General features: G+C 37.9%; 3 protein-coding genes across 52 annotated transcripts; 2 read left to right on the forward strand and 1 right to left on the reverse strand.

The window, feature by feature from the left end:
• Positions 1-1991: 1991 nt before the first annotated feature.
• On the forward strand, positions 1992-95872 carry LOC18436670 (RING/U-box superfamily protein). Of its 47 annotated transcripts, none has more exons than XM_088852170.1 (16): positions 1992-2176; positions 15432-15542; positions 18632-18782; positions 24039-24136; positions 26764-26825; positions 26929-27020; positions 27115-27238; positions 42607-42696; positions 44790-44877; positions 45368-45475; positions 51787-51887; positions 53364-53429; positions 53530-53617; positions 71956-72016; positions 78309-78372; positions 95596-95872. In XM_088852170.1, the coding sequence occupies exons 4-16, from the start codon at positions 24088-24090 to the stop codon at positions 95725-95727; spliced, it is 1125 nt and encodes a 374-aa protein (XP_088708296.1). In that variant the 5' UTR covers positions 1992-2176; positions 15432-15542; positions 18632-18782; positions 24039-24087; the 3' UTR covers positions 95728-95872. The 47 variants fall into 47 exon arrangements, 45 of the variants coding, with proteins under 45 accessions (XP_088708296.1, XP_088708281.1, XP_088708301.1 ...); XM_088852155.1 differs by having other exon boundaries at positions 95622-95872; XM_088852175.1 differs by having other exon boundaries at positions 44802-44877.
• Positions 95873-116831: 20959 nt separating this feature from the next.
• Positions 116832-125594, forward strand: FUT13 (fucosyltransferase 13). Of its 2 annotated transcripts, none has more exons than XM_088852185.1 (3): positions 116832-117583; positions 124061-124247; positions 124892-125594. In XM_088852185.1, exons 1-3 carry the CDS (start codon positions 117546-117548, stop codon positions 125456-125458), a joined length of 792 nt encoding a protein of 263 aa, XP_088708311.1. In that variant the 5' UTR covers positions 116832-117545; the 3' UTR covers positions 125459-125594. The 2 variants fall into 2 exon arrangements, with proteins under 2 accessions (XP_088708311.1, XP_006846960.1); XM_006846897.4 differs by having other exon boundaries at positions 124074-124247.
• Positions 125595-141051: 15457 nt separating this feature from the next.
• LOC110007512 (hypothetical protein) lies at positions 141052-142190 on the reverse strand. 3 transcript variants are annotated; one of them, XR_016045104.1, is made up of 3 exons: positions 141741-142190; positions 141502-141609; positions 141052-141417 (listed from the first exon to the last, which is right to left on the reverse strand). XR_016045104.1 is itself a non-coding variant. In XM_088852648.1 (3 exons), the coding sequence occupies exons 1-3, from the start codon at positions 141895-141897 to the stop codon at positions 141289-141291; spliced, it is 375 nt and encodes a 124-aa protein (XP_088708774.1). In that variant the 5' UTR covers positions 141898-142190; the 3' UTR covers positions 141052-141288. The 3 variants fall into 3 exon arrangements, 2 of the variants coding, with proteins under 2 accessions (XP_088708774.1, XP_020524598.1); XM_088852648.1 differs by having other exon boundaries at positions 141502-141612; positions 141763-142190; XM_020668939.2 differs by having other exon boundaries at positions 141763-142189.
• Between the last annotated feature and the right edge of the window lie 1847 nt (positions 142191-144037).

Genomic DNA, 144037 nt, shown 5'->3' on the forward strand with positions numbered 1-144037 from the left:
CCTCGACTCCAAGAACTTTTGTCAAGGTCGCCTTAAACGTTACTTTTTGTTTTTATTTTTACTTTTGTAGTTTTTTTTTAAGAAGGTTATTTTCATCCAGGATGACTTGTAGAAGTCACCACGGGGTTAATGCATAGGAAAATAGTAACAAAGTTTACGAATGTTGATCTAGCCGTACAAGATGGTCCAATTTCCATGTAAATTTTTAGTTATTGTGAATTCTTACTTTTATTTTTTTGAACTTTTTATTTGCTAGAGGCCTCGCATTTCTAAGTGGATGACCCTATTCCTACTTGGTGGAATGGATTACATACACAGTCCCCTAGGTGATATTTTATAGCTTATTGGTACCCAATTTTTCTTCAACCTCTCAAATATGGTATAAATCTTTTAAAGTTTTAAAATTTAATATTTTCTAGGCTATGAGCATCTACCCCGCCTAAAATCTCTCTCTTTCTCTCTAAGGTCTCGTTACTTTTGTAAGTTCCATTTTAAGTAACATAAAACATTCATATTACAAATGAATGCCTCTTTACTTTTATGTGCTCGATTTAAAATAACTGAAACTCACAATATTACAAACAACAAGTTCAAATAGATTTTGATAATTAAAAGAAAACTTGCATAGCTAGGTATTTAGATACAAAAAGAGAACACAACAAATAAAATAAAATAATTTTATGTTGATTTCAAAAAAGTTCTATAATAAAACAAAAAAAGTACGAGTGAAATGTTATAGAGAGACAATACGAGCAAAAAGAGCGGAGACTTGAGAGAGAGAGAGAGTTATATGATTTGGTGCAAGAGAGATCATAAGACCTTTTAGAGAGATAATATGGGCATGCGAAGTTTAGAGAGAGAGAATATGTACACAAAATTTGGTTCGGTGTGAGGTAGAGAATGTATGTGAACATATGGGTATAAAGAGACCACTTATAGAGAGCATATTGTATGCGAGGATAGGAGAGATAGCGAGGTGATCTAGAGAGAAAATGAGAATGGACAAAATAGAACATGTAGGGAGAGAATGGGGGGTGAGAGGAAGGAATATGCTAGGGAGAAAAGAGAGAGAATATGCTGGTACAAGAGAGAGGCTTTATTAGAAGGAGAATGTGGGGATGGAAGACCGATCCCCCCAAAATTTTTTTTTTTCTTGAATGTAATTGTGCCGCTATTTTATGCAAGAAACAACAAATTAATAGAAAGTAAAACCCATATTTTTAAGCAGATAATGAATGATAAATTAAATATAAATAGAAATAAATATTATACCTCTAGAGAGTTAAATTAAATACGATACCTCCATAGCGATAAAACATTAATAATAATATGAATGGAATGAATAATTAATTTAATAAATTTATTTTCAAAAAAATTACAAAAATAAGAAATGAGTTGATAATGCCCTTTCAAGTGCAAGAGGTATTGGAGATTATAAAAATAAAATAAAATTGTGTTAGAGATATCCATTTAATGAATTGATAAACTTCATTTTATTTATAAAAATGAATGTAAATGTCAACAAAAACTCATACATGAAATAAATTCTCCATATTTATATATTTTTGATAAAATAAATAAAATATATAAAATTTTAAAATCTTTTATTAATTTTTTGAAATTTTTGAAGGCTGGATCCAGCTGATCTTCCGATCCAGATCACCGATCTTCCATTCGCAAATCCGTGCTTTCAAGTTATGAACAAATCCAAAAAAAATATTGTGAACAACGAAGAATTGGGAGGATCTATATGTAAAAAGTTAATGATGTATATGTTAAAAATTAATGATAAGGAGCTCGCGTAATTTTCCCTGGTTTTTTCCCCTAAGAACGGTTTATGTTGCAAATACGCACTCACGCCTTTAATTTGCAACGCACCGCCCATCTGCTTAAATCCTTAGACATACACACGCACTCACTCTCTCTCTCTCTCTCTCTCTCTCTCTCTCTTTTATAAATTTAACTGTTCTGGAAGGGCCCCAAAGCTTCTTGGGAAAGATTTGAATTTCTCTTTGTTATCTCTCCAATAAATTTACCCATCCATTTTTGGCTCAGTCAATTTTGCGGAGTAATTTATTGCGTTTTTACAGAAAAAATGGATATCGGTGAATGCTCAGGAAACAGAGCAGAGGATTCAGATATCTGGGCAAGACTTGGTACCTTTCTCTTCTTTTTGGTACAGATTGATTGCTTCTTTCCTTTTAGCTCTCTTGGTTTTTTTATTCTATTATAATTCTCATATACTCAGAGGGATGGTGGATTTTAACCTTCTTTCTGATATGGGTTTTAGGTTTTTGCTTTTATTTTCTAAATTGTGTTTCTTCATTGTGCTTTATGTGCTTGCAATTTGTTCTGTTCTTTTGTTACATTTATTTATTGGTTTCGCCTGTTTGGTTCTGTTGGGTTCATTTAGAGAATTCCTATATTGATGCTTTATGGGGCTGAATGAATGATCTTCTTGCTTGGTTCTGCATAATGATTATCTTATTCGGTTATGCACAATATTTTAACATGCTTTCTGCTCCATGTGTTTAATGGTTTAAATTTAAATATATACACAATGGAGTGGCATCAACAACTTTTGAGCCATATCTGGAGTGGTTGATGCTTTCATGGGCAAGTAGTAGTTTCTACACTCTTAAAATATGCTAGACTGAAGTTATGGGGTCATTAAATGAGATCTCTTGCGAATGAGTATTTTTTTTTTGATAAACGTTAACTTTTGTATTGCTATAAAGAGATGGAGTACAGTTTTGAGTTAATCCGAGGGTACCCCCTAGACGGGACTCTCGGTAAAAAATAGGTCAACAGACCCTGTACAAAAAATGGGCTGATAAGGTTGCCCGTTTACAATGGGTTTACAATGGGTTTACAATGAATGGTTGCCCGTATACAATAAGTTGTTCTTCTAAGTGTATCCTCTGTGGTCTAGAGCAAAAAAAAGGATGGACTGGGTTTGCTCTTCGTCATGGGCCCTAGCCCTGTCCTTCGCGACGAGGTCGGCGAACTTGTTTGACGTCCTCGAGGTATGCATCTATAAGACGGCCATATCCCTGTAGATGTATGCAATCTCATAAAAAATCGAAGGAAGATACCATGGAGGTGTAGATCTCCCGGTTACCTCCACTATTAGATTTTGCCCCCAATATTGATCGAAACTTTTTAGGCCCCTGAGAAGGCCCAATGATTCGACATACTGGGAATCTTGGAAGCCAAGATATCCAGAGTAGGTAAAAAGGATATTGCATTGGTGATATCTAAAGACACCACCAACTCTTGCATGGCCGGGGTTCCCTTGATCTTTTTGCCTTCCGTGTCGGTGGAATAGTATATTATCCCATTGACTTAGGAAAGAATTCGCAGAGATACCCTTGAAGAGGTGTTGGTTAGAAGCCCAGAAGGTTACTAAGGATGTAACCTTATGAAAGAGTGGAGGGACTTGGCTAACCTGTCCTTGGAAAATTCTGGCATTTTTTTATGTCTGGATCACCCAATGGTTGCTGCCACTACAGCCTTCCATAGGGTTCTTCCAGCCTTCAGCCATTGAAATGCGAAGCTAATAGGTCCTTGACCGTCATTGGTGTTGTCCAGTGGATACCAAACAGCTGTAGCAATAGACTCTAAAAGTCGTGGGCAAGATTACATTCGATGAATAGGTGGGGATTGGATTCCACCTCACACAAACACATGATGCATCTGTTGGGGTTGGGAATCCCTTTCTTTTGGAGGTGATCGACAATAAGTGCCTTCTGAGAACCCGCTATCCAGTTGAAGGTTTGCACTTTAGGGGGTGCTATAGTATGCCAAACTTTAGAAAGAGCCGAAGGAGGGTTTAGGGGGAATGTGGGAGGTTGGATGAGTTTCTTGTAAAAAGAGGGCACTGAGAAGACCGCTGTAGGGGGAAGAGCCCATACCAGCTGGTCCCTCCCTTGTGTAGTAGGGATGAAAGAAAGGTGCAAAGTTGCCGACAGGGAGAGAAAGTGGTTTGTTTCCTCCTCGGAGAAGTTTCTTCTGAATGATGGGTTCCACACTCTTCGCCCTCCCTCCGGCACCTTTTCGTCCTCTATAGTAGAATCTCTGTTTGCCGTGATGGCGTAAAGGGATGGAAAGAGGTTCCTTAGTGGCATGTGTCCAAGCCAGAGGCCTGACCAGAAAGACACTCTTCTTCCTTCTCTTGGATGAAGCCTGATGAATTTTTTGAACAATGCAAGGGAGGAGGTGAACGACTTCTATGCTCCTGATGCATTGCTCCAAGGTCTCCTCTCTGGCACCCAAGTGCGTTAAGGAATCTTGTATTTATTCCGTAGTACTTGAGCCTAGAGGGAATCCGTTTGAGTGGCAAGGCGCCACCACCCTTTTCCTAAAAGGGCCAAGTTGTGTTTTCTTAGGAGCCTGATCCCCTGCCCCCCTTGATGTTTGGGTAAGCAGACCTTATCTCAAGACATTAAATGATATTTTGTTTTCTCTGCCTGTCCTGACTAGAGAAAGTTCCTCAGAAGTTGGTTAAGTCGACTTGCCATTGAAGTTGACATTTGGAAAGAGACATAAGGTACACAGGGGCATTGGACAAGGTTGCTGCCCGCTTGAGAAAGGTATCTCTCTTTCCACCCAGCCAAATGCCTATCAACCTTGTCTATCACGTGAGACCATTGTCTCTTTTTTGGTATTCCCAACCCCAGAGGTAGATCCAGATAGGTTATTGGAAGGACCTCGACTTTGCAATCCCAATTTAGAATAAGCTCTTTGATTTGGGCATTAGTGACATCTACATCCATCATTTTTGATTTTTCCATATTGACCTTGAAGCCTGTGGCCACTTGGAAGCATTTTAGATAGAGCCTCAAGTTATGAACTTCTTGAGGAGAGGCATCAAGGAATGCCAAAGTGTCATCTGTGTATTGCAGGTATAGGGCCGCGGTGAGAAGTTTTAAAACATGTGAGGAGACCTGCCAGGTATACTCGGGACAAGGATTGGCTAAAGACTTCTGCTCAGATTGCGAAAAGGAAGGGGGGAGAGAGGATCCCCTTGGCGTAATCCCCTCGAGGAAGGGAAGAATCCTTTTGGGGTTCCACTTATGAGTATTGAGAAATGCGGATGAGCGTAACAACCTCTCATCCAGTTTCTCCAGCGATCATGGAATCCCATTCTTGCCATTGTCTCATCCAGTATGAACCAATCAACGTGGTCGTACGCTTTCTCCCAGTCGATCTACAAGATGAGACCAGGCTTTTTAGCCAAATGCCTTGAGTGGATACACTAGTGGGCAACTAGAGTACCGTCTAGAATTTGCATATCTTTAATGAAGGCCGACTTTGAAGACGAGATAATAGAGGGAAGGACCTGTTGTAATCTTGAGGTCAGCAAATTTTATAGGAGGAGTTGAGCAAATTGATAGGGCGAAAGTCCTTTAGTTCCTCAGCCCTTTCAACCTTGGTGACTAAGGCAAGAAAAGTGGCGTTAATGGCTTTATGGAGTATTCCCCGGTGGAAAAAATTCGTGAAGAAACTCAAGAAGTCTGGGCAAAAGGTTTCTCAAAAGATTTTGAACGGGGCAAACCCATCTGGGCCAGGAGCTTTATCTTTGGCTAAGTCATCTAAGGCTTTAAGGATTTCCTCTTCAAGGAAAGGACGCTTCAGCCATAGAGTCTGTTCTTCTGACAAGGTATGGAAGTCAAGATCGGCCATTATACGTTTGGGACCTTGCGGAGCAGCATAAAGGGCCTGAAAAAAATTTAGCCGATTTGCTTTCTCTAGGCTGTACCAGATAGCTATTATTTGACTTGATAGTCGAAATAATATTCTCTCCTACGACAATTTGCTATCCGGTGGAAGAAACAAGTGTTATGGTCCCTTGCTTTGAGCCAATTGACTCTAGATCTCTGGAACCAGTAAAGCTCTTCTTTTTTGAGGGTAGAGAAATAGTCAAGTTTGGTTTGGGTTCTCAAGTCTGATTCAGTGGCTGTCAGATTTCTGGACTCCTCAAGACAGTCCAGGTCTTGGATGGAATTTAGAAGAGAGGACTTAACTTGTGAGTAATTCCCAGGGATGGACTGACTCCAGGTTTTTAGGGATGCTTTGAAGAGTTGAATCTTTGTTTGGAGTTTAAAGCCTGCTCTTCCCGAAACCTGGCCAAAAAAAGAGTTCTACCGGATGGGAATCAAGTTAGGTGGGGATTTTTCTTCAATCCAAGCTAGTTCGAATCTGAAAGGTTTCAGACCTCTACTAATAGCTTGGGTGTTAAGAAGAATGGGGTAGTGGTCAGAAGTGGGTTTAGGTCGGGCCATGGCACGGGACCCCCAAAAAGTGTTCCTCCCAATTCAGAGCTGGGAGAAACCTATTGAGTTATGAGAAGAGTAGGTTGGGGGGGAGTGATTGGACCAGGTAAAGTGGTTTCCTTGTAGTGGGATGTCTAGGAGATCATTTCTAAAATGAAATAAGAGAAATCCATCATACCATGAGAGATGTTAGAGCGGGAGTTTCTCTCATGAGACCATCGAGTGATATTGAAATCTCCACCCAAGCACCAGACTGAGTGGGGTAGGGAAGCCACAAAATATAGTTTTGTCTAGAGGCGAGAACGAAGGGAAGCAGAGCAGGGGCCATAAATGGCCGAGAATTTCCATTGTGAGCCATCAGAGATACGAGACAGGAGAACAATAACAGAAAATTCCCCTAGATGGGAGGATAGGAGGAGGTGGTCTGTGGGGTCCCAGATCACCCATATACCCCTTGAGGCCCCATCCACAAGTAGGACAACCCACTGGCATGGCCTCCTGCCCCAGACCTGGCGGATGAGGTGGAGAGAGAGCTCGGGTAGTCTAGTTTCAGTGAGAGCAAGAATAGTGGGACGGTGTTTCAAGGCCAAGTCCTTGACGGCCTCCCTTTTGGAGGAGTGTCCCAAGCCTCTAATGTTCCAAGTGAGAAGCTTCATGGTGTTGGAGAAGGAGTTGAGATTGAGGCTAATCTAGCACACCGCCTCAGAGGGGGGGAGGAGATAGTGTTAGGGAGACCTTCAGAAGAGGAACCTTCGTATGAGATTGTGGAAAAGAGATTAAGAAGCTCCCTTTGTCCTTTAAAACTCACCTTCAGTCGACTCTGAGCATCTGTGAGAAAGAAGCAGTGGGCAGGTCCTTCAGGGCCCTCATGCTGAAAGCCCATAATCCGATATAATTCCTTCATTCTTTCCAAGTCTCGATCGTTTCCATCCCCGTCGACCCCCAGTCAAAGTCAAATGCTCGATGGATGTTATTGGACTGGGATTTGCCTTTGATCTTTGTCATGTCGTAGCTGAGTTTCATCACCATTCTTGCTCCAATGAATTGTTCCTTTTTGTTTCATCAGCCTCCACTTCATTATAATAGTGAAGTCACCGTCATTCTCAAAAAAACACTAGTGACGTCACCTTATTATCTGAAACAAAGTATAGGGAGAATCAACCCCGCCTTTCTTGAAAGTATCGCATGTTGTGGTACTTGTCTTAAGGATTATATCTCATCATTTTGTTATGAAAAAATCCACCTGGGTTAAGCTATTACATTTCAGTCATAAACATGAATTCATTTTTTTTCATTCTCGTCTTCTTGAGCATTATCAATGGAGGTCTTAGCTTTGGAAGCTAGAACGTTACAAATGCAGATCTTTTGGTGGGACTGGAATTACTGATTTGTTATAGACTGAGTAGTTTATGTTTGAATTTTGATTGCTGGTAACTATGAGAGGGGCACAGATGGTTGGATGGTGGTGGGTCAAAAGTAGGGGCCTCTAGTTCTCCAACATGTGCCTTATGTTTTGGGAAAGAGAACAATAATAATACATACACCATCTATTCATACCTTGGCACTTCTCAGGGAGGTTTTTCTTCTTTTGACAATGTTAAGGTGTATTCACAAAGTTCCAAAGTTTGTCTCATAAGGATTGTAATAGTAGATAATTGTGTTTAGTTACTCAGCGTTTTTGTACAAGGATGAGGGTAGAGAGTGCAAATAAGTGTCATTGTACAAAGAGGAATAGAAATAAAAGGAGATGATTATGTTTATGGGGGATATTCTGGTTGTAGAACAATAGGGCTGGGCTTAACTACTTCGTCCTTAGGTAGAGTGTCTGCTAAAGAATTGTGATTCCACCCTAATCTAGATTGGGGATTCTAGATGGTAGGAAATCTATAAGAATGGTAATGATAATATTAGGTAAGTTTTTGATTTATTCTATGGGCTGGTTTTCCTTACCATGCCAAACCTAATATTTACCTAAATGAAGCATTTAATTAGATAATGAGGCCAAATATTATCATTAGACTCCTGTTGATCCGATCTAACTCACATATTTACCCTACTAAACTAAATAAGATAAAGTCTATTTTAATAAGAGAACCATACTTAGCAATGCTTTTCTTTTAACAACCCCCTTCATTTCTCAGTCATTTCAGCATCTTTTATGCCCAAGGGTTGCTTGAATTTCATTTTCTTCTCTTGATTCAGTGCTTTGGTGAAGATATAAATCTCTTGTTTGTTTATTAGAGAGTTTGCGTGCGTGTTTATATATATATATTAAGCCAACCTCCTTACTCAACACCTTCTCATGAATAAAGTGATAGTGCACCTTGATGTGCTTCGTACGTGCATGAAAGACTAGATTTGATGCCAACATGATTGAACTGCTGCCGCCGCTATGACGTATGACACTTTAGTCCATGGATTCTCCAAACTCTTTAAGCAACTGGGCCAACCATACACTTTTGCGTGTGGCCCTCTTGGTTGCTCTATATTTGGCTTCCATACACCACAATACTACTGTATGATGCTTCGTGGTGGTCCATGATACACTTTTGGATCCCAAACGGAAGCTGTATCGGATATTGAGTGAGAAGTGGTTGGATCTTCTACCCAATCAGCATCACAGTGATGTGCTAGCTTGATAGGAACTCATGCTCATAGGACACTCCCTCATTGATTGTTGTCTGTACATATATCAATATTCACCTCATTACATCCATTTGTGGTTTCCTAGGACAAGCAACACCTCGGGTTCGCCCTGGCCCAGGCCTGGCTCGGACAGGGCTGAAGCACCCCTGGCCTAGGCCTTGCTCGGGGGCATTGGCTAGGTGGCCCTGTCCTGCTTAGGGTCCAGATAACGAGTGAGGAATGGTTGGTTGTCTTGCTCATTCGACATCAACTGACCTGCTAGCTAGCTAGGAAAACCATGCTCATAGAACATGCCCTCATTGATAGTTGTCTTCACATACCGCAATACTCACTTCATTGTATCCATGTTTGGTCTCGTTGGCTCTTTTATGAATTCACTTACAATCCCAAAGGGATATGCTAACCAGGTTATGGTTAGTTAAATTAGACTACCTATCATCTCTCTATATCATCTATTATCTTCTATGCCGTCCTCATCATTCTTTGATACCTTGTGGTTCACATCAAGTGGTGTCGCAATCGGTTTTGAACCCATCAACATGAACTTTGCTAGTTGATCCAATGCAAACTTCTTTTGCAGATCAATATGCCCTACATCCTTCATAGAAATTATTGAAGTGCTTCCCAATCTTTTGTTTTGAATCTTGAGAGAGAGAATCTTCAATTTTTTTCAGCTTCAATTGGGTTGCTGCCCATAATGATTAGATCAACAACATAAACTGCTTAGGGAGCAGGGTTGGGACATCTGTGGTTAGTGGGGCAGGTGTCTCAACATAATAACCTAGCCTCCATTCCCACCATTTACACTAAAACTGCTCAAGTAACTGTTCCTCTAGAAGAGTGATTGATGAATACGTGAATCTGTTGTAAAGAGAACAAATCCTTGTGAGTGAAAGAACTCTCTTACCTTGTCAAACTATGCTATAGGTGCTTGTTTCACTCGATATAGAGCTTTCTTTAATTTGCACACATGTTGAGAGTCTGTATACACCTTTTTCAATCTCTCCATCCAAGAGTGTGTTTTTCAATAAGCTTCAGCTTGATGCATATGTGCTCTTTGTAAATCTTACCAATCATGGATGTGTTTTTCAATTTTGTTTTATGGAGCTCCCAACCTTTCACTACAGCCAAGACATAATCATACAAATACTTATATTCGTTGCAAATGGGCTACATGTCTCTTCATAGACTTCCCCATAAGTTCAAGAAAATACAATGCTCAATTCATGATTGGATTTACACTGCATTTTGTAAATCCTTTTACATCTAATTTCCTAATGTTGGGTTCTTAGAAAGTGTGCCTATCTCTCATGCATGGCATGTTACCGCTTTGGCCTCTTGCTTTTTCATAGCTCTTTAGCTCAGGTTCATCTCTGATATGCATCATGTATGCATATGCATATTATAGACATAATAATCATCGAGTCTTTTAACTGGGCACCTATGTTTTCTTGATACCGCTTGTAGATGTACTTGAGTATGAGAGCTTGAGGGAGCAACATCCTTCTCTTTTGACAGTTTGAGAGTAGACGACTTTAAGTGGCTCTTTAGATCCTCAATGGGTATCAAAGACTCCTCTCTTTCAACTTCTTATGAAGTTTGATGCCATTGTGCCTACTCATCAAACTCCTAATATATGCTTTCATAGGACTAATGCTCAAATTTAGGTGCCTTACTATATAGGCAATTGAGGCTCCTTCCTGTACCAACTAGCCATGACGCCAGTTACATAAGGCTCCCCCCTTTAGGGCCTAGGCCTTGCCTAGGAGCTGCCTTCACCTGCCTTGAGAAAGGAGGAGGTGGAAGGTTGACGGTTTGTGTTAGTGGGCAGAATATAAGCATACACACACACACACACACACACATATATATATATTATATGGGTTATGTTAGGGTACTCACACTATAGAGTATTTTATAATTGTGCTCAACAAAATTTAGACAGTTATATACCCTTATTTTGTACATGGAGCATTTTTTTTAGTCGGGGTATCTTTGGTCATTAAGAGGGGTGTAACATCATCTACATGGGGTGTGACTTCACCCACATGGAGCATTAAATGCCTCTAGTGTGGTCCATGTGGATGATGTCACACCCCATGTGGATGACCTCACATCCCTCCTAATGTCCAAAAATACCCTTGCTAAAAGAATGCTATATGTACAAAACAAGGATATATAAGTGTCCAAAATTTGTTGAACACAATTATAAAATGCTTTATAGTGTGTGCACCCTAACATAACCCTTTATATATATATATAAATATCCAAAATTTGTTGAGCACAATTATAAAATACTTTATAGTGTGTGCACCCTAACATAACCCTTTATATATATATATATATATATATATATATATATATATAATAGTACAATGGTACTATTAGTGCTTTCTATGAAATGGAGGGTGATTGTATATATTAGTGTGTTGACTGCATCTCCTTCTTGGATTATATTGTCTTGTCCAGTTTCATTTTTGACTAGCCATTGTTTTGAGGCATTCAATATTTGATTTTTTGATTATTCATTCAGATGAAAATCCCACCAACCTCTTAATCATCCTGTAAATCCACATATTATGGCCTTGGCTATCTTGTGGTCTTGATTTCCACTCGCCTTGCAGGCAGTGGCATACATAGTCATGTGTTTCATAAGATCTGAAGATTTTTTATCAAATCTAAGATGTCCTACACTCTCTCATTATAAATGGTATAAAGATGTATTTTTTTCAAGATTACTCTCAAGAGAGGATAGTAAATCAGACCATTAGAAAGAAAAGTTTATAGCTGGACTACCACACCTTTTTGCAGAAAAAGTAAAAACAAGGCTTAAAAATAAGCATGGTGGATTATTCCTTATTCTTTGTATACCCTAGGAGAACTATCAGCCGAAATCTGTGCTGAAGGTCTACCATTATGTACAGACCTAAAGCTTCGAAGACAATTGGAAAAATAGAGAATAACAGGGAGAAAGGAGTTCGGAAATTTCTGTGAACAGTTTGGTTATAATACCCTACCCCCTTCAAAACCCTTTCGTAAAGAAAAGCATGAAAATTTCAGAAAGAAAAAATTTAAACAGTCTTCAAAGAAAAGAGAAAAATTTTCCAGGAAATTTTTACAAGACAAACCATCTTTTAAAAGTAAGGGAAAAAGAAAAATTCTTGTTTGTTATAATTGTGGCAAAATAGGCCTTTACAAAAATAAATGTAGAGTTAAAAGAAAAATTAACTCTCTAGAAATAGATAATAGTCTTAAAACCCAATTATTTGAGATACTCCAAATAAAAGAGACCTTCTGGATAGACTGGCTAACGCCTGTATCTTCTCAAAATTAGATCTCAAATCAGGTTACTGGCAAATCCAGATTGCTGAAAAGGACAAATTCAAAATCGCTTTTAGTGTCCCATTTGGACAATTTGAAAGGAATGTCACGCCTTTTGGATTGAAAAATGGACCATCAAAATTTCAAAATATCATGAATGAAATTTTTAATCCATATACTAAATTTATGATTGTTTATATTGATGATGTATTTGTTTTCTCAGAATCTATTGATCAACATTGGAAACATTAGTACATTTATAAAAGCAATAAAGAATGTTGACTTAGTAGTTTCAGCAAAAAAGATAAATCTATGCCAAATAAAAATAAGATTTCTAGGACACAATATTTTTCAAGGAAGAATCATTCCCATTGATAGAGCAATAGAATTCGCATCTAAATTTTCAGATGTAATAAAAGGAAAAACTGAATTACAAAGATTCCTTGGATGTTCAAATTATATTTCTGATTTCTATAAAGATCTGGCCTTGGATGTAAAACTTTTATTTCAAAGATTGAAAAAGCATCCTCTAGGATGGACTAATGAACATACTAAGGCGGTCAAAAAGAATAAAATAAAAGCTAAAGAATTACCAAGTTTAGCCCTATCCAGTCCTACAGCGTTTAAAATAGTAGAAATAGACGCCTCAAAACGAGGACTTGATGTTGTATTAAAACAGAAAATCAATAATCAAGAGCAATTGGTCCGGTTTACTTCTAAAACCTGAAACCCGGCCCAACAAAAATATTCAACGGTGAAAAAGGAGATACTTGCTATTGTCCATGCTATCACAAAATTCCAGAGTGATCTGCTCAACCAATCATTCCTTATACAAACTGACTGTAAAGCAGCCAGGGATATTCTTTAGAAATATGGAAAAAAATCTCATTTCAAAACAAATCTTCGCTAGATGGCAAGGTATTCTCTCTGCTTTCAAATTTGCTATAGAACATATTAATGGTAATACTAATTATTTACCTGTCTTTTTAACACGAGAATTTTTGCAGGGAGGGCAGAAGGAATCAACAAAAGCAATCGATAAAAATAATCCCTATCCCGGGGAAAACCCTGGCATTACCATCAACATCAAACGCTTTAATAAGAAGGCAAATACAAGATATTGATATATCTCCCCTTCAAACACCAATAAGTACTCAAACTCCTAGTACTAAAACCACATATTTGGAAACAACATATATTCCTTTGCTGATTATAGAAAATGACCACCAGTCGAAAAACCCGACGGAAATAGCTGCCATATATTTAAGGCAACATATGCATCCCAATATGAATGAAAGATGTAGGGAATGGTATGAAAATATCCTTATGGAAAGAGGTTCGGTATTTATAGTACGCCATTACCGAAACAATGATACAGAAATAACATATTCCAAATTCTAAATCAAAAAGGTTATTTCTTACCAAGAATGGGGACTAGATCCTTTAAAACCAAGGATCACCAATACGAAAGGATTTAAAATTACATCCTATCACTACTTCGAATATATAAAAGCTTGGGATGAAGTTTTTGCATACTAGAATACAAAAAATTCACATAGCTGGTATATTCAGTTTAAATTAACTGAGCCAAACGAGTTTCCCAATTGGTTTAAAAATTGGTTCTCTATATGGGGATCATCAAGCCAAATTCTACCTACAATCTACAAATTTCACAGAGAAAATTCTCTGATTACAATAGTCAAAGTCTTAAAAGAGACTATCATATATTTTTTATGACCTTATATTAGGTCCCGTGGATTTTAAAATGGGATTATCAATTCTCAGAAGATCCTATGGATAGGTGGGATTATATTCCCAAATTAAGGAGACAAATATACATCAAACGGTGAAACAGTTATAAAAATGAATCCATTAGTTCAAACAAAATAAAAATGAAACTTATACCTTCAGTTTCATCTCAAAGGGAAAACAAAATGGAAATAGCAGAATATGTTGTGATATTACAGCAACAAAACCCTAAACTATCTAAAGATGAGCTTAAAAGGAAGCTCTGGAGTGCTATAGAAGACAATGAAAAAATGTCCATCTCTACTCAGAGTGAAGAAGACTACAGTCCAATGAACGGTGATGACTGTGCAGGGATTGAATTTTCTTCAAAGTAAAGAAAATTCACAGAGAGACTTGGATGACTCCACCCATATCTAGGACACGTGTCCCTTCATCAACATAACCGATTTTCTACTTTAGCCATTGCCGACAGAATCTACTTTTTATTGTAGCCACTACAAAAAGCTGACTAAAACAGATAAGCATCTTGAAAAAGATTGTCGGTGCGGATTTCAAAGAGATTTCAAATCCGCCTAACTCCTCTGGCTATAAGAAGAAGAAACCCTCTCCCATTTGGCATCAGGAGTTGGGGCCTTGAAGAGCTGAGTTGTTTACCTCCGATTCGTTTGCATCCTTCTCTTTCCTCTCTCTCTCTCTTAGTTGATATATCTGGTGGTGTATCCAACCATCCAGCTTCCCTTTTTTTGAGTCTGTAAATGTGTGAGAGATTGATGAGTGCTTAAGTATATGTGTGATTCCTCTTGGAGTTCAAGCAGTTAAGATTAGCAGTTAAAGTCTTGTTGTTGCATATTCTCGTCGAGCCTCTGTATTTGGGAAATGTAAGTTTTATGACAGTTTTATAGTAGCTTATATTCTCATATGCTGCTTAGCTTATATTCTCATATTCTGCTTCTGCTTAGTGTAAGAAAATAATTAAAATAGATTTAATACTATCTCTACGCAATATTTGATGGGAATGGAGTTATGGAAAGTGAGGGATAATGCTTCCGCCTCATTCTTTTAATCATGATGGCTGATCTAAGGAATGAATAGATGATATCTCTTCACCCTACAAGTTTCCAAGATCAAATATCAAGATTAAGTCTCAAAATGATGGTAAAACTCTAACTCTAGAAACCCTTGTGTTATATAAATTGGCAATGGGGGACTCATTTTCTACACTTGAAACCTCCATCTCTCTCTCTCTTTGAGCCAAAAGGGTGGCATGCCTCTCTTTGATCTCTCTTTTCCTCTCTCTAAGAATAGGGTTTAGGAAAGAAAAATAAATCCTAATGGGATGCCCAAGCCATAAAAGCCTAGCCCTAGGTCTTGGCCTTATGCTCATGTCTTGAGTCTTGGTTTGGTTTATCCTATATCATGCTTTCTGTTGGTTTTGCCTAGGTTCCCAAGTTGTGAGACAAGTTCTTGAACCTAGATCTTGTGGGCTATTGGTGGAGGAGACCGGTGTGGAGTGTACAAAGTCATTGGGGGTAACCTGAGGTAAGGTATGTGGTAAGTTCCTGCCTTTATTCTCTCATGATTTAATTGCATCTTTTATGTAATTTTCAAATCTATAAATCTTATTTTAATGGCAAGTGAGAGTCCTTGGCCTTTTATTTGGTTTATATATTGTATTTGGACACTTGTAAGTGATTCGGTTGGCAAGACATACAGAAATTGAAAGTTTTTTAATCGGTATTGACTTGCTCAGTCACATAGTCCACCTTTCATCCACTTCCTACTAAACCCATACGCAATTGTATATCATCAAGAAGACTCCAGTCGACTCGGTCATAAGCCTTTTCCCAATTAAACTTAATGACAAGACCTTTTTCCCCATAAAGAAATATGGAGTGGATAGCTTCATGCGCAGAGAACGCCCCATCCAGAATTTGCCTATTGGCAACAAAGGCAGATTGGATCGGGTCGATGCCAGAGTGCAAGACTGCTTGGAGGGGAGAAGCCAGAACCATAGCTAGAATTTTGTAAGAGGAGTTTAGAAGGCTAATAGGTTGGAAATCTCTTAGTTCTTCTGCCCCTTCAACCATAGGGATAAGAGCAATGAAAGTACAGTTTAGGGCAGAACTAAGGCGACCTCTATGGAGGAATTCAGTAAAGAAGGCCTTAATGTTCAGAGCCAGTGTTTCCCAAAAATCTTGGTAGATGGCAACCAAAAAACCATTATCACCAGGGGCTTTATCACGCCCAAGATTGAAGATGGCCTTGTGAATCTCTTCCTTAGAAAAAGGTCTTTCAAGCCAAATCACATCCTCAACAGACATGGAAATGATAGAGATATCACCAAGGGAAGGTTTCAGGGTAGTGGGCGAAGAGAATAGGTTAAAATGTCTGATGAAGAGTTTGTTGACCTGATCAGGCTGGGAGAAAGTACGATGGCCAACAGAAAGGTGAGTAATGGTGTTACCCCTTCACTTGACACTAGCAGTTTTACAGAAGAACGTCGTGTTATGGTCCCTGACCTTAAGCCATTTGATTTTGGACCTTTGGTACCAAAAGTTCTCTTCTTGTTTGAGTAGAAGGAACAAATTTTGTCTTTCAGAAGCCCTATCGGCAAGTTCTTGGGAGGAAAGAGGTCTAGATTCTTCTTGGGCGTTTAGAGTTTGAATAAGGGCCATACGAGCCGCAATTTGTTCCTTGAGGTTGCCAGAACTGGAGCAGATCCAATGTGTAATGGAGGCCTTTAGGAGTTGAGATTTTTTCTTCCTTGTTTGAGTAGAAGGAACAAATTTTGTCTTTCAGAAGCCCTATTGGCAAGTTCCTGGGAGGAAAGATGTCTAGATTCTTCTTGGGTGTTTAGAGTTTGAATAAGGGCCATACGAGCCGCAATTTGTTCCTTGAGGTTGCTAGGAATGAAGCGGATCCATTGTGTAATGGAGGCCTTCAGGAGTTGAGATTTTTTGGAAAGACAAAAACCGGAGCATGAGGACCACCAATTCTTGAAAAGCCGTGGAAGGCTGGTTCCTCCAACGAGAGGAATTCAAATCTAAGGAGTTTATCGACAGAAAGAAATGGTTGGTACCAAGGAGGATTGGTTTATGGTATAGGTAATTTTAGGAAGCACCAAAGAGTGAGTACCTGGGAACCTGGATTCCCAAGAGGTGGACACAACAAAGCAATCAATTTTGGTCATAATAGGGGAAGCAACGTGGTTAGACCAAGTATACTCTGCCTTTGAGAAAGGAATGTCTAGTAAGGGGGCCTTATCAAAGAACTCTATGAAAGATTGCATGGAGGCGGTTAAATGACCCCCAAAGCTCTTCTCATGAACCCATCTAACAACATTGAAATTTCCCCCCAAAAGCCACGTTGTATTAGGGGGTGGGGGGGTCATTTCCAACAGGAGTCCAGGCCCAAGATCTTGGCAAGCAGTCGAGCATTTGGGTCCACAAACAAAGGAGGTTTTATAAATAAGGTTATCTGAAATCTCCATAACAAAACATTACTGGAGTAGTTACAAATAGAGGAAGAGACAACTTGAAGAATAGTCGGGTTCCTAAGAACCCATATACCACTTGAAGCCCCAGTCTTTAGCGACCCAATTGCAGGGCATCCGACCCCAGGTATCCCTAATAAAAGGTAATTTTGGGGCCGAAAGCTTGGTTTCAAATATGCTGAGAATGTCAGGTGAATGAGAAAAGACCAAGGAACGGATCGCATTGCGCTTGGTGTGGCTATCCAGACCCTAGTATTCCAGCAAAGAATCTTTATTTGGGAGAATTGGGATGGCAGGAGGATTTCGTATTAGTTTCTACACTTCTTAGTGCTAGCGGATAAAGAAACAAGCAGAGAAGGATGCGTGAAGGATGAAGCGGGGGAGTTATGGTTTAATATTTACCTCTGTATTTGTAAAGATATGGGCAAGGCTCAAGAATGACTCCGGAATAGCCCTTTTCTTACAAAAAACATACACTTGAAATGAGCTCAGTCGACTTGGTGAGTCCGAAGAAATACATTTGGGGATTTAAGAACTTTCTTACAAATGCTTGAAATTCTCCTTTGTTAGCACACCTCACTTTTACCCCTAAAGATCTTCCAATTGGTTGCTATAGAAAACTTTGTTAATGGGAATTTTGCAAGTGTCTCATAAACAATAGGTTCTATTCAACTCACTGCGTTTCTTCATGCTTAGATCCTTTATCTGAAATGAACTCTTGTAGTACCCAGAGGGGGCTTCTGGAAGGTGGGGTAGTGGGTGAGTTGGTGGGAGGGGCCATGTGGCACAATATAGTTGATTGGGTGCTTATGCTTTTCTGAAGTTCAATGGACCCTGGGCATGTTAACTAGAATCCTCTAAAGCAAATCTTGGATTTGTTGTTTCTGTTCCTGTCTATATAATCGAATTTAATTGTGTAAATGGCTTTTATTTGATATAAACCAATTTTTGAGGATTGCTTTGCTCTCCACAGTTGGAGAACCTTAATGACATCTTCCTCCTTTTCCTTGTCATATCATGTGTTACTAATTGTGCTATTAACTATTTTTTTTACGCATAGTTGTGGATTATAGCTTCACTATTTAGTGAACAGTGTCATTGTGGTATTTCCTTCGGAGATTAGCACTGATCTTCTCTTTTGATGCAGTTCCTTCTAATTCAGGATGTTCGAGTGTCAATATCAGATCTGCGGAGAATATAATTGAGTCATTGGTTTCATGCTCTTCAAGTGAAAAGCAAAGATGGTGTAAAATTATAAGGACTGATGGCTTGGATTTTGCCACTATAAAAAATATAAGGTTAAGTCTCCTTACGGTCCTTAAGTTTTTGGTTTATTGCTTCTTATCAATTGCTATTTTTATTCCTTTGTTCTCATTATGTACAAAAGATTCTTTGAAAATGTGCATTTTTAAATTTAACATTGATTTTGTGTTAAATCTAATGTATTTGATAAATATGTTCACGTATGATGTTCAATTTTATTGGGCTTTCAAAATCTGGGTGAAGCCCATTTAATTTGGTGTTTCTTTGGTAGTCCTTTCTCTTTAAGCCTATTCCTTATAGCTGATGCCTATGCATGTGTGGCACTATCAAAACCCAAGTGTCCCTCAGCCTTAAGATGCTTAGGGGATAACTAGTATAGGTGTTGGGAATGGAGATAGGTACAAACTGCAGAAAATTTTCCTATTAGATAACTTTCAAAACCTTAATTATAGGATCTATGATCGTTATGCTTAGTGTCTTACCCAGGCACATGTCATGATGAAGGATCATACCAGTGGGTCAACAATTGTGTTTTTATGCAATTAATGACACTCTTACCGGTTGGTCATATACCCTATCATGGGGGCTTATTTTGGTGTAATCTGAGCACAACTGAAGCTCACTGGAGCTTTTCGGTTGCTTCCTAGATTCTGTATCATCTCTAAATCTTTCTTTAGTTTATTTGATCATTAGGGAGCTAGTTTTTTATTTGTGCTTGTGGTGGCTTGCTTTTATAATTTGATCTTTAACAAGCACTATCAATGTGTTGTATGTGATTCGTGATATTTTGGCCCTGGGTTTAATACAAATCGAATATATATATATATATATATATATATATTACCTTTAAAAGTTGTGTGGTTTTTACAAACATGATTTCAGAAATGCAATTACAGATAAATTATAACATGATGCACGCTCAAAATAGAAATAAATGGGTATAAACTTTGGTGTATAGGAAATGATAATAATAGAAATGTAGGCATAATAGTAGAATTTTTTTTAAAAGATAAAGTAGTTAATGTCAAGAGAATAGGTGATAGGCTCCTATTAATTAAACTTGTATTATGGTTAATTAAACTTGTATTAAGGGAAGATATAATGATTAGTACTTATGCAGCACAAGTAGGATAAGGGGATAGAAGTAAGAGACAGTTTTGGGAGGACATAGAAAGAATAGTCCAAGACATACCAAATGGAGAGAGGGCCTTTTTAGGAGTGGACTTAAATGGTCATGTAGGGAAGGATAGTAGAGGATATGACATGGTACATGGGCTTGGAAAAAAATAGAGATGGGCGAGGCTCTTCTAGATTTTGCTATGGCCTAGGACCTAGAGATAGCAAATACTTACTTTAAAAAGCGAGATGAACATTTAAGAACCTTTAAAAGTGGATCACATAAAAGCCATATAGATTTCTTCCTAGTTAAGAAGGTAGATCAACCATCATGTAAAGACTGCAAGGTTATCCCAGGAGAGAATTTGACTACCCGACATAGGGTCGTGGTTATGGACGTCTACATAAAAACATAGGAGAGAAGGGGTGAAATTAATAGGTGTCCAAGAACTAGGCGGTGGAATTTAAAAATTGAGAAAATAGACTTATTTAGGAATAAATTAGTTAAAGAAGGAACATGGAACTCTTAACATGAGGTCGATGTTTTGTGGAATAAGATTGCTGGCTGTATTAGAAAAGTGGCAAAAGATGTTTTAAGAGAATCTGGAGGGCAAATAAATTCCGATAAGGAAACTTGGTAGTGGAGTGATGAAGTTCAGTAGGCCATTAGCGAAAGATGATCATGTTATAAAAGTTGGTAGTATAATAGAAATGATCAAACTTAGAAGAATATAAAAATGCTAAACAAGTAGTAAGGCTAACTTAAGGCGGATGATAATCTATACAACAAACTGGGGACAAGAAAAGGTGAACAAATGTCTTCAAATTAGTAAAAATGAGATAGAAAAAGTGTATGATGGTGATGATGATTGCTTAGAATCAACTTGCACAATGGTAATTTTTTGTCGGAGACAGAGAATTTAGCAATTGCAAATTTGATTTGGGAAAACGATTCAGCAGACATGATTTTTGATGAAAAAGAAAGATTTCTATGTAAGAACAATTTCAACATTTACCCAATAAAAAAATAATTTCAACATTTCAGTGCTGAGGGAATAAACCACTATCTTTCAGCTTAATAAAAGAATATCTGCACATAACCATAAATTCAATGAACATGTTTAGCTGACTCAGGAGATGGATTGCATTCAAACTACAGATTGTCAAGTCGTGTTAACTTGAGCACAAGAATATTAAGAAATAGCACCCTATGCAGATTTTGTGCATAAATATTTCAATCACATCTTAATTGCTTCCGGATTTTTTGTGTTCATTGATGAAGTTTGGAATCTTGATATATAAGATCTAAGATTCTATGTTCTTTATGGCGCATTTGTCCTTCACGCTGTCAAACTATGATGTGCTCTAAAGGTTTCTTTAACAACTGTTTGTACAAGGAAGGTCAAGGTTTCAAGCCTTGAAGTTTGATTTTAGGCACATCTCTTTTTGTGACTGTAATATAACAATGTGTACTTGTTTTGATAGATACAAATGTTATCAAAATTGAATGAAGAGTACAGAGGAGATCGAAAACAAAGGAACTCATGGAATGTCAAGATACCATCTCAAGAACCCATTACTGCTTGCAGACAATTATGTATTTGCTAAATGCTAGAACACATGTTAAAATCTCAAATGATAGGGCTAACTAGAAAATGGTCCTTACTGAACTAGAAGCTGATATAAATTATGATGTGCTACATTTGCACCCCAATCTGGAAAGTTAGTCATTAAAATCCCATTTTAAATTCAAAAGTTTCGAAAAAAATTCATTACTATGGTTTTCAGCTTTATGGCACAATGACTTTAAGAATCTTGATGAGATTTCCATTCATTTCAAGTAGGGAGAACTATGGCAGAAATTGCTGTAGATTAAAGTATGTTTCCAAGTGAGTTAATAATGGACTCAGATCATTCGCACATGTTTTTTTTTTCTTTTTTGAATGGTAAACATTTGAATAGGACCATCCACTTACATTTTGTTGCTATAAAAGCCTGACTTGCCCATTTGATATGCTAGAAATAAGTTGTTCGCTGAACTATTTTGTAGGTGGTGCAGTTATTACTACATTATAATAAGTTTCATGCATTCTTGTGAGTACTTTTTACGTATCCATGAATAGGGTGATGTTGTGGCAGTGGTGGAGTTGAAGATTGTTTGCTGATTATGGAGTGTGGGGTCCATATTTTTAAGTTTTAGCCTTTAATGTTTCATACTGTCTTCCCTTGAAATAAATATGCGTTTTAATGGGGGGAAGGCTATTGATCTCTGAGGCAGGAAAAAAAATGTTTTCATTTTTATTTAGTCTAATTTTAAAGGATGTATATTTTTAATTTTAATTTGACTGTTTATTTTTAGGGTTTTAGGGTTTAATTTGACGGTTTATTTTAGGGTTTTTTATATTTTTAAGATTTAGGAGTTATTTGGAAAAATACTTATTGTACATTAAAATATTTTATTTTATTAGGGGTAAAGATGTTTTTTAGCTAGGACTCTTTAGCCAATTTGATTTTGGTGAAGGGTATTATGGCATGTGATTTTGAAATAAAAATACAAGGATGCTTCAGCTATGAAGCCCTAGTTAAGGTTTGGGAAGAAGTCCTTAGTTTCTTCAATTTGGTGCTTGTGCTTTGCCTAAAATTGTTTATTTGTCTATTTTCTTCATCAAATCTCTACATCAGTTGGTATTAGAGCAAAGGATTTGTTATTTGTAAGGGGAAAAACAATTCTATCAAGAGTAGGGTTTGTAATTTCGGTGAATCCATGGCTGCAAGAAGGTTCGAGGAAGAGAAGCTCTCGTAGATCTACCTCGTGATGCGAAAGATAAAGAAAATGAAATATCTTAGGAGTCAAGTTCAGCAGCTTGCATGGCAGCTTGCAGGCATTGCTCATGGACTAGATTCTAATCTTCTCACCTAAGAAGATGTTAAGCATAACCCCTTTCACCGCCATGTTCCTTGTTTCGGAGTTGAGTTTAGAGGAGAGTGATAGAAGACTTAGACATGGGGAGCTTCACTCTATGTTTTTCGATTTGAAGGTGCATATTTCTGATTTTGATGAGCATAATTTGAATCACAACCAGGGGAACAATAATCTTGCTGCTTGTGAGTACAATTTGGTTCGTGATGTTGTGGAGGCCGCCCATAGAGAATCTTTATTTTCATCTAGTTATTTTCAAATTAGCAAGTTGTAGATTAGGATTCGCCACCAATCTTCGATACCTAGTTAGATGAACGACAAGATCTCTTAGGAGATCTGATCTATGATAACTTTCAAGATGAAGGTCTCAAGAAAATTTGAGTTTGAAGTTTCCTACATGATTTTCAATTGCAAATTCAAGAATAGCCGAATTTGATAAATTTGTATCGATTCCTCAATATACATATTGTTATCTGATTCTTGAGGATTTCTTGTTAAAATAAATAATTTTTAAGTCAACAAAGAAAAGGAAGGTGGTTTGATGCTGATTTTTTTTAGGTCCGTACCCTTCAAAGCATGAGGATAGGTTTTCTCCAACCAGGGGAGTATGATGCAGGACATAAGTTTCTTATTTCCATTTTTTGTTTAATTTTAAATGATGTATAATTTGATTTTAATTTAGGGTTTCTGAGTTTTTATTTTTTTATTTTTTTTATTTTTATGGTTTTGGGGTTTTTATATTTTAAGATTTTAGGAGTTATTCAGAAAAGTAACTAGAATGCATATGGAATATTTTGTTTTATCAAGGGTAAAAATATCATTACGAATATTGTTTTAAGTTTAGACTATTTGTTCCAAAATATAACTAGCATATGGAATGTTTTGTTTTATCAAGGGTAAAAGTATCATTACAAATATTGTTTTAAGTTTAGACTATTTGTTCCTTCTTATTTTGGTGAAGGGCATTATGGACCTTTGTACTCCAATTAAGTTTTAAAAGAGGTGCATGGAGGTCTCAGGGGAATTCACCTGAATTTGAAAAGGGCAAAAAAAGGAAGCTCTAGCTTTTAAGCACTAGTTAGGGTTTGGGGAAGATTTCCAGTTTTCTTTTGCTTGTGCTTTGCCTGAAATTGTTTAATCTTATGTTTTCTTTATGAAATCTCTACATCAATCTGTATCCATACCTGGCTACTTTCTTGGGCTCTTGAATTTTGATTAGAGTAAGCTTTTGACACTTCTTTTGGTCTTGATGCAGCTCAAGGACCATAATTGTTAATGGAACTCCACTTGGGAAGGAAGAGGATATGCTAATAAGTTATGGATGCGAAATTATTCCTGGGCCTGATAAAAATGGTAAGAGCTACTGTAGATGACATTCATCTTATCATTCTGTTCATATCAAATGTCCCGCAAGTTTTCTCTAACAACTTAGCATCATGCCAGTTTAGCGATATAAAACACTTTTGACGATGGTTATTGTGTTCATTTCCTCATTGCCATTATTTACATGCTTTTGCAGGACTTATGATTTATCTTAACCATTGTAACAACTGAGTGACATAATAATCCTTAATTAAATGTTTAGTTTCAGGTTGTTGCTGTCTCTGTTGTTAGACGTCTGAACTGCTAGAAAAAATTAAACATTAGTTGTTTATAGCATGAACTTTCTAAGTTTATATTCACCATAGGACTGTGCTTGCTTCACTTACTTTTGCATCTTATTAATTTAATTTGCTAGTTAAAATATGAGCGCCTTAAAAAGAGACTCATTGTTTGATAGATTGAGTTGAGAGGTCGAGTTATGATCTTGCTTGGAAGTCTTACTGGTGCGATTGGGCATGTATGTCAGGGAAAACAAAAGACATATAACAGAGTCTTAGCAATGGGTTTCTTTACGAGGAATTATCTAGGTAAAACTTGAGTACTTTAAAGTGTTTAACTCTGCAGATACCAATAGATAGCAAACTACTGATGATCACAAAAAGAATATAAAAAAATGACAATGTTTAAATAAAGTTATGTCAAACTTTGCATTTGAATTTTTACTTAGTTTCATGTTGTGATGCATGGATATGGCGCAGGACACGGTTACGATTTGAGTTTTCTTGGATTTTTCATATGTTTTTGAAGTATCCAACATTGACACGGCACCCATTTTTTAACTATCTGTGCATTTTAAGTTTCGTGTCTTTTTGAAGGGTATCTTTGTTGTTAGAAATTCCTGGCTTATGTATTTGGGAGCAAGAGCTTGAGAGCCTAAGAGATTATTCCCATCTAGAATCACCAAGGAATGTTTGACCTTGGAATTAGAATTGAACATATTTTACCTATAAAAACGAGAAATTTGAACATATGTGCTTTATTTTTTGTTTCTCATGATCTTAAGGTCTGGCAAGATTTATACTAATTTCATGCCTTCAATGTATCGGTGGCCATTATTCATCAACAACTTTGAGCTCGCTCGTACTACTGTTACTTGATTTCTCTCTCTCTATCTATCTCTCTCTCTTCCCCCCCTTCCCCCCCCCCCCCCCGCCCCCACATCATTTATCCTTTTATATAGACTCTCTATTATTTAAAGACTTACTGAAAAGAATGTGATGACAAATTATTTAAAGACTTACTGAAAAGAAATGCGATGATTGTCTTGTTAATCTTTTTGTTTGCACTTCTAGCATACCAAAATCAGATACTTCCTGATGCTTCTGCAGTGGTCCCCTCTATTTTGGTGTAAGAGTTGATTCCTCTTTTTATGTTTGCCACATTGGTACTGCTCCCTGGTTATGGTCAAGGGCAGATCTTGATGGGATCCCTTGTTACATGTGGTGATTAGCATGCCAGTATGTTAGTTTCATTAGTCAGATGGCTTGCTTGCAAAGATTTATCCTTTTCTGGCTGGTTGCATATGTAACTCTTTATTCCTTCCCTTGTTTCATAGGTAGATTTTCAATCATGCATTTATTTGGAATTCTTAGCTTCGAGTCAATTGTTTCATGAATTTTGAGGCATACTTTGTTGTTAATCCGTTAGAATGCTTGAACTCTTCAGTAATGCGTGCTTCTTGGCATTAGATACTAGGTGGCCTTAGAAAGGAACTCCTTGGGTTCTTGAAAGCCTTCCTCAGCACCTTCCCCTGTCTGCTAAAAGTGCCACTCTCTCTTTCTTATCAACTTCTGAAGATGCCTGGAAAAGTCATCAACGCATCACAAACATGTCTTTCCTTTTCTCTTGCAACTTCTTTTTCTACATTTTGAAATGCCTTGGATGAATAATGCTATCTTTTTGCATTTAGGGTATTACTGCATTTTCCCTGCCTCAACCTACCTCAACCAATAGTCTCCATTGTTTACATATGCTCCATATAAAATGGAATGAGAAATTGCCCCAAAATTCTCTTTCATTTCAACAGCTGTAAAAATGTGCCCCATTCCTTCAGAATGGCCATAATTTCTCATGGGTTTTTGTTGTCAATGCGTGAGTCCCTCTCCAGCCTTGGACCTTTAGCCCTTTTAGTCTCTTCGAATATTTGCATTAGTAGAATTGCCAGCATTTACCCCCATTGTCTCCTCGAGCATCAAAGTTTTCCTTCCACCATCATTGAGCATCTACGTATTGAACTCGCTCATGAAGTTTGCCTCTATGTGCTGTTGCGATTAATCTTTAGTTCATTTATCTTGTAGCTAAGGTTTACTTTTAGATTCATCTTGCTTGCTTGTATGATCTGTGATACATGACTGTACATAGTTATTTCAATTTTCAGACTCGTTTGTTTCATCAATTGCCTTTTCTTGTTGAGGATTTTCCACATACCTAGAAAGTTTATCTGACAAATTTTCTGAATTGAATGTATTCATAAACGCCTTGATCTATTCTTCTTTCTGGTTTCCATATTGTTATATTTTTGAAAATGATGTATTTGGTTGCTGTGGCATACTGTGGGCTTGAAATAACATTTCTCTTTTTCTTGTTAATTTTCTTAGGATATCTTACATATGAATTTCAAGTTCTTCCAACGGGCCAAAACCCAAGTAATTCTATCAAGGTTGCAACTTTGAACTGCTTGTTTTTTCCTTTAAGAATTTTGTGCTTTGCTTGTCATAGAATACCTATGTCTATGATGTTTCTAATTTTTATACTCTTTCTAGGTTCCTTTGGATGTTAACAATATGAAATGCAGTATTTGCCTTAATATATGGCATGACGTTGTAACTGTTGCTCCTTGTCACCACAATTTTTGGTAATGACTTCTTAGTATTTCATAATCATCAGGATGAAATTTATATTACCTTTTTAATGTTGTAAAGAAATCTTACTTCTTTATGTTATACCAGCAATGGATGCTTCTCCATATGGGCAAAAAGGTGTCAGAAAGAACGCCGACAAGTTTTTTGTCCACAATGTCGGTCGATCACCCATTCAGTTGGAAAAAACCATATTTTGCATTATCTTGAGGAGGTTTGGGTTCTTGTTTACATGGAGTTTTTGAATTTGTAATAGCATTTATAAATAATTTTTGCTTTAGTGTTTATTTTTTGTAGATGATGCACTGAATACTAACTGATATTAGAGGACATTTAGAAACAGATGTTGAACCTTGTCGGAGACTCTTGCTTAGTTCCTTGAATATTCGATAGAAATATCATTGAAGATACCAGGAGTTCTTTCCTTCTGCTGCCAGTTCATTAGTCTTGTTCTTCCCGAGAATGTTCCTTTTCTACTTTCTTGTATGCTGGTTTGAAATATTTTGCTATAGATATGAGTTCAATTTCTATTAAAAAAAAGAATAGCATTACCTCTCTCATTGTGATGTGTTTGGTAGATAATGGGGCGAGTTTCGAGTGTTCCAAGCACTTCTGTTGTAGGAGAAATCAGAATGTTCCTAGTGCATCTGTTGCTGTTGAGGGTTTTAGGCATTGTTGCTATAGGGAGCAAACTAGTTATCATGAATTGTTGCTATAGTGACAATGGTGTTAGAATGCAATGGAGTGTTCTGTAATTTGTGTGTATTTTAAGTAGTTTATATTGTAAAGTCATTTGCTGATAGGTATAAGGGTCCTTACTCAAGTTGTAACATTATAAATTTAATAACGCAAGAATTAGGGCTATTCCCTGGTGTGTGTTTTCAAGTATGTGCCTCTTTTCCTTGTGCTTCTCATCCTTCTTTCCTAAACAATGATCTTTTTCTCTCCTATTTCTTCCATATTAGGCACAGTAAGACCGGGAATGCCCTCACCCTTCCTCTCCCATAGAAGCTTTCACCCTCATTAGCACTAGTATGGGGTGCAACTCGAAAGCCTGAACTCAAACAAGCCAAGTAGCTAAAAGAAAAGCTCAGGAGCTGACCCTACTGTTCATGCTACTGAAACTGTAATGTTCACGCCACTGTTATGCTACTGTTCTTTCTTTCAAAGCCTGATACTTCAGCCAAAAACTCTTGATTCTCTTTTCATTCAATATAAAACCCTAGATCTTGTCTGAAATCTATAATACTGCTCTTCACAACCTATTTCTTTCTCTTTAAAAATAAAAATAAAAATCCTAACTGCTGTTCTCCTTTTCGGTTGAAATCTAGTCCAAAATCAAACTGCTTTTCTCTCTCTTGCTCATCAAACCTAACTGCTGGTTTCTCTTCCTTCTTTATTCTTCCTTGAAATCTCTTGCTCTTTACTTTTTCTTGTTCTATTAACAATGACCTTGTCATCTTCTTCTATGTCAATTGATCTTCCTGGTTGTCAATATGTACTTGTTTACTTGGAAATGCTTAGTTCTAACTTGTATAAGAGGCCAGTGATTATTGGGGCACATTGATGGTTCATCAAAGCTGGCACAACTAACAATGTTGTTCATTCCAACTTCGCATATGATGATTAGATATCTAAGGACTAGAACCTCATCGGTTGGATTTGTTCCACCCTTCAAAGAAACTTATCCCTCAAGAGATTAATTTACCAACTGTCGCAGCAATATGGGAAGTTCTTCATGACTTTTTTTCTTAAGAAACAGAAGCCCTAATTGTGCATCTTTGAAGTGAGCTTCATACTTGTAAAAGAAATACTATGTTAGCCTTGGAATTTTATAACAAGATAAAAGCCCTATGTGATTCTTGTCCAAAGCCTAGAGAAAGGAGGTTTTGTTAGGTGGGCAGCCAGCATAAAACTTTGTCACAACTTTCATGAATCTTGAACCAATATGGCGGAACAAGATTCATGTAGTTGACCCCAAATAGTTGCGATAAGGCTTGGATGATGATGATGATGATAAAAGCCCAATGTGATCGGCTTGCTATGCTGCAAGATCTTCTATGTGAAAGCGACAAGGTCCATTAGATTTTGAGAGGTTTAGGGGATGTTTATAAGGTGTTTGTTTTCTTTGTGATGATGAGGACTGCATTTCCTCATTTAGTGAATTGCGAATTTTATTGTTGCAACATGAAGCATTATTCAATCTCAAATCTTCGTTCGAAAAGTCTTCCACTTCCGATTCACATCCTCTTTTATTCTTAAATAGTAATCCAAATATTAATATTGGTTGGTATTCAAATCGTAGTGAAGAGGTAGAGGATACAAAGTAGAGGACATGGAGGTCGAGTGGAAGAACTAATTTTCAACCTCATCGGGGTTATGGTTTGCTACCCACTCCTTCAGCAAGGTCAGTTGTCTCTTCATATGGTGGTGTTGTTTGCTAGATATGGAATGAAGCATCATACAACCATTAAGTGCTTTGATCGTTATAAAACCCTGCTAGTTGAAAGTTAAGTTGCTGCCCTAAATCATTTTCTGGAGAACTTAGCTATCCTGTCACCTACAAAGATAGATTGGGTTATGAATAGTGGTGCTGTAAATCATGTTTTAGTTACCAGTGGTACGTTCTGATCCTTGATTCCTTACTTTGGTAGTGGCTCTTTTGTGATTGGTGATAGAAACTGCCTCAATATCACTCATATAGGAAGTGTCACAGTTCAATCCTCCTGTGGTCCTATCTATTTATCTAATGTTTTCTTTGTTCCTAAGATGTGTCGGAATCTTATATCACTTTCGCAGTTAGCCCGAGAAAATTCTATTTCATGTGTATTTCCCCTCAAATTTTGTTTTTTTGAAAGAAAACAACATCATGGATAAGATGCCTAAAAGGTCTTATCGGAGACGTCTTTCATTATCTATGATCACGTCAAGAAGAAGCTCCCGTTGTTCTTTTCTTCTCTTAGTGCCAATAAAGATACCAATGTTTGACATCATCGTTTAGGTCATTGAATCCTGAGTCTTTATAGAGAGGCCCTACTTCCCTCTAATCTTGAGAATGAATCTTTCTTTGTGTGTAATGGATGCCAGTTGGATAAACGTGTGAAACTTCCATTTGTGATTCATAATAAAAGAGCTTCTACTCCCTTTCAATTAATTCATTCTAATATTTGGGGTCCTGCTCCACAATCTTCTTTATTTGGTTCTTTATATTACGTTACATTTCTGGATGATTTCTCTCGTGTCACTTAGATATTCTTTAAGAAGAAATCCAACGCCTTTCATGTTTTTATGAAATTCAAAATATTTGATCAAAAACACTTTCGAAAATCTTGTCTACTTTTGTAATGATGGAGGGATAGAGTTTTCATCCCAGAACTTTAGGACCTATCTGGAGAATAATGGGGTGAAAACAACAAATATCATGTGCACACCCACCTGAGCAAAATGGATCAGCAGAGTGAAAACATAGGCATATCAATGAAGTTGTATTGTCCACGACATTTATGAGTGGAGTTCTTAAATTTTTATCGACACATGCATTTTATACAACAGTTTATCGCATCAATGCTTGCAGAAGTTCTGCATGGAAAATGACCTTATTCCATGTTGCATCCATTTGGATGTTATCCCATGTTCTTATTGATAAAATCTAGAGACAAGTTGTCCCCGTAAGCAGGCATTTGTGTAGGGGTGGCAATGAGTCGGGTACGGGTCGGGTTCGGTTGGATCAGGACTCGGACCCTTCAGGTCCCGGGTTTGGTCGGATCCATTTCCACCCTATGACAGTTTCTTTTTTGTTTTTTTTGGCCCTTTTTTTATCATCATATACCTTATGACTATGAGCTGCTTTTTTTCTTCTAATAATACTGTAAATGTTGCTAATATTGTAACAATATGAACACCTAGCGCGTGGCAAAAGACACATGAGTGCCATCATATACCTTATGACTACGTGTGCCGGTTGGGTATGGCTGGACCCTAACCTGGACTATCTGGGTCCAAAATTTGGACTCATACCCGGACTCGAGGTCGGGTATACCTGTCGGTCCATTGCCACCCCTACATTTGTGTTTTAAAGGGTATGTTGAAGAATACAAGGGATACATGTTTTACAATCCTAAATTGAAAAGAGTTTTTATCTCAAGACATGTAACCTTCGATGAAAGGAGGATGTATATGTCTCCTAGTTTTATGTATGTAGGTGATTTATATAAACGGGAAATTCCATAGCATCATGAAATTCATAGTTGACCCATGAATCAAGTTATAGATGAGACACTATTTTTGTTCATAAAGATATGGATAGAAGTGGTGAGCATTACAATATTATGGTGGAGATAATTGATGAATTTCAAGTCTTGGGCAAGAGTTGAAGAAATGTATGGGATTTAAATGAAGATTCTCATAGAATTCAGCCAAAGATGTTATAGTATATCAAAGACGAAGGCATGAAGGGCAGCCAAAAGATAATCCACCTGAATACTCTCATACTCCAAATGAAGACTCTCGTAAAATTGAAAACCTTTATACATCAGTCAAGGATAGTTCATTATATAAAAGAAGAAGGCGTGAAGGACAGCAAGAAGATATGCCAGTTGAACTGCCAGTAGGTTTATGAAGTAAACTAAAAGTCAGATGGCAATGTGGAAAGGGTTAAAGCAAGGCTGGTTGCAAAAAGGTTTAATCAACAATGAGGACTTGATTATAGTGAAACATTTAGTCTTGTTAAGATAGTGACAGTTCAGATGGTTGTTTCCCTTGCTGTAGCCTATGGTTGGTCTCTTTTTTAGTTGGATGTTAAGGATGCCTTTTTGCATGGAAAGTTGGTTGAAGAGGTACCGCCTGGTTTTCTTGAAGAGAATCCAGAGACTCATGTTTGCAGGTTCAAAAGATCTATAGATGGGTTAAAAGAAGCTCCTAGAATGTTGTTTCAATGTTCCATAATGCACTAAAAGAAAGGGGTTTTATCAGGCCAACATCATATTGTTCATTGTTTATTTGTCACAACATGGAAGGCATTATTTTCATTCTGCTTTATGTTGCTGGCATTATAATTACTGGGAGCTCTATAGGCCTTATCGATGGTGTCAAGAAACTTTTGCTTGATAGCTTGACAGGTCGGTTGCGGATACTTCTTGGGAATTGAAGTAGATTGAAACGAGAATCAAATTTGGCTGTTTCAAGTAATGTACGCTTTAGACTTTCTCGAAAGGGATAATATGATCGATTGCATGTCATGTCATACAACAACCGCTCTAAACAAAAGATTAAGGATATTTGGAGGACAACCTTTAGATCATCCAGAGAGATATAAAAGTTTAGCAGGGGCATTACAGTATCTCACTCGTACCTGACCTGATGTATTATTATTTGCTGTTGACCAAGTCTGTTAAATTATGCATGCGCTTACTGACACTCACATGGAAGCGCTGAAGGGAATAATAAGATATGTGAAAGGAATGATGAATCACGATTGCTCAATGAAAGAAACAACATGAATAATTGAATATTGCTCTATAGTTGGGTACTCTAATGATGCAGACTGAGCTGGAGATCCAAATTCTGGAAGATCCCTTTCAGGTTATTGTGTCTTTCTGGGTAGAAATCTAATTTCATGGAGTAAGAAACATAAAACTGTTATGAGGCCTACTATTGAGGCCGGCTTTTGAGCACTTGCAACTATTGTTTACGAGATTTCATGTGTACGAATTGTTTCTTTTTGTGGAACAAAAATATGCAAGAAAACAATTTAATGTGACAACAGGAGTGGTCTGGCAATTTTGAGCAAATCCTATATTTTATGATTGCATTAACCACATTCAGATGTTTTACCATTTGGTTCGTGAGAGCCAAAATGTGGACCATGTAGCACCACTTGGGCACCACATGTCCAGAAGATGGGGTGCTCACAATGTTGTGTTTGGTGTGTGGTGATAACTTCGATAAGTGTGTTTTGTGTTATTGACTTGAGTGTAACTTGGAACACATGCGGCTTGCCATGTGGGACCTAGCTATTTCCCTTAATTTTGGTCTGTTGTCCATTTAAAACCTTGTCTATGTAATAATTCTCGTTTGGGGTTTACATATGCATAGAGGCGTTATAATTATGATTAATTTCATTTTAATATGCTGACTGTATTTTTCCAGTCCACCCCTTAGGGGGTGAACTTGGCCTCCTCTCTCTTGTACACTCCTTACCCATAAATACATTTTAGTCCTGACCTGGTAGTGCCATGTGGCATCCGAGTGGCCATAGGGCTGCCACATGGCACCCCACACCTCACTCTAGGATCACCGCCTAGTTGGGCATTGATCCCTAGGCAGGGGACTAGATTGGCATTTGGTTGCTTGTTTTATAAGGGGTTGTGTTATGGTGTCTTGTTATATATTGTTATATAATGTTATAAATTAAGGCTCCCTTTTTATCACGTCTTAATTAACTCACACATGGGTCATGCATGGCATGTGTGAAGTTTAATTAATTAATTTATTTGATATTAAAGAGAAAATACATTTTCAAATTTGAGTTAAAAAATATCTTCACACACATGTGTGAAGGGACATTATCTTTAAATTGATTGGTTTGAAATTTTAGAACTACAAAGTGATTGCCTTCGATAAAGAAGAATATCTCCGCATATGTGAGCTTTGCCAATTACTTCTTTGCTCTTTAGCCTTTGTGGTTATCTACTTTAATACATTATTAAAAAAACTAAGGGTATTTTTGTAAGGCCATATTGGATACAATTGGAACAAAAACATGGGCCAAGGACAAAATGGTAAAGTGGCATAACTTAGGGTTAGGGTGAGTGATAATGGTGTGAAATCCGATCCCTTCATCCTAACGGTTGGATGGGGATGGGTGGCTAGGTACATTAGCCTCTCATGTGCCTTTGGATTAGTGCATCAAGGGTGTTGATTGAATCCAAAGTTACACCCATGTTATAAAAGCACATCATGAGATCTCAAACTCTAACTATCTAAACTCTTGAACCATTTTGGAAAATTATTGCTCCCCTCCTTCTTCTAAGGTTTTGTGAGAGACAATTGAAGAGAGAGAGCTTTTAAAGTTTCATTAATGGTGATCTTGATGGTGGTCCTCCTTCTTGTGCTTAAGTTCATAGTGTGCATTTATCAAGATAAACTCCATTGAATTTCTTTTCTCATAAGATCATATCCTTGGCATCTATAGTTGCTGGAGTTTTGAATTTAGAAAAGTTTCATTGATTTTAGAATCCCCATTTGATCATCTTTTTCATTATGCTTATTCATAGTGTGGTCCTTCATGAGTTATATAGCCTATATGCATGAGAATCCATGATCGTGCATAATATCTATTAATTACTTTGCTTCAAACCCATCTAAGAATTTAGTCTCAGAGTGTCACTCCATTTTCAGAACTTTTTCATCACGTTTTTACCTATGGGGGTTCATAATCTTTCCATTCAAGATTGTTTTGGCGGTCTCGGACCACCATGTGTAGTTTGGCCATAACTCTTTTGTTCTTTATCCGATTCGATTCAAACCTTTTGCATTATGTTTTGGATGATAATGCCAGTGTGTTGAGATCTTAAGAAGTGATTTTAAGCTGTGTAATTTCTTCCCATTTGGATTAGACACTCTTGTGAGATTGAACCACTTTTGTACAATCCGAAGGGACAAAATTAAGTTCTTATAGGGCCCGATTGCGTGGCCCCCGATACAAGGGGTTCAAAACATGGCTTCCCTATTTTAATTTGGCATTCTAATTCCCTGTTTAGTTGATTTTATTATTTAGAATTTTGTTTAGATTAGTTGCATGATGTATTTAAGCTTTGGAACATAGTTTATATAATTTGTGCTATGAAAGTGTAATTCATAAGCTAGTCTTGCTTTATATGTAATTGCCCCATAAGGGGTTGGTATTTGAGTTTATTGACAGTGGTTATACAAGGCTAGAAATGGTTGTAATTGTTATGTAAAAAGATTGTAACTTATTCACTTAGCTTGGTTTTTAGCAAGTGGCTTGTTGAAGGTGTCCATTTTGCCTTGTTTTTCGGCTTGTAAATTTGCTCTAGGCTTTGTGTCCACTTTTAAATATACCACCACAAATTTCCCAATAAAAGCCGTGAACACTTGATTCATCACCTTTATAAAAGTACTGGGCGCATTGGAGCGGCCAAATGGCATCACCAACCACTCTTAAAAGCCCTCTCGTGAATGCAGTCTTCCACTCATTTCCAGGTCGAATATGGATATGATGATATCCACTCCTCAAAAATATCTTTGAGAAACACAGTAGCACCAGCCAACATATTTAACATATCATCTAGGCGTGGAATTGGGAAGCGGTACTTGATTGTGATCTTGTTAATGGCCGTACTATCCACACACATTCGCCAAGTCCCATCCTTTTTAGGTGTCAACAAGGCCGGGACAGCACAAGGGTTCATGCTCTCTCTTTTGAACCCCTTCTGTAAACAACTTGTGACCCGTCTCTGCAACACATCATGCTCCTTTGGGCTCATTCTATATGCAGCCTTGTTCGATAGGCTAGACCTAGGAAAGAGGTCAATGTGATATTGGATATCCTTCATGGGTGGTAAACCCTCTGGTCGCTCATTTGGAGTGACATCACTATAGTCCCTCATTAAGGGCTCTAACTGTGGTGGAACCGAACAAATTGGCTGCTCCTCCATTTGGACCACTGCAAATTTCTCCAATCCCTTCATAAACTCAGCCACCCTTCATCTGATTTGGATGCACTTTCCTTCTTAGATGGACTTAAAATCACTTTTATCCCATCTTTGACAAAGGAATAAGTGTTTTTTAATTCATTGTGTATGGTATGTTTATCATACTGCCTTGGTCTACTCAATAATAAATGACATGCATCCATTGGCACAACATCGCCCCACACATCACCTTTATAATGCTTTCCAATAGAAAAAGAAACTAGACAGCGCTTAGAAACTGTTACCTCATTTCCCTTTTGAACCAAGCTATCTTGTATGGTTTTGGATGGCTCTCTACCTTCAATTTCAGCTTGTCTGCCATCTCCTAAGAAATAATATTTTCATAGCTGCCCCTATTAATGATTTGATTGCAAGCCTTCCCATGGTCACTAAAGTTACTTCAGGCTCTTCTCCCTCAGGCTCTTCATCATAAATAGAGTCCCCATCAAAAGATGGTTTGCAATCCTCCTTGAAAACCTCCTCAGCAAGGGCTACAAGTTTTCTATATGGGCACTGAGAAGAGACATGGCCAATCCCCAAACACTTAAAGCATTTTATAGTGCTAATGTTTGGGTGACTAGAACCAGCCCCAACACCCACAGTTCTTGCTGTTCGGATGGGCCAGCAGGCTGTGAGGACTGTCCACCCACTAAATTTCCACCTTTTCCCTTAAATTTTCTTCCACAGCCGCTTGAGCTACCCTGGCTTGCTGCCCACCTTGATGATGGAAGCCTCAACTGAGCTTCAACCTTAACTGTGAGGTTGTAAGCCGCATCTAAAGTTTGCCTTTCAACCACATCACTGTCAGCTATCAACTCATAAAATACATCCGTATACTCCTCTACACTCTTTTCACCTTGATGACGATTATTCATCTTGTGATAGAAGGATTGCAAATAATTTTCAGGCAAGTATTTTTCTTTTAATTTCTTTTTCATCTTCTCCCATTTATTAATTCTTGGCTTTCCCATCCTCTCTCTTCTAGCCCTAAGTTGTTCCCACCATGCCGAAGCAACTTTTTTCAATTTTATGGCAATAATTACCATTTTATTTTCAGGTATCTCCTTATAGTAAAAAAACCCTTTCTACTGTATTTAACCAATCTACAAACTCCTCGGGTTGAGACTTGCCGACAAAATCTCAGGTATATCCACCTTCAAATCGACATCCCTAGAGTGGCGCACCCTACATCTAGGTCTTTGCTCGCTATCCTCATCACTCGACTCCACACACAGAGTGCGATGGTGAAAAGGTTTGTATTTGAGATCCTCTTGGGTTGAAAGATCACCGTCTTGGCCATTATTGAGGGTTGCGAATTCTTGTGTCAGCTGCTGAACTTGTCTTTCAAATTCCTCAATTCTCTCAGCTGTAGGATCACAAACCCTAGGCAAATAATCAACAAAAGTTGCTGAAATTTGCAAGATCAAGGTTGTTTTGGCAAAACTTTGGCCAAAATCAGCAAATCCTAGGCTCCACTATAACTTCCCCTCTTTGTTGTTGACCTAGGGCACCAAAAAAAGTGGTGCTACTGTGACTTCCGTATTGCTAAAATAATTTCCGTATTGCTGCAATAACTTTCATACTGTTACAGTAACTTTTGTGTGGATCGCGGGCACTGATACCACTTGATGTAGGGAGAAGAAACATAGAAAATTCAGCAAGAAGCACTATGACCCAAGCAATTTTGGAGAAACCCTAGGGTTTTCTTTCGCCTAGGGCTCAAACCTTAGGCTTCTTTTACAAGACAAAGTCTTTCTTTTCTTAAATAGGAATACATGAAGGATTCTCCAGGCCATCCATACCTTTATTTATATGGAAAAATTATTGTTTTGGACAATATTTGTCCATACAATTTAACTTTTGGCCAAAAAGGTCCTAACTTAAAGTATAACTTGAAACTAAACTCCCTAATTTTAATTAAATATCTAAAAAGTCTCTAACTGGTCCAATAATGAAATAAATTAAATAAAAAGCATCTGAAATAGCAATAAAGAACTAAAAAGAGACCAAAATTTTTTCTTGCTCTTCTTGTTCTTCTTGAAAGCCCCCTCTTAGAGTTTTCATCCTCGAAATATGACAAAAAATTAGGAGGAATTTGTCGCTCCCATAGAAGATACTCGTGTTTACTTGTGCTCTAATCTCCATCAGAAAGCCATTTCCTCTCAAATCTAGCTTGTTTTGATAATTTATTGAGATGTTTTTGTCTCTTTTCTCTAGTTTCCTTTATCATTTTGATAGTAGAGTTCAGATTTTCTTCAACAACAAAGTCAGAAAACTGCAACCAAGCCTAGGGTTTTTTGATTTCAGCGGGTGTTTTTTGATAATCTGCCTAGGGTTTGTGATTTCGACAAACCCATGGCAGTGAGAAGGGTCTGTAGAAGGGAAGTTTTCATAGATCGTCTTTGTGATCCCATAGATGAAGAAATTGAAGAGCTTAACTGACAAATTCAGTAGTATGCGAGCATCATTCATGGGCAAGATGGTGATCTCTCTTCCCAAGAAGATGTCGAGCATCACCCTTTTGAACTCCATGCTCCGCATGAAGAATTGAGTGAAGAAGAAAGTGATAGAAGACCTAGGCATGGGAAACATCACTCTAGGGTTTTCAATTTGAAGGATATTCTCAATTTTTGTCATAGGTTCTATCAGAAATCAACAGGTTGTAGAGTGGGATTTGTTATCAATTTTCGATGCATACGTAGATGTAGTACAAGATATTGTAGGAGATCCGGTCTATGATGATGAACAAGATTTTGTGGTTGGAACCGATCTTTAACGAAGAAAAAGATTAAGGATTCCAAGGAGAATCCATAGATGAAGGTGTTGGTTATGTGATGATCGCGATCATCTCGAAGTTGCACTTGTTATATGTTATGGAGCTGAGCATAGGCAATTTCATCAAGGTTATACGGTTGAATTGATGCAATTTGAGCAAGTTTATGTGGCTAAATAGACTCTATCGATATACAGTGCTCGAGGGTTTCTCTAAAGTATTTATGAATATATTAATTTAGTTCAAAACCCCAGTCGTAATGCATATTGTTGTATTTTGATTGGGACAATAAGCCCCAAGTCTATCGATTTGATGTATAATGTTTGGGTTGAAGATGATTGTGGAACTAATGCCAAATTTATCTTAGCCTACTTCAAAACTCAATGATGAGTTTTTTCCAACAGGGGAGAATGATGCAGGAAAAATTATTCTTATATTCAATTTATATTTAATCTCAAAGAATGTATATTTTAATTTTAGTTTTAAAGTTTATTTTTAGGGTTTTTAAGTTTTTTAGGGATTCTAGCATCTTTTCATATTTTTATTTACTATTCAATGGATACTGTTCGTGGGTACTATTCGTGGATATCGTTCTTGGGTTACTGTTCACAGGGGTAAAATTATCATTACAATATTTTTTTTAAGTTAGGACTTTTTTGGTCATTTTAATTATTGAAAGGTCATTTAATGTTGTTGAATATTAAATTATAATATATAAGAGGTGCGTGGAGCCTTGAGGGTGTTCTTCGTCGTGATTTTCCAAAATTGAAGAAAGAAGAAGCTTAGGCTTTTTGGCTTGGGGTTTGGTTTACTCTTTGCTGATTTTACTGCTCTCTATCTACTCCCTACATCACATTTGGGTTGAAAATCGATTCTAATAAAGTAGGAATTTCGTTTTCTTCAATTCTCCTTCTACGTGCATGATTCTGATAATTGGAATTTTATAGCCACTTGCGATTCCGCGATTTCATTTCCTATGTCGATTCAAAATCTCAGTCATTTCTAACAAGTATGGGCGAATGAAACCTGTCTAGATGCCCACTTTGATGTTAGCTAGAGGTGGCACGGAACAAATACACTCATGCTACACGTACTGGCAGCCAACTGGGGGACTGTTATGATCCCTTAGGAGGCTTGTCGTGCCTAGAGCCTCGCCTTGCTTTGCTTGCCTCGGGTATGGACCGGGGGGGCAAGTTTTTTAAATGGGGAACATGTCTTTATTTTTAGGGGGGGATGGGGGGAGAGGGAGGGTGTTTGGGGGAGGTTGCTTCTCAAGGCCATTTTTTGGTAAAAATTGACCCAAAATCTCATTTTAAATATTTCAAATTAGGAAAGATTACTTCTGCAGAAAGGATGAATCATAACTAAACATTGGCAGTTGGTAGTGCTAATATGGTATGTAAATGTTCAATTGTGTATCTAGGGGGTGGCAATTGGGTCGGATCCATCCAAGGACCTGGCGGGTTGACCTGATCCGGGTTCGGGTTTGGATCCAAGTTTTGGACCTGGTGGGTGGGGTCCAGGTTCAAAGCCCTGGACTCGAGTTGGATCCGTGTTGGGCATATGTACACACACTTACACACACACTTATATTTATACATACACTAATTTAAACATATATATGTACATATGAATACATATGAAAAATATTTTGGAAATATATAATATTTTGATAAATTTGCTTGTATATATTATGTGTGTGTGTGTTTATATATATATATATTTGACACCTACACTTGCTAACGCTTAAGTTGCATGGCTTTTTTAACAACATAATGAACTACCTTCCAAGCATGTGATTTAGCATTGCTATAAAATGTGTTCATTTATATCTGATTTTAGTAGTTTTTTTTTCATAGTTACAAAACATATATACTTTTTAGTGGCATATTTTATTTGTTTTAAATTTTTTTCTATTTGGCAGTCATGACCTCCATGTCGCCACACAGGCATCCCGGCCACCTCACAATTTAGGTGCCACCTATTGTTTTCTAGTATGTTGATAGCGACAAGCAACAATTCATATCAATTTTTTCTTCAAACTCTGCCTTGGCCGGTCCTAAGCCGGTCACACCGGTCCCAAGCCCTGGTTAAGGAGGAGGGTTGTATTAAGTAGGCAACCAGTGTAAAACTTTGCCAAATCTCGTAACCGACCCCAAATAGTTGGGATAAGGCTCGGAGATGATGATGATAATTTTTTTCTATGAGATACTTTTTAGTCATGATTTACGTTTGTGTTCTCATGTTGAGAAGAATTTTCGGGGAGATGCATTGAAAACATTGTATCATCCATTTAACAATCAGTGCTACCTATATGAGTTGGATATCGGATTTGATATCTTTTCTTAGAATTTACTTGGGAATCAATTTGGATCATTCTATTATATCGTGTTGTAATCTTTATTATTTCTACTATAATAACACAATCGATTCATGTTAATCGGTTCAATCCTCACCGAAACGTTATTTGAATATCGTAGTTGTCAATGTCTCTACTGCGGTAGTTGTCTTGTAAGGATTCTGTATGGGGACCTTTAACTAAAAATAGTTGACAATATTTGAGGTTTTACTGTATAATCCCAGCCGGAGTTGTGGGAACCTTAGGTGTGGGGCCACGGTCCCACCGTAGTAACTCTATCCCGTGGTTCATCTAAGGGATCTTAGAGGGAGCCAGGTTTAGGGATCTCGCTCCCTATCAAATGGGATATCGGTGTAAATGTTGTAGGTTCCCTCTAAAGAGAGCAGCTTTGCTATCAATTGAACTATTGCTCATCTCCTTGGTACTATAGAATTACCTCTTTAGAATATGTTAAACTATGGCGCATATCATATTGTGGTATGCTGGAATTATGGTATTAAAAAACTATAATTTATAAGATCATAGTAAGTTAATTTGTGATATTATTAAACTGCATTATTGTAGTAAATTGGAGACTATAACTATGACATTAGTAATAAGCTAAGGTGTGTGATAAATGATCGAGCACGCATTGGCTCAATCCTAATTTTATTATTTACTATTGATTGATCCCGTTTATGTATAGTGGAGCTTAGATCTCTCCAAGCCAAAACCTCGATCTCAGTGACATGGGATCTCGCTCCCAGGTATTCTAGAATCTAGCTCCTTAAGTTATTGAACGTACAGACGTCGATCCTAACCCCAGGGAGCTTTTACCCTATGGCGGTTTACTGTTCCCCGAGCCAATCTTGCTCCGGATCCCACTCCAGCGTCCAACAACTATGATCCCAGTCAATATTCAAGAAGGTGGAGGCAGCTAGGGCCTTTGACCACCTAGGCAGCCGGGCTCTCTGCCTAGGCAAGGGTCCAGATACTTGGGCGACCTAGAGAAAGGAAAAGGGAAGGGGGGGGAGCATGTGGGGTGTGTGTGTGTGTGTTATATATATATATATATATATATATATATATATATATATATATATATATATATATATATATAGTGTATGTGTGTGTGTGTGTGTGCACTCTTGCGCATGCGTATGTGAAGCCTCATATGAAATACTTAAAGAGTTTATTTTTTTCTTTTCTTATAGAGTAAGAGAGATAGAGCATAAGGTTCCGTATTTGTGAGAGAGGTCTTGAACACTTGGAGGACATTCTTCGTTTAATATGTCGGGAGGAGAGAGAGAGAGAAAAAGAGAGAGAGAGAGAGAGAGAGAGAGAGAGAGACCTTGCATCAAACACTTTGAGGTCATCTTATTCTCTTTCTTCTTCTTACATGTAAAGAGAGCATATGGATCTATGTTGAGAGAGAGAGAGAGAGAGAGAGAGAGAGAGAGAGAGAGAGAGATTTTTTAAAGTTAATGTAGAGAGAGCACATGGGCCCATGTGCAGCCGAGTTTTTCGTCATTGACCTCAGTGTTGCATTTTGGCGAATGATTTATGACTTTAACTTTCAGATGTCCAGAACCTACGAAACTGTCTCTTCACTTCTATTTGTTTTTTATTCCTTGGGTTCCCTAACATGGTGAAGCTCTTAGGAATGAAATGTGATATGCCATATTCTGATGCCCTTATTGATTGATTACATAGACAATTTGACATTTATAACATGTTTTAGTTACTCTTTTGTGCAGGTTATCTTGCTATCACATTCATCACTTAGGCGCTGCAGTGAAGAACTTGCACTTCTTGACAAGAATGCTATCGCGACCAAATTAGATTTAGTGAGTAATGTTCTGTGTGGCTATATTTCTGGTCATCACTATTTGTTGAATTTGCCTGTTATCCAGATAACAAAACTATATAACAACTTTAGGTAGTGGTACCATGCTATGGTACCATGAGTTTTTGTTTTTCTTGATATATTTTACTTCAAAGGGTATTTGTCTGATTTATACAGTATTAAAAATGTCATTGTACTCCCTATATGGCATAAACTCTCTTCTGCCGAAATTGCATACCCTGCTTCGATTAACGTTCCTTATTATAACAAGTGATCTTTGGTAACTCCAAAACTCTTGATACTGCATATAGTATGAAGAGGTTTCCCTGATGTATTCATGTTGTGCTTATGGTAAAATTTATACTTGGTGTCACGTTTGTTTCGTTGTTGTTTTTCTTATCAAGCAAATCTATAAGTATAAACTGCATCCTTGAACTACAACACCACCTCGGATTTGAACTCATGTATGCTCAACTAATTTGCATGCTATTAGAACAAAACGAGCATAATTCTATTTTGTTTTGTCTGATATGCCTATGAAACACCTCGTGGTAACCAAAACACTATGGACATGTGTTCCTGCATAATTCTCAAAGTACATATGGTTTGAACCCAACTTATGGTCAAGATGCTTATGACCCAACAATTAGAGTTTACTTGCCTCCAAGGCTGGAAATTTCTTTTAGATGGCCAAACAGATGGCTTGGAGATTGGCAATAACTCCCTACTAAGTTAAAGGGCAATGGCATCAACAAATGGCTGCGCAAAAAAAAAATGGTAGACATACTCTGTAAAGGTGCATAAGGCCGAATTACATTCCCTCGCTCATCCTTAATAAACTATTGCATCCAATTGAAAGAAATGGCTACGTGGAATTCAAGGGAGTAAAATAAATTTTTTTTTCTCTACTCTTTTGTTAATGTATCTGAATTCCTCTTACAGGCTTCTACATACCACTACTATAAACAAGAAATAAAAACCTAAATAACTCGGATCTTAACCTTTTACTGCCAAATAGAATAGATACTATCCAGGATCTAAAAACAAGTTTTCACTTTAAATTTTATTAAATAATGTTCCTAAAAATTCAAATAAACAAGCATAGAATGATTGGAAAATAAAACCAAACAGTTGAGAAGACTTACTTGAATTTTCCTAGGTCACCCCCTTAGAACGTAGTACACGCCACACCGAATTTCCTGACCTATGACATATTTTTAACCTATTGGCCCTGCTGAAATTTTTGAGCCAGGAAGCTTTCTTAGGCAATACCTTCAGATCTAGGATTTTAAAAGCATAAACAAGGTTAGGGTTTCTAGACTCCTTTTAGGCCTAGGGCATGCCTTGAAAGGCATCTCCCTTGGTCTTACTATAAGCTGGTTGTGTCCCTCTCTGTTATCCTTGGGTGGTATACCACCCCTAGTAGCCTAGGATGGTGCGTGTCACCCTTTGGTGACTAAAGAGGGGAGAGAGAGAGAGAGATAGAGAGAGAGAGAGAGAGAGAGAGAGAGAGAGAGAGAGAGAGGCTAGAACGCGATGTAGAGAATGAGGGGCCTCCCCTCTTTATAAAGGCCTTAAGGGCTTAGGTATGCCTATCGAAATAATGAGTCATCATAACCAATAGGATTTTAGAAAATCTGTGAGGTGAGAGATGATTAAATCTGATTTGAGCCCTCCATCCCATGAATCAACCATCATGATTTAGGGTGGTATCTAGCAACCTTATCCCCTGAATCTGTGAAACTAGGATAAGACTAATTAAAACTTAATCTTCTAGAACTCGCATATCTCTCACATGATTGTAGGGATTCAAAAGATAAAAGATTTGGTCAAAAACAAAATATTCTTAACAAAAGATTTAAGTTACACATTGCCTTAGATCTCTTATTTTCAGATTTGAAAATTTTTTTTGTTTTTTTTTAAGAAATGTTCAGGTTTTGTAAATTTGGTTGTCTGTCAAGTAATTTAATGACACACAGACACATGCACAAAAACAAAAAGAGGGAAAAAGTGAAAAAACTATTTTAGTTGTTCTCCTATGAGTAGATGCCAGATCTAGAACTTTCATATTAATCTCCTCTGTTTTATACTAAGTTACTTTTGCAGGGATCTTTAGCTTCCAATGAAGACTCATATATGAGCGATGAAGCGTCTGAGATGGAGCTTGACTGTCCTCAATGCGGTAACGCAAATCGTGAACACATAGCTTAACATCAGGGAGAATTTCTTAAAGAAGATGCGGAACTTTTTCAGTTGTTTTTTTTTTTCTCAAAATATTTTCGAGAACAAGGTTTCATTTTTCTGACATTTTACACCTGACAGTGCCATTAACTTTTATGCATGTCTGAACTGCCTGAAAATTTGGCATGTCTAAAGTCTTATTTTATTGTTGTAATTAACCGATGAAAATAACTATACTATGCATCTACCGTTTAATTTAGTGATGGGCTACATAGCTAGAACTGTGCAACTAGTTCTAAAATGGTTTTGAGATGACTGCTGTCCTTGCATCAATCATTATGCGTAAGTTTTGGAAGTTCACTGATGTATCTTTTTGTTCTAATGAAATTATTTTCTGTTTTGCGTGACTTAGAAATATTGGTTGAATTAGAATAATGGTTCTAATACAATAAAAAGTAAAAACTTCTATTAACCTAAAATGTGGCTTACAGGTATTGAGATTGGGGGATTTAGGTGCAATTCGAGTACCGTCCATCTTCAGTGCTATGGATGTAGGGGGATGATGCCATCAAGACCTGATGTTGGCGTACCTCAAAATTGTAAACCACTCTACACCTTATGACCTCTTTATATGTGAAGTTGTGTGATGTCTCATTTATTTTTTCCTCTGTTGTTTTTCTTGTCTTATTATTAAGTAACTTGTATGCTCATAGGAGATCCGTATTCATTTTCTACCGTTCATGCAGTCGGATATTACTTAACTTTGATATATATCTTACATCTTTTTTATTAGATTTTCTGCACATAAAGATCTGTAAAAAAAGTTCATATCTTAAGTGAGTTTTCAGGGAAGATATTCAAGTATAACTTCAAACTTCACCCACAAGAAACTTCTATAAATTCTAGACATTTCCCAATGACTCTTCCATTAACTAGTCAGCCCCTTCGATACAAAATTTTAATGGATTTTTTTTTTTAATTTAATAGATCAATAAGTGCTTCCATGAAAACCAAAACCTTCCTTATATTCTTTTTGAAATATTTAACAGCATCTATAGCAATATTATTGCATGCTCGAAATCAGCTTGTGTGATTTCTTGGAAACCCATTGAAACAAGATGGAATAGGAGAAAAACAAATGAGGTGTGTCCCATCTTAAAAAAGAAATATGTTTTGCCTTGTATGGAAAGTACTCCACACTTTCCTTTTCATTGATAGTTTTCCTTTTTAATATTTAATAAAGGTGCAACTGTTTATTTAAACTGATAACTAAAGAGTCTCCAACTTTGTTGTTTTGGATACTAGGGTAGTTTTAGGGACAATGCAGCCCATGAAGAGGAATTTGTTTCTGGATGTTCAATAAAATACTTATAATATCTAATGTACTTATTTCAAAAAAGAATTATAATATCTAATAAAATATGGCCATTAGACACCTCATGTTGGTATTAAAGGAAGCAACAATACTTTCAGAGATCTCATATGCGAATCATGCATTAATGGAAGAAAAGAATAACTGAGGAAACAAATGAATGCAGACGAAAAACATTCTTTATGTACAGTATGAAATCCTTCAGATGATACAGAAAATGGGCTCACAGTGGACTTCTCAAGTAACTCTAGAACACTGGTTTCTAACATTGATATCTTGCTAAAATGTTTGGAGAATAAATGGATTATTCTTAGTCCCTTCAGGAAAAACAAAAAAGAAGGAATGGATGGATGGCCATCTTAGCCTCATGTTGCAACAAAAGAACTAGAAAATAAAAAAAGAGACTAACAACAACGTAGTCGCCTTGATTAGATATATTGCTTTAGTTATAGCCACAATGTTTAACCATATAATTCTTGCTACTGGACAAAACTACAGCGGAATACTCATTTCATGATCAATATGTTTGTCTGCTATTTGTTGAGACACTGGGTCTAGCATATAAATTAAGCATCCCTCTATATGCACTATCTTGAGGGCCATTGTGGAATTTCCATAGCTATATTCTGTCTATCTAGGAAAACTGTAATGCCCCTTCATGTTCATATCCTAGTGTTTCTGCTTATTGCAATGCTTGAAACCAGTTATACTATTCCTGTAGGATAGTGCACACATTAATTAAAAGAGTTCAACAATGTGGCACAATACCCAGATTTGACCAGGGAAATAGTTCTTGTAAAGCAAGCGATGTCTAATTTCAATGATTACCTAAATTTGCTGGCCATTTATCTGGCCAGTTGCTGTTTCATTCATGGCAACTTTCAACTTTCCCAATACACCTTGATGCTCTCCAATTTTACATTGTCAATCGGAAAATAAACCCAAGTTTATTTATGTTAAAAGTCATTGTATCTGAGTTCTAGGACATATTGTCCTTTCATATTTTGTATGGGCAGTTTAAATCCCACATCACTCTCTTCTTTCTCACATGTTTCTCATATCTCTCTCTCTCTCATATCCCTATCTCCTCTCTCTTCTTTTTATCTTGATTCTCTGACATGGTATGAGGTTCGATCTTTAATCTTCCCTTTCTCTAAACCCTTAAATTTCATCGTCCTCTTTCTCTAAACCCTAAGCATCCATCTTCCCCTTTCCATCATCTTCCGCTTTCTCTAAACCCTAACTTTCATCTTCCCCTTTCTCTAAACCCTAAACTTCCATCTTCCCCTTTCCATTCATCTTTCCCTTTCCTTAAACCCTAAACTTTCATCTTCCCCTTCCCTTTAAAAAAGGTGGAGCAAAAAAAAAAGAAAAAAAAAAGAAAAGGTAAAGCCTAACCCCATAGATGCTGATCTTGTCGGGGGTACTCTAGGACTGTTCAATCTAAACCTTAAGGATTTTTCCTAGGTTTTATGCGCAGACAGCTAGGTGCACCTGCTTTTGGTCTGTCAATACTGCTGTGTGTGTTTGTTCTCTTTTGAGATCAAGATCTATTGAGAGGCGGAGACCTAGTTTCAATAATGGCGTCGTGGTGATGCTCAGATGTGTTCAATGTGGTGGTGCGCACTAATTCATTCAAGTGCGATAACATGACCGGATCTGAATGGTTAGTATCTCTCTCCTCTTTATATGGTTTCGACATCGTATTAGGCTTATGTGAGTTACTGAAATTTGTCGATCCTGGTTTAACTCCTTCCCCTTTATTTTATATACTTAAAGGAAATTAAACCTGGAATCCTTTGTCTTTCTGAAACTGTAGGGATACAAATCATCTCAGTAAAATTAAATGAGTCTAATTATGTTGTATGAGCTCAATCTGTTAAAGTATCCCTTGGTGCAAGGGGGAAATTGAAACACTTGACTGAGGACAGTCTAGTGAATTTAATAGTTGATACGAAGGGTGGATGAGGGATAACTATATAATCATGACCTGGTCGTGGAGCAGTATGGAACCCCCAATAAGTGCCATATTGATATAGTTAAAGAAATTTGGTAGACTTTGAAAGAATATTTATTAGATAAAAACATATCCCAGGTGTATGAGCTGTTTGAGGGAATGTTTCAATTGCAATGGGGTAATAAGAGTGAGTGAGTGTTATAATACCCTCCGGGGTATGGGAGAGGACCTGAATTTATATCAGCCTATATCTGGTGATGTCGAATTATTCACCATGAGGAATTTAGGATTGCCAAGTCTTTATCTGGCCTTAATTGTGAGTACCTTTCGGTATTGGGCAGATCTTGGCAAGAAATCTCTCACAAATGTTTACGCGTGCATTCAACATGTCAATATATTTGCTTTTCCTACTCCTGACTCAAGTATTATTGATGGATCAATCTTCAATACTGTTGTGGCAAGAGGTGATAGAGATAAGAGGTAGAGGACGTGGTCGCGACTTAGGAGGAGGATGAGGTGATGGTGGCAGGGGGTCGGGGAACTTGCAAGTGTATGCATGTGAGCATACAAATAATGTGGTTGATAAGTGTCGGGACAGGGTTGGTGGGCCTGCTCTGGCAAACCAGGCTTCTCACATATCTGAGAGTGATGACTTTGCTTGAATGGTCCCAGTGATCGGCAAGAACAATCGGATTCTACTGGTAGCTTTGTGAGTTCCCTAGTTTAACAAGTTTAGTACACTTTTTGAAAAGCACAACAGAGACACCAGCTGGAAAAAGCGTTGTTGGGTTTTGATGGGATTATGATATTAACCTGATGGCATTGTAGAAAGTTTAAAGGTCAGATTGGTAGCCAAGGGCTACACATAAACATTTGGCATTGACTACTCTGAAATATTTGCCCTTGTTGCTAAACTTAATTTAGTTCGAGTTGTTATATATGTGGCTACCAACAAAGGATGGCCATTGTGGGAACTATGCTTTACTCCATAATGATTTACAGAATGAGGTGTACATGGAGCAACCACTTGGGTTTGTCGTTCAGGGGGAGTTCGATAAAGTGTGTAAGTTGAAGATAGCCATTTATGGCATGAAAGAGTCTCGACATGCAAAAAATGATACGAAACTGTTATAGCATATGTATTTCGGTGAAGTCATGTATTTGATTCAGTGTTTATCTGGAACAAGACTCTAGAATAATTGTTTTAGTTGTCTATGTTGATGAGATTGTTGTTACTGGCAATCAGCACGAAGGAATAAGTCATTTGAAGAGATATAAAAAATGATATGTTCAGATGAAGGATTTAGGGCAGCTAAGGTATTTTCTCGGAATTGAAGTAGCCAAATCAGTGCATGGAATTAGTTTGCCTCAATGAAAATATGTGACTAATTTGGTGAGAAGAGCTGGCATGTTGGGTACTAGATCAGTGGATAGGCCTATGGATTCAAATGCAATTTTTTTTTTGTTTTTTTTGAGAAAGTATTCAAGTGCAAAATTATTGCATGATTAGGGGGACTTCTTTAGGGATCCACGAAGATATAGAAGATTGGTAGGCAGGTTGATTTATCTAGCCATCATGAGGACTGATATTGCTTTTATTGTCAGCATTGTGAGGCAGTTTATGCATGGTCCGAGATATTCCTCACATGGATGTTGTTTGTAGAATTTTAAGGAATCTGAAGGGAGCACCAGGTCGAGCTTTGATTTATAAGCCTAATAATCATTTAGCCATTGAAAGTTCTCAGATGCTGATTAGGCAGGTTCACCATCTGATAAGCGGTCTACCACAAGTTGTTGTACATTTATTAGTGGAAACTTGGTAACATGGAGAAGCAAGAAACAAAATGTTGTGGCTAGATCTACATGTGAATTGATGTTAAAGACATTGATGTTGAATTTATGAAGATGTATTGTGATGATAAAGCTGTCACTTATATGGCTTCTAATCCAGTGTTTCATGATTAGACCAAGCACATTGAACTAGACTGTTATTTTATACCAGAGAAAGTTGTTAGTAAGCAAAATGTTGTCGCTAGATCTACATTTGAATTGATGTTGTTAAAGACACTGATGTTGAATTTATGAAGATGTATTGTGATTATAAAGCTGCCACTTATATGGCTTCTAATCTAGTGTTTCATGATTAGACCAAGCACATTGAACTCGGCTGTTATTTTATACCAGAGAAAGTTGTTAGTAAGCATCTACTCCAGACGTGAAATCTAAGGATCAATTGGAAGACATCTTTCCCATAGGCCTCGATCTTATTATGTTCCAAACAACTTGTTCCAAGCTAGGCATGGGTGACGTTTGTGCTCCAGTTTGAGGAGTGCTAATAGTCCTTTTATCTAAGTTCTAGGACCTAAGTGCCCTTTCATATTTTAAATGGCCAGTTTTGCCCTTTCATTTTTTTTTTAATAATATATATGTAGTTTAAGAGGTGCGTGAGGATTTTGTGTTGAACCTCACATCTCTTTCTTTCTCACATGTCTCCCATATCTCTGTCTCTTCTCTCTCTCTCACGTCTCTCATATATATCTCTCTCCTCTCTTTTCGCTCTAGATTCTTTAACAATTTATTTGGATTGATAAAAGACCATCCATATTACCTATATTTGCTTTAAAATAACTTTCTTTTAACTGAGGAGCCTTTTTTCCCCCCTATGGCTTTAACATTTTCATACGAGGATCTAACTGGAAAATGAAGAAATGCTTGTCTCTATATATATACTTCATAGATTAATTGTTGAAGAGAAAAATATTCCCCAAGTAGCCTTCTCTCCTCCCCGCCACTCCACCCCAACCCCTGCCCCCCCCCACCCCAAAAAAAAAAAGAGTAACACAAAGAAATTTGGAAGCGGTGAAGATTAAATAAAAATTGTAATTAAAGGGCATAAAAATTGGAAAGAAGTGTCTCATGGGTTATTCTTTCTAAAATTTAAATAATTAATCCTTCAAAAATTGGATACTTTTGTAACCCTTTGGAAGAGGCATTTCATGCATATTGGTTTCTTTTTCCTTTTTCTTCTTTGTAGTTTATTGTTTGAAAAATTAAGCATAACCCCATTGTAGTCACGACTGCTGAGTTTACCATAAGGTGCGATAGTAATTCTTCACTCAGAAATTTCGGAAGCAATTTCTTTTTTCTTTGTTTGATAACAAGTGTAGTCTTCTGTGGTTCTAAATATTAGAAATAAATATTCAATTGAATAGGAGCAAGATAGTAATATTATTCCATAAAGTGACTCATGATCTAATCATTGTGTTAGTGTGCTTATTTCATATGTATGTGCCAGGAGAAGTATACCAATAATTGCAACTCTATTGGGTAAACTGGAACCGATGCATGCCATTTCGAGAGCATCCTGTAATGTTTATCATAGGCATAAGAACCACATTGATCTAACTCTGAATGATTGCGAGTATCCTACATGATTTAAACATAGTTGTGGTAAAATTTGAGGATGTGGAGGAAACTCTTGTTTCAAAAGCATTGGCATGGTAAACTATAGGCATAGTGAACTCTTATGGTTCCAATAAAGAAGTGGCTCTAAACATGGTTCTGGTGTTTTGTGTGCACAGGTTTGGGATGTGCAAAAATATTTTGTGGAGCATATTGGCGTGCACACAACTTCATTGCAGATGGGATCCACTTTATATGCAATCCTACAACTCTCCAACCGGTATGCACTATGCTGCTAAAATAGTGTCCCTATTTCAGGCTTATTAGTTGTAAAATGAAAGGAAAGTTAAATAATGGAATTTCTGTGTGTATGAATATCCTTGTCATAATATCCACCTGTAGTCATATGAGAGAATTCTTGCCTTTTTAGCTATATGTATTTCACATATAAACCATAATGCTTCATTCTCTTAACAGTGAGAAATGATTTCAGTGCTTTCTCCTTAGTTTGCATGTTCTTAGAGCTATTTTGGGGTTTAAGCCGCAGTTCATGTTTTAGACCTTTGGATTTTTGTTCTTTGTTGAGGTTGCGTCTAAAGCAAAATCTTCTCTTAGTCTTTCAAGCATCTTGCTGACATCATTGCTCTTCATATTTGTTGAATATGGTCGCATGCAGTGTTTCAAAACTTGCTGACTCGACTAGGGATTCACCTGAGTCGAATTGGCTCGGCAACCTGTTGAATCTCGTGGTTTGACACAAGACTTGCCTGACCCTTTCCATCTTAGCTGTCCTATTGCGACTCAGCGGGATGTAATTATGAACTTGGCTTGGAACCATGACCAGTCCTGAACGAAGTCAGATTTTAAAAACAATGGTTACATGTATGAATCTGTATGAACCCATCAAGTCCTAATTCCATATGTGCTTTTTGTTTCTCTCACTGTGGTGATCACAGTTGAAACAAGTTTCGTGGTTATGTTTCGAATTTCTCAAATTTGCACTTATGTGTGACTTTGGGTCTGTGTAGAAGTACCCTGGATCTGATGTTTCAAAATGATTCATATTCTTTAGATCAAAATAAACTACTACTGATTTGCCCCTCTTCTTAAATTCTCATTGTTACATCTTTGGGTTCCATAGATATGAGCGGAATAGTGTAATCCTGAACTCTATTTCTCTCATACATATGAAATGTGAGGTCAATCCCTTCTTATTATGGAGTTTCAGAAGGCTTTTACAAAGAAAATCAGAATTCCTGATTCAAGATGAGTTATTTTGGCAAACTTTGAATAGTTAACGAGTTTGTGCAATATCAATTAACGAACGCATTAATTATTTTTTTGAAAAGTGACATCATTAATGTTTGCTGTATGAATGATGTGATCCTCATATTGTTCTGTTTCTTAAGTTTTGTAGTTTGTACTTTGCTTCGGAGCATAATTATGCGCTTCTCTGTTCTCTTCCATTAGCCATATGCTCACATTGATATATGCTAGTCATTTCTTACATACAGGTCTTAGGCAAAAGTTTTTGTTTGGCAATTTGTTTTTGATGAATAACCTTTTTTGCTTGTCATTGTGGAATAAAAAAGAAGCATATGGAAAATTTTGGACAGTAGGCTGTTGAGTTGATCATATAAGAACTTTAGACACAAAAACCTTTGATGCTGGATATAGTTTAATCTTCAAATTTGGGCATGTCGTTTTCTCATTGGTCACTTTCGTAAAAATGCTTTAATGTGGTATGTCTGCACAGCTTTCTGAGCACAGAATTACTAGCATTCCGGGGTCAACTCACGGAAGAAACATCCATGAGCAAGATGTAAGCATTTCCTCCTGTAGTTTTTTAGGCCTACCTTGTTTTTACTTCTTTCCAGATAGTCATATTGACTTGGGCCACGTCTGCTTTTTTTGTTCTACAGATTACAAGAAGATGTATACAGCAAGTGGGGAAAGCATTACCGGATCTTATTCAGGAATGGATTGTAAAGTTGGATAATAGAGAATTTGGTAATGCTACATATGCCCATTACATGTTATTTAGAGTATAAAGCTCAAGGTGATTATGCATGCATGCAGGCATGCATGTATGTAGGTATGCATGTATGCATGCGTGCACACATACATACTCTAAAATTCTTAATGCATACGTGCATGCCCACACACATAGATGCTCTAAAATTCTTATCTATTAAGGTCTGCAGTATATTTAGAAAATTTATCCAAACTCACAAGGTGCTGAGCACTCATATCAGAATGCAGAAAATTTGGATTCCATTTGCCTCGTTAAAGGTCTTCAAAATAGAAGAAAGTGCATCTATTATCAGTACATATATTGCAACTTATGTATCATAGGAATAAGTGATATCAGTGGTTGAAAACTTGGCTAAGGTCATGGACTTGGCCTTGGCCCAAGCTGAGTTACTCAGGTGAATCTGAGTGGGCTCGTCCGAGCAGTACACAATTACAAAAGAAGAGAAACAAAAAAAGAAAAGAAAAAAAGAAATGAAAAAATAAAAATAATTTTAAAATGGATGGGAGTGCATTGACCATGTGCCCAAGAAAGAGAGAGCTTTCTGCACATCACCAAAAGGGAGAGGGATAGTTGGCCATGCATCTCTCTCTTTCTCCCTCCCTCTCTCACATGCATCTCTGTCTCTCTCACACACACACTCATCTCTCTCTGTCTCTTTTGTAAGGGATCTCTGTCTCCACCTAGAAAGGGCCAATCTCTCTTCTTAGAGATCCATGATGTCTCAAGACCCAACCCAAATTACCACCTGATTTCTAAAATCCACTTCTCAGCTTCCTTCTTTCCTCCATTTTTTTGCTCAATTCGTGAGTCCTTTTCCATTTTCACCGTCTTCTGTCTTTTTTTGTGCCATGGACTGGTTATATAGTGATGCAGTTCAATTCTTGAGAAACCCATTGATTGTTGAGACCTTTCTTGACCTGTTGATATGCTGTGTGCCCATTTGGGTGGCAGTGATGGAAATCAGTGGTGGATCACCTTTTGGAGCGAGAGACAGAGAGATGAAAAATGGGCCAGATTTCTGGCCCCTTTTTAGAGAGAGATGAAAATGGGGCATATTTCTGCCCCCCTTCAGAGGGAGAGAGTACCTGGCTGCTCATCTATGAGAGAGAGTTGTACTGCTGCTTGTCCATGAGAGAGAGAGCCCCTATTGAGAGAGAGAGAGAGAGAGAGAGAGAGAGAGAGAGAGAAAGAGCCCAATTTTTGCCCGAGTACCATAGAACTCTGGCTTACTCTCGTCCGAGTACCATAGAACTCTGGCTTACTCTCGTCCGAGTACCATAGAACTCGGGCTTACTCTCATGAGTTCTATAATACTCGGGTGGGTATGGACATTACTTGCCCTTTTACCATTTGCATTGCCCATGTACTCGAGGGGTATATGGGTATTCTCCTCAGCACATGGCCTAGGCTGAGCAACTCGGCCGAGTCTAAGTCAACTTATCCGTGTTGAAATGCCGAGTGATATGTATCGTTTGTGATCTCATGTAGGTGCTCTTAATGGTTTTTTAGAAAATTTTGTTCAATTAACTGGATCTATGAATGTATTAACAAAATGGGAAAAGTTGGGGAATAATCATTGACCTATTTCATTAATCTAGTATGTGTAGCAAAAGTAAGATACAATAACAAAGAACCCCTTGTAGGAACAAACTGCTTGGAACTACAAAATATTGACATAAAGAGTGATATGATTGTCGATCCAAAAAAAGTCTATTTTGTATTTCATGTGTTACGTAGGTGCTGTTTATGTGCATACTTGAGGTTGTGTTTTCTATCATGAGGATGTATCGGAACTTGTAATCTCTTAGAAAAAAAGAATGAAAGAAAGAACGGTGTATTTCAACTTTTTATATTGTGGGGAGATTGTCTCATTTCAAATGCTGCACTTTTTTAAAGGTTAAGATAATACAGTTCTTAAAAATTGCATGATGTTGGAGCGAGGGTTGCTCCTCGAACTTGCCTTGATTTGTGACAAAGGGGTGGCTCAGCCAAATCCTTGGTTATGCCTTTATTTGGTCTGCAGCTTCTATTCTCATGTTTGCTCTGAATTTTGCATATAATGTGTTGGATATGTTGATCCATTAGAGTGTCTCTATGAGAAAGGTCTAGTACCATTTTTAGTTCTAATCATCAACTGGCCATATAATGTGGGAGCAGTCGAGCTGTAGCATGAAGTAGATGATTTACCCCAAGGACTCTTTGAGGTTGAAAAATGTTTTGAAAGCCGGAATGCTGGCCAATACAAGATTCGTGCAACTATGGCCTGGAAAACTTGTATTACATTCAAGATTGAGCCTTTCTATTGGTTCTCATAAATCAATTTTAATTGCCTTACTAAAAACTGTATTTGGATTTATAGAAGTAGAGTATATCAAGGTACTGTGAAGAAACGGTAGACCATTTTTTCCCTTGGCACCCACTTATTGAATTTAGAACCATTTTGGCACATCCCTTCAGCTGTCTGATTGATGGAATATATCATTTATTTATTGAGCTTATTGTGGAAATACGAACTCCCGAAATCCCTAACCACTGTTCTGAAGAATTTCATTTCACTCTTTTTAGGAAAAGATTTGCACAACAATGGAGAAGTCCTTCATTAGCTAGCTGATTTCCAACAATTGGTTAATTATTGAGTGCCCTATTCAAAGAATCTTGCTTCTTTCACTGACATCTTTGGCATTTGGTGTTAGTTATTGTGATGCTTGCCGAGTATCGAATTCAAACAACTTCTATTGCTCATACTGGCGAGCTTGCTTTACATGTGATACCATATGCTTCCATACATGTTTTAAAACAAAAATAGAAAATAAAACTAAACACTGACTTTCTCTTATGATCTGTTTGCTGCCATGTTTTCACCACACTCACAAAGGACAAACGAAAACAACAAAACAACTTACCTGCAAGAGTTACTGGTGTCACCTCCTGCACAACAACTTACCTGCAAGAGTTACTGGTGATGCTTGCCGAGTATCGAATTCAAACAACTTCTATTGCTCCTACTGGCGAGCTTGCTTTACATGTGATACCATATGCTTCCATATATGTTTTAAAACAAAAATAAAAAATAAAACTAAACACCGACATTCTCTTATGATCTGTTTGCTGCCACGTTTTCACCATGCTCACAAAGAACAAACAAAAACAACAAAACAACTTACCTGCAAGAGTTGCTGGTGTCACCTCCTGCAGACTTGGTACACCCGCACTTGATCTCCATGGACTAGTGGTGGACCGAACGAGACGAAGTTGCCCACTCAACTCAGAATTAATTCAAGAACTATTATAGACATGGCTCATCAATTTTCCCATCCTGTCTAGGGCTTCATTTCAACTCTGGGGATTCTTATTCCTCGTGCATGCACAACCTGTCAAATATCTTGGCCTGTTTCTTCGCATGCACCTCTAGTAACTCTGATTTTTTTTCTAATGTGCCAGTCCTTGAAAATCATCTTTAGTTTTAAGCCATAGAGGACATCTTTCCTCTATCTAGCATGCACAACAGCCCATTGAGAAGCAAACTCTCTTCGCGCATGTTTCAATATAGGCTGTAAAGAACACTTTTCTCTACCATGTTTTGCAGCTACACTACACTTGGGGAACTTTCTTCCTTTGTTTTTCATTTAAGGAGGCCTACTGTACCTTCCCATATCAGGGATGAAGTGTTGGTTATGTTAGCTGCCATTAATGCCTTGCGATCCCTTTGTCAGTGTTCCAAATGCAGGATAGGGCTGGCCACAGGCCAGGCATGGGTTGGGCCAACCCTTGTCCTAGCCGACTCTAGTCCCTATACAGCAGGCTCAAGCCTGGCCCAACCCAAAGAGGCCATGGCCCAGGTCTAGGTTAGGCCCTAGTTTTTCAAGGTCGTACCGACGGAGATGGGTTGGGACTCCTGGCCCATTGCCAATCCTAATGCAAGCTTGAAGACAACATATCTTCTTCTGGCGTTTTCACCCATCGTTTGTGGTTGAATTTCCCCCAAATTTTCCTATTGTCTGCTGCAACTATAGCAATCACTTGTTAAGCACAGGATGCTGTGAGCCAAACTCTAAGTTGCCTTCATCATGGTTGTTACTTGAACCAGGATTAGCACCATCATCATGCTACTGTGCTGATTTTTGTCTTGGCCTTAACGTACCATCGTCTCTTTCATGCCTCACCTTCTTCACTGCAGGAACTTATTTGTTCCCCATGACCCTGCTCTAGAAATATTTTCTTCATGATCATTTTCATCTCATAATAGAAGCCATCAACTTTATTTGCCGTGAAGAAAGCCGAAGATCACTTGGAGATGAAAAAAATCATAGATGCTTGCATGCTGATTCAAGGAATCAACCTTCTTCATCCATCTTTTATTCCCATCACGTTTTGTCCATGGATTGCAGCCTCATCCCTCTATGGGTCACATGTCACCCCAAGACGAAACCATTGTTACTCAGAATGGGAGAGGGAGGAGAACCGAGATCAAGAGCAGAAGTGTGGTGCGAGGTGAGCTCGAACGTCTGCAGTCGGGTCTGAACATGGTTGGGGAAGGGATTGCGATCCCTGGCTTTCGGGTCCTGCCGTTATTAGGACCGAGTTCGCTTAAGTTCACTTTTTCCCATGTATTCTAATTTGGAAGCGATTTCCAATGACCAATATGTTTAACCTTTTCCAATTTCATAAACTACCCATGTTGGTCTATTACAGAAATTTCACACCTACCACAATAGTATGATTATGTTTGCACACATCCTCATTTTTGGCTCCACTCAGTTGGGATAGATGGCTCCCACTCGAATATCGGTTGATGATTACATTTAAGAATGCTGCGATACATTGTTTTAGAGAAAAAGAAATGTTGTGATAGCTAAGCTCTCCTTTGCAAAACAAGAAAAAGGGAAAAATATGGCCGTATATAATTTTCCTCATGACTCTCCAAAGTTACTTCATCACCCATAAGACAACCCCATGAGTGGCTTGAATTGGTTTACCAACACTTGAGCGACAGAAGTTGCTTTGGGAGGTGAAGCATATTGATTGTGATCTCACTTCTCAATATAATCGCTATACAATTAACTTTTGTATCTCCTCCCAACGTCTTCCTTCTCTCTCCTTGCGCATTCTTGTTGCCTTTCTTTTAAATTAGATTATAAGTCACATTTCAAAAGGTGTGCATAGCTGTGTACTACAGAGCATGTAGGTAATCATGGCATTCAAAATGTTTTTAGGTCATAAAAAATTAGAGATCCGCCCCCATTTTATATGCAACAAAAAACTTTCCTGGTGACACTCGCTCCCAAAGTATAGGATACTCGATTCCAAGTTGATGGAATTGTGGTTCCTCTTGATCATGAAACCATGATTTTTGGCATAGGGATTTGGATCCCATTTACTTAGAATCAAGTTCCCTAATTTCTGAATCGAGATTCCAAATATCAAGGAATCATCCAGAATCTAGATCCCTTGTCTCACAATGCAGGATCGATCTTCTAGAGCGGAAGTGGACCCTCCATAGCATATCCTGGTAACCAAGGAAGAAACCCTAGATTCCTCACACTTATGGTCATTCATTTGTATTACCCCCTTATATTCTTGAGTTCCACCATTTGAATTGATATTAGACTTCTATCGTTAATAGGAGATCTGTTGGAGGGGAGTGGCGAATCCCAGGCATCCATCCCTTGGTAGGTCATCATGGATCAAGGTGAATACGCCATTATCCCTTGTAGATTTTGTCCCATCATTCTTCCAATCCTAGTTGGATTCCAAGATCCTCCTACTGTATTCTCTAAATCAAAATGGATTGTAAGTAACCAGTTTTCCAAATTCGAATGATCTAATCCTTAGACTTCTCAAACTTTTGGCAAAGTAAATCCTAGTCACATAAAGAAATATATAAAAAAGGGAAAATTTCTTATAGAACCCTAATTCCTCGTATTATTTCATGGTAGACCCTCCTTCCGTTTTTCTTTCAAGCGGCATAAGAAAATCCCTAAAAATTTCACCGTACCCCCTCATCTGTTATCTCCCTCTTTTATTGACTTTTGATCATAAAAATTAGCCCCAATAAATCTTTTTATACCATTTTAACCCAAAAACATTTTTAATGGTGGAAAGGGAAAAATAGGGTTAAATATTTTTGAGATAAAATGATATAAAAAGATTTGTTGGGGCTAGTTTTTATGGTCAAAAGTCAATAAAAGAGGGACATAAGAGATGAGGGGGTACGGTGAAATCCTTAGGGATTTTCTTATGCCGCTTGAAAGAAACCATGAAATAATACGAGGTATCAGGGTTCTATACGAAATTTTTCCTATAAAAATTCTAGGTCTAAATTGAGAAGCATGCATCCCCCATGGAAAAAAAACCTTCCAACCACTTTCATTGCGCCCTTGGATTGCTTGTGGCCCTCATTTCCGGAGGGGTCCATTTGGCCTCCACTTGGAATTTTCGTGGCCCATAGATGGCCCGCAAAAATAGCCCACTAAAGAGCCCCTAAAATTCCAATTTGCACCTTGGCGCATATATCAAGTAGCTACGGTTAGCAAAGAAGAAGATATGGAAGATCCAAAACTAGAGATGGAAGCAAAAACTAGGGATAAAGAAGGAACACTTCCTACTCTAGGGTTTTGAATAAAAGTCCATAACGTGATCCATTATGCTTGAGTACATCTCTTATATAAGAAAACTCTAACAAGTCTTAAGCCTGGTCAGGCAACTAATCTAGTCATGACCATTTATTACAAAAGGCTTTAAGTGAATAAAAATATATAAAAGACTCCAGAAATTACTATTTATGCCCCTAAGTGAATAAAATGACTCAAGAAATAAATAAAATACATTAAAGGGCATATTTAATGACTAGTTTGCCCTTCTACAATTCCTCTTGTAAACTTCAAGCTTGTTTCTCTTATCTAGATACTCGAGAGCAGCATTCTGGGGTGCATTAGTCCCACCTTTCTCAAAAGAATTTGCCCTTGAATTCGATAGCTCATTGTCAGAGGTATCACCACAATATGGAATGAGATGCTTAACATTAAAAACATTGGAAATGCGAATATGGGGCTAGGAAGCTTGAATTTGTAGGCATTATCATTAATCTTCTTCAAAATTTTAAATGGTCCTACCTTGACGAGATTTGAAACATTGAGTAACGTGCTATACTACTGTGCTACAATACCATCTGTACTTATCGTTAGGCTCTGATACAAACTTGGTGCAGACCTAGTAGCTTGGACTAATGTTTAGCAGAAAAAAGAAGATAGGGAAGTCCAAACCTAGAGAAAAATGCAAAAATCAGAAGATAAAGAAGGAGCAATTGCTGCTTTGGGGTTTTGAATAAATGCCCATAATATGATCCATTATCTTTGAGTGCATCTTTTATATAAAAAAAACCCTAAACAAGACTTAATCTTGGCTATCCAACTAATCTAATCATGGCCATTTATTATAAAAGACTGTAAGTGAAGGAAAAGACATATAAGGCTCTAGAAATTACTACTTATGCCACTAAGTGAATATAATTACTACTCATTTGTTTTGTCAAAGGTTCTCTTTTGCCACTACCCCAAGGTCCAATAATTATCGGGAAGTGTATCTTTCAATTTTGCACAAAATTGAAAATGTTAAAATATTTTTTCGATCTTGAGAAAAATTTCAAAATCTTGTTTTTGTGAGAGTTTTTCTCTCTCTAAAACACGTTAGTGGGAAAAATACCAAAATAGTCCTAGCTGAGGGCCTATTTCTCTCCTCAGCCAGCCCACATCTAAGCGTCGCCGAAGTGGGCACTTAGACACAAGACGCCTAGGAAGCTCGCCTAGTGGGCACCTAGGCATTTTGGCTTTCCCGCTTCTTAGGTGGCTGAATTTTTTAATATTGTCCAAAATGAACTATGATTTAGAACAATTATTTTGTACACCAACTTAAGAAAATAAAACCTCCTTTCATTTCTCTAGAAACCCTAGAAAAACCATTTAAAAACCATTGGAAGATTGCGCTACCCTTTGGAGATTTGCTCGCAATGGAACATAATCTCAATTAAACGTTTCATAACTACCCTATAACCACACTCTAAACATCAAACCAACTCAACACACTCCTGACCAACATGTCTCACATGCAAGGGGCTCTTTATTGGCATGTCAAAGCTATCCAAGAATAGAAGAACCGTAGCGCTGCCACAATTTCCAAGTGACCAGCAGGTCAATTGCAAAGACAAGATGTAGAGAGTCTCTCTAGGCCACTCCCGACCAATATTGGGTACCTGTGAAATGGTGATGTGTCATAGACCATAGTTTCAAAAAAAAAAAAAAACAAGAAAGAGAAACTTTGATTCCTCGCTCTCGCCCTCGTCCTCCTCTCCCTCGCCCCTGTCCTCTCTCTCGCCCTCCTCTCCCTCTTCCCAGATCTTAGAACGACATCTACAATCTCTACCCCAGAACCTCCTCGCCCTCTCCTTCTCTCCCTCCTCCATCCAGATCTTTGCTCTCTACATCGCATCCTTTCCCCCATCCCTCTTCTCAGCCTTCCTATTCTCAGGTGGCTGCCTTCCCCAAGCCGGTCTTTGAACCCAGCAACCCCCCTCAGCTACCCCATCAGCAGTGGCAACTTTCACCTACACCAACTGCGTCTCCTTTCCTCCCTTTCTGCATCTCCATCCCTTCAGCTGAGACTTCGAAGTCTAAGCCCAAGCTTCTCACAGCCCTTATTGGTTCTTTCCAGCTGGGCGATATAACATTAGAGGGATTGAAATAACTGCTCAAAAACATTGGGGGGATCCAAATATCGCTTGCAATCTCCTTGCTAAAGGTGATATTCTCTTCTCCTTTCCTTCCTCGAATCTTGCCCAGCTTGCTCTAAAGAATTCCAACTCTTTCTCCTTCCATGGAGCCCGCTGTCTTCTTAGGGCCTGGTCGCCTTCTGAGGGTTCTTTTAGGAAACAAAAGGTATGGATTACCTTCAGCCACATCCCCCTTCTAGCGTGGTCCTTTGTCACTTTCCGACGACTTGTGAGTGCCTATGGTTCCCTCATTTCGATCCACTAGATTTCGATTGAAACCCTTCCGCTGGGTTCAATTTGAGTTATGGTGGAAGTTTTGGACCCCAGTTTTCTCCCCAAAACCCTGTGGATTGAGATTGACGACCTTTACTTTCCTATCTCGACTTCTCGGTCTTAGGCCTCTCCTCCCTTCTCTTCCCTCTCCTCACTTCCTTCACCAAGTTGCTCTTGCAAAGTACAGGATAAGCAGCCTACTTCCTGGACTTTGGTATCCAAGAAGGAGCAGCTGAGAAGAAGACGACGAATGCCTCCAGACCCGTCTGCTACCAGGATCCGCCACTGAGACCTTCTGCCCTTCCCGTCCTCAGCTCAGCAGTTTCAGTCGCCACCTCTTTCTGACCAGTCTTGTGGCGACCAGGCCCCCACTAGCCCGTCTATTCTCGCTTCACCTACTCTTTCCCCTCGACCCGGTAAGGAGGCCCGTAGCGATCTCCTCCCTCTTTCTCTCCCTCCTGGCCTGTTTTCTGACCCGGACCCTTCTTTCTCGAAACCTCCTTCCCCTTCTCGTGTCCCTTCAACTCCCGTCACCCTCTATCTCCTGCAGACCATCAGTCACCAGAACCGTCTTCACCACCCCTCCCCTCTGGCGAAATGTCTCGTCCCTCTTCCTTCCCTCCCCTCGTTCCTTCGCCGACCCCTGCTTCTATTCTTGGCTTGTCAGACAAGGAACTCGAGGACCTCTGCCCTCCTATCCTTTTTTCAGGAGTCAAGGAAAAGGGCTCCTTGCCGCCATTGCCTTCCTGTAGTCCTCCCTCCCGGGTCCTGCCCCATCTTCGCCCTCCTCTCTCCATCACCTACCACCCCCTCTGCCTCTCTGGCATCGTTGCACCGTCCCTCTTCCCTTTGCGGCCTTCTGGCAACCCTTTCTCGCTCTCTATGGACAGAAATAGTCTCCCCCAAGGCATCATGACCACCTAGTCTTGGGACCTTTCTCCCCCGGATCCTGACTACATTTCCTCCATGTTGACCCCTTACCTTTCCTACACGCCCCACCTGGTTCGCTTCACAAGGGTTAACTCCCTCCATTTCAGTTGGCCATCTTCCCACCCCTCACTCCTCGCTACCCTTTCCTCTGTTCAGATGTTCCACTACCTCACCTATCTCCCCTCGTCCATTTCGACTCCCCCCTTGTTCAGCACTCAGCGTACCCTTCAGCTTACAGCTGGCCCTATGTACCCCCTTCCTTTTACCAGGAGTCCTCCCCTCCGCTGTATCCGTCTTATGTTGCCCAGCCACCTTCACTCCCCCCCTTCCAGTGTGGAACCCCTCTCCTCCACCCTTTTCCCTGCGCCTGAACCTCTCTCTGCGCCCCCCTCTCCCCTAGTGTGTGTGCCTTCACCTGAGCCCCTCCCTTACTTACCCTCTGACCTCTACCCCCCTTTCAATCCTAATAGGCAGTCGGCTCCTATTGCTGACTTCCCGGAAGATTTCAGTCAGCCTTCTAACCCTCCCACACCCCTTTGCTCTGGGGAAGGGGTAGCAGAAGAAGCAAGGGACATTAGCATCGATGAAAAAATGAAGGAAATGTATACGATCATGGGATTCCACCACGACGGATCAGAAGGACCAGCCACAAGTTTCTTACAGCCGATGGACAAAGCAAGGTCAAGGTGAGATCCAAAGGATAGAGAGAACCCATCAGCCTTTTCTCTTCACCTTCTTTTCAGGACAAGCCTCTCCGGGATCCCCCTTTCGCTATTTTAACTTCGTGCCCCAGGAGGTCTTGCTGGTTGGCCTCCTCCCCCCTCTTCTCCTCTATCCCATTTGGAATATTAGAGGACTGGGTCAACAGTCCAAAACGAATGCTGTCAAAGATCTTTCTCTCAAACATTCTCCCACCATCCTAGCCCTTGTCGAAACCAAACTACTAGAGCCCACTGTGCAGCTCATTCGCCAAATTTGGGGCAAGAAGCCTACCCAGTGGGTTGCTATATCGGCGAATGGAGCTTCGAGGGGCATCTGGGTTGTAAGGAATCCCTTAAAACACACCCTCATCTCCTCTTTTTTGGGGGAATTTTCTGTGACCATCCTCCTTTCTAGCATCCCTGACGGGTTCCCTTGGAAATTCATGGCTGTCTATGGGCCCAACTCTTCCTCGCTCAGACACAACTTTTGGTCTGAACTAGATCATGTTGCTGCACTCCCACACCCTTCGTGGGTTTTGGGAGGAGACTTTAACGTGACAAGATGGCCCTACGAGCATAATGTTTCCGACTCCATAAACCAGGACATGAGGGACTTCGCTGATTTCATTGCCAGAAATGAACTCATCGATACCCCTCTCCAAGGCAGTCGCTTTACTTGGTCTAACCACTCCTCAAATCCCTCCCTTTCAAAACTGGACACTTTCCTCTTCTCTACTACTTGGGAGGAGTATTTCCCCGGTTCCCTTTCCTTGGCCTTACCCAAACCTACCTCTGACCACTGCCCCATCTTGCTGGATACCAATACTGTTCACAGAGAACCTAAACCTTTTAGGTTCGAACTAGCCTGGCTAGAAGCGCCTTCCCTTCTTTCTCTGCTACCACTTGGTGGGCTTCCTTCTCACCTCTGGTTAGGGGTAGAGTAGGCTACAGACTTCAGACTAAACTTCAGCTTCTCAAAGCCTCCCTCAAAACTTGGAGTAAGTCATTGTCTGGCAATTTTTCCCAATCAAAATCTCTTCTCCTTGACACCATCCAACGACTTGACCATCTAGAGGAAACCAGAGCTTTGGATGGAACTTAACCTCATAACCCAAACCAAACTTGAGTACCTGTCCAGCTTGAAAAAAGTAGAAATCTACTGGTTCCAAAGATCAAGGATAAAGTGGTTAAAATTGGGAGACCTTAACACCAGTTTCTTCCACCGAATAGCCAATTGTCGCAGAAGGGACAACTCCATCTCGTTGCTCAGAGTTAACAACATATTTTTGGTCCAACCAGCAGAAATCGAACAGGCCATTATTGGGTTCTTCCAAACCCTTTATACTGCCCCTGCTGGCCCAAGGCCAAGAATGGCTGACCCAGATTTCCTGCTCCTCCCTGATGATTTAGCAGCCTCGTTAGAGCAACCCTTCTTTGAGACTGAAATCTTACATGCCATCAAAGCCCTTGCTTTAGACAAAGCCCCTGGCCTAGACGGTTTCCTGATCGCACCCTTCAAAACCATCTGGAACACTTTCCGTTTTGACTTATTGGTTTTCTTCGAGGAGTTCTTCTAGAGGGGAATTATCCATAAAGCCATTAATGCCACCTTCATCGCCCTGGTTCCTAAGGTCGAAGGGGCAAAGGAAATCAAGGACTTCAGACCAATTAGCCTCCTGAACTCAACCTACAAAATTTTGGCCAAGGTCCTTGCTTCTAGACTTCAACGTGTCCTCCCCACTGTCATCTCTCCTTCTCTATCAGCTTTCATTCAAAATAGACAGATTTTGGATGGGGTCCTGGTGACCAATGAGTACCTCCACTCAAGGAATCTTGCTAAGAAACCAGGTTTAATCTCCAAAATAGATTGGGAGAAAGCCTATGACCACGTTGACTGGTCTCTCTTGGAAAATATCATGGTGAGAATGGGGTTCAGGGATCGATGGAGGAACTGGATGATTGGTTGTTACTCTCATCCACATCTCTCCATCCTCATCAATGGGTCACAAAAGGCTACTTCCCCTATCTCACAGGGGACTCTGCCAAGAGGATCCTCTCTCCCCATTCCTTTTTGCCATTGTAGCGGAAGTCTTCTCTAGATCCCTTTCCCGCCTTTACCAATCCGGGCTAGGGCCCAATGGTGTCACATCTGCAATATGCGGATGACACCCTCGTCTTCCTCGACGCTTCCCGAAAGGAAATCAACACGCTCAAACTCTTTCTCTTGTGCTTCCAGAAAGCTACAGGATTCAAAGTGAATATGCAGAAATCCTCGGGTGGAAGGAGAATCTGGTGTCCATCCCTTATAAGAAACCTCTCGGATGACGAAAGTGCTCTGCTCCAGCAACTTGTGCTTACTCTCCTTGCATTTCCTCCCTCTTCTGGGGAGCGATACTATTGTCTGGAGCCTCTCCCCCTCAAGCACTTTCTTTGTCACCTCCTACAATAGTCTAATCTAACCCCCAACCTTTCCACTCAACCCAACCTCCACCTCGTCCAAGGTTTGGTCCACCATTGCCCCCCCAAAGATTCAGTTCTTTAACTGGATTGCCAGCTATCAAAGAGCCCTCACAGTTGACCTACTTCAAAAAAGAGGCCTCTCCACCCGCAACAGATGTTCTCTCTGTCTATGTGAGGAGGAAACCAACCCCCACCTATTCATTCACTGTAGTTTCTCCCTTAAACTCTGGTCCCAAGTGCTCCTACTTTTCGGTTTCCAATGGGTTACTCCACCCACAGTTAAGGCTTTGATCTCTTTCAACTTCGATGCACAGTGGCCTTTGGCGGGAAAATCCTTATGGAAGGCAACATTGGCTGCCACCTTTTGGACTCTTTGGCTAGAAAGGAATAACAGAATTTTCAATGGGGTTCAGCTTCAACCACTTGCTTTCTTTCACAAGGTTATCTCGCTGACCACTTTCTGGGCGGCAAATCACAAGAATTTCTCGGGTATTTCTAAAAATGCTCTTCTTTCTCAATGGGAAAACGTGCTCTGTCACAGACCCTCAAAACCCTTATGAGGTTGTAATTGGCAACCACCACCAGAGGGCAACATCAAGCTCAACTTTGATGGCTGCTCTCTAGGCAATCCCGACCCTTCAGGAGCAGGGGGGGTCTTCAGAGATTGCCAGCGAAATGTCCTCTTCACTTTCTCCGCGTTCCTCGGGACCTCGGATTCCCAACATGCAGAATCAATGGCCCTACTTCTGGGCTTGCGATTTCTCAATCCCTCCTGCAACTGCGCTCCTATAATGCACTCTCTCTATGGCCCTTTTATCAATATCTTCGGTAGGATACATTTTATTACTGAGCTTCGTCTTTTTGTCAATTGGGGTTGACATAGGCTTACATTCAATCATATCAAACTTTTCCAGTATCCTCTTGTAGTAGGTTGCCTGAAAGTTTGATAGTTTCCTCTATTATGTTTCTTATTATCTTGATGCCCAACGCATATGAAGCTTCTCCAAGATCCTTCATATCGAAGTGTTGTGCAAGAAAATTTTTCTTCTCTACTATTAGGGCAATTGAGCTACTAACAATTAGCTTATCATCCACATATAACGAACTAAAAACCACATCACTCCCACTGACCTTTTGATATATACAGTAGTCCTCATTTGTAGAGAACCTTGCAAGAGCAAGGGTCTCTTGAAATTTACGTACCACTGACGCCATGCTTGTTTTAGACTCTGACTGTGGAAGGAGACTCCCTGAACACCATATCTTGGGCAAGAGGCTTGTCCGCTCCACCTTAGCAACTATTACCTATTTTTGATGAGATTACCCATATCTACAGGGGTACGAGCGTCTCATGGAGGCATACTTGGCGAACGTCCAATGCTCTCGCAGATCTTCTGGCAAAGGAGGGAGCTAGCATCGATTTTGACAACTAGGCTAGGTCCAACTCCTTCTTTGTTCAGGACCTCAGCCATACTAGTTAGCCCACTTCTTACGAGCATGTGACAGCTCCGTTCGTTATTTTGTATATCTGACTGTATATCTTGTAAAGTGGGCGTTCTTATAAGCCTATCTTACCATGGATGACTAATATATTTTTTTTACTGATTGACACCTGCGAGGGTGCTTTCAGTTCCACTCCACTTGTAAACATTTACTTTCTTAGTAATACAATGTTAACAGTTCTCAAAAAAAATTCTTCTACCATAGGTGGCAATTCCACTTTGGAATGTTGATTCGGTACTTCGATCAATGAATCTTCAAAGGAGCTGATTCTTGAAAGTTTGAAATCTCACTTCCATCTTTATAGAATCTCGATCGCGTTTTTTTGAAACCATATCCCACTACATCAAATACCGTGGTTCATAGGTTCACAAAATTGTGAATCGATCAACCAGGAATCTCACTTCCAATTTTTAGGAATATCGATCTGAGTTATTTGGAATCCAGATTTAACAACATCGCGGTTCATAGGTACAATGAACAATGATTCGATCAACATGGGGTCGAAGTACATATTACGTCAACTAAGTAATACATTGTAAAATAAATTTATGGTTTTTTGCATAACTTGCTTTTCTACTAGTGCTAGAACATGTTGGCTCCTTGTGAAAATAATTGGGTTCAATTCCATTCCTGTGAATTCGAACATAGGGCCTCAAAAGCAAAATGTCATTTTCAAGTATATAAAAGTTATTATTTGTATGTTTTGTAAACAAAAACATGAATTCCTAGTGATGTAGTGAGACATTGTGTTATTTAAGTTCTATTATTAATTAATATATGATTGGTGACTCAGAACTCTAAGGGGGTATACAAACTCTACATAACATCATTCTAAAAAATATGTAATTTTTACTTTCTTTATTCAATCTGGAACCTCAGTAAACCTCAAAGGGGCACTCGACCTTGATTCAAATACCTGTGGGGAACCGTGATTAAGGACATTGAATATGTCAATTTCAATATTAGTGGGTCGCTAGGGCTGTTGAGGAGCTCAATCCCAATACTAGGGGAACCTTGGCTAAGCATACTCAATGCATCAATTCCATTACTAAGGAATCCTTGGTTAAGGATACTTCATAACCTCAAACCATTTACCCTATGAAACTAGTTTCTTGATGATTTATGACGTTCCAAGTGGTTGGGTACATGATTCCAAAGAGGTAGGAATCTTGATCCCAATTGGGTTGAAGCTCGATTCCCAAAAGGTAGGAATTTTGATTTTTGCGATATGCATTGTGTGAACAACTCTTCTGACCAAATGAATCTTCTAGTTGTTACTATTCTGCACGTTTGATTCCTAAAACGTTTTTGAGTCTTGGATGCTTTTAACAATTATGATAAGGACTAAGCATGTATAATCTAAGGTGGTGGTCTAGTCGATCTGGCCAAGGCCTAGTTGCACGCCAAAGTGTGGGTTATGAATCGCACCATGTCGGATATAGAGTCTCATTCCAACTAGCTCTACTTTCCTTTTTCATTCAAGTAGAGACCTGCTCTGTTAGCCACTTTCATCCTAGGAGTGTGTACTCATACCTACTCTAATGTCCTATTTCATCCAATGTTGTAGAAAATGTCAGGTGGCCCCTAAGCGTGCACCAAGGGATCTGCACGGCCTAGGTTCAAAACATTAGGATTTAAGAACCCTCTTAGATGCGGAAACATGAATCCCAAAGTTGGATTCCACCAAGATCGTGTACTGATTCGGCTAGAAACAAAATAGGAGAGAGCATAATACGAGAAATAAAGCATGAAACACACACCACAAGAACACAGAAATTTACGTGGTTCACCTCAAAAGGGCTACATCCACGGGCATCGCAAACTGAAATTCACTATACCAATGAAAATTACATTATAGACTTTGGGATATAGAGTTACCTCTATAACCATTGACAAAACCCAGTCGAATAAACGTTTTTAGACCAAGTCTCCCGATCTACACCATCATTGAACTCTCATCTCTATTCCACAGTTAAACCACTATCCAGGAAGAGACCATCTCCATTCCACAGCTAAACCACTGTCCAGGAGGAGAACCTTAAGAGCAACCGAGACTTTCTCTCACTAAAAGGGGAAACCACCCAAAATGTTCATGGGAATTGCTTCTCTACAAGAAACCAGCTTCTCAATCTACAGGAGGCACATCTGTGATTTTTCTCTTCATATGAAACTGTCTTCTCTCTAAGGGAGGCCGTACTGATGCTGAGGAGGTCATGCCTCTCTCTTTAGAGGAAGCCACCTGTCAAATATGGTGACCCAAATGGGGCACACGAATTCTTTGCACTTTCATCTCATATATATAAGATTAGGAATCAACATCAAATAGGAAACTTCCTATAAATGTTACATATATCTCAAGAATCAAGAGATATATCCTAGAGTCCTAATCTTTTGGATTTCTGTTTCCTTTAAGAAACTTATCAATATCAAATCCCAATCCCACATAATATGGGATTTCCTTATGTGGGTGATTTTGGATAATCTTCATATCCAACACAGAAGGGGGCATGGGGTGTCCAGGTTGCTGTTTTAGGTCCAGGTTTTGTATAAAGATTGCATGAATTAAAAATGCATATTCATGCATTTTTTATAACAATAATAGTAAAAAAACCAAAATTGCCACACCCAATGGGTATTTTTGCAATTAGGCTGGTGCAGTCCCTAGGCGCCCGTCCAGGGATAGCCCGCCTAATTGGTCTGCCAGGACCTGGATGATGCACCCAGGTCTACCTAGCCCGCCTGAGTGCTTGGTGGATGGCTTTTTGAAACTATAATTTCATCCATGGATTTCACACACACCACCTCTTTCATCCTTGGAGTCCAACATCATACTCATCCTGAGAGCAATCATAAAAGAATGAGTATACCATCAGACTGCTCGAAACCACATAGAGCCCATTTTTTTATCAATTTGCACTCTCGTTCAACACTGGGATGTGCAATATCTCATGACTACACCACATGGGGGAAAACCTGGAGCTAAGGCCTCTAATGGCTCAACACCCAATATTTAGAAGATTTTTGGAAAATCATGTTTATGAAAGATTGGGGCTCAGTGGAATTTTCTCTTGCTTGGGTTTTCCTACATGAACCTTGCAATAGCAGCGAAAACAGCTTTTTTCTACATTTGGAGCTGTTTCTTCAATTGCAAGCAGTTGATATGGCCTTCATGGTAGACCACAGAAATTAGAGTACCATTCGAGATATCTTTTCCATTTTTGTGCTGATTCAATGTTACTGATCTCCTTATGGCCTCTTAGCTTTAGCAATAGCTGCAATACTGCTCAACCGTGTTTTATATCTTGAGAACTTTCTCGTCATTCCTTGGATTGGTTTTTTTTTCTTGTGGAAGATCTAAATGATCCTTCAAAAAAGTGCACTTTATTGAATTTATGTGATGCTTCATGCTTTTATTTGAATCATGCTTGTTACTTTTTTTGCTCAATGCCAATGAAAAAAAGTGATTTGACATGTCTTAGGGAACTTCTCTTCTTCTTTGCTTTAATATTTCTATTATTATAAACTCGCATCATTTATTGCCCCTTTTCAGTGTATCATGCATATTGCAAATGTTTCGTTGTAGAAGATGTTTTTCTCTTAGAATCCCTATATATGATGGCCATACTGTGCATGGTTTTTTATTGAAACACGAACTGATTTCTCATTGAATTTTCCTTTGTAGATCGGGCAATAATAGCAGTGAACCATGTGGATATGCTAACTTCACAAACTCACCTCTGCAAGTAAGCTCTACTGTTATATTTTCCTACTATATTATCTGCAAAAAGTTCTACCAGTTAAAAAATTGGAGGTTATAAAATTTTCTGTTCGACTTATTATCTAGGTTTCTTGGTGCTTGTTTTTAGGTGATATGATCTGACTTGGTAAAAATTCCACGCTTTCATGGTCTTATATTCCAAACTTAAAATTTCTCACATGTTAAAGTTGCACATTGTAATATATGGATTCCAATTTTCCCTATTGTCTTCTTGGTTGGTTCATTGGGCATGACCAGCTCTGAGGTTATTGCTTAACCTGGAGAAGCTTGAAGTTGCCTTTGATTATCATTGAAAAATCTTATGAATTTTTTCATGAGCAGTTTTGAGATTTAGAGCAACACCTATAGATCCCTAAGATAGCAATTATTGGGATCTCCAGACTTGCAATCTTAAGATTAGAAGCAACATCCAGTTTTGAGATTTAGAGCAACACCCATAATCCTATGAATCTGGACCGCATTGAGCCACATTGCCGCATCAGCCCACCCAATGCATTAGGCCGCATCCCGCATTTTAAAATACTGCTGGAGATAAATGTAGTACTTATTTTAGGAAATAATTTGGATTATACCTTGTCTACAATTCCATGAAGGATATTGATTGAAATGACTCCTTTTGCATCCTGTTTCCAATAGAATGGCAATCAACCTCATTAAAGACAAGATGATAACTGATGTCCCTTGACTGGTACTACCTTCATTTAGTGGCTTGGGGGGAGCAATGAGACACCAAGATCAGACAGAAACATCTGAAGCCATATACACTCATTAGGTACTGAGACATCGCCCTTTGCTCTGCCCATTCACTTGATTGGATACCATGTCTTATTTCTCATTACACCATGCAACGCGAATCTCCCAAAATTATAGGAAAATCAGTTGTAGATATCTAGGTGTTATAGCATCCTTGCTGAATCTACAAAAGCCTCTCTTGAAGATACAAATGTGGTCCTGCAGAAGGAGTGTAGAAATATATTCCTGTTGAACGACTTTGAGAAGAGAGGTTCTTGAAATATGATTGAACAAAATAATAAGCTAAATTGCAAAAGAAATTGGTGGTATGATTGCTAACATACGCAATGCTCATAAGGGGTCATCAGGTAGCTGGTTTCTGTCTTGTTATGAGAGTTTAACATCGGGCCTAAGAGTGTAGCCAACTGATTTCTAATCAGTACATCAATTTTGTGCATTGAGAAACTACAGATTTATTTCTGGTAGCCACTACTCCTGTAGATGACCAACAAGACAAGCCAAAGGTCCTGTATATTTCATCTAAAACTGATGAACAATCTACGTCAGAGACAATGTCGTGGATGCATCACTGTGACTTATTACAATGGCATTAACATCAGCAAGAAGTAAAAACATTTTTTATTTTTTTTGTGCATGTTAACCTTAAAGTAAAGCAATTTTTTTCCATTACTTTTTTTAACAAATCAAGGAAGGACAGCAGTGCATTTCTAGACCCTCCTGTGGGATAGCGTTCAGTTGGAGTACTTCAATCTAAACACAAGATACCTTTTTTAGAGCAGGTGTAGCTTTTCTCGATCTACTGACTGGATCAAAACCATGCAGGTAGTTAAGAAACACTATCTCAACGATTATTTGAAGTGTAAGTGCCATGGGTCAACAGTGTAGAAGATGCATTAGGGTGAGGTGGCAGCTATAGAAAATGTTTTCCACTGGACAATGCTGTACTCTTGCATAGAATTTTGGTAATAATTGGTGCCTTGCAATGTTTTTACCCACTATTGGATCTTTTAGACAAATCTTTCACCTTGTATTCATATATTCACATCTAATGGCTGCCTTATCAATCAGTGTGCATATCCCATGCGTGATTCTTCTCACAGGCCTCGATTTGATCTAACAACCAACATCTCCAATACTCATACTGAAAATTTCCGTACAGGTATTAGGTAGTAGAGGTTTCTAAATTAAGCAACTGAGGAGCAACTAAAGAAGAGTTAAAACTTAAGCCCTGTGACATGAAATGCGCCAAACCCAAAGCAAGCCACCCCTAAGAGAAACAAATGAATTCCAAAGATCTTGGGCAAATCCAAACTAGGGATCGCCAGCAGATCATGGCCTTACCACTCGGCCCCCGATGGACAGCAGGGGATTCGGTATAGTAGCTCACGTTTGTTTGCGCTGCGCGTTCCCCACGGGTATTAGATACTAGAGGTTTCTAAATTAAGCAACTGAGGAGCAACTAAAGAGGAGTTAACAAAGAGGAGTTAACAACTTGAGCAAACAAGTGAAATGGAAACATGAGAAGATTGTCTCAGCAGAATAAGAGAATTTGGAGCTGATGATAATTAAGATATTTCAGTCTCTCCTACCAAAACTATGTGACATGACTAGATGTCTGAGTATTCCAATCCTGAATTGATGGAGGGAAATATTATTCTAATTCTTTAGTTTTATTCAACTTTAAAGGATGTATAGTATAGTTTGCTATTAGAAACTTATTTCTAGGGTTTTTAGTTTATTAAGAATTTCTAGGGTTTTTATATTTTTTTTGTTTATTTCATAGGAACTATTGACAAGTACTATTTATGAGGACTATTCAAGGGTGCTATTCACAGGGGTAAATTTGTCATGTGAAATTTAAGCTTAAGTTAGGATATAAAGGTCATTTTCATCATTGTAAAGACATTTTGAATATTGAATTATAATATATATGGTGTGTGGGGCCTTTGAGAGGGTCAATTCCACATGATTTTTAGAAATTGAAAGAGAAAAGCTTAGGCTTTTGCAACCCTAGCTTGGTAGTAGAGAAGAAACTTGTGGTTTATTCAACTTATCCTTGTGTTGAGCTTTGTTTCTTGCTGATTTTACTGTTTATTAGAGCCTGCAATGTGCACGAAAGTTACTATAGCAAGTACGGAAGTACTGTTACACCACACTTTTTGGGTGCCATAGGTTAACAACAAAAAAGGGGAAGTTATACTGGGGTCTAGGGTTTGCTGATTTTGACCAAAGTTTTGTCAAAATAACCTAGATCTTGCTGATTTCAGCAATTTTTGTTAATTATTTGCTTAGGGTTTGTGATTTCGACAAACCTATGGCAACGAGAAGGGGCCATATTAGAGGGATTTTTATAGATCTACTCCGAGATCCTATAGATATCATAGAGGAACTTGAAAGGCAAGTGCAACAGCTGGTGTAGCTGTTCATGGGCCTTAATAATGGGCAAGACGGTGATCTTTTAGCCCAAAAGGATCTCGAGTACAAGCCTTTTTCACTTTTGCGCTCTGCGTGTGAAGTCGGGTGATGAGGATAGCGACCAGAGACCTAGACGTGGGGTACATCACTCTAGGGTTTTCGATTTGAAGGATGAGGTTTTTTAGTTTGACACAGATTGCATAGAAAATCAGCAAGTTGTAGATTGGGATTCACCACCAATCTTTGATATATACTCAGATGAACAACAAGATCTTTTTTAGGAGATCTGATTTATAATAAGGATCACGATAATGGTGAAGATATTTTGGAAGAGGGTGAAGTCGTTGATCTCAGAGATGCACTCGTGGTATGTTCTAGCGCTGAGTGTGAGCAAGTTCAGTAGTGTTACATAGCTGAAGTGATGCAAATTCAACAAGTTTTTTAATTAAAAGTATTCTATTGATATATAGTGACCCTTTTTTTTTTTTTGATACTAACATTTAGTGACCCTTTCTTCGAGGGTTTCTTAGTTCCGATGCATAATCATCGTGTTTTAATTAGTGCAGTAACCCATAAGTGCCAGGATCATGTTTGCAATATTCAAGTTGAAGAATGTTGCCTGATTAATGCCAATTTCTTCTTAGCACACTTCAAAACTCGAGAATGCGTTTTTTCCAACCAGGGGAGAATGATGGAGAGAAAAGTTGTTTTTATTCTTTATTTTTATTCAACTTTAAAGGATATATATTATAATTTGCTTTTAGGGCTTATTCTAGGGTTTTTAGTTTTTTAGGGATTCTAAGGTGTTTATATTTTTTTATTTATTTCATGGGACCTATTCACAAATACTATTCATGAGTACTATTCATGGGTACTATTCACAGGGGTAAATTTGTCATTAAAAAATTAAGCTCAAGTTGGGATATAAAGGTCATTTTTATCATGGTATGGACATGTAATGTCCTTGAACATTGAATTATAATATGTAAGGTTTGTGGGGCCTTGAGAGGGTCAATTCTACATGATTTTTAGAAATTGACTGAAAGAAAATTGCAACCCTAGCTTGGGTGTGGAGAAGAAACTTGTGGGTTCTTCAACTTATGATTCTGTTTAGCTTGTTTCTTGCTGATTTTACTGTTCCCACAAATTTCTCCTACCTCATGAATTATCAAGCTCTTTTAAGAGTGCTGTTGCATTCCTCACTGGGCCCGCATGGTAATGAAACTTATCTGGATTCAGATTGGGATAGACCACAAGACGATAGATCTACTTCTAAATCATGTTCATCCTTGAAATATACTTTATATTAATATATCTACTAGTAAATTATGTGTCTTCCACCCTACAAGAGAACTTTATATATTAGATGCCAAAGGAACGAAACATTTTACTCTAAAGGGCTAGGCTAATATAAAAGATATTAACAATCTAAAAGATTATGGAAATAGTACAACTATGTATTTTAAGAAGTGATCATATTATATATGAAATGTTTATAATCCATCTTATTTTTGGAAGAAAGTGTTTATAATCCATCTTGGTCATGGTAAAATGATAAAATGACTGACTTGTTGAAACTTTTTATCGTTTTTAGTTTTCATTGTACAGATCTTTTCGACCATATCATTGACCATTTTGCCAACCTTTGGGATCAGGATGAGATCAGTGAACAGGAACATAGCTTGATCTGAAGGCCAACAACCACATTGTTCAAGTTGTGAAGTGTTTTGGGCTGCTCTTACCGTCTTTTACATGGAGTCATCAACTGTGCAAAGAATCTTAGCACAGTCCGTGGTATCCATGTTGATAACATGATCCGATATGAAGTTTTCAATTCTTTTTAAAAAATTAAAAAAATTGAGAAAATTATACTCAAATGAGCATAAAGAGAGTAAGAATATACCTATTTATCTGTCTTGCTTTACCAAATTCATATGCAAATGCAAACGTTGATGCATGATACAAGTAGAAGTTATTGATTTTGTAAAAGTGACTATAAATTATAACTGGTGATTGACAATTGACAAATGACAAATGGGAAGCTACATGATAAGTTGTGCCATGGAGTTTGTGGAATCACATATTGGTGGGGCTGAGAAGATGTTTAGGTAAAGATTTTTCTCTCAGACAATGCTCATTTACAGGGAAGAAGCAGCAAGTAGTACCTCCTTTGCAGCCATATTAGTTCCATTGGTTAGATAGAAGCCTTCTTTGACACTGAGGCACATGAATTCTTTCACTCGTGTCCAATGTGTCTGGTTGTTACGATGAGATCTAATAGGAAGAGGATGAGGGAGACTTTAGGATGGAATAAAGGACTTAGAGAAGAAGCTAGATCAATGATTGTGAAAAAGAAACTAGGAGACAATTTATTACTCTTCCTTGCTGTTGATGACTGACTGGATGAGATGATGGATGTCTTTCGCGTTCATGACTAGGAATGAGGGGATGATGTCAAAGAACCTAGCAAACATAGAAAAGACCTCGGGTACCGCCAGGTCCAATTTTTGGAGCCATACCCTTTCCCTTATCAGGTCTACCCCTCGGGTCCCGGGTTGGTCCGGGACCATTGCCACCCCTATTCACAGGATTGTTCAAGATTAAAGAACCATTTTCCTTTCCTTTACTCTTATTCATCATATGCTTTACAAGGAAAACAAATAATCTGATTCATTGGCTGACTCTTTTGAAAGGAAAACTGGAAGGAAACCTTCATTTATTAGCATTCTAGGCCATGTCTCAGATAAAATGGAATCATGTTGCCCATAAGAATTGTCATCTTGTGAATTTGAGTAAGTTTCCAGCATTCACATTTTCAAAATATAGTTTACCTCTGTTTTTAATGACTAGAGATCAATTGCCTACATCTTCTTAATTTGAATGTTAGTGGTCTCATGTTGACAAAGTCTAACACTGCATTTTCTTTTACTTAATTCATATTCTGGTTGGCTCATAATTACTTTCTCAGTTGGGTCTTTTTTGTGCACATTTAGTTGATTTCAATACGAATGTGTTGCATTGGTGAATATATTTTCAGTGACTCAATCATGCTACCTTTTTTAACCCATGCTTTTCCATTTTACATGCAGTAATTGCACTGAGAAAGTAATTGATGGACTATTGTACTGGTTTCGAGTTTCGCTTCCGAGACGTGTAAGTTCTTGGAGTAGTTTAGGCAATTGTAATTTACTTTTATAGTTATATTGTTGCAATGGTTGTTCACATAAAAACTGATACCACATTTTCTTCTCGCTTAACCTTTTTTGATGAATTTTTGAGGTGCGCCTCAACTTCTATAGTTTAAGTTGACACCTTACACACGCACACATATGTCAAGAGAGATAGAGAGAGAGTGGGAGAGATAGAATGTGGTATCATTTTCATTACGAAAACGCTGTTCCCTTTTGCTGTTAGACCACTAGACACACTAGTGATGTTGGACTTTGTAGGCTTGACATTTGTATTTTTCTGCTTGGCTTTGCTTTGTTGAAGTTATTTCATACATCAACCTATACATCGGTCATTATTCAAGCAACGAAAGCGGCAAATGGTGTTTGGGTTTGTGCCTTTAAGGCACTTGAGAGTATGTAAAAATAAAATACTTTTTCGTGGATGTTCACAATGTAGTAGGAATGTTGGATAACTGACCTTTGAGGTTGGTCCAAGGTCATTGTCCAAAACCCTTACTCCCTAAGCATAGGCACTACAGTTGAGGGTTTCAGTAGGGCATGCCTTGTTGAGGTTGGAAAGATGCTTAGAGATGATGACATCTTGGAGGCTGCTAGGATTCTTGTGTGTGGTTATGGGTATGTGATGACAAGAGTTAAATGCTCAACAACCACTGCACGACATGTACACATGACAACTACATTTTGAGAAGCAGCTCTATGAAGAGGGAGTCGTGTACATGTATATAAGAGAGTGTCTCCCTTGCACTATAGTGATATGTGCTCGTGCTCATCCTTATGGACACGACTATTGGGTTTTGTAGCCTTTAAGGGCTCTGAGAGCATGTAAAAATAAAAAATGATAGTGAATTGTGCGCTTCAGTGGGAGTCTATGATGGTTGATGACCTAGGGTTGGGCGGCCAATTGCCCAAGTCAATGCCCAAAAGCCTTTCCCTTGGGCATAGGCACTACTGATGAGGGTTTATAGAGTGTCATCCTTTCTTGAGTTCGGAGAGTGCCCAAAGACATTTGTGGGCCAGGAGAACTTTGTGGTCTTTTTTGTGCAGATGTAAGCTTATAAGAGTGAGGGCCAAATCCGTAAAAAACACTTCCAAACAGCATTGTACATATGATAGATGCATTTTTGGGAAGCAAACCTATAGAGTGATCCATGTACATATGCATCAAGGGAAACCCATTGCACTATAGTGATATGTGCATTTGACTTGCTCTTGTGGCGGGAACCTATAGTCCATATACTACAGTTCCACTGTCTATTGACTATATTTGATGGGCCAATCATGAGCCCCTGTACACTACCTTTGGGTCACGGGACCTGTTCGGTTAGTTTGAGAAGACAATAGTGAATCATGGATCTTGGCACTGGTGGCCTTAGTAGTCACTTAATTTTTGACATTTTGGTACCAATCCACTTCTAGGGGTATTTCTATGTATTTAAAATTTTTAAAAATTACAGAAATATTGTTTTTAACTAAACTTATGTTTCTATGATTTATGTATATTTTCAGTATTTTAAAATTGTTTTAAATGAATAAAAAGCCCCAAAAGGTTATATTGAAAATTATTTTGACATGGGGAGATTTTCAAAATTATGTCTAAACCTGGTGTGACCCACCTGGGTGGCCATGGGCCTAGCCCTCAAATGTGTGGAGTTCACGTGGAGTGGAATGAGGGGCTCGCATGGCCCACACGCCCCACGTACTGGGACGCTCATGTTTCCCATAAATTTGGGAACCTTGTGGGTGTTATTTTTAATTGTGAAATACATTGTTTTGGTTAGTTGAAAATATCCTAAGATGTCTTTGAGAATCTTTTGTGAGATTTTCATGGAATCTAAATTATTTTGACCAAGTTTTATTTTTTATTTTGAATTCCTAAATATCCTTTTGTGAGATAAAAGGAATTCTAGATAATTCTAGAGATAACTTTGACTGGTTAAAAGTCTTAGATAGATAAGAAGCGGATATGGGTCCAAATTCAGGGGATAAAGGTACTTAAAATCCTATTTAAATCATAATGGCTGATTTCAATGATGGATGGTTCAAATTATTTCTCTCTCAACTCATAGATTACCAAAATGTTTTTAGATTATCAGATTGGAACATCCTAGGGTGAGGTCTATATGAGGAGGAAGCCCCCTAATTCTCAACACACTTGAGCCCCTCTCTCCCCTCTAGATGCCGTCTCTCTCTCTCTCTCTCAGTCTCTCTCTCTCTTGCTATCTCTTTCCTCTCTAGGTGGCACGCCACCCTCAGTAAGGATATTGGGGTGGGACGCACCTCTCAAGAGAATAAGGGAACACGCTCAGCCCAGACTTAGGCTAGGTTAGGTGCTACTCAGTTGCATACTTGTTTACAATGCGGAATCGAGAGAATTTCAAATCTGAGATCCCCTGATCTATAGCTATAAAACTAATTAAGTAAATTTTTGATAGAATTGCCATGGGAACGGTCAAATTACGATTTTAAAGACTAATTAACGTCGAAAGGCCAATTTCCCTTTAAATCGTTGACAATGCCAGCATGATATTTTTCGCCAAAATAAAGGAAATCTACTGCAAAATTAAGTCTACCAAAAATAATCAAATTAAATAAAAATTAAAGAAGAAAGTTTACTTGCCCGGGCTGGTTGACCCAGGAAGCTCGAAGTTAGTGGTGCCGCCCATATAAGGACTGCGGGTTATTTATGCCTCTTTGCCTTCACTTTTTCTCTTTGAATTTGGTTGGTTTTCCCCTTTAAGACCTACTGGAAATATTGGCTATGAATGGTTTAGAGAGGTTAAAATTGAATCTAGGGTTTTGTAGCTTAGATATACGGTCTTGGCTTCTAGGATCTAAGGTTTGAAGCCTAAAGCTCTAGGCTAAGGTTAAGAGGATCTAGGCTAGGGCTTTATTCTTTGGAATTTGGTTTACAAAACTAAGGTTTAGGTATCTTGAGGGTTGAGCTTCCTAATTCTAGGTTTTATCTAAAGAGTAGGTCGCTTGATCTAAGATTCTGTGTTGGTCTCTTGAATGACCTGAAATAAACTTCTTATATAGGCTTCAATAGTCGTTTCAAAGTTGGTTGGGAATGATTCCTATTAGATTTTACAGAAAATTTGAGTTGACCAGGTCAAGAAATTTGGACACCACTGTATGAAGCATTTTCTGGAAAATTTGCCAGACAACACGAAAACTGGTGTCCAGGATTTTTACCTATAAAAGCTCTGTGAGAGTAGATTTTGCGAATCCTGTGGTTTAGACACCACAAAAAGTGGCGTTTTCAGACTTATAGTCTTGACGCCATGAAAACTGGTGTCTAAAACATGGTCGGTTGATCTTTCAGGTTTCGTTGATCTTCTTGATCTGGATCCAAATTCCGAATTTTCTTGATCATACTTATCCCAAAAGCTTCTAAGTCGGTTTTCCTATTTCTAATGTGTCGGATGATTTTCTAGATTTTAGGATGGTTTCCTAAGGTTTTAGGATCCGTACAAGATTTTCTAGGAGTTTAGAAGGTTGGGACCATGGGCCATAGGACTATGGACCATATAAAAGGTAGACTATAGTGTACTCGGGTAGGATGGTCCTTAAGGATTTATCAGGCATTTTTGGGAATTTAAAAATTAGAAAAAATAGGCAATATTGAGAAAACTAGCCAAATTCAAAATGGGGTGTCTACAGTTGCGCCTCTTTGGCACCCCTTGTTCTTCAAGGAACAAGCGGGCGGAGAAAAGTAGACACCTGCTGGCAATCTCGATTAACATTTCGCCTAATGTCAAATGGTTAGAGGGTCTACCAATCCTTTTCCTAGAACATTAACACGAGACATCGCGTTCATCCTACTCATCTACTTAATGCAAGTTTGCCCCTAGGCTTTTCGGCCTGAGTTTTTCTTTAGATGTTTTTCTCATGCTAGTCCAGACTCCGAACTGGATTTTTTAGCCATGCCACTTAACCTTAGACTTTTCATTTTCAATTCAAATTTTTGAACCTTATATCTCCTTAGTCCCCTTAGGGTTTCCTAAGGCTTAAGAAGGCTTTTTATTGGGAAAGTTCATATTTTTTCTGTTTCACTTCCAAGAAATAGGTTCAATGAATTTCAAAGAGATTTAGAGAAGGCAACAATGCGGCAACATCATTTATGGGTTCTCCAACTCTTTCGTTTTAGAAAACAGTTTTTAGAAATTTTGAAAGAGTAGATAGAAATTTTTGAAACAAGACCATGAGTTCGGGAGTACGATTTTAAGAAAGAAATTAAGGTTATTGAAAACACAACACATAGGGGAAATCTTGAAAAAGGGTGTGATATTTTATGAAAGAAAATTTTGGTTAACAGTTTTAGCTCATGTTACCATGGAGCCCTCTAAGCAGTTTAATGTCATGCAACGATGGACGTAATCAACCCGCAGTTTAACATTATGTGATGGCGGACGTAATCAATCCGACAGTTTAACGTCATGTGATGGCAGATGTAATCAACCCGATACTTTAATGTCATGTGATGGCGAGCATAATCAACCTGACAGTTTATCATGTAATGGCGGACGTAATCAACCTGACAGTTTAACATCATGTGATGGTGGACTTTTTGAATGCATCCGGCCATTTTATGTAGAATGGGGATACATATTTTTAGAAAAAGATTACACCCGACCTTTTACGTCATATAGGGCTAGACGTTTTGAACTATCTTTTGAAATTGATTTTTTTGTTTGAAAGAGATTGGCAGTTTAAGCTCGTGCTACCGCGGACAATTTCTGAGAAATTTCAAAAAGAGCTTAAAAAAAAAAATACTTTAAAAAGAAATTTTAAAAAATTCTTAAAACAAATGTGGGTCTTACAGTTTAACCACTTGTGACCCCTTTGGTAGACCCTACATGAGCTTGCCAGGTCCTTGCTGGGATCTTCAAGACGAGGATTTATCATGTATTCCATCATCTTCCAACCTCGACTCTTGTGTTGCATTTTAAAGGAAGGTTCCTCAAAGTTTTCGAATGAACTGATGTCTTGAAAAATACAGGATATTGCCCCCAAATGCTTGGAATGTCCGATGACTTCCAATTTTTCGTCCCTCCATCACCTACCTATCGAAGTCCAGATGGTTAGAGGTCCTTAGTTATGATCCATCACGTTAATACTTCTTGGCTTTACTTTTGGCACCATTCTGACTTAGAGAGATGAGACGATGTTTAGAGAAAAGACTTTAGAGAAAATATGAAAAGGGAGACCACTTCTTTTATTCCAGGGTCCCTTTTGGGTGTCAGCCCGGTAGCCTTTATTCCAACACTTGGGGTTTCTTTTCGGATTTTCAGCCCAACAAATTTTTGTTTTCTTTTTTTTCTGTTCTGTTTTTTTTTTTTTTTTAAAATAAGAAGAAGAAGAAGATGACAGAGAAGTAGGAGGAGAAGAAGAAGAGCTAGAAGTGTTTCTTGTTTTTTTGTTGAGGCGATTCGCCCTGGAACAACATAGGAATTCAGTCATTCTTTCGTTCTCCAAGTGCAGGGAGGTTTTAATATTGGTTATCCTCAAATTTTCCTTGCCCTAGGTTGGCACCCAACATATCCTTGACCATGATCACTGAATTCTCGTTGAACTTCCCTTTTGAACTGCCCCACTTGAACAAAATGTTTAGACTCAGAATTACTCTCAGTTTCCTAGTCCTTCAATTTGTTGCTAGGGTGACTAAGCTTATTAGGGTTTTCTCCACTTAATGGTGTATTTTTTGTTATTCCTTGGGTGTTAGTGCCTTTTTTTTGAGTTAGGTACCCAAGGGAGGTGTGAATGCTCCACTTGGCTATTTGGAAGGGGAAAATAAGTGATCACCCTAGTCCTTATCGATTGTCATTTTTAGTTAAAATCTTATGTTGCTCTTCTGGAGTTAATTCCGTCATGGGCTCCTTCTCAGTGCTGTGGTCCGAATAGGACTCTTGCACAAGAGAAGTGATCGAGTTAAAACTTGATGGCCTTATGGCATGTTGGGAATTATTGAACAACGATTCAATTCATCGACTGCCCTTGTTATGTTCTCTTCATGAGTGGAGACTGCCCCTACTGAGTAGTTTGATGGGACTTCCCCTGCAAGGTTCTGTTAGGAACTTGTTCTTCATCAGATAGTCTTTCTTGTGGTGCCTCGATTATCGGAGTCTTGATCCAGCCTTAATTAAGTTATAGAATCCCTCCTCTTGAGGAGATGATCCAATTTGGTCCACAACTTTTAATTCCTCGTCCTAGATGGGTGGATCATCTAGGAAGTCCCGTGAAGGTCGCCCGGGTGATCCCCTTAGAATTTCTAGGGGTTCGAGCTCTTTAGACTTTTGAGATGGTGTCGAGTCTTTGTGAATGGTCAAACTTGGACTTTCTACTTCGTTATCAACCATTAGAGTTGTCTTAGGGGATCGCATAATTGACTGTTTTAGTATCTACTCTTCATTCCATATAGGTAGGTTGATGAGCAATTCTGGTGAAGGTGGCCTAGATGGGCTTTTTAGAATTTTTAGTGGTGATGGTAGCCCAGATGGGCCTCTTAGAATTTCTAGGAGATCAACTTCTTTTGATTTTTTAGGAAATAAGTCTCCTTGAAGTATTCGCTCCTCTCTCTCCTCCTCTGGAACTAAGGTTTTCCTCGTCACCATAAGTTTGGGAATTCCTAGCTTCAGAGTCTTGGTTGAGCTTATGCTCAAGTTTATCTTACTCTTGCGAGTTTGATTTATTGTCCCACGTGTGAGTCATCTATTGTATTAATCTTGAAGAACGAATTGAAGGGATAATCTGCCCCAATTTGATTGTCAATGATGGGGGACTTCTTGTGTCACTTTCGGGCATGCATCTTTAATTGGAATTCTACATGTGATGATCTCTTCATTGGCCTCTTTTTGGATTATGGCTCGGGGCAAGGTTATCCTCATTACTTTGATCCTGAGGATCCCTAGTTGCAGAATCCTGGATGAGCTTATGTTTGTTTCGTTCTTCATTCACCAGACTTTCCAGTTGATTTCTTCTTGTGCTCCAAGGCCATTGTGGATGTTCCTCTGGTCTGGGCACAATTCGTGATTCACCTGAGTTAACAGGTTGACATCAATACTAGTTGTTGAGGTATCTAGAGTTTCTTGTTCTTCTTTGCCATCAACTTCTTTATTTGTAACACTTATCGCACCATTATCAATGAGCTCTTGAACTTTATGCCTGAAAGCTCGACATTCTTCGATGTAATGGGCATAATTTTGATGCCCACACCATTGAGGTGTATCTCCCTCGTGGAAGGGAGGAACCCTAACTACTGCAAATAATTCTACAAGCCTTGCTTTAAGCAACTTCTTAAGAACACTGGTCATAGGCTTGTCGATGGGAGTGAATTCCCTTGGCGTGGAAATCTGCATCCGCCATGTGGTAGAGTGACCCTTGCTTTTCCTTTGAGGTTTGTCATCAATCATGTTGATTTATTTATTGGATGAGACCTCTCTTTCCCTCTCCTCTTGTGGGGGTTTGGATATCATCGGATTGTTAACAACGTTAGCCTCCTTCTTCTTGGCTCATTCGTAACATGAGGCTCTTTCAAGCATGGAGTTAAACGAGTAGAGAATCGTACCATTGGTGAAGAGCGTCATATACTCTAGAGATGATTTTTCCACGACTATAGCAATCTTAGCCTGGTCAATGAGTGTGCACTCAATAACTCATGCAACGGCTTCCCTGAAGCTTATTACAAAATCAGGGAAAGGTTCCCCAAGGTTTTACTTGTTGGCGATCAGCTCATTGATGCTGATTGATCTTGGCCTCACACTTTGGTATTCCGAGATGAATCGCCTGAACATCTCATTAGGAGTAATGGAAGGGTGTTCGCTCATAATCCTCCAGTGGCATGAGATAGCATCTCCTGCTAGGCTATGTTTGAATGTGGATTTTAGATGAATCAGCTTGTCACATAAGGAGGGTACAAAGATTAACTACGCTCTGAGATGCGCTTCTGGGTCAAGGATGATGTAGTTCGATGGGAGATCTTCAATGCTGCCAAAAGTCTCTTGTACGTAGGCTTTTGGAGGTAGAAAGTCATCAATCCCCATTCTGGTGAGGGTTTCTTGCATGGCTTTCATGGTATCCTCCAAATTGGCATATTGAGTCGTAGGTGTAACAGTTACCTCACCAGTTGGCTGGTTACCCAACGCAGACTGATGAGTCAATAATGGTAGAACTGGGCCATAGGGGAAGTATGATAGAGTTGAGCCCAAGGAATGGGCTAACTCTAAGGTACCCCCACGAGAGGGGAGGGATAACTATGTTCCTGGACTAGTGGAATGATATGGTTACGCTAGTTAATCGATTGACTTACTTGACCTAGGGGTTGTTCTAGACTTTGGTCTCGAGGCTTAATGTCATAGCCCCGATTGGACAATCTCTGAAGAAAGACCTGGACATGATGACTCCCCTGCAACTGTTCTAGGTCAGGGTCTATACTCCCAAAAGCATCAAGGTGGTTTGATGAGTTGCTTGTCGCTACACTGTGATGGCTCGATAGAGACCTAGACCTAGGTTGCCCTGGGCACCTTGGCCCTGACTATTTAGGTCATGGTTGGCCTGACCTAGGCTACTCTAACCTTGGCAGACCTTGCCTTGATCTGCTTGGCTTGGCTTGTCATTGGGAGAGAGATTTACGAGGGTTTCCCTGGTTCGGTGGGTTTCTCGGGACGTTTGACAAGGCATGGATCTCATTTTTCAATTAACTCCGATGACCAGCTCTTCTGGGTCTTATCCCTTGACTATTTAGGGTTCGCCTGGCTACACAGATCTCATAGCTTGGCTAGACTTGTGCGATTTAGTAAAGTGAGGTATGTTAGAGTCTCGGACTATTGAATGTCCTTGACCTAAGTATGTCCGACTAGAGTTTGGGCCATAATTCCAAGGAATTGTGGCAAACTAATCCCGAGGCTTTGTTGACCCGGGCTTTTACGAGGCTGTAGACATAACATCATTGTCACCTTGTGTGATGGACATGATGGCTAGACACTGACCACAACTCAAACCTAGTTTTGAGAATGAACCTAGACCTAGATCTAAACCTGGGCTTAGACATGTGTTGGGTTGAACAGGTTTAGACTTAGGGGAACCCTAAGCTAGATCTAAAATGGACCTGGGTTCGGACCTAGATGTGGGCCTAGACCAAGACTTGGGTGGACTACAGTTCGGACCTAGGTATGGACCTGGATGTGGGTTCAGACCAAGACCAGGGATGGACCTGGCTTGGGCTTGAGTGCGAACTTGAGCTGAGGATTGAGTCAAACTGGATGTGGAACCTTCTTAGACCTAGTGATAGACTTGGGTTCGGGCCTAGGCGTGAACCTGGACCAAGATTTGAGTTGAACTAGCTGTGGGCGCTTCCTAAACCTAGTGATGAACGAACTCAAGCTTCCTAACTTGTAACTATGCACAACACCACACGAAAAAGGTTTGAAATAAATTTGGCCTAGTCCACTATAGGTAGGTCAAGTCTCAGTGGGGTTCCTAACTAATTTAAAGGCTTTATTGCGGTTAGGTCTTATTAGGAATCCACATAGGTCCAGGCTCCCAATTTAAGGGATTAACTAGGTCCTGCTATTGTGGGGTGCTTTGAGGTTGAGGATTACAGAGGGGCGCTCACAATTAAAGTTGCGCTATCCCCAATCGCCCCGGTTCTCAACATCTTGGTGGCCCTCTGAGCGTTAATGCTGACTTCGGGGGTTTTCGAAAACTTTGAAATGCTTTCCCAAGCTTCCCCGGTCCGGTGTGTGCAAGCGTGTAGAAACCAGCAAGTTAATATGGGTTTAAAATGTGGTCAACACATGGATCAACCAAGCAAGAAGTTCAACAACTAAAAGGAAAAGTCTAAATGATAAATTTTTTATTTTTATTTTTATTTTTTTTTGGTATCAGATGTCAGGAAAACAATAAACAAGAACCTCAGAATGGATCAGGGCTTGCTAGGAAATTTTTCGAGCACCTCTGTCACAGATGCCATGGAAAGTGCAATGTTGGCATCTCCGATATTAACCGTTTTGGAATTTCTTTCTCAGACGCTACAAAAGGTGGCGTTTCAAGAAACTTGGACAAAACGTCACGTTTTTTGGCGTCTGTACGGATCAGCTCCAGAAGATTTTCGGGTGCTCAGATCTGGGATCTTATACTGTTTTTTTACTTTTGATGCAAAAATTACAGAAAAACAGGAAGAGAAAAGGGTACTTTTGGCAAGAAGATAAGCTCCAGGGCCCCACAGTGGGCGCCAAATTGTTTACACTGCAAAAGCAAGAGGATTTCAAATATGAGATCCCCTGATTGCTATAAAACTAGTTAATTAAATTTTTAATTGAGATGTGGAAACGGTCAAATTACGATTTAAAAACTAGTTAACCTCAAAAGGCCAATTTCCCTTTAAATCGTTGGCAATGTCAGCATGATATTTTTCGCCAAAATAAAGAAAATCTATTGCAAAATTAGGTCTACCTAAAATAATCAAAATAACTAAAAATTAAGGGAGAAAGTTTACTTGCCTAGTCTGGTTGGCCCAAGAAGCCCGAAGTTGGTGGTGCCGCCCGTATCAGGATGGCCAGTTATTTACTCCTCTTTTGCTTCACTTTTCTCTTTGAAATTGGTTGATTTTCCCCTTTGAGATCTGCTGGAAATATTGACTAAGGATGGTTTAGAGAGGTTCAAATTGAATCTAGGATTTTGTAGCTTAGATCTAGGGTCATGGCTTCTAAGATCTATGGTTTGAAGTCTAAAGCTCTAGGCTATGGTTAAGAGGATCTAGGCTAGGGCTTTATTATCTTGAATTTGGTTTAGAAAACTAAGGTTTAGGTATCTTGAGTGTTAGGCTTCCTAATTTTAGGTTTCTTGATTTAAGATTGTGTTGGTCTCTTGAATGTCTAGAAATGGAACCCTTATATAGGCTTTAAAAGTCGGTTCAAAGTTGGTTGGGAATGATTCCTACTAGATTTCTACATAAAATTTGAGTTGACCAGATCAAGAAATCTAAACAACACGGGTTCTGGCATTTTTAGAAAAATTTGCCAGACACCACGAAAACTGGTGTCCAGGGTTTTTTGCTTGTAAAAGCTCTATGAGAGCAGATTTTGCTGGGCCTATGGTTTAGACTTTTTGTCCAGACGCTACGAAAACTGGCGTCTAAAACATGGCTGATTTTTTGGAATTTCGCTGATCTTGATCGTAATCCAAATTCCGTATTTTCTTGATCATACTTGTCCCGAAGGCTTTTATCTAAAGTCGGTTTTCCTATTTTCTAGTGTTTAGAAAGACTTTCTAGATTTTAGGATGGTTTCCTAGAGATTTAGGATTCCTAACAGATTTTCTAGGATTTCTAGAAGGTTGGGATCATGGTCCAAAAGACTATGGACCATAGAGAAAGTTGACTGTGGTGTTTGTGGGTAGGATGGTCCCTAAGGGTTTACTAGGCATCTCTAAGTCATTTTTAGGGATTTAAATATTAACAAAAGGGAACAATGGGGAAAAATAGCCAAATTCGAATGGGGTGTCTACAATACTACAAGGTCTAAAAGGGACCTTAAAAAACCCTAATTGTGATCCATGCTCTCTGCCCCATAGATTTCATATAAAGGTGAAGAAATTGTTTAGGCTCCTAGTCCTCAGTCATAGACGCCACGGAAAGTGGTGTCTCGGCATCTTAGTCATAAACGCCACTGTTAGTGGCATTTTGGAATTTGTTTCTCAGACACCACGAAAAGCGGCGCCTCAAGAAATTGGTCAAAACGCCACGTTTTCTGGCGTCTGTACGGATCAGCTCCAGATGATTTTCATGTGCTCAGATTTGGGATCTTATACTGCTTTTATAACTTATGATGCAAAAATTACAGAAAAACAGGAAGAGAAAACCATACTTTTGGCAAAAATATAAGCTCGAGGGCCCCACAGTGGGTGCCAAACTGTTTACAATGCGAAATCGAGAGAATTTTAAATCTGAGATCCCCTGATCTATCGCTATAAAACTAGTTAATTAAATTTTTAATAGAGATGTTGTGCGAATGATCAAATTACGATTTAAAAACTAATTAACCTCGAAACATTATCCAAAAAAAAAAAGAACTAATTAACCTTGAAAGTCCAATTTCCCTTTAAATCGTTGGCAATGCCAGCATGATCCTTTTCGCCTAAATAAAGGAAATTTACTTCAAAATTAGCTCTACCTAAAATAATAAAAATAACTAAAAATTAAATAAGAAAGTTTACTTACCTAGGCCGGCTAGCCCAAGAAGCCCAAAGTTGGTGGTGCCGCCCGTATCAGAACCGTAGGTTATTTACACCTCTTTGTCTTCATTTTTTCTTTTTGAAATTGGTTGATTTTCCCCTCTGAGATCTGTTGGAAATATTGGCTCTGGATGGTTTAGAGAGGTTGAAATTGAATTTTGGGTTTTGTAGCTTGGATCTAGGATCATGGCTTCTAGGATCTATGGTGTGAAAGCTAAAGCTCTAGGCTAAGATTAAGAGGATGGCTAGGGCTTTATTCTCTGGAATTTGGTTTAGAAAACTAAGGTTTAGGTATCTTGAGTGTTAGGCTTCCTGATTCTAGGTTTTCTCTAACGATTAGGTCTCTTGATCTAAGATTTTGTGATGATCTCTTAAATAACCTGAAATAGAACCCATAAAGTCGGTTGGGAATGATTCCTACTAGATTTTTACATAAAATTTGAGTTGACCAGATCAAGAAATCTAAACACCACGGTATCTGGTGTTTTCCGAAAAATTTGCCAGACACCACAAAAACTGGTGTCCAAGGTTTTTTCTTGTAAAAGCTCTGTGAGAGCTGATTTTGTTGGGCATATGGTTTCGACTTTTGCTCCAAACGCCCCGAAATTTTTCGAGATTTCATTGATCTTCTTGAACTTGATCCAAATTCCGTATTTTCTTGATCGTTCTTATCCCGAAAGCTACTGTCTAAGTCAGTTTTCCTATTTTCTAGTGTTTAGGATGACTTTCTAGATTTTAGGATGGTTTTCTAGGGTTTTAGGATTCCTAAAAGATTTTCTAGGATTTCTAGAAGATTGGGACCATGGTCCAAAGGACTATGGACCAAAGAAAAGGTTGACTATGGTGTATTTGAGTAGGATGGTCCCTAATGGTTTTCTAAGGCATTTTTAGGGATTTAAATATTAAAAAAAGGGAAAAATGGGAAAAAATAGCCAAATTCAAAATGGGGCGTCTACAATACTCTAGGGTGTAAAAAGGGCCTTAAGAAACTGTAATTGGGATCCATGCTCTCAGCCCCATAGATTTCATATAAGGGTGATCCAAACGTGCTTCCCAATTCAAATTGGTGGATTCAGGAGGATCTAACAATTAGATTTGCCATCGGTCAAGTGATTTGATGTGGGGTGTGCTAAGTCCTAAGGGGGTAACCATAGGCAAAAAGTTCAATAAGTCTTCCCAATCTTATTTTATTTGCTATCTTGATTTTTTTCTTAAGTTGTAAGTTCGAATTCGTACTGGAATAAGGTTTTTAGGCAGTAAGATTTTAAGATCTTAGATTGTAGTAGGTTTATTTCTACAATGTATTGTGAAATTGTAAGTAGAAACAATTAATATAAAAGAAGAAATTTTTGAATTTCTACTCTGGAGTTCTACATAGCTATAATTCTTTCAATGACATAGTCTTACAGGGGAAACTTATAATCCACACTCTTAAGTTATTGGTTATGCCATTTATTGACAAGCTTTGATTGATCAATCATGGCTCTTGCAATCGACAGTGGCTCATAAGTTCGTTGGGTTGGTTTGAGAAGATAACCATGGATCACAGATTCTAACATAGGTGGAGTGCCTTAGAGATGTCAGCTATTCTTGACCCATTGGTACCATCCACTTCTAGATTTATTTTTAAAGTGATTCATAAATTTTTTGAACCCTTAAAATACTTTTTTTCCAGATTTATTTATGCCCTTGTGACTTAAATATTTTCAGAACCAAAAACTTCATTTTATTTGTTTAAAAACACCATAGGGTCATATTTCGTATTAATTTGTTTTTGCATCAGCATTTTTTTTTTATGTGGGACCCATGAGGGGGTGCCAAGGGCCTAGCCCTCCACATGTCGATGCCTCACACGAGTGAGAGACGTGAAGCAATTTTTCCTCTCACATCTTTCATTCTTCTTTGGACGTCCCTTTCCTTCTTTTTTTTGTTTTTTTGATATTTGAATCTATTTTAAAGTAGAAAATCTTGGTAGAAAAATTGAATTTTTGGATTTCTAAGATAGAAATAGTTTTTTATGTGAGATAGAAATTTAAAGTAGATTGGTTTTCTAGAAGATCTAATCCATGTTGGTCTAGAAAACCCATGTTGGACTAGAAGTCGATATGGGTTAAGGATCTATGGGATAATTGTTCTAGGATTCGTTCTTGACCATGATGGCTGTTCTAAAGAATGGATGACTCAGATTTTTTTTCTCTCTTCAACTCATAGATTATCTTGAACTCCTTGGTCTAATTTGAGGCTTATTAGAAGTTGGCATCCTTAAGACCATGAGGCCTTGTGTAAAGGGGGGAACCCCTTTCATTCCCACCATTTGTTTTTCAGACCTCTGTGTCTCCTTCTATCTTCCACGCCCCTCTCATACTTTTTCTCTCTCTCTCTCTGGGCTAGGCACTCCCTAGCTAGGCAGGGCCATAGAAGGTGGCTTGACCACCCAAGCTAGCTTGAGAAAGTGGCATGCCCAGCCCATTTAGCCTTGAGGTCAGGGTTGTTGCCATTGTGGCACATAGCCCAAGGTCTAAGAGTTGAAACGAAACCCAATAGTTGTCCATGTTTTCAGCCCCAGTTTTTTTTATAGAGGGTGTTGTCATAGGTGCTCCAGATTTGGAGGACTCTAGTAAGGCCAAGGATCAATGCACCATCGGTCTGGTGGTCGGGTGCGGGTGATATGTGTTGTGAGCGGAAGCTCTAAACCCGATGGGTTAATATTTGACAAATAATAAAGTATGAAAAATAAGCATAAAACACATACCACAAGAATACAAAAGATTTATGTGGTTCACCCCAGAGGGTCTACATCCACAGGCGCGACAAACTGAATTCCACTATACCAATGAAAGTTACATCAAAGATTTTGGAACAAACCTCGACAAAAACACAGTCGAGCAAACCCTTTTAAACCTGCTCTCCCAAATAGCACCATGTCAATCTCTCCTCTGTATTCCATAACTAGACCACTGTCTAGGAAGAGAACAACTTTGAGAGCAAACGAGACTTTATCTCACTAAAAGGGGAAACAACCCAAAATCTCCATGGGAACCGCTTCTCTACAAGAAACCAACCTTTCACTCTGCAGGAGTCTTCAGGAGGCATCATCAGTGTTTCTCTTCATCGGAAGCTCTCTTCTCTCTAAGAGGAAATTGCATCTTATGCATAGGAGGCTCTATCTCCCTCTCTCTCTAAAGGAACCACCATTCTCATATGGTGACCCAAATAGGGCACACGAATTCTCTGCACTTTTATCCCATATATATAAAGATTAGGAGTCCATACTAAATAGGAACTACCTATTGATGTACATATATCTCAAGTGTCCTAATCTTTTTGGATTTCTATTTCCTTTAGGAAACTTATCAATATAAATCTCAATCCCTCAAAATATGGAAATATCTCAATCCCACATAATATGGGAATATCTCAATCCCACATAATATGGATGAATCTCAATCAATCCCACAAAATATGTGATTTCCAACAATAAGTCCTACAGGGGTGACCCTCAGCAAAATTCAGGTAAGTCTTCCCAACATTCTTTTTTCCCCTTCAGTTTATTCTTTTTCAGTTATTATGGTTCTTTATTCCTATTTGTATTACAATTCCTAGTTGTAATAGGATTCCTATTTAAGTTAAAAGTCCTAATTGATTTAGAATTGTAAGTCAATTTTATCAATAAAGTTTGTTTTCTTTGAAGCAGTAACAACTAAGATTCATAGGTTTTATTTTCTACTTTTGCTGTGTAATTTTCGCATTTTAAGTAGAATTACCCAGTTCTGAATAAAAGAAAATGAGAACTTCTGAATTTACAATCGGTGAATCTTATATAGCCGCTACTTTCACATTGATCTGTTATCTCCCAAAAAAAAGGAAAAGAAAAAAGAAAAAAATAAGAGATCCATGGATCTCCTAGTTCATTGATTAAAGGAAGGGATTACATTATATTTCTTGGTTGGACTTTAATTTGGTTCCAAATAAGTGGATCTCGCGCATTTCTTATTATGAGACCTTGAGATCAAATGTGAGAGAATAATTAAATGGGTAACAAACTATGTAAGGTAGAATGACCAGTACTTGTTCTCCAGCCAATCTGGGCGAATGACTTCAAGTGGTCTTACGATTGAGCAGAGGATTATAGTATACCAATATGCACGCATATTGCCCGCAACATATTGCACTAGAGCAACATACTAGTCGAGGTTTGGTGAGAAGATCTGCTAATTGAAACGCAGTACTTACACATGGTATAACGATAACTTCTATCGAAAAGCATTAGATAGGCTCTTGCCTATATTTATGCAACCAATCATGAAAAGTAAGGTTTCTTTTGATCCAAATGGAAAATGACATCTCAGCAATATGTGTTGGCAACTGAATGTTTATCATGTGATGCCATTCTCATTCCTTTCGGAGCATTACACTATCTATTTTAAATCTCAATTCTTGGAAACATGTGGATTTAGTACATCTATCTTTTTTTTCTTTTCTCCAAGTGATTTACTACAACTATTAGTGAGCAGAGAAATTCAAAGATCTTTTGCTCTGATGCTGTGTAAAAAATATATTTGATGTATTGGACTGTTTTATTCCTCCCACTAGGAGGTGTAATAATAGGTTCACTAGTTGTGTCTCCAATTTTACAAGTACGTGGATTGAGCGACTGGCAATGCATTGTTCTTTTTAGAAGGGATGGCGGAGATGATCCGCTGTACCACATAAATGTCTGTTAAGTCCATGCAAATGTTTTATCCTCCCCATCCACTTCTGAAGAAGGGCTGGTAGATGGCCTGCCTGTATTTTGTTCGGCATATAAATCGTGTGCTCTATAGTTATCATACATATAAATTTAGTTTATTGGTCAACCGATTTGAATTCTAGGGCTATATACTAAAATTTATTGATAGCACATGCCTTATTATCTTGTAGCCCAGTCTGTGTTTATGATTTCCTCATTGCATTACAGTTTTTTCCACCTGATGCTGCAAATAGGGAGGATTGTTGGTATGGCTATACATGTCGCACACAGCATCACAATACCGAACATGCACGCAAAAGAAACCATGTCTGCCGTCCATCAAGGGGCAATCCGCATTAGTTTCATCCAAACAACATTCCAATATAATGATTGTATACAAGGTTTTTATCACATGTCGGTTTTGCATAAATGTTTTATCTCATATTGGTCAGTGCTTCGTCAGTATCATTTCTCCATTTCTGAAGATGTAGAAGATTGGGTGGTGTATTATGAGGCACTTGTTGCATTCAATGTTTTATGCTATGATGATATGAATGTATTTAACAATCCATAGAATTATACATCAATCAAGGTTTTAAATGTTTTATGGTATGAGCAGTTGACAACTTCAAAAAAAAAAAATATTTTCTGGTATGAGATGTATGCATTCCATGAAGTGTGTATGATTAGAGAGATGGCATGTGGTATTGAAATCAAGAACACTGCCTGTTTCTACTGGATGGATGGAGAATTGGTTGTATCTCGAGTTCATCGGAGTACCGTAAAAAACAGATATTGGCGGACCACTAAACGGACTTCTAGGGTATTTTTAAGGGAAATTTATGAAAATATTCCCAATATTTATTGTTTTGTGTGCACATATTTCTCACAATCATGAATTGCAAAATATATAAAAATACTTAAAAGAAAAATCAAAAGGAAAGGTTTATATATGTCCCCTACAACATAAAAGCATAATACGCTGCCCCCATCCAGTCGTCTAATTTAGATCAAGTGTATCACTTACTGTTTGATCTAGATCTAATGCGTCAGAGTATTTTATTTTTAGTTTTATTATACAAATTATATGAATGTAAAATTTGGTACGGGCCATCATCTCATTGCGGCGCACTTGAAAAAAAATATTAAAAACAATTGTTCGATAAAATATAATGATCAAGATACCCTTTGAAATTTTTAGGGGTATTTTGGTTATTTTATTTTATTTAGAATATTTATTTTATATTTTTTACCAGACGAATTTAAGAGAGGAGTGGACATCTAAATTTGGTGTCAAAGTAGTTTGTAAAAAAATAATTGAAAATAAAATTGTGCAGAGACATGACATTGTGATCGGTCATCTTAGCTGTCCATTCAAAATGGATGGTTGGATAGGGGGAAGCATATAAGTTTTATACTGTAGGGGGAGCATACCAAAATAAAATGATAAAAAAAACTTGTGCAAATTTTACGGAAGTTTTGGTCATTTTATTTATTTAAATTTATTATTTTTGTAGTTTTTACAAGTGCATGGTGTTGAGAAGCATAATTGAATATGAAATATTGAAGGCAATTTTTTAATTATGCAAAATATAAAGGATATCTACATAAATTTTCTTTATTTGGAGCAATGGAGCAACGTTTTCTTTAAGCATGACCCATACCACTTCATTGCGCTGCGTTGCCTGTCTAGGTGCATCACCACACGCACGGTTGAGGGCAGGGGGCCTCGACGGCCGGCTGGATGCCCGAGCGTAGCACACCCACGCAGCATGGTCGGTGGGCATCGGGTTGGGCGTAGAAGCACATTTTGCCGCGAGGGCCTCCGGGCAGCCCGAGCATGGCGCACCCACGTCGTATGGGTTGAGGGCTCTGCAGTGGCCTACGGGTTGCGCGTACAAGGCACACCCATGGTGGGCACCGAGGTGTGTGCCTAGGCGCACGGTGGGATGCTCGGCACACACACACAATTGTTGGTGGTTGGCATCGAGATGTGTGCGCTTGCACGGGGTTCCTTCTGACCTTCTGAGGTGATTGGTGTCTAAGGTATGCCCTTTAGCTACCAGCGGGGCCTGGATATCCGAAGGTTCACAAGGCACTAACTCCGAACCTCTTGTGCGCACACGGAGCCGCGAGGGCCTCCGGCTAGCCCGAGCATGGTGCACCCACGCCGTATGGGTTGAGGGCTCCGCGGTGGCCTACGGGTGGTGGGCAGGCTCGAGCTTGGTGAACCCACCGCGGTGCGCGCGTGTGTGCGATGTACCAAAGAGCCTAAGTGCCGTGTGCGGGCACGGTTTTTATATGCCCGTTTTGCAGCTCTCGGGCCAGCCATGAGATGCGGAAAATTGCCCAAAATTTGAGCTTACTATGATATACAAAAAAGTTAAAAATTGAATACAATATATACTATAAAAGAGTGGGATATGAGTGTAAAATATGAAATATTGAAGGCAAATTTTTAATTATGCAAAATATAAAGGATATCTACATAAATTTTCTTTATTTGGAACAATGGAGCAACTAATCAGCAATGCTCCCAATTTGCACCCGACTGTGCGAAAGAGGCTGCAAATTGTGGCTAAACAATAAGGTTGACATTTTAAAATGTAGAATTAAGATGCACATCTAAAATCCTTGGCAAAAGTTGTCTTGTTGTTAGAAAAACTTCAATGAACCATCTTGACATTGAGACATAAAGATATGGGGACAAAAAGAGATTTAAGTCCTAATAGTACACCTTATATGATCTAGATTGTCAATTTTCAAGTTTTTCACGTGTTTATAGATTTGTTTGATTTGAACAATTTTTTAAATTTAAAATGTTATTATTAAAAATAAAAATAGACTCTTGTACTATCCTAAGAATTTTTTTACGTCAAAACTATATCTCACGACAAAGTTTAAAGGTGCACTTTACCTTAGTTGTTTAAGTTTGCAACCTTATGCAAACCACTCCTTAAAAAAAATGGGTGATACATTTTGCCCATAACTTAAAATTGTCGTACTTACGAATACAGCTGGTCCAATCTGCCCTCATGCATACGGAAAAGGAGTAGCGGCAGGGAGACAAGGATTAAGGCGTCTTGGGATCAGTGTTCTTGGACACAGTAAGATCCACTCGAAATCGGTTTGAGTTAGTCGGCTTCAGCCTATGGGAGAGACAATTTTTGGCCGAGCATGTTCTTCCCCATACTTGTAAAGTATTTATATTAATTTTTCAATTTGAAGTCTAAAAATATGTATGTGGCACTTTAGATATAATGCGAGTGCATTTCCCATCAATTATGGAGTTTGATTCCATCGCAAACATTGCGGTCCTTTTTTTTTAAAAGAGTTAAGAAAAAAGGAGAAAAAAACGGTCTTTCTTAAGAAAGGGACTAAAGAAAAAGTTGCCCCTCCATAATCAAACTCAAGACCTCTTGTAAAGAGCATCTCGACGTCAGATAGCCTAAATAACATGCCATTTAATATTTGATTATGAAAGTTAGACGCTCTATCACATGTATAAATTTTTTACTTCATTTTTTTTAAAAAAATTGTGCTGGACTCGGATAAGTTACTCGAACTCGCTCGAGTGACTCACCTCAGCCAAGGCCTTAAAAGAAAGACCTATGTGATCTTTTATTGGAGAATAATAATTTTTTTATATTTATTTACTTTTTTTTGTTTTGGTAAAAGATCACTTACAAGTGGTCTTATTACAATAACATATACTTCAAAATAAAATCAACATAACAATAAAACCAAAATCTTAAAACTTGATGTCATTGAAATAGCTATGCAGTATGCTTGAGACTATAAAGAGAAGATTGCAAGAAATAAAAAAGAAGAGGGTCGAAGATTACCTCAACCGGGCTTATTACACCCCACACCGAGTCACCACCGTCCGATAGCGTGGGATCGACGATCTAGCTTCAATCTCACTCCGAAAAATCAAGTTTAAGCCAAACTAATTCTATGAAACCTTTTTTGAATTTATCAAACCCAGATCATAACCCCAAGACTTATTTTGACATATCCCATACTACCCAACTCTTAGGCTATTAAAGATGAGAGAGAGAGACTTAGGAGGTGGTCTAGGGTTGGGGTGTGCCCCTCTAGAGGTAGGCTAGGAGAGAGAGGGGCTTTAGAGTGAGGAGAGAGAAAGTCTTGAGAGGGAGGAGAGAGAGTGGCATGTCCCTTGGAGAGAGACTAGAGAGAGAAGTGAGATGTGTACAGAATAAGGGGTACACCCCTATTTACAGTGCAAAATTAGGTTTAGGGTTTCTCATAGTTTGCTTCTTAAGTGAGATTGAACACGGACCATCGATCAAGGGTGACTTGTGAAGTGACAGATTTGACTCATCATTTTTATAGATGAGCCATCAACATTATGGAAGGTGCATGAATCATTATCTCCCTTTTCTAAACCATTTTCCCATAAATATAAATTAAGGCAAATTAATTTCAATCAAATATTGTGCATTCTATAAAATAGTACAAATCTACTCCTATTTTCCATAAAATATTTCAAAACATATCAAATCAATATTTAGTCAAATATTTTCTAACCTCAAGATTCTATTTGACCTCATACCATATCTTATCAAAATAGAAACAAAATAACAGAGAATAAGGGGTGGGGCGTGCCACCCAAGGAAGCCATGCATGGGCCCCACCTTCAACATGGTGGGTCCATGTGCACAATGGCCCCCATAAAATTTTATTTTGCATTTAAAAAATGAAAAAAATAATTTTAGAATATTTATTTGAATATTTAAACCATTGTAAATTCAATATCTTTAATTTTACAAACCCAAATTTTATAAATAAAACATCTAGATATTCATAAAAATTCAAATAATAATTCTAAAATAATTTCTATCATAAGACAAATATAATTAAATTAATTTGATTAGAAATGGATCCATATGGCTTAGGAATTAAATCAACAATCATGTGGGCACTCCACTTTCAACTGTGGACTACAGATCACACGTGCTATATCGAATTGATCCAGAGTTTTTCATGACCCATAGTCAAAGCAGGGGCTCATTAGCAGGTCACCAAAGTCTGGCCGATGAGCCAATGGGTCGCAATCCTAGTCTGTGGATTTTTGGTCCTCCCTAAGAGACGAGTCAAGGTCACTTAAACTTGATGCGACCACAACTCTTATGATGCATAGGGGTATATCTCACACATACATACGCTTCACCCTGAAAGGTGACTTGCTTTTTCGAAACGATCTATCAATATGCATGTCGTGTAATGGTATATGGATGAGGCTTTTACTCCCTTCTCTGAAAGTCACCATCACACACAAGGGTTACACAATCCATCGGCTCACTCATCTTGGCATACTTCGACCTCATCAATGGGTGACCCATTAGAACCCTTATCGGTTGATATTCTATGCCCAGGTAACATGGGTTTTTCCCAACCGACTATCCTAGACCATCAAGCACAGTCTGGTATCTACAAACATTGTTTGTATAGTACAGTCCACGAGAGACACCACTCCAATTGAGTTTGCGATCTATTGTATCAAATGTTTTATTACAATCACTCATAAAGCCTTTAATGTCCATACAAACCCAACATCTCCCACTTGACCTTTGAAGGCCTTACAATCTCTCTTCCTCAGTTTCACTCATCCTCATCTCTCTCACATGACTTACAAAAATATTAAGGGCAACCCCCTTAGTTAGAGGATCTGCAATCATCAGATCTTTGGATATGTAGCTAATCTCGATATCTCTCAATCTCACATCATTCCTCAAGTGATAAAATAATAGTTTAATATGCTTGAGTTCTTGTGAAAATGAGGCTCCTTAGAAAAGTAAATTGCCGTCTTGTCGTAGAAAATCCGTACTGCCTCACAACGTACGAGATGAAAGCTAAGATGATTAAAAAACATATTAATCCATACGGCCTCCTTAGCCGCTAGATAACATGCCACATATTCAGCTTCCATGGTGGATAACGCACTAAATCATGTTTCTTTGACTTTCAACAAACTGCACCCCCTCTAAGCATAAATTCATATCCAGATGTAGATTTCGCATCATCTGGATCCCTGCATCTGAATACCTTTCTATTGCTATTTTGGTTCCCCTTTTGTATGTTAGCGCATAGTTCATGGTCTTTTTTAAATATCTGAAGATTCTCTTGACTGCTTTCCAATGCTCCTCTCCAAGATTGCTTTGGAATCAGCTGACCAAACTCATGACGAAAGACAAGTCTGGCCTTGTTCTCGTCATGGCATATATAAGGGACCCAATTGCACTCTCATAAAGCACTTTCTCCATGGCTCTTATATCCATGTCTTCGATAGAGTACATTTTGTTGCTTAGCTTCGTCTTTTTGTGTATTGGGGTAGACATGGGCTTACATATACTCATATCAAACTTTTCCAGTATCCTCTTGCAAAAGGTTGCTTGGAAAAGTTGGATTGTTGTCTATTTTCTGTTTCTTATTACCTTGATGCCTAACACATATGAAGTTTTTCCAAGGTCCTTCATATTGAAGTGTTGTGCAAGGAAAGTTTTTGTCTCTACTACTAGGGCAATCGAGCTACTAACAATTAACATATCATCCACATATGAGGAAATAAAGACTACATCACTCCCACTTACCTTTTAATAGATATCGTAATCCTCATTATTCTAAAGAACCCTACAAGAGCAAGGGTCTCTTGAAATTTCATGTACTACTAACGCGATACTTGTTTTAAGCCATTGAGGGAGTTATTAAGTTTACACACTAGGTTTTATTAAGTTGACACACTAGGTTTTCCTTCTTTTTTTTCTCAAATTCCTCAGGTTGGGTCATGTATATTTCTTCTTCTAAATCGTCATTTAGAAAAGCTGTTTTGACATCCATTTGATGTACCTCAAATTCGAAATGGTTGCTATGGTTATAAGGATTTTGATAGATGGAAATTTGACAACAGGAGAAAATGTCTCTTCATAATCTATCTATTTTTTCAAGTAAAACCCTTTGCAACCAGCCTAGCTTTGTATATTTTTATTTTCCTTATGAGTTCAACTTTTTCTTGAAAATCCACTTACAACTAATAGCCTTACGTTTTCGAGGTAGAGATCCTAATTCTCATACATGGTTTTGGTTAATAGAAATATATTCATCTTTCATAGCTTCTACCGAATATTCCTTTTTATGACAATACAAGGCTTCATGGTAAGTATTAGGTTCAGAATCTGGATCTTCCCCAACCCTATCATAGTGTTCCCCTAAGTAGACAAAGTGTTCTAGGTAAAAATGAGGTCTACTTATTCGATTACTTTGTCTTGATTCGGTTTTAGGTTCTTTTGTGGGTTCGAGATGAACAATATTTTGATTTAGCAGTTTGGATTCAAGCTCAAGTCTATTAGAAGTTTAAGGTTTAGGTTCTCGAAGCACAACCTTGTTTCTTGCCTCCTCAAAGAGGTCGGCTTGTTTCTATCTTATTATTGCTTTAAGGAATCCTTCCTCAAAGAAGTGAGCATCGCGGCTCTCAATGACGCCCCTGTTTCAAGGCTATAGAATCAATACCCCTTGTCATGGTTTGGGTAGCCAATGAAAATAGTCTTAATAATTTTGGGTTGAAGTTTAGTCCTATTTTGGTGCGGGATAAGAACATAGGCTGAGCAACCCTAAACTTTTAGGTGATTAAGGGAGGGAGCACAACCTGTGAATATTTCGAGAGGAGTAAGTTTGACAGCTTTTGTGGGAGTCCGATTCAAGATATAACATATCGTCAATACGCCTTCACCCCAAAAGTCTAGGGAAAGCTAGCATGTCATACTCCTTACCATTTCAACCAAGGTCATATTTCGTCTCTCGACAACACCATTTTGTTCGGGAGTATATGACACGATGTACTGATGGATGATTTCATTATCAATACATAGTTCTTTGAAAAGTTCAGATAAATACCCCCACCCCCCCTCTATCGGTTTTAAGGACTTTGATTCTCAATTTGGTTTGATTATCTATCTCGGCTTTATATACTTTGAATTTTTCTAGGGCTTCAGATTTTGTGTGAATAATATATACATGGCAATATCACAAGTGGTCATCTATAAAAGTGATGAAATATCTCTTACTGCTTTTGGTAGCCACATTCATAGGTCCACATATGTCACTATGAATGATTTCTAAAATGTCAGTAGCTCTTTTTGTTCCGGTGGTATTTTTTCTTATTAGTTTTTCTTACACACAAGACTCACACACATTCGATAAATCTCCTTTATAATTTTGAAAAATACCATCATTTTTCAATCTTTCCATTCTTTTGAAATTAATGTGTCCTAACCTCATATTTCATAGGGTGGCTCTTAATTCATTAGGGGACGAGACATAAGCAGCGTTCTCTTTTATTTCATTGGTAAATAAGTCATCTACAAGACATCCGATCATGACAACATTACTCCCCTTCTCCCTAATAAAAGTGATCGTGAATCAAGCTATAAACATCTTGAGAACCGAAACGAAACACTTCCTCATATCAGGAGAATAAAATGCTTGTTTTAGGATCAAAATGCTTACACTCTCAACTTCAGCTCGAAATCTCCAACTTCAAGACCATCAGTTTTCTGATTTCATCCTATATAGATATGTTGCTATCCTGACCCCATGGGGGTAAAAGAACGAAATTTTTCATTGGTGTTTGTGACATGAGCCATAACTCCCGAGTCAAGATACTAAAAAGCTCCCTTAGGGTTGGCCAGCAACGTCTCAAAGACGACACAATCCAGTTTCTGGTTGGTCCCTTCAAATTTGTTGGACCGACAATTCTTGGCTATGTGGTCTACCTTCTTACAGATAAAACAAGTTCTGGTTTCTCTCTTTTCTCGTTTGTTACCAAAATCTCTCCTTTTGAAGTTTTCTTTCTTTCCAAAATTAATTCTACTATTTCCTTTTTTAGGTTTAAAAAAAGGTGAAAATTTTACCATGTGTCGAAGATTACCTCAACCGAGCTTATTACACCCCACACCGAGTCCTCAGCATCCGATGGCACAGGATTGACGATCTAGCTTTAATCTCAATCCGAGAAAACAAGTTTAGGCCAAACTAATTCTATAAAACCCTTTTAGAATTTATTAGATCCAAATCCTAACTCCAAGACTTATTTTGGCATATCCGATACTACCCAACCCTTAGGCTGTTCAATATGAGAGAGAGACATATGAGGTGGTCTAGGGTTGAGGCATGCCCTTTTAGAGTTAGGCTAGGAGAGAAAGAGGTATAGAGAGAGAGGGGCTTTAGAGGGAGGAAAGAGAAAGTCTTGAGAGGAGGAGAGAGAGGGTTTCCCTTTAGAGAGAGACTAGAGAGAGAAGAGAGATATATAGAGAATAGGGTTGGGTACACCCTTATTTATAGTGCAAAATTGGGTTTAGGGTTTCTTATAGTTTGCTTCTTAAGTGAGATTGAACACGGACCGTCGATCAATGGTGATTTGTGGTGAGAGATCTGAGTTATCCATTCCATAAATGAGCTATCAACATTATGGAAGGTGCATGAACCATTATCCTTATTTTTTAAACTATTTTCTCATCAATAGAAATTAAGTCAAATTAATTTCAATCATATATTGTGCATTCCATAAAATAGTACAAGTCTACTTATATTTTCCATAAAATCTTTCAAAACATATCAAGTCAATATTTAGTCAAATATTTTCCAACCTCAAGATTCCCTTTGACCTCATACCATAGCTTATCAAAATGGAAACAAAATACGAGAGAATAAGGGGTGGGGCGTGCCACCGAAGGAAGGCATGCATGGGCCCCACCTTCTAGAGCATGGCGGGCCCATATGAACAATGTGCCCCCATGAAATTTTATATTATGTTTAAAAAATAATAAAAATAATTTTAGAATGTTTATTTGAATATTTAAACCATTGTAAATTCAATATTTTTAATTTTATAAATACAAATTTCATAAATAAGACATCCAGACATTCATAAAAATTCAAATAATAATTCTAAAATAATTTCTATCATAAAACAAACATAATTAAATTAATTTGATGAGAAAATGATCCATAAGGTTTAGGAATTAAATCAACAATCATGAGGCACTCCACTTTCAACTGTGGACTACAGACCACACTTTATTTATCGATCTGAAATAGTATTTTCTATGATCCATAGTCTAAGCAGGGGCTCATTAGGGTTGCCAAAGTCTGGCCGATGAGCAAAGAGATCGCAATCTATGTAAGTGGATTTCAAGTCCTCTCCTAGAGATGAGTCAATATCACCTAGACCTGATATAACCGCAGCTCCTATGGTGCATAGGGCTATCTCTCTCACATGCATACGCTTCACCATGAAATGTGGCTTGCTTTCCCAAAATGGTCTATCGATATGCATGCCGTGTGATAGTACGTAGATAAGGCTGTGACTCCCGTCTTTGAAAGCCACCATCGTACACAATGGTCACACAGTTCATCGACTCACTCATCCAGGCATACTTCGATCTCATCAAGGGGTGACCCATTAGAACTATTATCGGTTGACATTCTATGTCCAGGTAATATGAGTCTTTCTCAACCGACTGGCCTAGACCTTCAAGCATAGTCCGGTATCTACAAACACTGTTTACATAGTATGGTTAACGAGAGACCACACTCCCACTGAATTTGTGATCCACTATATCAAATGTTTTATTACAATCACTCATAAGACCTTTAATAGCCACACAAACCCAACAGGCCCAAGTACCTTGGCTGAGTTGATTTCGGAATATTGCTTAAGATGTAGCACAAAACCATGAAAGCCACGGTCTAAAACAACCATTGGAATAAATGGCACATCTCTAAAAGAAAATCATAAATATAATGGTGAGTATGAGGAACGGGTCAAGGATTAGGTGATCGGGGTGGCAGGGTGTCTTAACATAGGGTTCGTTCGGGATTTCTTCCTGCTGAACTACCGTACATACATGGCAATCAGAAAGTCCAAATAAATATATAAGATAAGTGGATATCAATCCTTGGAGAGGCCTAACAAATAAGGTCTCGATGCATACAAGAAACTTGAGCTAAAATTTTAGTTTGTTGATTAATTTTTCAAAAAAAAAATTCACAATCTTAATTCTTATTTTAATTAAGAAATTTATTACTTTAAAAGGGAAATTTTGTGGTATACCCTATAATTGTGGAATTTAAAATTGTTCTATCCATGCTCACACGTTTTCATAATTATATTTTTTTCTAAAATGCCCCCTGTTTGGAACTTCAAGTTTCAACCCTAAGACTTCATTTCTTGAATGAAATACCAGTTCGAAACTTCAAATTTTGAAGTGTCGCTTGTCTTTCTTCTTTACGGAAAACATCACTGGGTTGAAATCCCCTTACAAAATCATAATAGGGGACAAATGGTTCCAATTAGGATACGAGGGGTTACTTTTTTTTCATTTCAACTAGGTACTTCCTCAAAAAAAACTTAATACTTTGAAATTACCCTTTTTAGGACTTGGAAGGAGAAACATTTAGGGGTATTGCAGTAATTTGAGACCTGAAAGGCCCCAACTGAATTACACAAATTACCCTTGTTTGTTTAAGATTACAAATAAGGAAAATAATGTTTAGGATTAGTAATGAGGAACAACTAGGGTATTTTTTTCATTTGACACCCAAATCCAATAACAAAAATACTCCTAGTCGTTCCTAAATACTAGTCTTGAGTACTATATTTTTTATTTGTACTTTGAACAAGCAGATGTATTTTTGTCATTTGTTTGGGGCTTCTCGAGATCAAATTATTGAAATGTTGTTGGTTGTTCATCTTTTCGAATCATGAACAAATGCAACTTAGAAATTTTTTATATTTTTTTCTTACGAAGGTACCTAGGTGAAAAAAAAAACCTCTTGAATGGTAAAAGGGCATCATTTGACCCTTTAATGATTTTGTAAGAAATTTTAACCCCCTTAATATATTTCCCCTTTTCTTTGTACACTCATTCCCCAAGTTCATAGTCAAGCGAACAACTATAACGGGCGATCATAACATAGAAGCAAATGTTCTATGCTCCCATAGGAGTTTAGTATACACTTACTCCCTTGGGCAGAAAAATAACTTTGGACGAAATTTTTTATCTGAAAATTTGAAAAAAACCTAAAACTCACCAGATGACTATATTCAAAAGGAAAAAAAACTGAATTTTGAGTTTTCTAACACATTGACATCACCTTTGAAAGGCATATTCCATTTAAAAGTCATATTCCATTTAAAAAAGTTGTTTCATCGGTTCCAAAAGTTAGTTGAGCCTTCCCCATATAAGTGATTCATTTTGATCAAAATTTAGTTGAGCCTTCCCCATATAAGTGATTCATTTGATTGAGGACTAGGGTTACCTGGAAACTAATTGTTATTCGTTGACCCTTCTACGCTTTGAAACTCCAACTTCCCACAATGTTTCTCACGGCCATACTTTCCAACCCATTCTCCAAAACATACCAAGTATATGCCATACACCAACGGTGCATGACAAATGAGACACCGGCAACCATCACCCGTCCATTTCTGGCGATAATTTGCTCTACTCTCCCTCTTGTTAAGGCTTGGTAGGGGTGGCAATGGGCCTTCCACCCGGCCTGTTGGCTCGGCCCTAAAATATTAGTGTAAAGAGTCTTATGTTGTTTTAAGGGACTCCCTTGTCCATTGATCAATATGAATGTCCAAACTTGTTTTATATAAATAAAAATATATAACAATAATAGAAATAAATCACAGACACTTAAATTATATCTAGATTTACCATAAAATATATGTTATAGTCTTCTCATAATTATTACAATATATGCATTCTATATTAACCTAGTAGACAATATATATTTTCTTTTCGAGCCTCTTGAGGGCTGGGTCTAAACAAAGGTCAGCACTATTTGACCCGTGCCCGGTGTATAAGCAAAGGACAATTCATTCGTAATATATTACATGGGTGTAGTGGTGTACTATTAGGGATGGGCGCGTCATGAATAAGAAGGTGTATGCCCGATGGTGGCAGTTAAATTATATAATAAAAAAGAAAAGCATTATTAAAAATAATAATTGGGTGTGCACCACCTCTATCTTTCATCAAAAAAATTTAAATTTACTTACTTAAAAAAACATAAAAACTCTATTAGGCTATTATCTCATGGGATTATTTCATTATAAGATTAATAATTCTAATTTGTTAATTGGGATTATAAAATTAGTACTAGCTCATAGGATATTAAGAAAACCAAAAAAAATTACTAATACTAGTTTATTAAATATAAAAAAAATAATACTTTAGATGATATTTTAAGAGACAAAAATAACACGAACTTATACCACTTCAGAATTTATTTCAAGTTGCTTTATCAATTATCCCATATTGCAAATATGAATTTTTTTAATTATTAATAACCAAATCTTGCATTTTATTTATTACTTTATTTGTATTATAAATCTTGTAATATATTATTTTTTCTTATGATTGTAAATAAGATTTTTTTAAGTTAGATGATATTATAAGATATTTTATATTTTTATTTATATAATAAAATAATTATAAAATATAAATTTATAGACCAACAACTTTAATTTTAATATATATTATAATAGTTAGTTAGGTTGTAATAATTTTGGATGAGTAAAATGAATAAATAAATGTTTGATACTTTGATGAAATACTAATTTATGTGAGAAAATTAATTTTTTTAATCTTATAATATGGAAGTATTTTATAATATTTTAAAATTATTTTGATATAATATTATAATACTATATTACAGTTAATAATTATATAGACATCCAGACGGGAAAACAACATCTCACTATGCACCTATTTTTATAAAATAATGAAAGTACATAATGCATCACTCCTAATTTCTTTTAGAAACTAAAAGAGCACTATTTTTAGAGATTTAAGGTGATTTTTTGAAAAATTTTAAGAGAGAAAAAAAAAAAAGGAAAACTATTAAAATGAATAATTGGTTGATAGGGCCCAACACCCATATCTTTCACCAAAAAAATTTAAATTTACTTATATATATATAAAAAAAGACTAATACTATTAGACTATTAGCTAATTGTGATTAAAAAAATTAGTACTAGCTCATATGATATTAAAAAAAGTAAAACATCATATTAATACTAGTTTATTGAATATTAAAAAAAATACTAGTTTATGGGATATTTTAAGAAAGAAAAATAACACTAGCTCAAACCACTTTAGAATTTATTTCAATTTACTTTATCAATCATCCCACATTTTTATTTATTTATTTTTCTTATTTTATTAAAATATGATTGTAAATTTATGTTACTAACTTCTATATTTCTATCAACACTAATTAGTGTACATTAGATTTATTTATTTGTGACATACCCTTATTTTTTGAATCACATTTAATATAATATTGTAATTAATAATTATACTAATTACAATGATAATCAAATCTTATATTTTATTTATTAATTTATTTATATTATAAATTATGTAATGTATTATTTTTATTATAGTTGTAAATTAAATTTTTTAAATTAGATGACATTATAAGATAAATTTCAAATTTATTCTTTTTTGTGAAGTAAAATGATGATAAAATACAAACTAATAATTCTAATTTTAATGTATAATATTGTATTTGGTTAGGTTTTAATAAATGTTTGATGAAAATTTTCATACAAGGAAAGAACATCTCAATATTCGCATATTGATGAAGAAAAATAAAAGTTATTAATGTAGTACCCTCATTTCTTATTGAATTCCTTAAAAAAGTAACATTTATAATATTTTTTAATAAATTTTTTGAATTTTTTTAAGGCCGAATCCAACTAATTCGGCCGATTCTCAATCCGAAAGCCGATTCACCGATCTGTTTTTTAAACCACCGGTAAAAACTGTATAACAATAGAGAGTGAGGAGGAAAAGAATTGTAGAGAGAGAATTTCAGTAATAAAGATTTCAAGTTTACATATCCATTTGGTTTGCTAAAAAATGTTGTGTAATGAATCCGAGAGAGAGTGCGGAGGAAGAGAACGGCAAAGAAAGAATTGCAGAGACAAAAGTTGAGGTATATGAGAGAGAATGTGTGGGGAGAGAAACAAGTGAACTGGAGTCTTTAAAGAGATGTAGAGAGGAGAAAGAGAGAGCAGCTCCATAAGTCTCTGAGAATGGCAAACCCGTCACTATGATGGCTTAAGTCTTTCTCTACTGGGGTTTAAGGTTGCAACCTTATATCCCTCTCTCTTTCTCCTCTCAAGAAGTCTCTCACTCATACATGGAGCAAGGGGAGCATGGGGAGGAAGTATGTGAGGATGATGGGTTTGTTGTTCCAGTGATCCCGGTGAGGTTTGATTTATCATGAGATTTGCTTTCGGATGTCAAATTCCTTGTTTTGGATTCTTTCTCCCCTCCTTCCAATAAGTGACTAGGCTAAAAGGCGGTGGGGATTATCTTATGCACGAGAAGTAAATTTTCTGGGGGAGAATAAGGTTGTGCTTTTCCTTCGTGCCAAGGAGGAAGCTTTGGTGGCGTTAGAAAATTGTTTTGTTGAAGTTAAATGAAAGCTTTTGTCTCTAGATATATAGAAACCTTCGTCACATTTATCATATTTGCAGAAAGAAAGTTAGTGAATCAGGTTGTCAAGTATTCCTTTATATGCCTGGACAATGGAGACTGTAGAAAAGCTTGCCAATACGTCTGGGGACTTGTGTGATGTTGATATGGACCCTTTTAGTGGAGCTGATTTGAGGTTTGTGAGAATCCGTATCTGAAAGTTGTGTGGGGCTTCTATTCCCAAAATGGTGAGACTTCTAATGGGTCAAGAATCTTTCTCTATTGAGATATCATTGGAGGTTAAGGAGATGAAAAACATTATGCCGGGGTAGATCAGGCTGTCTTGGAACAACGTATGGATGTGAATGGTTGGAATGTGGTTTCTCACCGTCGTCCTGCGGCTCAGATGGTGAAGGCTCAAGCAAAACTGAGGAAATTTTCGAGGGGTGATTACTAGAATTATCCTTGTTGGCACAGTGGACGTAAAGGGCAAGTTCAGTTAGGAAAGATGGGAATTCAAAATTTGAAAATTCGAAAACGTTGGATTCCAGTGGGCTGTTTTGCGGAAAGTATGACATGATTTTCGTCTTCCACTATGTTAAACGTGTCAACTGGAGATGAGGATCTATGATGCGCGATTGATCGTGCAGGTGGCCCAGTCATTCCAAATCCTGATAAATTCGAAAGTATTAGGGAAGGTTGTGTATCTCTACCCTTGGGATTTGAGGCTCAAGTTTAGGAGAAGGGCTATGTGGCTTGTGAGGAAATTGTGGTGGGTGCCTCGATATTTTTTGCTGCTTGACTTGAAGGGGGCACGTCACCTCCTCTTTCTTCCCCTAAAGCTTCATTCCCATGAACAAGCGCTCAAGTGGTGGCTTTAATTGCAAATAGAGAAATTCGAGAGGGCATCATATTTGCTTTTCTTTGGTGCTGCAAGTGTTGTTAGTTTTGCTAGGGTAAAATGTATCGTCTTGAGCACCGTCATGCAGCTAGGAAGAAGCGATCACTTCCAAGACCTTCTTTTGATCCCTTGGACGTCGATCATATCGCTGTTGTGGTGATTGAGGAGGTCGAAGAGGTGATTCTTTTGGAGGAAGGGGAATTTATGCCCAAGGTAGTGGAAGATCTAGGAGAAGATGTCCATGATGCTGATGACTTGGCTTAGGACAATGGGTTAACTCTGGTGGAAGTAGATGACTCTCCCCCGCTCGAAGTTATTAGACATGAGGTTAGGCCTCTGTTACTTCACTTAGTGGTAGATGCTCCTCGGGTTTCAGATCATGAGGTGGTGCTTGGGAAGGTGAATTCAGAGGGGGAGGTTCAAGAGAACACGGTAGAGCATAGGGCAGCCTCCATCGTTTCTGATAGTGGGATGGACTTTGAGGTACTAATTGGGGCGGTCTTCAAAGAAATTATTGATAAGAAGAAGGTTGGAAAAAATGAGAAGCATGATGATGGAAAGGACATTTAAAATGTTAATGGGAAGAGTCCTGTCAAAGAAGGGAGAGAGATGAAGTCCAAAGGAAAAAACTCAATGAAGGGCACAAGATCCTCATCGAGGTTGTTGGCTTGGGGATTTCTGCCTATTGATGTTGTTGCTAAAGGAAATATCATCCCAGATGAGACAATAGTAGAAATGAGCTAGGGACGTTCGTCATCATCTGACTCATCTATTGTGGAAGAGGAATTGGATGAGGCCATGGAGGAAGCACTGCTCCTGGAAGAGGTTTATTTTGGTACGAGCAAGGACGGTCCTGGTTCCTCCTCTTCTAAACATTTTTAATGATTATTATTTCATGGAATGTAAGAGGTTTTGGCGATCTCAAGCGTAAGAAAGACATCTTTTTTTTGGTTTGTAAGTTTAAGCCTACTGTTCTCATTCTGCATGAAACTAAACTTCCAAGTCCTTGCCTGTCTGATGTCAGGGAAATTTGGGGTCCTAGATCAGTGGACTTTATGGGGATTGACTCTGTTGGGGCTTTTGGGGGGCTGTGGATCTTATGTAATCTTACAGTATTACAGTCTTTTTGTTGTGTGAAAAAAGATAACTTCTTGGTTAATGGTTTTGTGGGGCCAATTTCTGGTTTTCAGTGGGGTTTGATGAATGTGTACGAGCCTCAAGCTTTTGCTCTTAAAGAAGTATTTGTTAATGATATGTTGGATTTCCTTTTAAGCTTTAACTACTCGATCTGTTTAGGGGGATTTTAATTTAATCAGATGGCTGGATGAGAGTTGCCATGGTGGAGCTATTACCTCAACCATGCGGTTGTTCAATAGGTTTATTGAATCCCGTGCTTTGCTTGATATTCATATTTCGGGCACTGTCTTTACCTGGACAAATGGAAGTACCTCGAATATGTCAATGTCAAAACTTGACAGATTTCTAGTATTAAGGGAATGTCGGAATCCTTGCCTCTTGCTTCGGTTAAAGCATTACCTAGACTATTCTCTAATTATACCCCTATAATGCTTTGTTCTAAAGTTGTCTTTGAGCGACCAAAACCTTTTAGGATTGAAATAGGATGGCTCCAAGAGAAGAAAGTGGTTGACATTATTAGAAGTAAGTGGAAGAATACCATTTCTATTGGTTCTCTTGATTTCCAACTTCACAATAAGCTCTTAAATATCAAGCATAAGGTTATTGCTTGGCAAAAAGAGAAGAGGCATCATGTCAAAAGCAAAATTGATGAGGTTTTGTGAAGCATAGAAGAGATGGGCGTCATTGTTCAAAATAATAGTGTTCTGTCTGAGGAGATGGTAGTGGAGAGAAATATTAAAACTAATGAGTTACAGGAGCTTAGAAGGGTAGAAGAGGTATATTAGAAGCAAAGGTCTAGAGTCAATTGACTTAAGGAGGAGGACATGAATACCAAGTTCTTCCATGCCATAGCAAATGCACGCAGTTGTTAAAATGATGTTTCTAGATTGATGATTCAAGGAGTTGATCATGATAGCAATGGGATATCTAATGCTATCATTAGTCATTTCCAAAAAAACTTAACTTCGGAGGTAAAGTTTACGTCTCGGTTAAATTGGGTGGGTTTCAAAGTTATCCCTTCAAATTTGCAAGTTTCTCTTGAGGAAAAAGTCTCAATGGAAGAGTTCAAAAAAAACAATTCTTTCTTTGCCATGAGATAAGACACATGGCCCTAATGGATTCCCTCTATTCTTTTTTTATAAGTTCTAGAATTTGATTAGGGGAGAGTTGTTGGAAATGGTTAACAGTTTCCTTAGAAGAGGGGAATTATTTAAAAGGGGTTAACTCCACCTTTATTGTCCTGATTCCTAAGTAGTCAGCCATTGCTAATATTGGGGATATTAAACCCATTAGCCTTCTTACGAGTCCATACAAAATTGTGGCAAATGTATTAGTTGAACGGTTAAAGGTGGTTTTACTGATTATTATCACTAGACCTCAGTCAGCTTTCATTAAGGATTGATTGATAGATGATAGTGTTTTGGTTGCACAAGAGTGCATTCATTCAATAATTTTGAGTGGAAATGCTGGGATAGTGATCCACTGTCCCCTTTTTTATTTACACTTTATGCACAATGTTTTAGCCTTCTTGTGCAGAATGTAGAAAGTAAAGGACATTTTTAAGTTTTCATTTGCCAAATGAGGATCCTTATATTACTCATTTACAATATACAGATGATACTCTACTATTTTATGAGGATGAGGTTGACCAGATTAGCAATATTGCTACTTTCTTGAGGTGTTGCGAGGTGGCTTTGGACCTTAAGGTTAACTTTGAGAAAACAACAGTAATTGACATACATTGTGATGATTCTGTGATCCTTGATATTGATGAGATGTTGGGATGTAAGGTGGACAATTTTCCAATCACATATTTAGGAATGCCAATTTCTGATGGTTGATTCCTTTGGCTATTTGGGATAAAGTAATCCAAAGGATCCAATTTAAGTTGGATCTTTGGAAATATAAATACCTATATTTAGGGGAAGGATAACTTTGGTGAGGGCTTGTTTGTCGAACTTACCAATATACCAAATGTCTATTTTGCAGATCCCTTCATCAATGGTCAAGAAAATAGAAAGCTTGATGAGGAATTTTCTATGGGGTTCTTATGAGGAGTCTAAAAAGTTCCATCTCCTGAGACAGGATAGGGTGTGTATGCCAAGAAGGGAGGGTGGTTTGAAAATAAGGAAAAATAAGCTTGTTATCCAAGCCTTACTTTATAAATGGTGGTAGAGAAGTTTGAAGTTTAAAAATAATTTTTGGTATCAAGTAATAGCTTCGAAATGTGAAGTGGATAGGTATGGGATGTGGGTTGGATCGAGGATTGGTTTTAGGAGGATGTTTTGTTGTTGGAGATCAATTAATTTATGAAAATCTTTAGTTCACAGGGATATTCGATGGAGTTTGGGTGATAAAAACAATATTTCTTTTTGACATCATAAATGGATAGGCTCATCACTCTTGAAATATGTTTTCCCGGATGCATGTCAAAGGATGGATAACCCCAATGTTATGATTTATAATTGCTGACACTTTTGAGATCAAGGATAATCAGGTGTGGAAAGGATTTCAGATGAACTATTTGCAGAGTTTGTTTGCCCTATTGTCGATGAGGTAGTTTGGGATATTGATATAGATGAGATATTTTCGTTTAAATCCATGTATCATTTTGTTTTTTCATGATCGTTAGAGATGGTCAATGCCTGAAGTTGCCAAATTTTGAAAGTGGCCTATAATGCTTAAAGTTCAAGCATTCTTATGGTTGGCAGTTCAAGACAATGTGTTAACGGTGATAATCTTATCAACAGTGGGAAGATTTTGCCGAATATATGTGTGTAAGGAGGATGGTGAAACAGGTGCTCATTTGTTTCTCGATTGTCCATTCACGTATAGAATTTGGCGTTCCCATAATGGGATTGCTATGGTTATACCTCCGGAAGTTATGGGTATAATTTCAAATTTATCACTTTTTTTTTTTTTTTTTGAAGGAAGTCATGGGTATAATTTCAAATTTATCGCTTTTTTTTGTTTTGCCTCAAACAGGTGTTGTGATTTGGCAATTGGCTAGAGGCGTGATTTTATAGGAGATGTGGAAGGAAAGAAACAAAAAAGTTTTTGATGGGATGAGATTGCTACGATTATAACTTCAGAAGTTATGGGTATAATTTCAAATTTATCATTTTTTTTTTTGGCTACAAACAGGTGTTGTGATTTGACAAATGGCAAGAGGCGTGATTTTATGGGAGGTGTGGAAGGAAAGAAACATAAAAGTTTTTTATGAGATTAACTCGCCATTTGAGAGCATTATAGAAAAGATATTTCATGTTATCTAGCTGTATTTATGTGTTATAAAAGTTGGACAAGATATTTTGGAATCGGACTTGAGGAGAAATTTTACAAACCTATTCCAAATAGGCTTTTACCAAATGTAGAACGAAGGACTGATGGATACCACCTATGATGGGTGTCTTTAAACTTAACTATGAAAGAAGTTCGTTAGGGAACCATGAGTTAGCTGGTTGTTGGAGGAGTCGTAAGGAACTGGGAATGAAATATCGTTTTTAGTTATGCATGTCCATTTGGGGAAAAAACAACGAACCATGTAGAATTCCTGCTCTTCTTCATGTTCGGAAAATTTTTGTGACAAAGAATTTAGGCCCCTACTATGTTATTGAAGGTGATTAGCTCAATGTAATTAAACAGTGCAAGAGGAGGAGAAGACTCCTTGGGAGTTTAGGCCCTTTTCCTTGGCTAACAGGTTTTTCTTTATCAGTTGTCTGCAGTTCTGTAATTTCCTTTTAGTTACCTTTTTAATAAAAATTCTATCAAAAAAAAGTCTCCACCTTTGGCTACAAAAACAAACGGTAGATGTTCCTACTATGTACGGTAGAGCATACTGCACACTTAGTACGCTCCCGAAACCAATTGCCTCTCTCTCTATTTCCTAGATACCGGCTCTCCTTGAATATCTCTTTGGTATCTGTATTTTCTTGCTGTGTCCACTCGGCATGCTTGTCCTTCACCTTGGAACAAGAGACCCATGTCCTTCCCCTTTGAGAGAGATCCATGGTCAACCCTACTGTTGGTTACCTTCACTCTTCCTCCATGGATTTTCCTGTACTTCTTATTCCTTCATTTATACTCTAAAGTCTAAACAGATATGAAAACCCAATGCCCCATAAAATGTGAAAAACCAGAAGACCCCAAAAGGTGAAACCAGCTTTACTCTCTTCTCATGGTTCCATTCTGTTCTAACCCACCTGCGAAATCTCTCAATTTCATCGTTCCAATGTTGGGTCTTGGTCTTGTTGTCATCTTCTTATCTGGGCTCTTCGAATTGCCAGCTGCAAATGTTAATCTGATAGGAAATTCTAATCAAGTTGGGTCCAATTCAGGTGATTTTCTGATTGCAGATCACTTCACTGACATGTTGGGTGCCTTCAAAAAGTGGGATTCTATGGTGGGTTGTGCTCAATTTACACAGAAATACAAGGATTGGTCATGGCATAACTCCTCGATGCAAGACCCCCATGCCATGAAATGCGGGGATCTTAAGATGGGTCATGTGAGTATACTGGTTAAGGGGTGGACATGGATTCCTGATAATTTGGATGGGATGTATTCATGTAGATGTGGGTTGACTTGCCTTTGGACCAAATCTCCAGTTCTTGCTGATAAGCCGGATGCTTTTCTCTTCGAGACCACAACACCACCATCTCGGGTATTCTCCTTAAAGCTCAAATGCTTCAAGTTCATTTAGTTTTCTTTTGTTTTCTTCCTTATTTTTTGTTGCGACTATAGTTGCTGCTATTAGTGGATGCTTTTTTAGTCTCAGCCAAAAAATGAGAAACTTGGTGTTGCTTAGATTGTTAGGCTTATAGGAATGTAAGATTTTGGTGGTACATGGATATGTTTGTTACCATTGACGATGATGACAAGGCTTCGATTAAGAACGGGTGAGGGATTTAGGCTAGGGTTGGGTGACTGCGATCTTTAATTTTTGGGTTTCTATTAATTTAAGATTTTGCATAACTTGTATTTTGTTACTTTTCGTTGTTCCCCATGGTTGAGAAGGATTTCGATTTCAATGGGAACCTTTTGGAGGACACAATAATTTGTGTTTTGGTTATCTGGCCAATTGCCCATTGTGGAGGAGTTCTCTCATGGGTACGTTCCTTCACAGTATTGCATCTCATGATGGTCTAAGTGCCTGCATTTTGATATTTTGCTCAACTCTAGCTTTACTGTACTTGTGGAAAAATAAAATGAAGATATGTTATATTGGTTGATCTCAATTTTGTATCTTGTCTTGGATGAAAATGCCTCAACTTGGATGCTGCTAGGCCATCATTCAAACATAAAATTCTCCTTGTTGCAATCGAAGCCATTGCTGAAGTTATATGCGTGTGTATCTTGATAGGACATCTTATTTTATTTAGATCCTAAACTTTAGCAATGGAGAAACTGTTTATTGCTAGCAAGAAATAGTTGATTGGGTAGTGTACTTCATGTTGATGAGATTGGTCATTTCACATGACCGTTTGGGAGAGCACAAAAGAACCAGATTTTGAATGAAAAGTGCCCAAATGCATTGGAGTTGCCATATGTGGGAGTGGACGGCCTCTTTTGGAAATGAGCTTGGCTTTTGAGTGGTGGCTTGTGAAATCCATCTGGATGGTCATAGACCCACAACCTTTTCCAATACTACTATGTACAAAGGGGTCAAATTAACTTTCCTCAAAAAAAAGAAAAATGTACAAGGGGTCTAGGAATTGGGAGAAGAATTCATAGGTGCATTTGGGATATGCTAGGACTAGAAGTTTCATGCTTAACAAGAATATTCCAAACTTCATTGAGATTAAAATGGGAGAAGAAATGTTTAGGGTCATGTGGTAGACTAAGATGCCCAGATATGGCTAAATAAACAGAGGATAGGGATGCGACTCTGCATTTATCAAAATCCAGGATATAGATATGCGGATTCGAGTAGCGTATCTAACACATCTATGCATATAAATAATAGTTTGCATAATACATAAATATATGCATCTAACACTTTGATATATATATATATATATATATATATTCCATATCATAATCCATAATATAATATTTGTTCATTTTTTCAATAGTTAGTTCATGTCAAACATACGAGTTTTCTAGCAGTATCTGGTAGTAGTATTAATGTCTACATGGAACGGCACTGGCATATTAAGTGTATAGAAATACCCTTGTGTCATAGGTGGTGGACAAAAAGGTTGGTACAGAGACTAAGATGGACGGAAATGTATTGATTATTTATATGCAAGAAGTTCACAATAATGAAACAAATAGATAGAGGGACCTCAAGGAGACCTAGAGGGAATTCCATCATTATGAAAGTTTGGAAAATTGATATAAGTAGAACAACAGTGATTAGAAAACTGAATCTTTTGTTGAAGGGCGTTAAGGAAATGTTACTTTTATCTTTCCCACAATTTAATATCAACAAATACAGCATGCAGTGGTTTCTTAATTGTGATCTTACTTTTGGGTCTAGGAAGTCATTTATAGCTAGCTGTGGAGTGCTTCTTTTGCACGGTTTATTATACCTTTTATATTTAGTTGAGAGCTTACCTACTAGTAGTTAGTGCTTTTCCGTTGCAGAAAAGAGATCCCTTACCCCAGCAAGTTCAGTCGTTAGCGCGCCCTCAACAACGAGGGCTTTTTGTGATATAGGTTTTTGTGGACAAGTGGCGGGGATTTTAAATGTGCAATGGTGGGTGGCATTTGAATGTCTATATTTAGTTACACACTATTACATGTGTTGGGGGTAGGATGCTTGTTCACTGGTTCATGGCTGCTGACTAGAGCAGTTTGTTATACTGAATAGGGAATTGCAGCTTAACTGGGTTCCATGATGCTTTTCTGACGAAACTCATATCGAAGGCTTGTAAACCTTGTGATGGTTTTCTTATAAAACATCTGTTTGTTTGTACTAGGCCTAAAGCATTGCAACTCTAAAACTCAATACAGAACTCGCTAGTGCTGCTATAAAGGAAGAAGCTTATTGATCTTGTATGATCTCAAGAAGTTAATTGAATTTGCAATGAAAGACACAAAAACAGACAGGCGCCCAAGAGTTAGCCGCAAGGGTATGAAATCAAATTTAAACTTGCTCTTTTATTGAATTGGAACTGTTTTTCATTAACCAAAGAACAGGGATACAATTATGTTATGTTTCCATTTACAAAATTTAGTCTATCTAGAAACAAACTCAAGAGAAAACCAATTGATCATGTAACAAGGTAATCATCAAAGCTGGCTGGAGGTCTCTTATCTAGCAAAAGCATCCCCTTCTTCATTGGACTTCCTCCATGAGTGATGGAGGGTGACCTGTAGCTTTCTAGTGATCCAACATTTCTTATAAAATATTATGTAGATGCCAAGGGCGGGACTGTCATTCAGCAGCCTAAGAGATGACAATAGAGGAGTCTCCTTTTATAATGATTGTTTTCCGCTGTTGGTGTAGATTTCCATATCCAGTGAGCAAGGACCACATCAGCGCCTCATTGGAATCACATGTGAGGAGGACATGAGTAAGTCATTGATACTGTTCCCTGGCGATTCCTCTCAATTCCTCTAATGCCAGAGGGACCTGGATTCCTTCTTGAGCTTCCTTGGAAGTTCAATTATGCAGCTCCCTCTAGTGGTGGGATCCACTTTGTGGAGCGAGGTTAACTTCATACCTTCCTTATTTCAATTTTCGTTCACCAAGTTTCAAAGCTAGTTTCTAAATATCCTAAAATTCATTCTTAGATGTAGCCCATAAAATAATTGTGGCCTTGACTTGGTCCTTCATCCTGTCCACTCTAGCTCTTTTAGCTTTGAACCATAAACTATTCCTCTAATTACAAATTGACTGTAGAATTGCCAGCAAAGTTAACCTCCGTAAGATGAAGCCCACCTTTAGGGCTGGCAATGGACCCGGACCTGACCTGGAACCCATCGGGTATACCCGACACCGGTCCGGGTATGGGTCCAAACCTTGGACCCGCGGTAGGGTCCGGGTCCTTCTTAATGGATCCGAAGATTCTCGGGTATGGGTCCGAGTACTAGTGGACCCACCCCATACCCAACCTAGGACCCAAAGTTTCCCACCCCTTTAATGAAACCTACCCTTCATTTTATAGCAACCCCCGTACATTACCTCTCTAAATCTTTCGATGTGGGACTAGAAGATTTTCCCAACCCACAAAGCAACAACAATTTTCTCTCTCTCTCTCCCCTCTTTCATGACATCCAAATTTTCCAAAATCGTTACACACGACTTTAAATGCTCATTAGGTCCAAATTTCTCAAAATATTATACGACGCGTTATATGCTATTTAGGTTAAAAATAGCATGGAGCCGCAAGACCATATTATATAAAATATTATTCAATCAACACTTTCTATTATTTTTTTCATTTAATCTCTAATTAACAAAAAACACATTGTTATATTTTATTAGCATTAAAAAAAAAAAAAAACTAGGTTTATCCTCATACATTTTAAAGAGAATTGTGCTCCCTCGGGAGCACCAAGGTATTTTGTCGCTAACACGAATGTGTAACACATACGTGTGAGAGGTAATAGATATTTTCAATGATAAAAATTGATTATTGAAAATGACAATAATTACATCCTCTTTCATGATATCCAAATTCCCAAAACATTACACGACGCATTAAATGTTCATAAGGTCCAAATTTTCGAAAATTATCACGCTGCATTAAATGCTCATAAGGTTAAAAAATAGCGTGGAACCGCAAGACCCATAGTATATAAATTATTATTTAATCAAACACTTTCTATTTTTTTTTCACGTAATATCTAATTAACAAAAAAACACATTTTTATATTTTATCATCATTCAAAAAAGAAAACTAGATTTATCCTCGTACATTTTAAAGAGCATTGTGCTCCCTCGGGAGCACAAAATTATTTTGTGGTTAACACGGATGTGTAACATATACGTGTGAGAGGTAATAGAATATTTTAATGATAAACCTTGATTATTCAAAATGACAATGATTACATCATTTTTCATGATATCCAATTTTTTCAAAATAGTACATGCCGCCTTAAATGCTCATGAGGTCCAAATTTCTCAAAATATTACATTCCCAAAATATTACACGTAGCATTAAATGCTCATAAGGTTAAAAAATAGTTTCGGGTAACTAGACTATGTAGCCAATGGAAAAACACTAGTTTATTTGTACTCGTATCCGACGGAAAATTTGGACCTTATGAGCATTTAAGGCTGCGTGCAATATTTTGGAAAATTTGGATACCATGAAAGAGGATGTAATTATTGTCATTTTGAATAATCAATTTTTATTATTAAAATATTCTACTAGTTCTCACACGTATGTGTTACACATCCATGTTAACGACAAAATAATTTTGTCCTCCTAAGGGAGCACAATGCTCTTTAAATATTCGATAATAAATAAAGTTTTTTTTTTTTTCTAATGATGATAAAATATAAAAATTTGTTTTTTTGTTAATTAGAGATTAAGTGAAAAAAATAATCGAAAGTGATTGATTAAATAATATTTTATATACTATGGTCTTACAGTTCCAAGTTATTTTTTAACCTTATGAACATTTAATGCGGCGTGTAATATTTTGGGAAATTTGGACCTTATGAGCATTTAATGTGGCATGTAATGTTTTGGGAATTTGGATATCATGAAAGAGGATGTAATCATTATCATTTTCAATAATCAATTTTTGTCATTAAAATATTCTATTACTTCTCACATTTATGTGTTACACATTCATGTTAGCCACAAAATACCTTTGTGCTTTGGAGGGAGCAAAATTCTCTTTAAAATGTACGAGCATAAACCTACTTTTTTTTTTAATGATGATAAAATGTGAAAATTTGTTTTTTGTTAATTAGAGATTAAGTGAGAAAAAATAATAGAAAGTATTTGATTGAATGATACTTTATAATATGGCCTTGCGGTTCCACATTATTTTTTAACCTTAAGAGTGTTTAATGCGGTGCGTAATATTTTGGGAAATTTGGACCTTCTAATCATTTTATGTGGTGTGTAACGATTTTGGGAAATTTGGAAATCATGAGAGAAAGAGAGAAAATTGTTTTTGCTTTATAGGTTGGGAAAATCTTCTAGTCCCACATCGAAATATTTAGAGAGATAATGTGAGGGGTTGGCTGTAAAATGAAGGGTAGGTTTCGTTAAAGGGTGGGAAACATTAGGTCCCGGGTCGGGTATGGGGCGGGTCCACTAGTACCCGGACCCGTACCCGAGAATCTTCGAATCCATTATGAAGAACCCGGACCCTACCAACGGGTCCAAGGTTTGGCCCCATGCCTGGACCCGTGTCGGATATACCCGGCGCATCCCTGGTCAGGTCCATTGCCAGCCCTAAAGAGAAGGGGTCTCAAAACCAGCTTTGGCAGTGACCTTTATTGGCGATGGGAAAAAACTTGTAGTTGTAGGGGCTGCACCAACCAGTAGTAGTCATCGTAGTATAGTAGCAGCATCAGCAGTAGCAGCAGTATGGTGGTGGTGGTGGTAGTATTCATAGTTAAATGGGGTAGGGCTTAGGTGTGGAATGCACTTATTGTAGTGTGTTCACCCTTCTGAAATCGATCTTGGAGATAGGTCAGCGATCCAAAACTTCACAGGTCTATCATCTCAACTAGCATAATCATGAATCTGAAAAAAATGAATTTTGAAGCTTAAAAATGATCCATCTTGTACCCTTTATTTTGGACCTTCCATTTTTATTCTCTAAGGATCATCAGTTCTTCATTGTTTTTTATCTCCAAGATCAAGATTTGAGTCCGAAATGGATTTGTAGTGATTTAGAGTGTTTTTGAGTTCTGAAGCCCTTGAAAGCTGGGGCAGATGCATATGTCTGCAGACTTGCCAAAAACTTTTCTATGAAATATGATGCAACGAATACATTAGAAAGAACCTGCAAAAGAGTAGAGCTCTGGTGTTAGGAAAACGGGCAGGGCGATGTGTGTTACACCATTCGGTCAGTTAACCTTCTCTCAAAAAAAACAAAAATATTACACCATTTGGTCATACCACCAACATCCCCTTTCATCATATTGAAATTCTGTACTTCTATGTCAAACTTAAATCGTCTTGTTCTATGCTGCTGTATAATACTTGGCCAGCTTGCTTATCAGATTATATTTTCAGAGACGCGAGGGAGATCCACTCCGTGTGTATATGGATCTTGAGGCTGGCAGGAAATCATCAGGCTATGAGGATATCTTTATCAGTTATCATGCAAAGGATGATGTGCAGTCAACATATGCTGGTGCTCTCTTCCATAATAACCGGAATTATTATGTATCTCCTCAGAAGAACAATGTAAGCACTCTTAACCATCCTTTCTATTTGTTAATACTTTTATTTGCTGTGATTCTTCTTGTGATAAAGACTATCAAATATCACTATTGTTTGTGATTTACCTAGGCTTGTATATTTGGCTACCCCTTGAAACTATTACAAGGGGGAGGGGTGAGGACAAGGGATATTATCTGGTTTTTGTCCGTTTGTGTATTTTCATCCCTTGTTATGAGTTTGTCTGCACAGTAATAACTGTATAGTTATTATACTTGGGGTTGTTAATGTTGTTGCAAGCTGTTAAAATCCTTATCTTGAAATCCCTGGACCAAACAGAATAATTATTTATGTATGAACATGCTCTTTTCAGGAATCATGAACTATAAGAGCATCTAAATTCTTTTGCTTTGCAGTTGTTAATTAACCTAGTTGTACCTTGAGGTTGTAGAGAGTATATGTTCATGAAGGGGTGGTTCATATTTTACCCTGGGGAGATTACCAACTTGGATATTAACTCCCTGCAATGCTGGAATACTCTCTCTCTCACACCCCACCCTTAGAACAGAACAAACAGATACGTGTGTTATGCATCTTTACAAGAGCTTTCTAATGATGTGTCATACAGTGGAATAAGAATGCTGCCTTTTTGCCCTCTTATTACTTTTCAGGACACACTGGTTTATTGGTCTTCATCGAGATGCCTGCCGAAACGTAACCAGCTAGCGAGAGAGCTGCTCACCCTCCTTCCGCACCACTCTTTTGGCAACTGCCTCAACAATGTTGGGGGCCCAGACATGGCCCTGGCTTTCTACCCTGAATGTGGGTCCCGCACAGGCCATGCCCCAAAGTGGTGGGACCATCTCCACTGTGCCATGTCCCATTACAAGTTCGTGCTGGCCATAGAGAATACAGAAACTGAAAGCTATGTGACTGAGAAGCTCTTCTATGCCCTCGATTCAGGGGCCATTCCTATATATTTTGGTGCTCCAAATGTGGCAGACTTCGTTCCTCCGCACTCTATAATTAATGGGAAGAAATTTGAATCATTAGGGGCTTTGGCCAAGTATGTTAAGGCTCTTTCAAGCAATCCTGTGGCTTATGCAGAGTATCATGCATGGAGGAGGTGTGGTGTGATGGGAGGGTATAGAAGCACAAGGGAGGTGAGCCTTGATACATTGCCATGCCGCCTTTGTGAGGCTGTGAGCTCACGTGAAGGGAGACGAGCACGAACATAGTGGATGCATTTTGGTTCTTTAATTTTTATGTATTTCATTTTTGTTATGAGGGGTTTTGTGGTGAATCCCAATCCCTTTTATTGTCAGGAAGAAGTTGGGTGCTGATTAATGATATCCAAATATGCATATGCCCTGATGGATTGGTCTGGGAGACGTGGAAACTACTGTTTGACTGTTTGTGCAGAGGGAGTGTGGGCAAAAATCATCAGGGGGTCAGTCATCTCTCTAGCTCTGTGTATACGAGTAATAGAATGTGCGTTGCATGTTTAATTCTATGCAAAAAATTTTAGGTAAAGCTAATATAATGTTAAAATATTATTGTTAAAGAAAGATTCATACTTCTATTTTTTGTTTAAATTATGGTGCTATATCAAAAGCATAAAAAATTTGACAAATGCTTTTAGCCTAAGTATATAATGGGGTTTATGTGAGTCCTCCGACTCATATGTGCATGTGCATCCCCCATCTAAAGTCCATCTTAAAGATGGATTTTGAATTTAAATTTTAAGAGATCCATGATCTAGGCTATGGTGATCTTGAATATGGAAACAAAAATAAAATTTTAAAATTTTAAAGTAATTCTTTTTTAAAAATTTTTGTACTCTATATTTTGGGTGCCCCTTTCTCAATCTTTATGATGGATATTGGAGAGAGAGCGAGGACATCTAAACAAAAAAGCTAGGTAATAAAGATATCTGAATAATATTACGTAGTTTGAAATAAGAGAGTGGCCAAACATGAACACTGATTTTATTTTTCGACTTTCTCAAGGCCAACAATATCGAGGCCATGTGTCATTGGGTGTTCTGCTCCATATACGGGGCAGCGCGGTTAACTCCTTATACGATTCAAGAGTGAAAAAAAAGAAAAAAGAAAAAAAAAAGAGACACATTTAAGTTGGAAAGCCCTTAAAAAATTATAAAGGGCATAAAGATCCCAATTAAAAACAAAAACATAGAAGGTGAAAAGCCCTTAAAAAATTATGAAGGGGACCAAAGACACCCATTAACACTTGAGTATTTGTTTTTAATTTTCATTTCACATGAGTGCTTCTTCAAAACAAATCTTAAGATATTTTCAAATTGCCTCTATTCAAAGTTGGAAAGTCTCAACAATCAAGGGGCATTTTAATAATTTAATTATTAAGGTGACCAACCAAATGACATTAGTAATTGTTTAAATGCTCTAGAATCTAAAGATTTTAAAATTAATTTGACTAAGACAGAGTATATGGAGTGTAAATTTAGAAATAGCATGAGTAGAGACAAGGAAGTAGTTACGATTGACGGTCAGGAAGTACAAAAAAGACCGCATTTTGATATCTTGGGTCGATAATTCAGGAAAATGGAAATATCAATGAAGTTGTTGTACACAGAATTAGAGCTGAGTGGGTGAGGTGGAGGTGTGCAATTGAAATTTTATGTGATCACCGCATACCAATGAAGAACAAGTTTTATAGGACAACGATGATAACAACTTTGCTCTATGGAGCGGAATTTGGGAGGACAAAAAACAATATACCTATAGAGTGAGTATAGTGGAGATGATGATGTTGAGATAGATGAGTGGCAAGACAAGAAGGGATATCGTTCACAATGAATCTATTCAAAAAAATTTAGGCGTGACACCAGTATGCGATACAATGAGAGAGAGTAGACTTAGGTGTGCTGGCCATATGTGGCACCGACTAAGTATAACGTATGTTAGGAGGTGCGAATTAGTTAAAGTGGAATGACTGAAAATGGCAAAATATAAGTCCAAAACGACATGATCGGAAGTAATCTGCAAAGATTTAAGGACTTATGGCCTCACTGAGGATATGACATTTAATAGAGAGCAGAATGAGGAGCTAGGATGCTTGTAGCCAAAAGGCTAAAATGATGATGATGATGACTATTGCTTGTTTAAAAATTACGAACAAAGAATACGTTTGTTCAATGTTCATATGAGGAATAATTTTAAGTATTTAATTGCGCAAACAAGAAAATGATTAAAAATCACTTTTTTCCTTCATTGTTTGGCTTTAGAAAGAACAAAAGGTTTTCAAAAAAATAAGTTCTAACTTCCTAAAGATGAACAAAAAAGGCTTATATATAGCTGAATCTGGGCAATGTAAACTCGCTGTATATTCAGTTAAATACGACAAATGGGGCCAAGTCGAATTTAGATCCCATGGTGGTCAGATCTTACTGAAGAGAGTGAACCATCTATAGATCATTGACAAAGCCGGCTTTAAACTCATCAAAATAATGAATTAAAGACATATGAAGCAAATAATAAAAGAAATCAAAGAACAATACTATGAGAATCGAAAATAAGGAAGAAATGAAGAGAACTTACGTACGGTAGAAGCCTATGGCCCCGTACCTGAAGTGATATGCACGTGATATTATAAAGGGGTCCAAGATCCCGATTAACATTGAATACTTGTGGCAGGTTTTTTTTATGCCTGATTAGTGCTAGATTTCAATAATGTTGTTGAATTTAGGGTGCTAGAAGAAGGAATTCAATTGGTTAGGGAGTTCAATCCTTCTTACCTAGAGATTGAGAGTGATTCTAAGATTTTGGTAGGGACGCTCGCGACCTCCTTGGTGGCTCCATAATCTTATTCTCAATTGTTATTAGAAGCTTTATAATCATATTTGAAAAATAACTATGTCTTTAGGGAGGCTAATTATGTTGCGGATGCACTTGCAAAGTATGCCACTAGATATTCAGAGGCTAGGATTTGGCGTTGACGACCACCGGATCTTTTGGACCCTCTCTTCATTTCTAATACAGCTAACATCCCTTACGAAAGGGTTCCTATTTAATGAAATGGGTAGGGGCTCCTAATCATGCTGATTTACCTAAAAATAAATAAAAAAAGAGTAGGAAATAAAAATTACCGCATAACATACAGAAAATAAGTAGAAATACCTAGAATGACCCTAAGGAGTCCAAATTTATCTCATGTAGCATCCAAGACCATGGGTAAAATGCTAAAATTAAGTTTTATTTGAAATTAAAAAGGTCATGACATTTTGAAAGATGGGGAAAATCAAATTATTTATTAATTTATCGTATATTAGTAGGGAAATGGGAGTTGGCCAATGCAAGAAACATCAACCAATCAAATATGCATAGAGAGAGAGAGAGAGGTGCCATATTTTGTGTGAGAGAGTGACATGAAAGGGACAAAGTGCTTTGTTAGAGTGAGGAGGGTGTGTCTTAGAGGGAGATGGTAGAGAGAGGCGTAAGTGGATAGAGTGACAGCATTCTTTGTGAAGGTGAGTACCAAAACTCAATCGTATTTGCCAATAAAAGATAGTAATTATTTTAATGACCTAAATGATATTAGGTCATAATTTTAAAGGGATTGTCTATAAAGAAAACATTTATCTTTTGTACATGAAGGTCACAATCATTTCCATTTATTAGATGTCAAATTGGATAGCTTGAGATGAGTCGTGAAATTTGAGAAGTTTTTTTGGGAACTTTATGTCTATTCAATAACACTTTTACAACCACATATTTTGAAATTTAAGGGACATGAATGATTGTGACCTCCATGTTATCATCATCATCACAGTCTTTTCCAAATTAATTGGGTTTGGTTGCATGAATCCTGATCCATCATTCTGCTATATTTAAAGCCATACTATCAGTGATGCCATAAGCCTCATTATCTTTTTGGACTACTTCCAACCACGTCTTTTTGGGTCTACCCCTTGCTTTTTTCAATCCTTGCACTTGAACGAACTTGCATTTCCTATCAGGTATTGTTACTGAACTAACTTGCACCTCCTATCGCCTATTGGTGTCACACCTAAACATTTTCGAATGAATTCATTTAGGACTTTATCCGTTCTTGTCTTATCACTCATCCATCTCAGCATCCCCATCTCTGCTACACCTATTTATAAGTATGTTATTTTTTGTCCATCCAACATTTTGTCTTATAAAGCAAAAATGGTCTCACAACAATCCTATAGAACTTACCTTTCAGCTTCATTGGTACACGACGATCACATAAAATTCCAATTGCATATCTCCTCTTTGCCCACCTAGCTCTAATTTTATGTACGATATCTTCTTTAATCTCTCCATTTTCCTAGATTATTGACCCAAGTATCGAAAGTGTGGTCTTTTTGTACTTCCTGGCCGTCAATCTTGACTACTTCTTCGTTTCTAGTCCTATTCATTAAAACTTTCATTTCCATATACCTTGCCTTGGTCCAGCTAATTTTAAAACCTTTGGATTCTAGAGCATCCCTCCGAAGTTAATACTTTGCGTTGACATCGTTTTGGGTCTCATCGATCAAAACAATGTCATCAACGAACAACATGGTATCTCATCTTGCAGGTGCCTAGTTAAGTCGTCCATAACTAAGACAAAGAGGTACATACTCTATGTTAAGTTTGTCCAGTAGTTGTTTGCACACTAGTTAAAGCTCCATCGTACATATTGTGACCTTCATATATAAAAAGATAAACGACAATCCATTTTTCAAATAAGTTAAGATACAAAAAAATAAGTGCTAGAGAAATTGTATCCTAAGATTGAGTAGACACAATCCAATTTTTGGACGGTCAATTCTAAGTTTTAAAGGGAAAAAAATAATATATATATTTTTTAAATAATCTTTGATAATTCCTAAGTGTGGAATTTTGTCAAACATCTCCTCCCACCAAATAAATGGATAGTGCAAAAGGTTGCATCTCTACTGCAACAGGTACGGCTGCGCCCTTACGAAAACATGTTGTTTAAGTATCATCATCTTTAGCCAACTAAGATGTGGAGTGCCCTCCTAGGGTTGTATTCCCATAAATAAAGAAGCCCCATGCATACGGTTGTATTCTCATAAATAAAGAAGCCCCATGCATACTTTGTAGGGGTGTTGTTTGTTTTTGTTCAAAAGCTTATGCCATTCATTTATTTGAAATATGTGTCTTTAATATATGGGTGCAGTTGGCATACGGACGCCTCCGTAGGTGTAGAGGTACCGTGCCTTTCAAATTTTATCATGGTATATAATTTTGATGTAAAATGTTATTAGGACTATCTCAAAATCTATTTTTATATCTAATTATAAAATTTTAAATTTCAAATTTTTTTAAAATCAAGTAGATCTCTAAACATATAAAAATCTTGAAAATGGATGGTGTAGATAATTTGTTGTAAAATACACTATTTCTGAGACTTAAAATCTTTTTATTTTTCATAGTCGTACATCTCGATGTCGAGATGATCAATCAAAGGGCTTTTCAACATTAAAACTACCTTTTCCGATGGATTTTTGAAGTGCATTCGTAGTTCTACATTATAAGGTAGCATCCTTATATAAACTTTTTCTTTAATATATTTGTCCTATTTTTTTTGTTATGCTTCTGGGCAAGCCAACTGCTAATATAATTTTTTTTAAAAAAATGATTTTACAAAAATATTGTGTGTTAGAGAAAAAATAAATACTCCCACTCTCTCTCACCACCCTCCGCCCAGTTGTGTTCTAGTAATGTCTTCCTCTAGGTTTGTTATACTCATCGCATTCTACAAGATAATTTGTTTAAGATTAGTTGTTTTATGACCAATTATCATTGTTTTAATTTGAGTGCTAACTGATAAATTAGTTACAAAGAGTTTATCATAATTAATCATATCCTCATCCCATAATGAACTTTTGTCCAGTTACAGTTAGGATCCACAATATTAAATTAAACACAAATGAGGTGGGTTGTGTTTATGCACAATGCACAGTTTTTCCTATAAATGATTTAGAGAGTAGGTCTCTATATTCGTTTTGTGACACAATATTCCCACATATATAATTTAGATTTCGCGTTCCACATAATGGATCATCAGTGATAAGCTTCCCATCAAATTCCATTATTAAATAAGTATTGTGAAAGTTATAATCATGGGAATCTTTTTTTCTATCTCTATAGCAGGTTTGGAAAAAATCATTAGTATATTAGAATACCATAGATGGAAAACCATTGGTTATGGCACTTGAGAGACTAGAACAGCATAACAAGATTAATGCAACTGAGCCCAAATAATTGAGATAAGGTTATGATGATGATGATAACTATGTTATCGACTGGCCTAGTTGGGCCTAAACAAGGGTGCCCAAGCTCGACTTGCCTATGGTATATTAGAGCCTAAATCTGAAATGGCCAGGCTAGGCTGGGCTCATAAAGATTTCTTGCATGTATCTGATATAGGGGTAGAACCTTGTCATTAGTAGTACAACATATAGGGTTGGGCTTTGGTGTATCAGCACCTTTCAAGTATGTTTTGGATGTAAAATTTCACAGGTTGATAATCCTTACCACTACAATCACAAGTTTTGGAAGCAAAAAAAAAAATTTAGCATTTAAAGTATAGTAAGTACATACTTTGATTTTAAACTATTTTCAGACTACTTATTTTAATTTATATATATATATATATATGTTTTTTTTGGTTTTTGTTGTATAAAGCACCCTTCCTATACTGTACAAGTAAGGCCTACCTGGAAAGACAGATCTTCAAATTTTTTTTTTTAAATCAAGTTTGCCCAGTCTGATTTTCAAACATCGAACATCTTTATTTACACCCTCAAAACTTTGCTCTCTTCTTTCTCTCTCTTCTCTCTTTTTTCTCTCTTCTCTCTTCTTCTCGCGTACTCTCAATCCTCTCTCTTTTCCTTTTAAAAATCTCATTCTCTCTCTCCATCTCGCCTTGCTATCGGGCTTCTCAAAGCCCTACTCCTATTACCTTGCAGACATGAAGAGAAGAGAGAGAGGGCCGTTTGTTGATGACTATTCTGGTGGTTGTAAAAAGAGGCAATTTCCTTATGATATTTCTATAAATATTTATATCTATGTTTCCCTTAAAATATTTCCCTCTCTATCTCTTTGATCATGATGAAGCAATGGACCTTCTCTTCCTCTCACTAACCCAACCATTTGTCCATCTTTTCTCACACCTCCATGATCTCTCACTAACGCAACCATTTGTACATCTTTTCTCACTGCTCCATGATCTCAACCATGTAGTGCAAAGGTTCTCTCTTGTAAACATTAAAACTGAAATGGGTAAAGGACCCAGTTCTTGACACAGTGGTCGCCATGGAGAATGACCTCAAAGCTGTGTCTGAGCTCAAGGACATGATTTGCAGGCACGCGGATGGCTGCATGCCCATCTACCAACACTCGAGGAGGCGCAAGCAAATGGGAGAGAAATTACAGAAATCAATAAAGAGAGAGAGAGAGAGAGAGAGAGAGAGAGAGAGTTTTGTTAGAATAGATTCTGTAACCTCCAGGAGATGGCCTTGGATTCCTAGACAAGAGAGGGAAAGGGAAGACGAGAGACAAGGGTCTAATTTTAAAGTGGTTCGATGTTTGAAAAATCAAACCGGGAGCAAACTTGACAAAAACTAAAAAATTTTGAGGAACGTCTTTCCCAGGCCTATTTTTGGGCCATTTTATTATAACAGTAAGAAAACCCGATCTGTATGTAAATTTCCCAAATGACTTCATAAAATTGCTCCATAGTAAAAAAAATTGTTACAAAGATACCATTTATCTTTGGTACATGGAGGTCACAATCATTTTTGCTCCTTAAATTTCAAAATGGGTAGTTGCAAGAGTGTCATTGAATAGACACAAAGTTCTAAAAAATAAACTCTAGGACTTTGTGACTTACACCAAGCCATCTAATTTGACATCTAATGAGTGGGAGTGGTTGTGACCTCCATGTACAAAAGATAAATAGTCTCTTTGTAGACAATTCTGTAGTAAAATTTTAAGAATGTGTATCCTATTCCATTTTCAAAGTTGTATTTATAATCTAGGTTTATCTAAACCCTAGGCAATGGGCTGGGAGGTGCAGGTTGGCCTATTTATCTCAGCCTGGCCCTAGAAAACTAGAGTTTGGACCACAAAAAGTGGATTATGTTGGGTTTATGTGGCTTTTAAAGGCCTTATAAGTGTATATTGAAATACTTTTATTATAGTGAAACATAAACTCAGTGAGAGTGTGGTCCCTTGAGGATCATACTAAGCGAATGATGTTTGCTTATACCGGCCGGTGCTTATTGATCTAGGCCAGTCGGTTGGAAAACCCAAGGTACTTAGGCATAATAAATTAACCAAAGAGGGTTTTGAGTTAGTCCTTGATGAGGTTGGAGCTTATGCCTAGATAAGGTCGGAGCTTATGCCTAGATGAGAGAGCCGAGAAACTGTGTGACCCTTGTGTGTGATGGTCAGCTTACTAAGATGGGGGCCAAAACCTCATCCATGTTCCATCACACGGCATGCATATTGATAGATCGTTCGGAAAAGCCAGATATCCACCTTTGGATGAAGCGTATGCATGTGCAAGAGATACCCCAATGCACCATAGTGCCGTGGTTGCATTAGGTCGTGAAGACCTTGACTCGTCTCTAGGGGAGGACCTGTAATCCACAGATTGGAATTGCGGCCCCTTGATTCATCGACCTAACTTTGGTGACCTGCTAATGAGCCTTTGCTTGGATTGTAGGGCATGAAAAATACTGGGTCGGTTCGATAAAGCTAGTGTGGTCTGTAGTCCACAGTTGAAGGTGGAGTACCCCATTATTACATATTGAATTCCTAAAACTATATAAATCATTTTTCCATCATATTAATTTAATTATGTTTATTTTATTATTAAAATTATTTTAGTTTTATTATTTGAATTTTTTGTGGATCTCTCAATATTTTAATTATGATTTTTGGACATATAAAAATACAGTTATTGATTTTATAAAGTTTAAAAAATTCAAATATATATTAATTCGTTTTATTTAATTTTAAAACTTTTTTTATAAAATTTCATAGGGGCCCAAAGTACACATGGGCCCACCATGTGTCATGTGGGTGGGGGCCCACATGTGGCACAAAGGGGTGGCACACCCCACCCTTTGGATACTCTTTAAATTGCTTTGTGTTCAAGACTTTGAGTTTTGGTAACTTTGATTTGTGGCATGTGGTCAATATCTTGGAAGGGAAATATTGACCATGTCATATTTTGTTTTATAACAAGTTTGTTTTAAAGGGATATGGTCAATTTGAATAGATAGTAAATATTGACCTTATCTTATTTATATTTGGTAGTATTTATTTACTGATAATATTTGACATATCCTTATAGAATATGTGACATGGATCATGCAATTTTATGGAATGCATGATATTTGTTTTATTTAAATATATTGATGGGAAAATGGTTTAAGAAAATGGGATAATGGTTTAAGCACCTTCCATAATGTTGATGGCCCATCTATGGAATAGATAGCTCAGATCTCTCACTCCACAAATCACCTTAATCAACAGTCTAGATTCAATCTCATGAAAGAGGCAACCCTAAGAAACTCTAAACCTAAATATTCACTATAAATAAGGGTGCTTTCCTCCCAAGCTCTACACAACCTCTCTCTCCTAGAGGGGCACGCTCCACTCTGTCTCTATATTTCCCTCTCTAATTTTCTCTCTCCAAAACCTTAGGTAGTACCCTCTCTCATCTCTAGACCTAAGTTAATTTTAAGGGTTGAAAAATTGGAGGGGGCTTAAGTTAATTTTGGGGGTTAAGGTTTAGTAGAGATTTTAATGGGTGGTTACCTAGTTTGGTCGAAATCAGCTATCTAGGTTTAAGAATGAAGCTAGACCACAGATCCCGCGCCATTGGACGTGGTGACTTGGTGTGGGGTGTAAAAAGCCCGGTTAAGGTAATCTCCGACATCTTTTCTTTTATTTTTTATTTTATATTCTCAAACACAGTATTAGGTTGTATGAATAGTATCAAGTAGATGAGATTTATTTTATCGATGTGTTATTTATTTTGGAATTTCTATTGTATGTAATAAGACCATCTGTGAGTGATCTTGTTGCTAAAAATATAAGGGGTTATTATGTTTTTTTTGTTTAAAAAATAAAATTGTATTTTTCAGGCAAAAGATCACATAAGTCTTTCTTTCATTAGTATCAGAGCTAGTTTTACTTGATTGCCATTATGAGTGTTTTCTTATTTTTTCTTGAGAATAGAAATATGTGACTGCTTGTACCTTCATCTCTGAGATCTTGAAAATCGAAAGGTTTGATGGGACTAACTTTGCTTTATGGAAAAGAAAAATCAAATTTGTGCTTTATGAAGAAAACTTGCATGAGGTACTCTTTGAGGACCGACCTCGTCGTCCAACTGACGACTCATCTCAAATAATCAAAGATGAGTACGTCTATTGGAAGAGGAGGAACTTGAGTTGCAAGCACATTCTTTTATGTGTCATGACTGACTCGTATGCTTCTGAGTACGAGTCAATCTATACTACAAGTGAGATTTTTGATAAATTTGAAAGAGAGTATGTTGAACCCTCTCTCATGAAGCAAACTATGGCTATGAGAAGGTACAATGATTTAAAAATGGTAGAAGGTACCAAGTTTGCAGATCATGTGCACATGTTTTGTGCGCTAGTAAGTGATTTGGAAGTTACAGGCATGAAGCCCAATGAATCTATACAAGTGATTCATTTAATGAATTCTCTTCCTAATTCATGGGAGACTTTCATATCTTCCATCTTTGCCAGAAGAAAGGCACCAAAATTGGAGGAACTCATCACAACCATCAAATCTGAAGAAAAAAAGAGGAGTTCGAGGCAAACCCCAAGGGATGCTGTGCATATGGTAAAATCTCAACCATATTTAAATTTAAGAAAGGAAAGGGAATAAATATTTTTGAGAAGAAAAGATATTTCAAAAGAAGAGATTTTGGAAATAAGGGAGCAAAGAGAGAGACTCAAACTTGTTTTATTTGCAAGAAGGTGGGCCACATAGCCAATAGTTGTCGATTCAATAAATCTGGTGGAACAAACAAGGAATTGGCATGTGTGTTTTTCGAGGGAACTGAATCTGCACCAATAGGCTTCTAGTTTTCCCCAAGTCGAGTTTTCGAATCAAGATGTGCGAGTCGAGCATGCTAGCTGACCCAAGGGAGCTTCTTGGTGTCTTGACTCGAGGGCTACGGCCCATATTACAAACACCAATGAAGGTTAGCGTTCTTTCACTCCCATGGGGCCAAGACAACAACATATTTATATAGGAGGAAATTTGAAGACTGATGTACTTGGAGTTGGAGATTTTGAACTGAAAATGAAGAGTAGGAGCACCTTGATCCTAAAGCAAGTACTTTATGCTCTTGATATGAGGAAGTGCTTGGTTTCGGTTTTTAAGATGTCTATGGCTGGATTCATAACCACTTTCCTTGGGGAGAAAGTGGTGGTCAAGAAGACGAAAGATGTGATCATGACTAGACGACTTGTAGACGAGCTATTTACTATTGAAATAAAAGATAACGTTGTTTATGTCTCGTCCTCTAATGAATTAGATGCTACCCTATGACATATGAGGTTAGGACACATTAATATCAAATGAATGGAAAGATTAAAAAGGGATGTGATTCTTCAAAATTATAAAAAGATTTATCGAAAGTGTGCGAGTCTTTTGTGCAAGGAAAATTACTAAGGAAACATACCACCAGGGCAAAAAGAGCTACTAGCGTATTGAAAATCATTTATAGTGACATATGTGGACCTATGAATGTGAACACCAAAAGTGGAAAATGATATTTTATCTCTTTTATAGATGATCACTTGCGATATGACCATGTGTACCTTATTCATGCAAAATCAGAAGCCTTAGAAAAATTCAAAGAATATAAAGCCCAGGTAGAGAATCAAACAAACCTGAAAATTAAAGTCTTTAGAACCGATAGAGGGGGGAATATTCATCTGATATTTTCGAAGAATTTTACATTGAAAATGGGATCATCCATCAGTACACCATGCCTTCTACTCCTAAACAAAATGGTGTAGCTGAGAGAAGAAATATGACTTTAGGGGAAATGATAAGGAGTATGATGGGGCATGTAAATCTCTAATTGGAGTTTTGGGGAGAAGCGGTATTAATAGCATGTTACATCCTTACTTTGACTCCCACAAAAGTTGCTCCACTTACTCATGAAATTTTCACAGGTTGTACTCCCTCCATTGAACACCTGAAAGTTTGGGGTTGCTCAGCCCATGTCCTTATCCCACATCAAAATAGAACCAAATTGCAACTCAAAACTGTCAAATCCATTTTCACTGGTTACCTAGATCATGGTAAGGCGTATCGATTCTACAACCTTGAAACATGTACGGTTATTGAAAGTTGTGATGCTCACTTCTTCGAGGAAGAGTTCCTTGAACCAAGGGTAAGTACAAAACAAGCTGACTTTTATGAGGAGGCCCAAATAAGGATGTAGTTCGAGACCCTGAACCTGAAACTTCTAAGCCAACCCAACCTGATCCTGAACTCCCTATAGAAAGTGAACCCTGACCTGAACCAAGACGAAGTAACCGAGTAAGTAGACCACCTCTTTACCTAGAACATTTTGTCTACCTTGGAGAACATTTTGATAAGATTGGGGAAGATCTAGATTCAAAACCTAGAACTCACCGTGAAGCCTTGACTTGTCCTGAAAGGGAATACTGGGTAAAAGCCATGAAAGATGAGTATGCTTCTATTAACTAAAACTATGTATGAGAATTAGTACCCCTACCTCAAAAACGTTAGGCCATTGGTTGTAAGTGGATTTTCAAGAAAAAGTTGAACTCTGATGGAAAAATAGAAAAATACAAAGCTAGGTTGGTTGCAAAGGGTCTCACTCAGAAAGAAGAGATATATTATGAGGAAACTTTTTCCCTTGTTACCTAATTTTCATCCATTCGAATCCTTATAGCTATAGCAGCCCATTTTGACATTGAGGTTCATCAAATGGATGTCAAAACAGCATTTCTAAATAGGGATTTAGAAGAAAAAATTTGACCCAACCTGAGGGATTTGAGGAGAAAGGGAAAGATAACCTAGTATGCAAACTTAATAAATCCCTTTATGGCCTGAAACAAGCATCATGACAATGGTATAAAAAATTCCAAGAGACCCTTGCTATTGCAGGGTTCTTTACAAATAATGATGATTATTGCATATATCAAAAGGTTAGTGGGAGTAATGTGGTCTTTATATCATTATATGTGGATGATAAGCTAATTGTTAGTAGCTCAATTGCCCTGGCAATAGAGATGAAAAATTTCCTTACACAACACTTCGATATAAATGATCTTGGAGAAGCTTCATATGTGTTGGACATCAAGATAATAAGAAACATGAGAGAGAAGACTATCCAATTTTCCCAGGCAACGTACTAGAAGAGGATTCTGGAAAAGTTTCATATGAGTATGTGTAAGCCTATGTCTACCTCAATTGACAAAAAGACAAAGCTTAGTAATAAGATGTGTCCTACAGAAGACATGGATATAAGAGCTATTGCGAGAATGCTATACAGGAGTGCAGTTGGGTCCCTTATGTATGCCATGATGGGAACAAGGCCAGAGTTGTCCTCTGTCATGAGTCTGGTGAGCCGTTTCCAAAGTAATCCAGGAGAGGAACATTGGAAAGCTGTAAAAAGAATTCTCAGATATTTAAAAGGGACCATGAACTATGCGCTCACATATAAGGGGGGAACTAAAATAGTAATAGAGGGATATTCAGATGCAAGCTATCTCGCAGATCTAGATGATGCGAACTCTACATCTGGGTATGTGTTTATGCTTGGAGGAGTTGTGGTTTCTTGGAAGTCAAAAAAACAAGATATTGTGGCCTTGTCCACCATGGAATCCGAATATGTGGCATGCTTTCTAGCAGTCAAGGAGGCCGTGTGGATTAAGAAGTTTCTTAATTAACTTAATTTTCATCTTGTACATTGTGAGGCAGTGTGAATTTTCTGCGATAACATTGCGGCTATTTGTGTCTCTTAGAAGCCTCGGTTTCATAAGAACTCCAAGCATATTAAGCCTTATTTTTACAACCTGAGAAATGAGGTGAGATTGAAAGAGATCGAGATCAGCTACATATCTACAGATTTGATGATTGCAGACTCTCTGATTAAGGGAGTTGTCTCAAATGTTTTTGTAAGACATGTGAGAGAGATGGGGACGAGAGAAAGTGAGGAAGAGAGAATATAAGGCCTTCAAGGCCAAGTGAGAGATGTTGGATTTATGTGGCCTTTAAAGGTCTTATGAGTGTGTATTGAAATACTTTTATTATAGTGAAACATAAACTCAGTGGAAGTGTGGTCCCTCGAGGACCATACTAAGCGAATGCTGTTTGCTTATACTGGACTGTGCTTATCAATCTAGGCCAGTCGGTTGGAAAGCCCAAGTTATCTAGGCATAATGAATTAACCGAGGAGGGTTTTAGGTTAGCCCTTGATGAGATCGGAGCTTATGCCTAGATGAGAGAGCCGGGGGACTATGTGACCCTTGTGTGTGATGGTAGGCCTATTGAGACAGGGGCCAAACCTCATCCATGTTCCATCACATGGCATGCATATTGATAGATCGTTCGAGAAAGCCAGATATCCACCTTTGGGTGAAGCGTATGCATGTGCGAGAGATACCCCTATGTAACATAGAGCTGTGGTCGCATCAAGTCATGGTGACCTTGACTAGTCTCTAGGGGAGAACCTGTAATCCACATACTGGGATTGCGACCCACCCTTTGGATACACTTTAAATTGCTTTGTGTTAAAGACTTTGAGTTTTGATAACTTTGATTTGTGGCATGTGGTCAAAATCTTGAAAGGCAAATATTGACCATGGCATATTTTGTTTTTTAACAAGTTTGTTTTAAAGGGATGTGGTCAATTTGAATAGATAGTAAATATTGACCTTATCTTATTTATATTTGGTAGTATTTATTTACTTGATAATATTTGACATATCCTTATGGAATAAGACCATCTGTGAGTGATCTTGTTGCAAAAAATTTAAGAGGTTATTAATTTTTTTTTTTAAAAAAAGAAAAATTGTATTTCCGCGGCAAAAGATCACATAGGTCTTTCTTTTAGCCTAAAGGCTGGGCCTGGGCCACACATTTTTATTAGGCCCCTTTCAGCTTGGTGTAAGATGGGTTTGGGCCAGGACCCGATTTGGCCTGCCCAACCCTGTATGTTCCTTTCAGGGTTTTGAATTTATTCTCTTATTTGGCTAGGCTCGATGCGGACTGGCTCCTACGGAGCCAGCGCCCATCGGCCCAGTCTAGATAGGGCCAAGCTAGGGCTGGCCTTACAGGGATCTTGTCTGGGTCTAAGGCAGGGCTTGGCCAGCTCATTGCCGGCCAAGTTCTTTGTCCAACTCGCAAGTCTCTCTAGTCATACTGTTATAGCATCCCCAAGAAATACCACACCCGCCATTGTTTCATCAAAAGAAAATGCGTCCCAAACTAAGTATGAAATTTGTTCTCGATCATTCCATTTAGCTGGAAGAATCAGTACCATAAATTATGATTGTTTTAAATAGTTCAAATTGACATCAAAGGTTTCCCTTTAGAAATTGAGATGCTTTTCAAAAAACAAAAAGAACATTAAATGTCACATACTCCATTCCCAGAATCTTCTTCAATTCCTCAAGATAAATGCCAGTTCTTGCTAAGCAGTCACGTATTAGCTTCCAAAACCACATGCTATTTTTTCTGATGACAAAGGTCATGCCACCATGAAATTAGGAAGACCCATCTTATCAGAATGTCTGTTATGAATCATCACCATTAAAATCTAGGGTTGCATTTAATAGCCATCAGGAAGAAACACATCTAAAAATGGCGTTATACAAATTTTATCATGCATATGAAACCAATATTAGATTTAATAATACGTACATTAATACATATTCCCACTAATTTCCATGTCCAAATACAACTGATATCATCTCATTTTTTAGATTGTATTTTGTATTTCCTGCCTGTAAAAGTGCTCAATCCCCCGAACTAACTAAAGGTTCATCATCTTCTGTATGAAACTTCCAAATGGTTGCCATTAATCCATGTGATTGTGATGATGATTGCGATGAAGAAGATAGCTTCGACTTCGGGGCCTTTTGCACCTGTACCACCAACATAACAATTCCAACTTTCAGATGACACTCGCAAAGAATGAGAGAGAAACAGAGAGATGATATCGAGGTTACCCTCTTGCTTGGTGCAATCTTTCCTGTTCTCACAGTTTGTGTGGTTTCCGGGCGTTTCGACAAATAATCCTTCAGCTGCTCGTCATCCATGCCTTCCAACAAACTCGTCTGCTTTAACAAGAATAAATATAAAAAAGGGTCTGTATCATATCTTTGTCGAAAGAAAAAGAATTTCAAAACAGAAAACAAAAGGCAGATGATATGAGGTATATATAATGCAGTTAAAAAGCATGGCATACACTGTGGCGATAGTGAGAATACCCAAGTATGTAGTTCTTCAACTTCTTTCTCTATATTCTCTTCTTCTTTGTCTGCAATGGCCTTCTTCTCCTGCCATGAAAGACACTCTCTCTCAACAGAGGCCATCTTCTTCTTCTTTGTTTCTCTTCTGGACATGGTTCCTTTCTCTCTCTTGATCTCAGAGAATTATATCAATTATAATGATTGTGAAAAAAAGAAGAGGAAGAATATGAAGAGGAAAGGATTGGGGAGGAATGATGATTATGAGATTGATTTGTTGATTTAGAACGAGAAAAGTAGAAGTCCTCCTGGTGCGGTGGAGATGGTGGGTTGTCGAGAGAGTTAGAGAGAGAAAGAGAGAGAGTTAGAGAGAGAGGGGGAGAGTCAATGTGTAACGGTTGCAGAGTAAATTGAGAGAGGTGGCAGCGTTACTGGAAGACAGAGATAAGGGAATAAGGAAAAAGGGGATGTTTATAACGGTGACACAGATAAGGGAATTAGGAAAAAGGAGATGTTTATAACGGTCACGTACTTTCCGCCTCCTCATGTCACTCGTTTTCACTTCATACCTTGGACGAAATGGCTCTGTCTCTTTCTCACTTTTTGACCATCACGTGATTCAAGAGTTCTTGTTGGTTTTTTTTTTTTTTTTAAACAAAAAAACCATCCACTCTCTTTCTCTCTCTAACCATCGTGGTGATGTGATTCAAGAGTTCCCAATTTTTTTTGGAAAGTTTTTAACATCCCCATCGATTAAACTTTCTAACATTGTCCCCCAATCACTTGTTCCCCCTCTTAAACACGGTTAATTTGTTGGGTGGCATTCGCTGGTAAATTTTAGACTGCATCAAAGAGGGAGAAACATAATAAGGGGTGGCATCGGCTGGTAAATTTTAAAGAAAGGAATAAATAAGAATTGAAGTTCATCAAATGTATCTTACACTCGCTAGAAACATCGTTCATAATACATGTGCGGTACCCATCGGTCAATTGGATAGATTTCTGCATCGTTGGGATTTTAGAATTTCTGAATTTCGATGGGATGATGATAAAATGCTTTAGAAAGAGTAGTAGAGAAAATTTTAAAACAATTCTAAACCATGAAGTATAGCATAATGACTAAATGAGACTATTACTTATAATAAGAATCACTCTGAATATGATCTTTTCAGATATGGCCTTTTGCCACACGAAACAAATGAAATGCATATTGAAGAGTGCACTTGACATCCAACATAACAACACTCCCGAACTTTTTAACATATATTCCAGAGACATGATCTCAATCATTACTAGGGCATAATATGAAAGACGAGTACCATGATTTACAAAAGAAAATTCATATCAAGTGATGGACACCATGAAAGCAAAATAATGGGATGGTGTCGACATGATCTCAATCATAAATAGGGCATAATATAATATGAAAGACGAGTACCATGAAATGGATATGAAATAAACTACCTTCTTAAAGTCATTCCAAATTGTCCAAGTTGTACAAAACGCATGGTCATCATATATAAAGCCCAACTTTCTTGCCTCTCCTCGTTCCAAAGGCATGCTCAATGTAAGAAGTATCTTAATTATCTAATTTTATAACTAAAAAATTGCATGCATGGTTTTTAAATAATGTTGTGTAGATTTTTACATTTGTATACTGCATTATTATGCCACAATTAAAGGATAGACACATGTCGTAAAAATAAAAAAGGCTCCTATTCTTAGTGCCTATTTGATATTTGGAAGGTAAATGTTCGTTGGAAATTGGAAGTTTTTCTTTGCTGAAAAGAAAGAAGATCTCAGAAGGAAGCTTTGTGTGCCTGTGTTTGATAACCTGTTGGAATGTTAAAGAAGCTCTAGATACCGGTATTTGACAACCTGTTGGAGTACTACATAGGTAATATATTATATATGAGAATGGGTTTGGGGTTGTGGTGGTAGTACCACTTGTACATCAACTAAAGTCTAGGCTTCCATTATTACCTAAGGCATTAAAAAACCATTAACGATTTATAAAACAGGTAGGGGCTAATCATCCACAATGAATTACTCGAATATATATATATATAAGTAAACCTTACAACAGCTGGCCGACTATAATGAATAGTATATAGGTGGAATGGGAGCCATTAGATTTTTATCATGCGGTTCAGAATGTACATCACTATTTTAATTTTAATTTTTTTATATAAATCTAATTAATATGAAATTTTGGATGTATATACCTAACACTATTGCACACCATATAAAAATATAAAAAAAATATTTCAATAATTTAAAATGACCAAAATACCCT

This window comes from Amborella trichopoda, chromosome 11 (assembly GCF_054954075.1).
Source record: "Amborella trichopoda isolate Santa Cruz 75 chromosome 11, AtrichopodaSantaCruz75HAP2 v2.0, whole genome shotgun sequence".
NCBI lineage: Eukaryota > Viridiplantae > Streptophyta > Magnoliopsida > Amborellales > Amborellaceae > Amborella > Amborella trichopoda.

Excerpts from the sequence above, each read along its gene's own strand:
- LOC18436670 (XM_020668906.2), top strand. The coding sequence starts at position 2,110 with ATGCTCAGGAAACAGAGCAGAGGATTCAGATATCTGGGCAAGACTTGG. Across the intron at positions 18,783-24,038 it reads GCCACTATAAAAAATATAAG|CTCAAGGACCATAATTGTTA; the intron begins GTTAAGTCTCCT and ends GTCTTGATGCAG. Across the intron at positions 42,697-44,789 it reads TCGCGACCAAATTAGATTTA|TTACTTTTGCAGGGATCTTT; the intron begins GTGAGTAATGTT and ends TTTTATACTAAG.
- FUT13 (XM_006846897.4), top strand. The coding sequence starts at position 117,098 with ATGGTTCCATTCTGTTCTAACCCACCTGCGAAATCTCTCAATTTCATC. Across the intron at positions 117,584-124,073 it reads CCACAACACCACCATCTCGG|AGACGCGAGGGAGATCCACT; the intron begins GTATTCTCCTTA and ends TTATATTTTCAG. Across the intron at positions 124,248-124,891 it reads TATCTCCTCAGAAGAACAAT|GACACACTGGTTTATTGGTC; the intron begins GTAAGCACTCTT and ends ATTACTTTTCAG.
- LOC110007512 (XM_088852648.1), bottom strand. The coding sequence starts at position 141,897 with ATGTCCAGAAGAGAAACAAAGAAGAAGAAGATGGCCTCTGTTGAGAGA. Across the intron at positions 141,613-141,762 it reads TTGAAGAACTACATACTTGG|CAGACGAGTTTGTTGGAAGG; the intron begins GTATTCTCACTA and ends TTCTTGTTAAAG. Across the intron at positions 141,418-141,501 it reads AGATTGCACCAAGCAAGAGG|GTGCAAAAGGCCCCGAAGTC; the intron begins GTAACCTCGATA and ends TTGGTGGTACAG.